The 140,824-nt window shown below is 41.5% G+C and overlaps 13 protein-coding genes across 16 annotated transcripts in view; 5 read left to right on the top strand and 8 right to left on the bottom strand.

Annotated features, from left to right (window-relative positions):
* elp3 (elongator acetyltransferase complex subunit 3) overlaps positions 1-960 on the top strand; it is a 21,434-nt gene extending 20,474 nt beyond the window's left edge. The window contains exon 15 of the mRNA XM_062551019.1: positions 139-960. Coding sequence (XP_062407003.1) covers positions 139-215 — 77 coding nt within the window. The 3' untranslated portion in view covers positions 216-960. The remainder of the gene's footprint in view (positions 1-138) is intronic.
* Positions 961-3,088: 2,128 nt separating this feature from the next.
* Positions 3,089-8,894, bottom strand: si:ch211-63o20.7 (Serine/threonine-protein kinase pdik1l-B-like). The gene is made up of 4 exons (XM_062550673.1): positions 8,757-8,894; positions 7,360-8,071; positions 4,776-5,001; positions 3,089-3,887 (listed from the first exon to the last, which is right to left on the bottom strand). Exons 2-4 carry the CDS (start codon positions 7,969-7,971, stop codon positions 3,655-3,657), a joined length of 1,071 nt encoding a protein of 356 aa, XP_062406657.1. The 5' UTR covers positions 7,972-8,071; positions 8,757-8,894; the 3' UTR covers positions 3,089-3,654.
* Positions 8,895-13,216: 4,322 nt separating this feature from the next.
* pnocb (prepronociceptin b) lies at positions 13,217-23,000 on the top strand. The gene is made up of 3 exons (XM_062550297.1): positions 13,217-13,339; positions 19,572-19,804; positions 22,272-23,000. The coding sequence occupies exons 2-3, from the start codon at positions 19,682-19,684 to the stop codon at positions 22,959-22,961; spliced, it is 813 nt and encodes a 270-aa protein (XP_062406281.1). The 5' UTR covers positions 13,217-13,339; positions 19,572-19,681; the 3' UTR covers positions 22,962-23,000.
* Positions 23,001-24,055: 1,055 nt separating this feature from the next.
* On the bottom strand, positions 24,056-35,832 carry znf395b (zinc finger protein 395b). 2 transcript variants are annotated; one of them, XM_062550469.1, is made up of 10 exons: positions 35,648-35,815; positions 34,075-34,269; positions 33,161-33,273; positions 32,255-32,367; positions 30,028-30,233; positions 29,211-29,311; positions 28,245-28,482; positions 26,448-26,537; positions 25,717-25,835; positions 24,056-25,321 (listed from the first exon to the last, which is right to left on the bottom strand). In XM_062550469.1, the coding sequence occupies exons 2-10, from the start codon at positions 34,153-34,155 to the stop codon at positions 25,210-25,212; spliced, it is 1,173 nt and encodes a 390-aa protein (XP_062406453.1). In that variant the 5' UTR covers positions 34,156-34,269; positions 35,648-35,815; the 3' UTR covers positions 24,056-25,209. The 2 variants fall into 2 exon arrangements, with proteins under 2 accessions (XP_062406453.1, XP_062406454.1); XM_062550470.1 differs by lacking the exon at positions 26,448-26,537 and having other exon boundaries at positions 35,648-35,832.
* Positions 35,833-36,782: 950 nt separating this feature from the next.
* LOC134097576 (uncharacterized) lies at positions 36,783-41,584 on the bottom strand. The gene is made up of 5 exons (XM_062550472.1): positions 41,513-41,584; positions 39,234-39,285; positions 38,104-38,173; positions 37,817-37,927; positions 36,783-37,694 (listed from the first exon to the last, which is right to left on the bottom strand). Exons 4-5 carry the CDS (start codon positions 37,872-37,874, stop codon positions 36,934-36,936), a joined length of 819 nt encoding a protein of 272 aa, XP_062406456.1. The 5' UTR covers positions 37,875-37,927; positions 38,104-38,173; positions 39,234-39,285; positions 41,513-41,584; the 3' UTR covers positions 36,783-36,933.
* Positions 41,585-42,951: 1,367 nt separating this feature from the next.
* Positions 42,952-47,463, bottom strand: paqr8 (progestin and adipoQ receptor family member VIII). Its single transcript, XM_062550471.1, has 2 exons — positions 47,247-47,463; positions 42,952-46,056 (listed from the first exon to the last, which is right to left on the bottom strand). The coding sequence occupies exon 2, from the start codon at positions 45,897-45,899 to the stop codon at positions 44,772-44,774; it is 1,128 nt and encodes a 375-aa protein (XP_062406455.1). The 5' UTR covers positions 45,900-46,056; positions 47,247-47,463; the 3' UTR covers positions 42,952-44,771.
* A 1,744-nt stretch (positions 47,464-49,207) lies between these two features.
* On the top strand, positions 49,208-78,190 carry crcp (calcitonin gene-related peptide-receptor component protein). The gene is made up of 6 exons (XM_062550468.1): positions 49,208-49,300; positions 49,427-49,463; positions 50,008-50,103; positions 50,223-50,317; positions 50,671-50,728; positions 77,879-78,190. The coding sequence occupies exons 1-6, from the start codon at positions 49,293-49,295 to the stop codon at positions 78,008-78,010; spliced, it is 426 nt and encodes a 141-aa protein (XP_062406452.1). The 5' UTR covers positions 49,208-49,292; the 3' UTR covers positions 78,011-78,190.
* A 2,023-nt stretch (positions 78,191-80,213) lies between these two features.
* On the bottom strand, positions 80,214-84,343 carry LOC134097572 (putative methyltransferase DDB_G0268948). Of its 2 annotated transcripts, none has more exons than XM_062550467.1 (7): positions 84,237-84,343; positions 83,080-83,266; positions 82,645-82,805; positions 82,027-82,240; positions 81,736-81,839; positions 80,793-80,930; positions 80,214-80,412 (listed from the first exon to the last, which is right to left on the bottom strand). In XM_062550467.1, the coding sequence occupies exons 2-7, from the start codon at positions 83,188-83,190 to the stop codon at positions 80,325-80,327; spliced, it is 816 nt and encodes a 271-aa protein (XP_062406451.1). In that variant the 5' UTR covers positions 83,191-83,266; positions 84,237-84,343; the 3' UTR covers positions 80,214-80,324. The 2 variants fall into 2 exon arrangements, with proteins under 2 accessions (XP_062406451.1, XP_062406450.1); XM_062550466.1 differs by having other exon boundaries at positions 83,080-83,290; positions 84,237-84,340.
* Positions 84,344-85,730: 1,387 nt separating this feature from the next.
* On the bottom strand, positions 85,731-89,286 carry LOC134097568 (putative methyltransferase DDB_G0268948). Its single transcript, XM_062550462.1, has 6 exons — positions 89,057-89,286; positions 88,619-88,779; positions 87,313-87,526; positions 87,031-87,137; positions 86,409-86,546; positions 85,731-86,035 (listed from the first exon to the last, which is right to left on the bottom strand). Exons 1-6 carry the CDS (start codon positions 89,165-89,167, stop codon positions 85,948-85,950), a joined length of 819 nt encoding a protein of 272 aa, XP_062406446.1. The 5' UTR covers positions 89,168-89,286; the 3' UTR covers positions 85,731-85,947.
* A 2,401-nt stretch (positions 89,287-91,687) lies between these two features.
* LOC134097569 (putative methyltransferase DDB_G0268948) lies at positions 91,688-96,398 on the bottom strand. 2 transcript variants are annotated; one of them, XM_062550464.1, is made up of 7 exons: positions 96,359-96,378; positions 95,857-96,071; positions 95,370-95,530; positions 94,713-94,929; positions 94,386-94,489; positions 93,774-93,911; positions 91,688-92,054 (listed from the first exon to the last, which is right to left on the bottom strand). In XM_062550464.1, exons 2-7 carry the CDS (start codon positions 95,965-95,967, stop codon positions 91,967-91,969), a joined length of 819 nt encoding a protein of 272 aa, XP_062406448.1. In that variant the 5' UTR covers positions 95,968-96,071; positions 96,359-96,378; the 3' UTR covers positions 91,688-91,966. The 2 variants fall into 2 exon arrangements, with proteins under 2 accessions (XP_062406448.1, XP_062406447.1); XM_062550463.1 differs by having other exon boundaries at positions 95,857-96,398.
* A 5,766-nt stretch (positions 96,399-102,164) lies between these two features.
* Positions 102,165-112,692, top strand: LOC134097570 (protein phosphatase 1 regulatory subunit 14B-like). Its single transcript, XM_062550465.1, has 4 exons — positions 102,165-102,653; positions 110,752-110,832; positions 111,102-111,134; positions 111,478-112,692. The coding sequence occupies exons 1-4, from the start codon at positions 102,468-102,470 to the stop codon at positions 111,544-111,546; spliced, it is 369 nt and encodes a 122-aa protein (XP_062406449.1). The 5' UTR covers positions 102,165-102,467; the 3' UTR covers positions 111,547-112,692.
* A 4,090-nt stretch (positions 112,693-116,782) lies between these two features.
* Positions 116,783-132,667, top strand: LOC134098521 (apolipoprotein B-100-like). Its single transcript, XM_062551585.1, has 26 exons — positions 116,783-116,911; positions 117,465-117,509; positions 118,238-118,350; positions 118,534-118,661; positions 118,880-119,027; positions 119,406-119,558; positions 119,881-120,005; positions 120,202-120,287; positions 120,488-120,935; positions 121,056-121,173; positions 121,282-121,428; positions 121,723-121,937; positions 122,134-122,359; positions 122,497-122,667; positions 122,783-122,986; positions 123,144-123,311; positions 123,619-123,824; positions 124,052-124,231; positions 124,381-124,511; positions 124,714-124,915; positions 125,058-125,230; positions 125,339-125,514; positions 125,628-125,743; positions 125,976-126,349; positions 126,477-131,119; positions 131,259-132,667. The coding sequence occupies exons 1-26, from the start codon at positions 116,857-116,859 to the stop codon at positions 132,384-132,386; spliced, it is 9,879 nt and encodes a 3,292-aa protein (XP_062407569.1). The 5' UTR covers positions 116,783-116,856; the 3' UTR covers positions 132,387-132,667.
* Positions 132,668-138,717: 6,050 nt separating this feature from the next.
* On the bottom strand, positions 138,718-140,330 carry LOC134098523 (rho-related GTP-binding protein RhoB-like). Its single transcript, XM_062551596.1, has one exon. The coding sequence runs from the start codon at positions 140,164-140,166 to the stop codon at positions 139,576-139,578; it is 591 nt and encodes a 196-aa protein (XP_062407580.1). The 5' UTR covers positions 140,167-140,330; the 3' UTR covers positions 138,718-139,575.
* Positions 140,331-140,824: the final 494 nt, after the last annotated feature.

Raw genomic sequence — 140,824 nt, 5'->3', positions numbered from 1 at the left:
TTATATTGGTCCTTGCCAAGTTTCATACTGCTCTTGGTCTACGGTCACCATTGTTATATGGATCTAAGCCTCTGTTGAGTTAAAAAATATATATATGTTGGCTTCCTCTGATTAATCCCCATGCTGTTTCTCTTACAGGGGTAGGAACTAGGAACTACTACAGAAAGATGGGATATGAGCTAGATGGACCGTATATGTTGAAGCGCCTCGATTGATGGCCTCCGGAGAGGTTGGACAACACCCAGGATACTCTTTTATAGACTCTTTTTTTCATGGCCCTTGAGATACCGACGCGAAATGAGGAGAGGGGTGGCTTTATATACTCAGCAAACGCACATTTTGAGGCCTTTAAGTGAGAAGTCTGCATGGCTGGTGGTGCCTTAGTGCAGCGGTCATGGACATTTCTGTCAGTGGAATTGGGGACTGAGAAGGTAATGTCACCACAACTCCACAAGAGTTTGCCCGTCAACAGCAGCACAACAAAACCCACTTCCAGTCATTTTTTGCAGCCCATTATGTTATCCTGTATTTATTTAAGGGGTTATTAGGCTACTTGGATTGTGTGTCATAAAGATTTTGGTTAGTCCATGTATTTGAGTTGTTTGCATACAATCTGCAGACTTCTTATTTGCTGCGGTCTTGTAACATTCTCTTTGACAGCAGTACACCTGCTGTTTGTTTAATGAGTCGATGTATAGGGGGAAATTGAATATCCGCAGTTGAGTGAACCTAGCTGTTACGTAAACGCACAGAATCTTTTGGGAAGGAGGCAACTGGGTTGCGTAAGTAAATCCGTGTTAATCTTTGTCCAGTTCTCTTCTGAAATTACATTTGTGCATCCTTTAACTGGAATGTACTAATTGTGTTGAATGCCAGTGCTGGCAAAGAAAGACATTTTGGGTGGTCCAAGATCATTCAGGGGTTTTCAGTTTGCCTCAAATAAAGTCTATTAATCTGAAATCCGTGGTGTATGTGTTGGTGCTATGGTATCTGACAGCTACGACCAAAATGGAGCAAACTCATAAGCCTCCCTGTCAGGACTGTAGATGATATGTCACCAAATCCATAATGGGTCCCTTTTTTCACTTGGCTTAACATTTCACTCGAACTATAATATGGTTACCATGAGCTCTGCAGCATCGCTGGGGAGACAGATAGAAAAGCCTCCCGGCCTGATGGTGACTTGGATAAGCTTTTTCCTGCTTCATTTGACACCTCAGTACAGCAATTACAGCTCCATCTCGAACTCAGTGCACAGTGAATGATGACCGAATGCTTCTAAAAGCTGAACCATGATGGGCCTCGTCACTGCGACTGTATTTGGAAAAGTGTGTCATCTGGAGATCGTTAATAGTAAATCCATGAAATCGCTCGTGCATCTAACACACGGCGCTGACACCCCCACCCGCACCTGTTCTCGCGCTCATAATTTCCCGGAAAAGGGGTCTCGTCGTGACTTTGGTGCGCGCTTAACATTAAACTGGGGATGCCCCAGAAAAGAAGCAATGAAAGTCCTCAAGTTTCTTCCCATGTTTTAATCAAAATAATGCGCACATTCTTTTTGTGAGTGTCCTCGACTCCAAAGTCATTTCTTACTCCGCTCGTATGACACGCTGATGCCAGGCACCCGAGTGAAGATTAACTCCACGAGCGAAAGAGCATGGTGCGTGATGAAGTGCCAACACACTAACGGACGCCTGGGAAAGCCGTCTGGCCATTTCATTTACGAGCCGCTGATGCATGAAGAAAAGGGCAAGGTGCGCCCCGTGAAGGAAATGTCATCTGCGTGATCTACTAACAACACTCACCGATGCATCATATCGTGCTGAGACGGAAGTCACCGGGTCATTCACCCTCGCTGCCCTTTTTCTGTGCCCTGTTCCCCTTTGCTCCAGTCTGTCTACACTTTTCTCCCCATCAAAATAGCACAATGCACCAGTTTAGTTTCTCTGCAGTGGTATAATTTCAGCAATGGTCACACCCTCTAAACCTCATAACTTGATAATGTTGTATCAAATGTATCACAGTGTGGTGAAATTCACACGATGCAATTGCAACGGTTACGCTTCCTCCGCAAATCTGTTTTGTTATTATTATTATTATTATTATTATTCATAACAGGGATCTCGTGCTGCTTTACTATGTATTTTTCTTCCTCTCTCTCTTTTTTTTTACAGAGGCTTCTTAAAAAGCTGTGCCAAACCACACGCAGGGCTCTTAACCCCACTGAGAGAATGGCACCCTTGTTCATACACAAATAAATTGAGCCTAACCAGTCTGAGAGGAACTCCATATGTTGCACATCAGTGTTGGTACGCACCCGGTAAAACCAGCTCGTTTTGAAAAAAGCCAAATGAGACAAAATGTGAAAGCAAAATGTAGCGTTAAGAACAATGGCAGCACAGAGACTCAGATTAGTGTGATGGGGACCAGACAACCGATCTGTGTGACACCAGAATGACAGATGAGAAGATGAAGTGTTGGTTCTGATTTGCAGCAGCGTTTTTTTTTGGCCACACATTTAATATCCTGAAGAAATGGAATTGTCTTTGGATGGATCTATCTGTTCCACTGTCTGCTCTGCACAAACAAAATGGATTTTCCACAAAGGAAGGAGAAAAAGAGACCTCACACACATTTCAAGTGGCTGAGACGGAAGGAGGCAAACTTTGTGTGCATGCGCGCACAAAATACAGAAAGGATATCTCCCGTTTTCATCACACAAACACTTCATTGTCCCTCAGGAGATGGAAGTATTTGCCTGAGAAATGCAGTTGGACATGCTCAGTCTACAGAGGAACTTCAAAGACCTCACAAGACAGAATTGTAGATTGGCGTCATTGCTGTGAGCGCAAGAACTTGTGCAGGGTTTCGGTGTGACCAGACAAATTTCCCTCATTTCCTGCATCATGTTGCTGAAATTACACCATACATTTATGTGACAGGAGTCAAAAGAAACCACCTAATTTGGCAGAAAATATCGGTCTTTTGGAGGCAAATGAAATGAAGCCGTAGCCCAACTTCCTTAACATAGTGCGCTGGAGAATTTTGCAATAAAAGGAATCTAGGAATCAGACACCAGGCAAACTTGTACATACACAACCTGTTTTTATCCATTCTTCAATAAATACATCCAAGCTCATTAAAACACAAATGTAACAATTGTGTGGTTTAACTCATTTTGCAACAAATGCAACAAATGTTCTTACAAAAATTCACCAGGACCCATCACGATCACTGGTGATTTACAGTGTAGATACCATTTAAGATCAAGTATCCAGTGCCTCAGATATGCCATTTAATAGCCTATGTCTGAGGTTGCAATTCAAGCAAGCAGAAATCCCTTTGGTCAATCCCTTATGTACAGCCACTTTCTCACCACAAGCCACTGACACGATGTCAGTGAGCAAAGAAGGGGGGGGGTGTACATTTTCTGTTTCCTGTACATGGATTAAGTGTTCTGGACTTTTAAGAGAACATTTAATGGAGAGAACTCCACTGAAAAAAAAGTGCGTCCTCTAGTTTTTAGGACTAAACTTAATCCTTAAGGAGGATTAAGGAGTCCAATAGTGATGTCCTGCTAGTCATTCCTCCGGCATCTGCATTACGCTGTAAGTGAGAGTATCCGCCGTAGCCGCCGCCGCTATCGCCGCCTCAGTGCTGCTTGAGGGCGTTCCGCAGGTACCCCTCCAGCTGCTGGGCGCTGGGCCGGGCGTCCGGGTCGGAGGTCAGCATGTGCCGCAGCAGGGCGCAGGCGGCGGGGTTGGGAGGAGGGGGCAGCGGCGGAGCACGCTTGCCCTTCATGGGGATCGCCAGCTGCAGCTCGGGGTTCTGGCACAGCGCCTCACCCAGGGGAGTTAGCCAGCGGCCGCGCACAAAATACGCCCCTATATAGAGACACACACACACACACAGACACAGACACACACACACACACAGACAGACAAGGACACACACACACACACACAGGCAGAGAGATAGACCAGCACAAAAAGGGACACAAGCATACAGACAAGGACACACACACACACACACACACACACAGACAAACACAAACAAACAAACGAACAAAGCCAAACAGACAGGTAGGTTCCATTAGATACAGATTCACAGTTAAATTGAATGTGACTCTTTACAACAGGAATGGACACAAACAACTTTCCAGTAAAAGATGTTCCCTCTCACACTCACTTACTGACTCACTGAATGACGGATCACGGCATGACGCGGAAGTTAACTGGCCTTAACAGGACCCTGACCTTTCTGTGATTCTAAACCAGCAGTCCGAGTAAAAGCCTCTGCCGCCATTCCTCCTTTCTGTTCACCTGAATTTCCCCTCAATTATAGTTAAGTGTTTATCCTTATTAAGTGACTCCATGCAGGAAATGTGCACTGTATGTGTTGTGTTCTCTTTAAAAGTTAATTCACTCATTCAGCCTTTATTTATTTTTGGAGGTACATTGAGAGTAGTCTTCATTTTCAGTGAGGCCAGGATTACAACAATAACAACAAAAGAAATAGACTAAAGTTGTAGTGAAAAGTATAGGCCTACAAATGAAACAAAACAAAATGAAATAAAATAAAATCAATAAAATTGAAGAGGGGAATAGTGATACATACATGAAAATAATATAAAAAGTAAATAGATAAGTAAACAGGTTCAAACTGACTTTGTGGGGTGCCTTGCTCATTGCAAACAGTACAAGCCTAAATTCTAAATTTAATACAAAGCTACTCATACTCAATTACAGTGTATCTGGTATAGTCTAACTCACCGAGCTGTTCATGTGTGCATCCATCTTCCAGAAAGGTGATTCTCTCCAGGACGGCCCAGAAGAGGACCCCCATGGAGAAAATGTCCGCCTGAGCTGTGTAGTTGAGCCCAGCCCACACCTCCGGGGCCATGTAGAAGTCTGAGCCACACGTGGAGGAGAACGCCGGCCGAGTTTGGTCACCTTCCGACAGACGCTCGGTCATTTTACTGAGGCCAAAATCTGCCACCTGTGAATTTAGCAGGAGACGGGCGATGTTTATACAGACACATATGTCAACTGGTTGTATGGGTAGGAAATGTAGTTATGACTAAACTCCACCATTAGACTTTGGAATGTTTTGGAGAAGTGGATTTTCATACAGTAATTTCTCATGAAGAACATGAAAACTGTGCCCAGATTAACAAGATTCATGCTTCTCATTTCTCCATGGGTTTTTACCCAAGAGGCTCTCTGTATAGAACCCCTCTCCCAATTGAATTCAACCTTCAAACCAATCAATCAATCAATCAGGAAACACTGATTGACATTTTCCACCATTTTCTACCATATCATAGACCAAACAACTAATCAATTAATTGAGAAAATAATTGATTTTGAAAACAGTCTTTAGTTGCAGCCCCAAGCTTCTAGAACTCTGAGCGCTGAGCAGATGTGCACATTCCTCATCCGTGACGTGTTTACTGGGTCATTTTCCCACCATCGCACTCATTTGCATCAGCAATCTCCAAAGGTCAATTAAAGGTTCAGCCCGTGATTCTACGTGACGTGCACATGTGGGGTTTCGTGTGCTCCCCAACAATTGGGACCGTGCGTCTGCATGACGCGTATCTTCGACATGCAAATGTGTGCGGAGCAGCATGATACTTGCTTTAGTGCTATGGGTAGGGTCTATTTACCATCTGTCACTAAAGCAACCTTTGGCAAAAAAACCCCATCGGCAACAGAACAGCCTACGAAAGGATTTCACTGAGGTTAATCAAGCAAAAGGTCCTGGCAAACTGATCCAGCCCTGGAATCTCAAAGTTGCTTTGTGAGCACAGAAGGGAGGATTGCAAATGTGCTAGGCTGAAATCTCAACGTTTCACCAAATCTTAGGAAGTATTCTTGAACATTTTGCAACAAACTACGAACGCTACCTTAGGTGTTGTTAGTTATGGGGTCAAATGACGTACATTTCATTACCAGACGTTCTGTCTATCTTCACCGCCAAATCATCCCCTTAATGGGCATTGGATACCACCTTATCACCATCTATTTTTTTAAAGTATATTTTTTGGGCTTTTATGCCTTTAATGATAGGATAGTGAAGAGAGACAGGAAGTGAACGGGAATCTAACCCGGGTCGCCGGCGTGCGGTGCAGGTGCCCCAGCCAGTCGCGCCACTGCCGGGGCCCCTTATCACCATCTAGTTCTGTTTCTTTCATGTTCTAGAAACAATACGTGGATGGGGAGGGCCAGGCGACGGTGGCATGGGGTGTAAGTCGTGATCATGTTCACGTCAGTCACATCAGACTGTGATTTATTCATGGAGTTGTGCATCGATGCATGATCCCCTTTTTTTAAATTGATCAGAGTTCTGTGACACTGAGGGGGATCAATACTCCTCGAATCAAACAGAGCAAGTGGGCGTCTGTGACGCGACCATACGGCCCTGTGTAAATACAAAGAACTTTTAACAGAATGGAGTTTACGATCCATTTCTTTATGCAGACGTATACAGAGAACACAGAAGAGTCTTTCAAAACACTGGAAATTACTTCCAGCTGACAGAGAGAGTTAAGATATACGGAGACATAGGCTATACCCTCAGGGAGAGAGTACCCCACGGTTATGCGTCAGCAGAAGCTTGCTCTTAACAACTGGGCTTCGGTGAACCCACACTTGTATGTGCTAGAAGGTAATTAAAGGCACATTTAGTGATGGGGGGGGGGGGGGGGGGGGGGGACAAAAAGCAAAACGTAATCAATTTTCCCATTAGACCATCCTTTGCCTGCTGCTGCAAGGGAACGCAATCTAATTCAAATTAATGAAGCGAGGAATCGATTTGGGTTCATAAAGGTAGCCAGTTGTTGAACATTAATAGAACCAATTAGCCTGGTTGACATCAGCCCCTTCAATATAACTGTAATAATACCCAATACCACCTGGCAACACAATACATACATATATACATTATACCATAATACCGTATCAGTAAACATGTCGTCTTCTCCACAGCAGAGAACATAGTTAAAATGTGTCTTCAGATAAGTCTACTTGATAATATTCTACAGCACGTTTAAAAAGTAAACTCTTACAGAAACAGACTCCTTAACATTGCCAGTAACTGACACTGTGACGTATTGCAACAATCCTGTTGCCAAGGACTGGCTGCATTTCAGCTAGGTTTAAATATGATGATAATTATGTGCATATCATAATTTTTATGATACTATTGTGCAAGTTTCAGTACTCTTGATTGCTACTGTTTTGATATGGGACACTGTCAAAGAGGCACTGGTGTGTGTGTGTGTGTGTGTGTGTGTGTGTGTGTGTGTGTGTGTGTGTGTGTGTGTGTGTGTGTGTGTGTTCTGTTTCACTTTACCTTAATGACGGGGCCCTTTTTAGTAAGTTGCACCAACACATTATCGGGCTTGAGGTCGCGGTGCACAATACCCAGCCCATGCAGAAATGTCAAGGCGCTGCTCAGCTGTTTGATCACGCTGTGGTTGCGCTCCGTGTCCGGCGGCCTGGACAGTATGAAGTGGTTCAGATCACCGCCTTCACAGTATTCCATCACCAACCACAGGGCGGAGCAACGACGGGGTACGACCTCGGCTGTCGGCTGCATAGGTCTCTTGCGGGAGCGAGGGTTTGTGCCTTGGGTACTGTGCTTTTGACCCGAGGCCAAGGTGCCTTTCAATGCGCTCTCCACCAAGTCCAGAGGTAGTCTGCCGGGTTTAAGTAGCTGAAGCGTGTTTGGTCCTGTCTGTGCGAGGCAACTGTGCAAGGCAATGACGTTCGGGTGGTTCTCGGCCGTTGTTCTCATGACCCACAGCTCCTGCAGGTACAGCTGAATGCCTTCGGGGTTAACGCACGGCAAACGCTTGATAGCCACCCTGTCTCCAGCTCCTTTTTCCAGACCCTCGAACACCACGCCGTAGCTCCCTCGGCCCACTTCCCGTTGTAGAATGTACAATTCTTCCATTTCTGTCATATCTGTCTGTTTCTACTTTGGAAGTTGCACTAAGGCACTAGAGAGATCCAACGTGTTATCATTCAATGAGCAACGTTGAGTAAACGTAAGGTTAACGTACCTGTGAAGAAATACGTGTAGTGTTAAACATGTTGTAGGCCTACTCAAACAGATCAATTATGAGATATCATTCAACTAGTAGAAAATCCAGAAGTTGCATGCATTGAAACTTGAAATTTGAATTGAAATGCAGTGGTGGTTGTTTTGTTGTGGTCAAGCAGCTTACTGGGATGAAATAGCAAACTTGCATAGAGAAATTAACGTTATAATGCAGAGCCATCAATGTGGTTTGCAAGCAACCATGCATAAATGTAACGTAGGGTTTGATTGACAGAGTATTACCGTGAATCGGGATGATAAGAAAATGAGCAACAGACGTTATCAGGACAGCAGGGGGCTCGAAATAATAGAAATGGGCTGACGCATCGATAGCTAATTTACCGTTTGCATAGAGTGACAGTTGTAACGTCATCGGGTGAGTTTAGGACCTAAACGTTCACCAAGTTTCACGAAAGTGACACAATATGTGTAGGAAAGTTTGATAAAAACTACGGACATATGACGTCCAGAGTTAAACACAGAGTGCTGTTGACTATCGATACTTTTAGCTAACTGAGCTAGCAGCTAGCCTCTACTTTGCTAGCTTACCAGTTTTTCACCATTCATAACGTCTGCTCTAGATGTTAGTTCTCGATACTATTTTACTAGTATACTGTAATTGAAGTGAACAGAAACTATTAACTTACCCATGTGCCAGTGTGGGTCTATCGCACTAAAGTTGTACTCTATCGTCAAGTCACAATAGCTTTTTTGGTCAAGTGAACAATGTTTCAAGTTAAATGAAAACACTGTTGCACTGACAGTCTTCCGTAGTTCAGATATTCCCGCTTCACGCACGCAGATAACAACGTTCTTTCCCATTGGTCAAAGCGCACTGGGTGTCCAATCAATGACGCTTACAGTAACAACGGGTTTAAAGTATCCAATCAATTTAAACAACAAGAGATTGTGTCCTTGTGTCACTACCTTTTACAGTCTCTGGTCACTACAAACACAAAAGCACGCAACATTCCCACAGGTAGCTAAGCCTGCGGCATTTAAAAACGTAGCCTGTTGACCTACGCTACGTTTACCGTTCACCATTTGTAATGTGGGACCCAGTGAAACTAGAATCAAAGCTGTACCCTGTCATCAAAACTGGATGTCTTCTGGCAATTAAATAGTCTAGGCCAATATGAAATTGGTGAACGGTCATATAGGCTAAACGTAGGTCTATAGGCGACTCTTACTCTTGTCTCAACAAATAGGCAAGGGTAGATTGCTCTAAGATGGGACATTTTTTGCTTTATGTCTGACTTCTGTAGTTTAGCCCACAGGGACTGGGACACCTATGTGGCTCTTTCCCAAAGTATGAATACCAGTGAAACTATGGTAAAATCAAAGCTGTAGGCTCCTGTCATCAAAACTGGATGTGGATTGAATATCCTGTCCTCACATTGAAGCCTAAACTAAAGTCAGAAAAGCAAAAAATGTCCCATCTTAGAATAATCCACCCGTGCCTAGCCTAGGCCTAGGCAGCTATTTGTTGACACAGAAAGACTGTGGGAAAAAAACAGTGACATTTCTATCACTGGCTTGGTCTAGCCAAAGGCCTAAATAAATATCTCTGTCACTTGCTGAAAACGATTGACAACTTGGTTATGAAATGACTCAGTCCTTTCATTTGGAGACATTTGGCCTGTATTTCGATTAAATGTCAAGATGAGTAATGTGGGTGCAAGCCTTCACATTTAAGCTGAGCGTTGTCACACATTTCAGAACCTCTTTTTTCAGGCGTCATGAGAAAAAGCTTCAGAAGCCTCAATGCTTTTGAAAGTATGTTGTTGTAAATTAATCATAGGCCTAGAGAGGAATTTATGTTGAGTTACAAATTAAAGGGGTCAATTCTGCAACCTAAACAGCCTTGCCAGCCTATGCATAGGCCTAATGATTTTGTGCGGTTCCATATGGATTTACAAGTCTTATTGACCAAGACCATTATAACAGCTTTAACTGTTATCCCCATGCTGTTTCTTACATTGCAGAAAATGCTTAGGAACACACTATTCCACATGTTCCCTAGAGTGGTTCCTCTGCACTGTGATTGCTCAGTTGCTCAAACGGAAGCGTCTCAGACTGAAAATGCGTCAATGGAGTTTAAAAGGCGTTCAGCTGTGACGTAGTTTTCCAGCACTGTGCCATCATGCCACACGTGCGTCCTTGCGGTGACTGGCAGGACCTGTGAGTCAGTCATTTTACTGGGGTTTGAAATTAACCTCTGTCCCAGTGTTTGAGCAATATAGATTCCATCAGTCTGATCCCCATATTCTTCATTATCCGAAGTTGATGAAGTCAGTCACGCTTTGTGCCCTCTCCCTTATTCCATAGCCGTATATCACCTCATCTGCTGTCTTGTGTGTAGGCTACTGCACACATCACACAGAAGATTGTCAGTGCATATTTTCATGTCTTTGTTATCCTCTTGTTTTTTGGTATACCGACCCTGAGAGACTATACTGAAAGAAAGACATGCACAAATACACTCCACATTGTCTCACTGAAGACATTTTCTGGCCAGAAATTCATGACTAGTTGGTGGTTTCCTTCTGCAGGCATCCTAAATCTGAGTTTGTCATTTCACTCACAAGGTTAATTAGTTGACCAATGAAATATGACTTTTAATTTGCACTTAGATTGAGGTCACAAAATCATGTTTATTTCTTGGTGAGTTAGTCTATTTAGGCTTATTTATTTATTTATTTATTTACTTAGGAAGAGATTGTATGACTGTATGAAGAAACATTGAATGTTGACTTCAGATGCATTTCAATTGACCCTTCTTAGGTTTCCAATCATCTCTAATGGAATCAGCAAGTTTATGAGGCAGTTAAGAATATGTTATGATATGCTAAAGATAACTCATGCACATCAGAACATCATTTTAGTCCAAGGTAAATTTCCAGTCATATATCAAGGATACAAGGATACAAAGATACAAGGATACAAGGAGTTTTATTTGTCACATGCATATCATTACTAGTAATGTGAAATTGGTGAAATTAGTCAGTTCCTTCACTCAGCAACCTTAGGATGACACTGCACATTCAGACAAATGTGCAGTGGTCTCTTAATTTTCCCCAGAACTGTGTGTGTAAATATACATATGTATATGTGTTTGTGTATTTTGATGTTGCTCTGTATATTTCCCCTCAGGCACCTGCTCCTGGTTCAAGTTGCATTACCGTGATTATCAGAGAGGTCTCTGCTGCCAATGACAAGGAATAGTGCATTATACTTCAGTCCAGTTGCCCCAGGTGATTCAGGTTTGCTTCAGTGAATTTTACTGCTTGCACACGAGACTTTGCACTGATCCCAAGACAGTGGCACAGACACAGCAGGCACAATCCAGAGAAACCAAAAAATGCATGTTTATCCAATTTGATGTTTTCAAGGTCACTGTTAGTGTTTTCTGTTATTTTAATCTGTAGTGACCTCAAACAATCATGCTAGTTGATCCAAATGATTTGTTTTGTACTGCATATTATTTGCTGATGTCATAAATTAAATAGATTGATTAGCAGACACTGTGACACAGCACTAACACTGACAAGTTGACTTTGTGTGAAGAATAAAATATTATTTTAGTTTGAATACAATATGTATGCCCAGTGAATATATCCATAAAAAGACATCAATCATACAAAATATGTATTATACAACACTCAAAGTATACGCTGTATTTTTAGAGAAGGAAATTGTTTGTATTTGTTCTGAATATTGGTTCTTAAATGATGCAGCTTGATTAAAAAGCTAATTTCAAGTATGAACATGATTTCCCCTCTAATCCTGTCATTCACGTACAAAAATAAGAGTGCATGGTTATAAAGATCAAAGCTTGGTAAGAAATATAAGCTTATCTAAAAATATCTTTCATTTTTTCCCCATCGTAATTCTAAGCCATGGAGGGGGGAAAAAACGAAGGAGTCCACCTGTTTTTTTTTTTTTGCTGAAAGGAACGCAAACATGCAAAGGCTGATTTCCCTCTGTATGACTCTGTGTGTGTGTGTGTGTGTGTGTGTGTGTGCGTGTGTGTGTGTGTGTTTTCTCTCCTTGCATGTTCATTCACCCCAGGGTCACACGATCTATGGTTGTTTTTCAAAACAGTAACAACATTTAGTAGTAACCTTTGGCCACACTGGCCAGTTCTGTCTCTCGAGCAGCCAGAACAACAACAGTAGAATGATCTGGAAAAAAAAAATCTTCCCGTCAAATTTGTATCAAAATATTATACATGGCATACAATGAATCATACTTCCTCTCCATATGTGTCCCCCCCCCCCCTACATGTGACTACTGTGTGGTTTGCCATATCTTTTGCCTGTGTTCCAATTTCTTCCCTTGGTGGCATGGCTGACTCTGGCCAGGGACCCACAGAGTCCATTCTACCTCAGGGAGCTTTTGTTTTTCTTCCTGATGCAGCTTTGAGCAGCCACACTGCTTTAACCATCATCTGTGTTTTGAGCAACCCTATCTTGGGGTCAGCTAATCGCAAATAGAACCTGGAGAGCATCGTTTCAGTTTCTTATCGGGTGATTAGGTTTAATTGCTTTTTAATAGGCCTTTGTATGATGTGTCCTCTCGTTTCTTGTTTCCCTTGCTTTCTTCAGTATCAAGTTATGCTTTCTTATTAAGGTTTAAGGTATACACAAACACACACACACACACACACACACACACACACATAGCCTAGAGGTGTGTCTGTCAGTTAGAGAATAAGGCTTATATATTTAGCCATGTTCGGTGACTTCTTTGGGGGGAGGGCGGGTCGGCGGAGTGTGGGAATCTAGGGTCGTCATGACGTCAGTGGCGGGGCTCAAACGTCAGCGTTGAGTAAGGGATGTGTGTCTACTGAGATGTGCGTGCATAGTTACACATCACATGCCCCCAACCCCACCCCTCCCCTCCCAAAACCTCTCCTCGCCACCCCTAGTCTATGGAGTCTTCTGCGTGTGTGTGTGTGTGTGTGTGTGTGTGTGGGTGTTGGAGGGGGGTGGGGGGTAGGGTATGCACCAGAGGAAGGGGTGTGTTATTATAAGGAGCCAGGAGGGGCCTCAACGACATCAGATGCCCAAACCCAGAGGAGAGAGAGAGAGAGAGCGAGAGAGACAGAGCAAGAGAGAGAGAGACAGAGAGAGAGACAGAGTAGAGCCACCACTGCCACAAGAGAACATCATATACAAGGCATACACTGAAGACACACTGGGAGTGCTTATTTCTACTGCTATCACAGGTAAGGGTGATTCTTGTGTCTTGATCTGTTTATGTGTGTGTTCTTGATCTGTGTGTGTGTGTGCGTGTGTGTGTGTGTGTGTGAGAGAGAGAGAGAGAGTGAGAGAAACTGGTGCTACTTACTGATGTGTTTATGCCTCGTGCCAAATTATGTCAGAAGTTGCTCAGAAGGGTGTGAGAAACAGGATTTTCTTTAAAGAATGTAATGGAGATGTAAGACGGGAACTGAATCTTGTTTCTCTTGTTTTTACCTCTTGGAGATACCCAGTGCATACATACCCTCGACGCGCTCCTCTGTGGATATAAACTAGTCCTCTGTGATCTAAGTTAATGACCTCACTGGCTTTAATTAACCTCTGGTTTCCATTAGGCATTGTTTTTCCCCCATCGTCATCACCTACACAGTTTCACCTCCTCTCACCTCCTCTCACCTTCCTCTCCCTCTTTCTCTTGCTCGTCAATCATGCCATGCTTGGCTGGGTGAGGTGGAGATCTGGAAAGGAAATGCTGTCGTTTCTGATTTTCATGATATGCAGCCTGCGTTACACACACACACACACACACACACACATACACACACACACACACGTTCACACACTCACACAGATGACATATGACATTCATGTATTCATGTGTTAGTAGCATATGTTACAGATACAGGTAGTAAAGTAAAGTACAAATATAGATAGTATTAAAGTTAAGGGGGTTTTAAATACAATGATATGTTCCAGAGAGATGTGTTAGTGATGGATACAGGTGGATACTGAAATGGAAACATAATATTGTATTTTAATAGTAAATCGTTTTCAATATCTTTTGTTTTGTTTTTAAAGTTTGAATACTGTCCCTGGCTCTTCAAAGCATTTCCCATCCTCTGTAGTAGACACCTGTTCTAGGAGGAGGGGCAGCTTCTGCCTTTATTGTGTGAATGCATGCAGGATATGATAAAATGATGAAGGTGTAATAATTATTCTAAAAAAAGTTGGCCAATCAGTCAGTTTCACAGTCTCCAAAGACTTGCTTATGCAACAGCCACATTTAAGACTCTGAATCTTAATAGGATGCTATTGTTGCTTATCAGCAACAGATGCAGCGTGGTCCATCAGTATTCAAATGGCTTTTAATTTCATGGGTAGGTTTATCAGGAAGTGATTTGTGGCTGTGACGATTAGTGTGTGGAAATCTAATCCTTATGGTCTGGTGGGAGAGTTTAATCACATTCCTATTAAAACTGATTCCTTTCTTGGTTAATTTCCACCTGAACCTGCGGCTAATTCTTGCTGGAGATTTTAGATGTGGGGAAACTTGCTTCAGTTAGGTCAGAAAATACAGTGATGCCTTTCTTCTTTTTTGCCTTGATTCTTGAACCCCCTCCCCCCACGCACATATACACACAGCCTGACTTTTTACATTTGTATGTATCACAAGACCGGTGTTCAGTTTAGTAGGGACATTGTTGGTCTCATTTTGATATGATAAATGACACAGGCACTGTTATGAAAGTTAAGATGAAATCATTCAGTGTATGCTTATCAATGGCAACTGCTTTCCCCATCAACAACAGTGGAATAGTGACACCCAAACGCATCATGGTAGATAAGGCTACTTATTCAAATTGCTTATCATCAAACACGGTAATATCTAAAAAGCCTTTACTTGGTGTAGGCCTCCATTTGTGTGTGTTTATTGCCCTTGTGATTCCTAATTATTACCTTTCTCAATAATGCCTGACAGCAGAAATGCATGGTGTCTATTTTGTCAAAGCCCCTCTGCATCCCTCCTTGTCAGGCTTTAATGTAGACAGTCACAGGAGGCAATTTCCATAATTGTGCACACTTTTTGGCTTTTTCCCTTGCACACAATTTCCCCTGCGTGTCCACTCTAAGTGGCCCATTGTGCCAATGAATTATTCATATTCATACTTTAATGGTATTTCCACAAATGCCTCCCCCTGATGAACTTGCATATGACATAGTTCCAAATTCCAGTGAAGTAATCATGGGTTGGCACTAAATGAGAATTAGAGGTTTTAAAATAGCATAGAGCCTAGCCTTAATACTGCTTTACAAAAACAATATAAGAGAAAGCACATTTATACACCAGAGTGCTAATACCATTTCCTTTGCATCTCCTTTGAAAGGCCCAGGCCCAAGGCCCAGGCCCAGGCCCAAGCTTTCAATATAGCTTAGCTAATCACCTCATTGTTTTCAAACTTATTCTACTGGTCGGCCATTTCTACAACCACACATAATTGCCTTGGTGAAATTAACTGGATATATTCGTGTAATTTTATTCATTCAGTCATTCGTTAGTTTATTTTGTGATGTGATTTATTTGAGCCTATAGGCCTAGCTTTTTGAGCCATAATATGGCATGACAAAGTCAAATGTCAGATTCCTCGTGGACTTCAGGCTTCAGCATATTGTGCAATTTCAGAGAACAGGTTATGGCCACGTGAAATTGCAATTACATGGAAATCTGTCATTAAATGGCATGTCTGGATAGATGTTCACGGGTCTACTTGTGGCCTGGCTGGACTTTAAGCCTGTGTTTGTCTGAGTTTCATCATTTAGGCTAATCGCACTCAAGAATGATGGAAAGGTGTGCGCAACGACGGCGCGAGACCGACGCAAATGTCAAAGCCACAGATCACACCACCAGCCATCGACTCCTTCATTAGTACCGTTATTATGACATCGCTCCTCGTTCGGACTCTCGGTCGTGAGGCTCCAGATGATTGCAATCGTCAGCGCTAATGGATAACCCGAAAGGAGACGATAATCTCTCCAAATATGATTGCGAAATATAAGCGCGGTCCCTGAGGCGATCAATATGTTTTCAATTAAAATACCTACGTGAATCGGCTCTCTATGAGTGAAAACCATTCTGACAATGAAGACAAGCTCGATTAATTCAATATGACGACTTAATGGTGACTGAATTTAATTGATCGTTGTATTAGAACTGAGGGGAGCAGCGTGTCTGTTCTTTGCGTCAAGTCTGTTTCCAACACCATTTGTATTCAGGTTGCGGGCGCTTGTTGAGATAACACTCAGACAGAAAAGTTTTTGCCTGAAAAGTAAGACATTTCCTCTGCGGGTGTTTGGCAGCCCATGGAGGTTTGAAATGATTTTCCCTCATTTGTATTTTCGCAGTGATTAACAACTGCATTTGCATTTCTTAACCAGCAGACAAAAGTGTACACTCGCACTACTTTCCTCGGGTTTCTGGCGAACAAGCCTTTTAGGCCTTCTTCCAGGGACTGCATTTGCAGAACGCAAAAACCCAATTATGTCTGTGTGGGTGTCTCAAGGCCAACCAGTAAATGTTTTTGACCTACTAGAACTCCACAACACGTTTAATGACTGACATCACCACTGAATACATTTACTTTTCAAACTGTCACATACTGCCTCCCAATTAACATGCAGTGCGAGTGCGACACCTGTGTAACCAAAGATACGGCGGCCCTGTCAGAAAATGTTTGATTATTGTTGCTCTTTGTAGCCCTCCCTCCACACACAGTGACTGTGAATCATGTTTATCTAAACGCTAGCACGGTTGTGAAATGGGAAGGGAGTGGGGCTGTTTACCGGAGAGGTGATACCATCAGGTGGCTCCTCTCTGGGAAAACGGGAGCCAGACACAACTAATCGGATTAAGCACATTCACACGGTTTAGCCATTTCACATCTCACCCCACGGGAAGCTCTTCAGATGGGACTTTGCAATCGGTCCATCTCAAACAGGAGCGCGCGCACCTTCACCTGCCTGCGTGTGGTGACGTCAGTCTGATATTTTGAGAGCGCAGCCAAGACACGAATCAAAAGATCAATGTGCTTTCGAAAACAACGGGGTTCTGTAAGACCCTTGAACCGATTTTTTTTGTAATGTCTCCCTTCTTACTTGAAATAGCAAAGGGCCAAGGAATTGACTAAAGAGTGAGTTGTTGTGAGACTTAACCAAAGATGGGGCCCTCAGAAGATTTGAGCTGCATGACTACATTTAGGTGCATGAAAGTAGAAAATTGTAAACAAATATGATGTAAACATGAGTAGGAACCTTCGTAATTCGTACTCTTACCAAAAGGTAGAGAACAACATATGCAGACATGACAATGGAAGTCAAAAGCTCAGAGTTGAGTCAGGTCATATCATAACCAACAGCCAACAACCTGAATATTGAATCTCTGCTTGAATTGAATATCCCATTCAAACACATTCAATGGAACTATAGAGTGAGAAATAATAATAATAATAATAAACTCTCCTATCAAGGCAGTTGTGTAAAATTAATCAAGTATTATTAATGGCGCATGAGGGGCTTGCCGCTTGGAGGCCATTTTCAATCATCTCCGCCATCAAAACCATAGACCATTTTTTTTAAGCCTGGTCTCTTTACAGTAATTGCTGCAGTTGGGGTCCTTGTTTGATGGGATGCTGTGTGGAATAGGCATTAACTCCTTCTGTGTAGAAACATCCTTCTGCTGTTGTTTTGCTTGGCGTCTCATGCTGTTTGCAGGGGTAAAGACAAAGATACGCTCAATGCACACACAATGCAATGCAACACACTCAATAGCTCTTATCAAGGCTTCATCTGCAAAAGCACCGCAACACACAGACACAGACACACACACAGACACAGACACACACACACACACACGCACACACGCACACACGCACACACACACACACACACACACACACACACACACATACACACACACACGCACACACACACACACACATACACACACACACACACTCCCTCCCCCACCCCACTCTCCTCCTTCCAACTCTAATCCAATATGACTAATGCACTATGTTGGCCAGGGGAATGAGTCAGTGACTGGGCTGTGTGCCCCCCCCCCCCCCCCCATCTCACAGCCCCCACTGTTGTGCCCCCCCCCCTCTTTTTTCCCTCTCATTTCCTCCTGATTATGCCAGCAGCTTTTATTCTTCTGCCAATTAAGGGCAGATGATGAGTTTGGCTGATGAATTTCGGGGTGGGGTGGGGGTGGGGGTTGGGGGGTGCACGATGCACAGAGCAGCTGGTGCATGCCCTCCGCTATGAACTACTAGCGTTTCATTGGTGTAAAAACGCCAGCGGCCTGAGAAAGAGACGCAAACGTTGTCTTGAGTGACGTGCCTTGAAGTGAACATTCCCCCCCCCGTGCCAGTGTCTTGAGTTGAATTGTTTTGTCTCGAAACACATTTCGTTCGTCTTGGTGCGAAAATTCTGTCGCTGGAGGAGATGCACCTGGCATTAGACATCAGATGGAGAGGCAGATGCAATGCAATGCAGAAGGAAATATTGCCCATTTCTGCACACAGTTAAATTCTCAAGTCTTTCTATTAATTGCAGAGGAATATTGTGTGGTTGTCCTTAAGCTGTTGCTCGCATACACAAAGTTTTAATAGATTCACACAGCCACTCTGCTGAAACCACTTTAAAACTGGATATGAATGACTGTAGGGGAGATTTTTTAAGTAGTGGTGGCATTGGGTTCTTTTGTAGCATCGAGTAGTGATTAAAGTACTATTTGTCAGTTTACAAGCTGTCTTCACTGATGTAGTAAACAACAAATTTAAACAACAAGCACAGAGTATGGGCAATGGAACCCATAAAGCTTGGGCACACGGAGTGTCCTTTAACATTGGCCTCGAGCTTGAGGTTGTCTGGACTTATTTTGCCCACACACAAATTGCTGTGCTCTTCCACCCAAAGGATTTAAGATGTTTTCTCCAGATAGCGCTGGCTTATCTCTGCCAATCAGAAATCAATGGCATCCTTCACACCCTGGGCGTGCACTGATATGTGTGTTTAAAACGGGCCTTGCAGTCACCATTGAATGTGTGGAGAAGCTCAACATACAATGACTGACAGAGGATGTTAATCCTTTCCTCCATCTTTGTTGTCCTTTTGTCCTCTTCTCTTTGCCTCTCCTCTCACTCCTCTTACCCCTACTCCCTTTCTCTTTGTCTCTTCATCATATTCTCCTCTCTTTCTGCCATCCTTTCCCTCTTTTCTCCATCTTCCATCCCCTTCTCTCTGTCATTTCCTGTTCCTCCTCTCTTTTCCATTCCACTTCCTGCTTTTTTTAAACTTTCCTCCATCTCTTTTACTTCTCTTAACCGTCTCCTGACATCCTTTATCTGTTTCCCTCTCTCTCTCCTCTCCTCCCCTGCCTCTTCCTCGCCCCCCCCCCTCTCCCCCCACCTGTCTTCTCCGCAGACATCTTGCCCCTCAGCCTCTGTGCGCGTGTTTTAGTCCTCCCATCCCTGCTGCGTCATCGCCGTCGTCGTTGTTGTCGCCGCCGCCTTCGCCATTCGTTCCCGTGAGCCATGAAGACGCCGCTCTGGACCCTGTTGCTGCTGAGTCTGGGTGCCCCGGCGCGTGGAGACTGCCAGAGGGACTGCGTCTCCTGTGGACTCCTCCTTCCTGAGCACCAGGCCTTCAGCACACTGGTGAGGACTCCCAGCCCAGCTCATCACACCCCTTACACACACACACACTCACACACACACACACACACACACAAACACACACACACACACACACACACACACACACACACACACACACACACACACACACACACACACACACACACACACACACACAGCACAGCTCACAGCCCACAGGCCTGCCCCGTGTCAGACCTTTTCGAGCGAGCAATTTATTGGCAAGATGAGTTTTTCTTTTTCGGTCGCCCTCAAGAAGATTGAAAAATGTTGGAGGAACCTTCAAAACTGTGCAAATAGTGTGCCTGAAGTCTGCTTGTAGTTGTCAATCAAGCCCAAAGCTCACAACCATTTGATACCTTCCAGTACAAAGACGCCAACCTTTTCAGTCTTCATAGAGAACATGTGGATATGTTTAGCAACTCAATCTAGCCTCCATTTTCATGGGTTAAAAACACAATTTGTATTAGGGTTATTGTTATAGGCTATCAGTAACCCCCGACAAAAGGACAGAAACAAGGATGAAACAATATATACACTATACTCTCTAACTTACAATGGCCTAAGAGAGAGATGTGGAGAGAAAAGATAACGTGTTTGAACTAAGGTAGTATTTTTTCCAGTATGTCCACCAGTCAGCATGGAGAACAGAGAGGGATCAGACTGATTGCATCCTGCACAGTGATTGATTTTAGATAGATAGATGGCTATCTCATATACAGTACATTCATGCAAGAGTAATCAATGGGCTGTTCAGAGCTGGATGTGGTTGTTAACAACTACTTGTTGAACTGTTGTTCGAAGTAGGTTTAGTCAGTAGCTATATGACTTGTTGTTTAGAGGCTCTGGGCTTCTTCTGAAGTGAATCTAACAGACACTACAACACACTGAACGTTCGCGAGACTGCGGAAAACAAGTTCACTTCTGAATTAATAATGACCGTGTCACGTCGAATTACTAAGAGGACACAAATAGAGTTTTTAATCACCCAAACATCGGACAAATATTGCCGTGTAAACAACAAGAGCGGGACATTTGCTGAATGGTCTTGAGTCATGCTAGTTTACTTTTGGCAGGGGTCCTCTGATGGCGCAATAGTTGCACCAATTTGGCTAACGACCACAGAGAGACGACACAGCTGTGCTACCCACGGAGAGCGCGGGCGATATCTGCGGCTAATTGGCTGTGGAGCAGTTATCAGCTGGCAGAGGGACTGGTGGCAGAGATTGACACTTAGCACAGAGAGGGGGTGGATAGGTGGGTGGATGGGTGGGTGGATGGTTGGTTGGGTGGGTGGGTGATCTGATGGTGCCAGATGTGGGTCCCTGGGGCCACTGTTTTCCCCTCTTCACTGCAGGGATTGAAAGGGCACAAACCTCATTGAGGAGTAGCACACACATACACACACACACACACACACACACATAGGCACGCACATACGCGCGCACATACACACACACGTGTGTACACACGCATGCATGCACGCGAGCACATACACACACATGCGCACGCACACACACACACACACACACACACACACACACACACAAAATCACAGATGGGGTGTAATCAAACAGGGATACAAACGTGCATGAATATACATACGTGTAGATGTACACACATTTTGGCACATACAAAGACACACACACACACACACACACACACAAACACACGCACACGCACACACACACAATCTTTGATGAGCTCACACAGGGATACACATACACAGAGGCATGAAAACTCATGAAAAAGCATGTACACATTTTAGCACATATAGACACACACACACACACACACACACACACACACACACACACACACTCATACAGCACACACACACTTATTACCCTCTATTAGCGTCTGTGGAAATCGTGACTCAGAGAGAATCCCCTGCTGTCCCCATTATATCTGTAATGGGTAATAAATTTCCACAGATAGCTGCCCGCTGCTTCCTCATCTGTCTGTAATCGCGATATACAGCGGTGGATCTTATACTGTCTCTCTCTCTCTTTCTGTCCATTATCACGCTAAACTGGGTTGGGTGTTTTGCTATCTTTCCATTTCAGCTGTGTGCATTGAGCATTAATGCACACAAAAGGACAAAATGGATTTCAACTCAAACACAAGCATCTCTAACAATAATTAATGTTATTCCACAATCTCTCCTACCCATTTGCTGCCTATACTGACATCTCATAAAACACTCTTACATACAGACATAAGTATACAGTATAGTTCCGTACTTCCATCCTAAAAATGCACAGAGACACCATATACATTTATATTGCAACACAGACAACACGCGCACACACACACACACACACACACACACAAAAGCAAATAACTTGAAGTTCACTTTACATTACCATTCTGTACATGGCTTTGTGCCCATGACACTTAGTGAGCCATTAACAGGCCCTTTTTTACGACAGCTTCAGACCCCTAACCCTCCTCTCTGACCCCCTGTCAGGTGTGCTTGCTGGAATGTGAGGCCCAGATGTCCTCTGCACTGACCTGGGACCTGTGCCAAGCCACCGTGAGCCAGATGCCTGTTTCTCGCCAGCTACACGAAGGGGCCATGACCAACCGAGATGACTACAGCGGCCCTATGAGCCTGGAGGAGGGCGAGGAAGAGGAGATCAACCAAGAGGAAGAGCAACAGCAGGAGCAGCAGCAGCAGCCGGGGGCAGCCATTGAGACCAGGGCCGCCGAGTGGTTCCGATCCGCGCTCGAGGCTGAGCAGGTCCGGGATGCTCTGGTGGACGAGGAGGAGGACGAGGAGCGGGGGCGGGAGCGGGACGGCAAGGCGTCGCCAGACCGCCAGGGCGTGTCGGGGTCCGACCTGGAGGCGGCCGGCCTCCACCTGGCCAAGCGCTTCGGCGGCTTCATCAAGGGCCGCCACAGCTACCGCAAGCTGGTGGGCCGGGACCTGGCGGCGGGGGCGGCGGCGGCGGCGGGAGGCCCAGGGGCCGAGGAGGAGGAGGGTCGGCCGCTGCAGAAGCGCTACGGCGGCTTCATCGGCATCCGCAAGTCGGCGCGCAAGTGGAACAGCCAGAAGCGCGTCAGCCAGCTCCTGCGGCAGTACCTGAGCCTCACGGGCCGCCCCGGCCGCTTCAACAACCTCTCCGCGCCCGGCCTGCGCCGGCCAATCGACCTGTAGGCCGCCACGCCACCCCCCCCCAACTCGCCATCCGAGCCCCAGTCCACCGACCGTATCATGACCCTTCCCACTCGCCGTACCTCAATTCTGTGCTGTTCTGGCAGAATCAATGCTAATGGTCCCATTCCACTTCCCCCCCCCCACACACACACACCCCCCCACATAGTGCCGCAAACAAACAAAATAAAAATGGAAGAACACATGGATATGGGATTAAAAGCCTGACCATTATAATGTTAAAAAAAATTAACCAAGGAATGTTCTCTTTTGGTTTCTTTACTACTGATGTTTTCATGTTAGAGTTTTCAGTGTTTTCTTGCTGTGAAAATCCAGGAATAGGAACCTAAGCATGCAAGTCCTTTTTTTTATGAGATTACATTGAGGCTCATTCGTTTTCTTACATATCCTTTTTTTATTCCCTGAGGTCAAGGCGTTGTTATGGATATCTACAAAGAGTAACAAGCTGGTGTATCAGACATCGCACTTTAATCTTTGGTTGTAGTTGTAAGTCTGCACGTGACCGTTTGCATTGGTTTCGTTTGCACAGTATGTCATTCATATAAATGATAAGCACTTTGGCTGAGTTATTTTCAGCCAATAAATATGTGTGTGTGTGTGTATGTGTGCGTGTGTTGTGTGTATGTATATACATGCTTGTGTGTCTAAGCGTTTCTGTGAGTGTGTACGCGGTGTGAAAATAACGTTATCTGTGTTCGCCTGGGTTTACATGTCAGTGATGGTGTAAGCTGGTGAGCTCTCCTCCAATAATTCTTGGCTTCCTTGGGTAACACTGCCCTCTAGAGGTCATTTATCAAACGGCAACCTAGTTTCTGCAGTGGTATTGGAATGTCTGGACTGGCACACCAAACTGAATTACTGGATTTTGCATGCGAGCAGTTAATCTGAGTTATATGCACACTCACAACTGTTGTGCTTTGAACATCATACTTTCATAACTCATAGCAGACTGAACGATATTGTAAAAAAAACAACAACAACAAAAACCCCATTCTTTACACCACCCTGGGCAGTATTCTGCACTGAGAAGTTTTGTGAGATTGTATTTGTTTCGTGTTTTAGAACTGTGAATACAATTGTATTTCATACACATACCTTTTTATTTTGTTTCTAATGTAATATTTCTTTTTTGGTCATTTTGAAACTTGTACATAGCAAAAAAGACAAAAAAACAAAAAGAAGTGCACAAGAAATAACAATAAAATAGTTTACTATTTCTCCGGTGGATTGTCATGCACAGACGATCTGCATGTCATCTCCTTTCTTACTTGTTATTCACCTCTCTCTCTCACTCTCTCTCTCTCTCTCTCTCTCTCTCTCTCTCTCCGGCATGCTCAATAAATCGCCCTTCTTTTAAACACTGAAAAATGCTCGTTTACAACTTCAGATCCTTTCATCACCTCTGTTCCCAGGGAGTAATGGTCCAGTATACAAATAAGACTAACACTGCTGTGTGGAAGATTTAGGATGGGAAGAACTAAGCTGGCATAAAGCCATTATTAGCTAAACTTTGAACACAACCATCATAGAAACGTTTAAACAGAAGAAGAACAAAACAAAATGGTAGTCCAACAATGAAATCATACAATGACAATACACAAAATACACAGTTAAATGATAAAAAAAACATAAGAAAAGGGTTCAAATGAAAAGCACTGTACACAATATATATATAGATAGATATAATGTATAGCTACCGATACTAAAGTAACACCATAACTCTGAATAAGAATCTGAAGGGGCTCTGGTAAAACGACAAAACTTGCTTCTTCTTCTTCTTCTTCTTCTTCTTCTTTTTCGGTGAGGAGATTGACACTGAAATTCTTTGTGCAAAGGATCTACATGGCCCTCTGAGCGAGGGGTGAAGGAGGACGAGGAAGGTTTTCAGGAGAGCCCACCTCTCCATGTGTTGCCTACCACCGGCTCTCCAGCAAAGGGCATGTACAAAAGACCCAGAAAGGTGGGGATCAAGAACAACAAAAACAAAAAAAAAACATTGTATAGCTCTTGTAGGAAAAAAGAACACCACCACAAAAAAATAAAGAATTACAAGTACAAAAGTGGAAGGAGGCTGATCCTGTGTCCTCTATAGTGCTATAATGCATCGTGAGTCTCTCGTTCTGCCACTCTTTCACTCTCTCTCTCTCTCTTCCTTTCTTTCTCTCTCATTCTCTTTCGTTTCCTCTATCGTCCTCTCTCCGAGAGTCTCTCTTTAGTCCGTGAAAGTGCTTTAGTCGGGGAAGCGCTGGCAGGCTTTCTTCCAGCGGCAGGCCGTGCACCACTGGTCTCGTCTCTCCACCCCGTACACCTTGCGGCACTTCTTGGCCTCGCCCCGCCCCTTCCTGTCAAAAGGTCATGTGACACAGAACACAAAACTCAGTGGGCAGTGGTGGAACGTCATCATCATCATTATTATTATCATCATCATCTGCTGTAGCACACTAGGCCTACTGCCTCCCACTATGCACACCAAGAGAAAGGTGCAGATATGAGTGTGTGTCTGTCTAGCACTGAAGAAGAAGAAGAAGAAGAAGAAGAAGAAGAAGGAGGAGGAGGAGGAGGAGGAGGAGGAGGAGGAGGAGGAGGAGGAGGAGAATACAGAGGTTGAAAAAAAGAGAAAGGGTAGGCAGAGGAAAAGAGAGGTAGAAAGGTAGAAGGAAGAAAAGGTACTGATAGCAAAGAAGATAAAGACAAGGAGAAGAAATGATGACGATGAAGATGAGGAGGCCCAGCTCACCTGAAAGTGCAATGGTTGCGTGAGGGTGATGCGCTGATGGCGTGTGACCTGGTGGGGGCGCTGTTTCTCTGCAGCCACTGCTCTCCAACGCTGACCGACCGACTGCGAGACGCCAGCACCTAAGAAACAGAGACATAGAGAGTTCAAATCCTCCTTCCAATTGAATTGTTTATTCCCTTCAGTTTCCTCACTTAATTCCCTCCCACACACACACACACAAGGACACAAACAACCTGAGTCGTAGCAATCTCACAGGCTAATTCCCTTTTTACTAATTTAAACTGGCATTAGCACATGAACATTTTGCTAAAATGCTTCAGCCTTAGAATGCCACCCATGCAATTGTAAGGAAACAGCAAAAAGCACATCGCTCTCTGAATGCCACTGGCATCACACATACACACACACACACACACACACACACACACACACCCTCTCACACCCTCAAATTTCTTGAAAACTTTAGTCATCAGTTTTTCAAGAACTTCAACTATCCAATTAGAAGACATGGAACCGGTATATGGTTGCCATGCAATATTGCTCAAAGAGTTGGCCCATATATCACACACGCACACGCACACGCACACGCACACGCACACGCACACGCACACGCACACGCACACGCACACGCACACTCCATCACACCAGGGAAGGCCACTTTCATCTTGCCACGCCGGGGCTTTCATGTAGCAGCAGCCCAAAGGCGGTGGTGGAGCAACTAAGAGGCCCACCTGGGGTCTGTGCTGGGCTTCACCCGGGGGGGTCCAACAGCACGGGGAGGGGGAGCCCGAGGACACCGTCACCTGGATGGGGGCGCAGGCCTGGAGGGGAGGGGCAAGGAGTCACGGTTACTAAGGTGAGGAGGAGTGAATTATTTTCCAAGTTCCTTATAGTTTCAGTGTTCTTCATTCAGTCTGTGGGCAAACTCTGTGAGGGTAATTGCTGCATCATTATGTGGAACTCTCATTTTGCCGAACATTCTAATCACATATTTGTGACCGTACCAAAGATCCTTCATTACTGACAAGATAGAGCAACATAATGCATCTCTATGGAAGCAAAATTCGAACATTTCCTGTCTGCTTAAAGAGGCGTGTCGCAAAGACGTCATAGTGGGATATCGATCTCTGTCAGATTGGCCAGCAGTTCAGTTCGAATGTAACGTTACTTTCTAGGTCTGCTTAAAGGGGGATTTCGCCCCCCTCCCCTTTGTGAACACAGAACGTGGAAATGGTCGAACGTTTGCGCCTGTCACTCCGCTTTAACCCTCTCTGACCGTACCCCTCAACAGGTTAAGGTGAGGAGGTCTGTGCGAGGGGCAGGAATGGATCTCAACTATGCATCTCAAATGCAAAAATAGCATTTTGTAATCTGTATTTTTAATGGGTTTAAGAAAATGGCTTTGTAAACAAAATGGCTTTTGTGTCAAATTAATTCATAGGTGTGTATTTTTGTAGATTAAAAATACTGCCAGGTATTTCTGGTAAAACCAATAGTTTTGACATAAAAAAAACAATGAATGCAGCCTCTGACTGACTGGTGCTGATTAGTCATTTGGCCACTTGTTATGATCAGAAGTTCAGAACATTGAGATACAGGAAGACGATCCAGTGCAAGATGACTAATGCAAAGGTTGCTCACACACACACACACACACACACACACACACACACACACACTCTCACACACCCTCTCACAACCTCAAATTTCTTGAAAACTTTAGTCATCAGTTTTGCAAGAACTTCAACTATCCAATTAGAAGACATGGAACCGGTTATATGGTTGCCATGCAATATTGCTCAAAACGTTGGCCCATAAATCACCAAAAGCAACATGATTCAAAATTCCTACGTATCCCTCTTGGCATCAATAACACCATTTACAGTAATTTCCTGTGTTTTAGCCGCATTGTGTTTAAACCGCAGGACCGTTGTTATGCAAGTTAAAAGAAACAAAATCATATTAATACCATATTAAGTGTCCCCGTATATTTACCTCACGGCTGAAGAAATTTAGCAAAATCAATGAATAAGCTGTGGCTAATAGTTGGGAAATTACGGTAGCGCTTACATGGTACCCAGTTAGTAAAAAAACAACTAACTTTGCTTATGGTCCTTCCTGATAAATAGCATCACACGTTGCAATATCAAGCAATTTGGGCATGCATTGACAATGACAGAGAGTGGTCTCCACTTTCTACCACTTGACAAGTTCAGTTGTAACTTTTGTGAGTGCATCTGTGATACAGTATTTAGTCTATGAGATGTAGGAGGCAGGTCAGCATGTCTCGTGGGCAGAGAAAATGTCTCCAAAAGAGATAAACTGTCTAACAATTTACTCAAAATCATAAATGTTGTTTTCATAAAGACTACTAAAGGAAAAAGGCCAGCAAAATAAGTAATGCATACTCAATGCGTAATGAGTCTGCCCAATTCAATTCAAAAGAGTTCAGTTTGGGTCTGAGCCATGGAGAAATGGAGGCACTCAGACCTCCAAAGTGTTTGGGCCGAGGCGAGATGACAGCCCACCTGGTAGAGATGTTCCGTGTGAATCTGCCACACACTACTCGGCGCCGACTGGCTGAGGGGGCTGGAGTAGGCCGAGGTTGAAGCCTGGGGCCCCGGTGTGCTGGCGCCCGACGAAGAGCCACAGGAGGCCCAGGGACTGCTGGACATGGTGGGGGCCGGCGATGGAGGGGTAGGCTCCTCTTCCGAGGAGACCTCTGTGTAGTAGAAGTCCTCCTCCTGCTGGGAGTGCTCTGAACCCCTGAGACAGGAGACAGGAGGCAGACAGGTGAGGACAAACAACCATGTGGGTTCCTTGTCATCAGTGCACATGTCAAGTCAAGTCAAGTCAAATGTTATTTCTATAACACGTTTACAGATGGCTGAGCTGCTTCACAGTGTACAGACAATGGCCGGGTTTCCCAAAATTGTTAAGAAGCTCTTAAGTGCTAAGAACTTCTTAAGAGCGTTGTAAGAATGTTCTAAGAATGCTCCTAAGAAGTTCTTAGGACTTAAGAGCTTCTTAACGATTTTGGGAAACCCGGCCAATGACTGTAGGAGTTAAGTTACGTTCATTTAGTTCATTTACCCATAACAAAAACAGCAGCATCAATCAACAACAGTAACAATATCACTATTACTACTACTACTACTACTACAACTACTACTACTACTACTAAAAAAACAGCAGCGACAATAACACCAAGAACAACAATAATAATATGACTACTTCTACTATTATTATTATTATTAATAATAATAATAATAATAATAATAATAATAATAACAACAACAATAACAATAACAATAACAATACATTTACCAATACCCAATATAGGTGCTGTATAATTGTTATACACCGTCTATATGCACATGCAATAATAATTAATCAGTAATAATAATAATAATAATAACAATAATGACAATATTGACTTGATTTCTTGTGTCATTGCTGATTACACTGTGAAATTACGCTGTCATGCCACTTACCCAAGATGGTGCAGCTGGACGTGTCTCTTCATGCCCACTCTGGAGTTGAGCATCTTGCCACAGCCCGGCCACAGACACCTGTACGCCCCCTTGCCAGAGCCCTGTGTGCCCACCCCGCCAGGAGAGAGGGTCAGTGGCTGGCATTTGGCTTGTGTGCCAACATCAGATCAGGCAGATGTGTGATCTGCTCTGTAAGGATCTGGTTCCAACGAGGAGTGAAGGAGGCCATTCACATCAGGGCACACACCCCCTCTCTGAACCGTGACCAAGGACGCCATTACCTCCCTAGGATCTACAACAGGCTTCTGTCACATGACCACCAAGGCCCTTCTGGGTCTAATAAATTAGAAACACCTGTGGTCATGTGACACTTTCTCTTTCAGTGAACAAGAGCTGCAGTGGCAGCACAAAAGCTTTGACTTGGCTTTTTAACTTTTGTAGTGAATACTGTTAATAAAACTTTTTATATTCTGTAAGGATCTGACTCTTAAATGTTAGATCAAGTGGTTCATAAAGATGACAGGGACTTGAATCCGATAACTCTCCAAGTCCAATTCTATCCCAGTATATGCATCCATTCAGGTCGATCAATTCTCGGTTGAATAATCACCATACTTTGCAACACCAAAACGGATAACTTTTTCATTGATTCAATTAGCAAATGCTTTTGTCCACACACGTTTTTCTTCCATTCAATTAGGATACAATTAGCATTATTAAGTCCCTTGGAGTGAAATCCATAACCATAACATTGTTAGCGCCCTTCTCGACTATTAGCTCAGCTATACCACATCACTGAACAGCACATGTTCCTTACCTTATACCGCCGGGCTTCACTCCCTCCAGAGTCCATCTCCATGTGAAGGCCTTCGTCGGGGGCCTGACCCAAGCTGCCATCCATCTCTGTGACGGACAGGGAGGGGGCGGGACTCACGCTGCCATGGTCCCAACTCCAGTAGCCACTGCTGCCGCTGTCCGAGAGCTCTCCTCCGCCACATTCCATGTCGCCTGACGACGAGGACGCTGCGAAAGGAGGATCAGTGGGTTAGATTAACAACAAGCTGGTAGAACAACACAGAAAAAGAAGAAGAAGAAGAAGAAGAAGAAGAAGAAGAAGGAGAAGAAGGAGAAGAAGAAGGAGAAGAAGAAGAAACTATCTGTACATTCATGACAGGAACTCCTCTCTGCTCTCTGGCTCTGTCATCACAAACACTCAAACACTCAAACTGACTGCTGTCATCCCCATCCTCAAAAAAACTGAACTTGATCCTGAGTTGCCACGAGTATGATGCCATTTTCTGCCCCATCTCCAACCCCCCCATTCTAACAAAGATGATGGTACGTTCCATTGCTCCCAACTTGAAGTTCCAATTACCCCGCGTACACACTGTCTCCGTCCGTCAACGGATCACGGAGGTTGGATCTGCCGTATGTGTATTTGCATACACGTGATCTGATTGGCTGACGGATCCGTCGCTGCCTGAAAAGTTGAACATTTCTCAACTTTCTTGACGGAGGCAACGGAGCTGAAGCGACGGACGGACCCACAATGCCTTTCGGACGGAGACAGTGTGAATGCGGGGTTACTTGTTCAAACCACTCCTATCTGGTTTCTGCCCTCAGCACAATTCTGAGCCAGTCACCAATGACCTTCCCCTCTCCTGGCCACCTCAGTATCCTCATCCTCCTTGACCCTCGACCCCATTGTCCACACCTGTTCCTAAGTGTGTAAGTTATCGTCATCTTACCAATGTGTTTGTTTGGTTCATGTCTATGTCTTGTCCTTTTTAACTTCTATGAATGTTCTTTAATGTTCTTTCTTTGAATACCTGCTGCATACCAAATTTCCTTTTTTAAAAAGAAGTAAACTTGCACTTGAACCATTCTTCTCTCTCTCTCCTAGAATCCTCCCTCGATATCACTGGAACTGCCTCTCTCCTGCATGGCTGAGGTCATCTCTCAAAAACAGACAACAGGTAGGACCCCTTCTTACCTCACTGACCTGCCCCACCATCACACTACCTCCCACAGCCTCTGGTCCTCTGATGGCAAACTCCATATCCATGTCCCTCAGGACCAAACACCAGGCTTGGGTTGACAGAGCTCTGTCAATTACTACCCCTTCCCTCTGGAACTCCCTCTCAAACTCTCTGCAAACCCACTCAAGACTGCATCAACCCCTCCGTACTCAAATCATGGCTAAAGGCCGGCGCCCACCGGACACGGCGTTCAGCGGTGTGGGCTTGACGCACAGGATTTTAGAACAGTTTTCTAACCCTTTACCGCTGCCGCACGGCAGACGTTTTTAGTGGGGTTTTGCTCCGTTAAGAAACAATGAAGTTAGAATTGCATACAATCTGTAGCACAATGTTGATCAATGTTGTGTTGGGAAATAAAGATCCTTTTATCATGTTAGGCCTTGTGGCCTTAAATAAGAACATGAGTGGATCTACTGTACTGTATGTCAACTTTTAAATTATCTTCCATCTTTAGCATGTGATGCCAAACATTTTAGTCTTTCGAGGCTCACTTGAGGCTATGTTTGCAAATCCAAATACGAGGAACACATAAATTATTTAAAATAACTTTGTTATTTCCTCTGCTCATGTGAATAAAAGTCTTTCAGTAGATGGAACAAACAATAAAGCCCCTAGAATGGGGTTGAGAGAACATGCAACCAAACAGAGAGATGCATCAAGCCGATACGACACAGTTATGAAACCTAATTCTGTTCAAATAGCTTTGTGGGAAAACAAGAGGGGAAACGCTAAAGGGAAGATATGCCATTTAACTATGGAATGTAAAACTGTTTACAGCCTCAAATGCTCCATATCATGATGGTGATGCTGATGCTGATGCTGATGATGGGTTTGATGTGAGACAGAATGGACATTTCCTTGAAACAAAAATATTGTTTTTTTTCTCAAGCAATGCATTAAATGGCATATAGGTTCACTTGTGCGCTTTGGGACAAAGAACACTGCTATATGACGATGAAAATTGCCATAGAGCAGAAGTGGTTGTTAGGAGCCAGATGAGCTCACCTGGAAGTAAGTCCTTCTGGGGGGGACTGTGCACCATAGGACTGCAGGACAGAGTTGTTAGCACCATAGCAGCCATGATCTCATCCATCTCCACCGATTCTGGACTTCGGAAACTGAGAGAGAAAAAGGCAGAAGAGAGAGAGAGAGAGAAAGAAAGAATGGCAGAAATGAAGGAAGAAAGAAAGAAAGGAAGAAAGGCAGAAAGAAAGAAAAGAAAGAAAGAAAGAAAGAAAGAATCAACATAGAGAGAAAGGGAAAAGGTGAGACCCATACAGTGAAACCGCTAAGCTGCTGCCTGTCTCTGTCTGAACCATCTAGCTCACTATTTGTTTCAGACATGAATTTACAATCCCTTTTTATAAGTACATAGGCTACTTAAATCAACAACCAATAAAGCCAACACGCTGGCTAGGGATGTCCAGCCCGTGAAAAAAAAACACAGTGTGAAGAAAAATCAGTTGAAAGTGCATCTGCATGTATCTGTATGTCATCTCTTTGGATAAGTGTCAGCAATATATGACTAAATATAAATGTAAACGTAACAGCTTTTTCTGACAAGGAATCCGTTAAATATTTCGATCTATTGTGTCATATTTCTGGTTCAAAACAGTAGAACAACACGGGTAACGGAAATAAAACAGCAACAACTAATGCGTCCGACAAAAGTTCTGCTCAAAATGTCGTCGCGTCACATCAAAAGGAATGTAACTGCTTTTTGTTGCCATTGAACGGTGCAAGTTGTAGTGTGTAGTGTGTAGTGTAGTGTAGTGTGTAGTGTGTAGTGTGTAGTGTGTAGTGTGTAGTGTGTAGTGTAAAGTGTAGTGTGTAGTGTGTAGTGTAGTGTGTAGTGTGTAGTGTGTAGTGTGTAGTGTAGTGTGTAGTGTGTAGTGTGTCACTTTCCCATACCTGTTGGAAGAGCCTGCGCAGGAGAGAGGTGTGGCTGCAGGCAGGTGAGCAGACGCTTGGCTTTGGCCTTCTCGCACCTCCACGTCCTCCTGGCCACAGCACTGCATGTAAATCTGCCCCACCGCACGCCAAACGAGCAGAGAAGGATGTTAGAAATGGAACAAATGATGAGAGAAAGAGTGAGAGAAAGAGAGACAGAAAGAGAGAGCTGTTCATTTCTGCATCGTTTGTAAGACTACAGAAATATATTAACTGTGTAAATGTGTATTGTGACTGTAGAGTTTGACTGTTTTTTTTCTTCTTCTTTGTCTGTGTTGACCATATATCCTAACGGGACAGACTGCTGGCCAAACAGGGATTAAGTCTGATAGTATTGGGGTCCTCTATTAAGAATGTATTTAGTCTGGAGCCAGACATAATCATGATCTAGGTGATTATCTACATAATCATTATCTGGCATATCACCGCATAAACCAAAAACATATTTAGACACTGAAAACACTCATACCAAAGCACAGTCAGATAGTAATCCACCAGCCATTTGTCTTCACTGAATTAACTGAAATAAATTCAAAGTAACTCACCAGTGGAGAAAAATCATGTCTAAACTGTTCAACCATTTCCGACAATAAATATGCTAATTTCGAGAAGGCCTTGTAATATTTTCAAATTATTTATTAGTCATTAAATAATGTTTACAATTTTACTTTATCGATTGAAAAACCCATTCAATATTGCACTGACTGGTCTGTCTAGAGCGTTGCCCCATATTCACTGGTCTGTCTGTCTGTATCACAACCTTCTCTCGGAGAAAGCGTTGGTACATCCGTGGACCATTTCTACCAATAGGGAGGGTGAGTAAACAACGAGACCCAAGCGGGTGGGTGGGTGGGGTGGGGTGGGCAGTCACTCACCAGCCCCTCCTCGTCCCCGGGCCCTCGGGCCGGCCGGGTGTCCGCCGGGCTTGGCCTGCCTCTGGGCTCCACAGCTGCCATGTTGGGCCTGTCAACTCTGGTCCCGGTCCGCTTGCGTGTTCACCGTGAGGCGTTGGGCTCACTCCTCTCCTCTCTTCTCTTCTCCTGTCCACTCCGCTCCGCTCCGCAGCAAAGCTGGGCCATGCAATAGAAGAGCACTCGAGGTAAGCAGCCTTTTTAATACGTGAAAACACTGTGTGTGTGTGTGTGTGTGTGTGTGTGTGTGTGTGTGTGTGTGTGTGTGTGTGTGTCCTCGTGTGTGATGTGATTTGTTAAGGAGAACGACAGGTGAAAAAGTATTTTACTTTGTCTCCAGATAAGAGATAATCATATCACCCCTAAGGTGTCAGAACAGTGCTGATTCGTTTGAATCTACATTTGCATAGTTTTGCTTCAAAGATAAAGAATGTGAACCAACAAAGTGGTTTTAATAATGATGTATTATTAGGCCTCAAATGATCTGAAAATCTGAAACACAATTTACAAATGTACGGCCTCTTAAAGACCAATTGTTTTAATTACAGTAAACATAACTACCCTTACGTCATGCCTTTGCCTCTTTCTTAAGCCAGTTTTTTTTTTAAGAGGGGATGGGGGTGGGATTAAGTGACACACCCCCTATGAGTAGGTTACAGCAACCGCTCAAATGAATAGAACATTTGGAGAAAAAATAGAAAAACATAAGAACTTGTTTTCGTTGTACAAAATGTAACAATGTCGCCTTGTAAGGATCAATCAAACACTGGAGCAGTTGTGTGCTGTGCATGCTGTGTGATGGCAGTTAAAAAAATGAAGTCTGAAAGCCGCCATGCAGTGCTGAACGGTTTCATATTTCAAGCCCCTTCTGAGGGACTGATTTTTACCTGCAATCCCTAATAATATGGGTATCTCGATAGGCTTACAAAACGCGAGGTGAATATACAGTGTAAGAGCATTTGGGTATAGATAGCGCAATTGATCCAGCGACATCAGTAGCCAAAACATCTGAACTATTCCGCCGACACGATAAATCCTTCATTTCGCTGAGTCGATTTCAATGGGCGTTCACAGTAAGTAGTAAACAACCTACCCACCGTGGGCGGGTCAGAGCTCTGATTGGCTGAAATGGAGTGTCAAGCGAACACGCCTTTCTCAGGCAACGTGTTCGGACACGAGTTTCTGCTGAACCTATGTTGATGTACAATGTATACTATACAACCGATTGCATTTGCATTGACACCTCTAATGCCAGACTTAATTAAAATTCAACCCAAATTAAATATTTCCGTTCAAACCAACCATTGCACAAGAAAGTGGACGAATACAAATAATTTGCACAAAGATACTTTTCAAAGGAAACAACTGAAGCCGGCATCCCAACAGGATTAAGCTATTTTCTGCCTCCGCAAACGTCAGTCTGACATACAAAAACAAGATAATCGACTAAAGCACAATAGTCTACACGAATGTGCAATTATAACATTTAAACAATCAAGAGGAGAAGAGTATAATAATCGTTTTAATGTCAAAATACCTTTTGACGATTCCGCCGGAGGAGCAGGAGGAGAAGCCGCTGTCAGTGTCTCCAGCCGAGGTGCCGTGCCGCTAGTGAAAAGGGGGGTTGGTCTGTGCGTAAGCTACGTGCAGTCGTATGCACAGACTATGTCGAATGACAGCTGGGTTCTGTGATAGCCTACTCGCGATCACTCCGACTATGACTTAATGCGTAACCCACTCGCACAAAGGATGATTTCGCGTAAGAATTGCTACTGGTGTACACTTATTCTAGGAAAGACCCGAGAGTCTGTGGCCTACTGTGAGCCATTGCAGAATATTTGACAGTCGCCCTGACACTGTAAACAAGGTGGCAAACAAAACAAATGGCTTCTCTGGTATTTCTTGTGCTTCCGTTAACGTTGAATTGAATAATGCGCAAAATTGCGCATTGGATAGACGAAAGCGCCGATATTTGTGCATAGCACAAGATATCATGTGTATGCAAATATAAGTATATGATTTATTATTCTGCAGCGTGTATTTCATGGCACTTCACGAAGTCATCTTCCCAAGTCAGGAATTTCCTCAGCTGCTGCTACACTAGGCAGTCACCTTTCACCCAGATAGTGCCCACAGCTCCAAATATAGAGGGGCGGACTTAATTTCGCAGCGCCGTGTTTGTTTGCCAACAGATTTATAAAAAGAAATGTTAGTCATGTAATGTCAGGGGATTATAATTCCCCTCTGTCGGCTGGAGCCGCTCCGACACAAGCCAGCATTGAGGATTTTAATCACGGCGAGCGTCGCGGAAAGAAACGCGGATGCTGTTTGAACCTTTCCCTGTAACTTGAGTCACGTGACCTATTCTGTCTGGCAACAGCCTAGATTGTCCGGACAACAAAGGTGCCGATCTGAAGGACTTAATTTACGTGATGAGTGAAATGGTGTCGTCTTTTGTTATGACAGGACGGATATCACATGCACAGAGGATGAGGGATCAAATGTTCATATATCTGTTTCAGCTTATAATCTTTACTGTCAAAGCAGACACAAAGAGTCATCGAGATCGTTTATGCATGACAGACAGACGCAGTGAGATCTTTTTGCACTGCCAACAAAATCATGGACTAGGTTTTTGTCTGAAGTGAACCAGAATAAAAAATACCCATCAGAAATGTACAGATGCTTTGGTTTAATGAATAAGAATGTTAAAACTGCTCTTTGAGCAAACACCATTGACACGGTCCTAAACAAACCTTGTTTAGACAAGTGTCTCAGAAACTATACCTAACATGCTCAGTAGAAAAGTTCAGGGCAGGCAGTTTACGAAATAAAGTGTTTCTCAGGGATCGGAGGGGCAAGCTCTGAGCTCACGTCCTCCTCTCTCTCCTCCGAGATATCTGAGTCTGAGTTGTAAGGGAGAGTGATCTCCGTCCTGTATCGGCTCTTGTTTCTCCAGTTAATGGCTGCGTACACAGCAGTCGTGCCAGTCAAACCTGGTTCTCTGTTGTCAGACAGAGTGGGTGGGACCCGCAGCGACGGCCCTGATTGGGCGACGGCAGGCTCAGCTGGGCCGACAGCCTGCAACAGCTCGCGGGCTGTCTGGTATGGATGCTCCGCTGGCTTTGATTCCTCAGCCTGTGCGCGGGAGAGAGGAGGAGGCTGGGAATCAGTGACATTTGTTCCCCTGATACACTCATACGGATGCTCCATATCATCTTCCTTGTCCGTTTCAAAGGCCCTATCAGGAGTCCCCTGATGGGAATTTGGGAGTGAGGAATCCGAGGTATTTGGCTCCCTGATGCACGCATAAAGATGATCCTCATCATCCTCCTCCAGTCCCGGCTCTGAGTATATGTGGTCTGCAGAATGGGTGTGAATGGTATCGGTCTCATGTTCGGTGCTATTATAAACCATGTTACTGGTGCCCTCAAAACCATTCATGGAGTGTCCCGCTTGGTTAAGAAATGCAGGGTGCGAGACAGAGGCTATTCTGGCTTGGTCGCGCAGATGTTCCAAATTCTGGGCAAACCTGTCATATTCGGGGGTAGTCCATTCCCTGCTAAAGTAGCCATGAGATAGGCCTGAGGACATACAGAAGAAGTAAAAATGAGTCGATTATGGATTATGATTAGTGAAGGTGAATAATTATTGCGACACACAATATTGATTTAATATGATCAACTTTTCCAAATCCTGCCCCCACCTCGATTATGTGTGGAGGTCTTGGTCTGCTGATGATGAGCCATAGTGAGGCTTCTCATTGGAGGGCTGGGTCTTCTCTGCGCTTCCCAGCTGTGTTTCTCAACACTGACACCTTACAGAAAAGATAATAATGTATCATATAAGGCAACAACCAAACAAGTTTGTTCCAAATACCCTGTTTCAAAGGCAGACTGAAGCCTGAAATATGATTAAAAATAATAATAATAAACAAAAGTCCTGCAGTATTGCAAGCAAATGACAGCACCAACTGTCATGAGTTATACTCACAATGTTCATCTGAGATTGAGAGATTGGTTCCATTCAGCTCCAGCGGTCCACCCACCTGCTGTGTTGGGACCTGAAATACAACAGTTTGATTATATTTTACATTTAGTTTCAATATGTCCTCACTCAATACGTGTCATATCATATCTACCTGACACTCTAGTGTCCACCATGGAGATGAGCAGATTTTTAAAAGTGGTTTCTTTGGATTTTAATGTGTTTTTCCTAAAATCCTCTAAAGTATCCTCTGAATGCTGATGTCAGCACCATCCTGCCAATTGATGAGCAATCAATACCTCAGGTGGTCACATTTAGAATAGAATGAAACAACCTTAACATGACCTTAACGTGACCAGATGTCCGAGACCAAAATCGGGGACATAATCCCAAAAACGCGGGACATTTTCAGTTTGACAATCAATCTTAACTTAAAAAGATGGGGACATGAGTAGTTTTTCTGTATTTTTTCGGGGACAGGCATCCAAAAACGGGGAACTGTCCCTGAAACTGGCGGAGACAATCACCCTTAAAGCCTCCATGACCTTGTCAAACAAGTCATGAGTGATGTTTTTCCTTGGTCAGTTATCACCTCATAATAATGCATGTTACCATTGTGTAAAAAATATCTAATATATTATAATGATAACAAAAATATATCATATTGAAAGCTGCCAATGACCGATAATTATGTCATGACAATGTTATAAATAGACACTGACTGACATGATTGGATCTGTTATGACATATTTATATTGTGGCTATGGCAGTTTCATGATGGAGAGTTCAAAAGTTAACGTTTTAAACCATCATGCGAAGGTACAAATATAGATCTAGAGACTATCTATATTTTATGATCCAATGACACAGATTGTCATAGATTATTTTAGATTTTTCAAGTTCATCTAATTTAATTAATTTCATAATTAATGTAAATGAATGGAAGTGGAACTGCTTAATGAATAATACTAGGTTTGACTAGGCCTACATTTGATTTGGAGTATGCTGAGCCAGATGGTTATTCTGCTGACTGAGGAAGCTCAATGTACGACCCTGGAACTAGTGTAGTAATTGCGCCCCCTGGTGGCTATGCTAGCAACATTGCCTTAATATGTGAACGATGTTTGAACTTGCACCTTTTGATTGAAGGATGATGAACATGGTTGAACTCCTGCTGCCGTTGTGTGACTATAAAAGAAAGAAAGTAAGAAAGAGATATACAAATGTGTACATTGTCTTGACCAATTATTTGACATAAAAATGAAAAATATTTGACACTATATTATTATTATGTTTTTTTATGTGTGCTATTTGTTTATTTGTTTATTTCAGAGTAGCTTTGTTTTAGTCAGACACTGTATTGGTTGTCATGGCATACCTAAGATGACTTTGTACCTGCAGAACCCATCCCCATTCCACTGGAAGTCAAGCAACCAAACCAGTCTTACAGCCTTCTCATGACAATGGAAACAGCCTTGTGAACAATACATGCTTTTGGTGCTGCTCTCATGCAAAGCCAAACACATCCGAATCTCGCCTTGAGTTTCTCTTCAGTTTTTTTGGTGTGGCAATTCAGCAATGCTTTCATCAATTTAATCAATTTCACATCGGAGCCATCCTAACTTCAAGCCAAGGTCATGTTAGGTCACATTCCAGGGGAATCCAAATCAAAATGTATTAACTTGGCTCTTCTGAAAAAGGGAAATAACCATGGTGCAATGTACACCATCAGAGCTAATCCAGGGGGGGGGGGGGGGTTGAAAGTAAGTACGTGGTTTAGTGATACATCTGGTTAAATTAACACAGAATAAGTGGTAAACCTCATACTAAAAGAGCCCTTGTTTTGTTAGGAGAATGAAGTCATGAAGCTCTTCTATTAGGAGCTAACTTACCCGGGTTTGTCACTAAACCACATACTTGGAATACCCCCTTGGTGGAGGTAAGGATGACATTGACATCTGTACATGTTTGTGTCTGTTTGAAAATGAAATGTGAGAACCAGAATCTCTCTCCAAAATCCACCAAATTACTAACTTGATTATTATAGCCCACATGTTAGTCCTGATTGAGGTTTATATGGTGACGTATTCATACATTTTTTGTGGTATTTGCACACATCCACATATTCACTATGGTGACAACCTAATTATCTCCCATTCCGCTCCATCCCTTCAAAACTCATCATCACCACTCTAATGATCAAGGGTTTAATCAGCTTCATCTCTTGCACTTATTGAACTGATTCAATTCCTTATTCAGACCCTCCTGTTTTGCTATTTGTTGTGAAGTCTTGGTTTAATAGGAGGGCTCTGTGCATTAACGTTTTTTTCCTGAATTCTGACATTCTCAGTTTCACACTATTGCCTGGTTGATTCTCAGTGTTTTTGTTCTTGCCATCATACTAAGCTTTTATTTCTCGATCCAGTTTGTTTTCACCTTCACTTGTACAGTCCCCTGATTACTCTATGGTAGGCTAATCTTTTTCATTTATTTACAGAAAGCAGGGCAAGAATCACCAAGTCACGATTTTGGCCGTTAACGTTGGCCAGTGGTATGTCATTAGTGGTCATAATAATATAAAGCTTTATTGCAGACACAGGTCCATAGTACACATACATAATAAATAGTATAAAAGGGGATACAAAATGCATAAGAAATCACATATTATCCTCTAGGACATACAAACAATTGCACCAATGCCTTCTTAGCCTAGAAGTGAATCTATAGCAGCTTTTCAGAGGGTTGACTAAGGCTTCTATAATTTCCTCATGAAAGAAAGGCCGCTGGTGGACTTACCTATAGCACGAGGAACACAGAGAGAGTAAAACGATGCATAGGAGCAGAATCAGGCCAGACAAGCAGAGGACAGGGCCTGATGGAGAGGCTGCTGCCCATGCTGTGATATGGTCCTCCACAGCAGTCATATCTGAGGTGATATTACAGTCAGAATGATTACAGAAAGATAACCATCATCACAGGATAATGAAGTGATAATGTGGTGTCTCTTGGGGGGGGGGTTGGGGGGAATCTACTCATACACGGAGACAAACAGCAATGTGTTATGATATTGAACAACATGTCCTGTATTTCCTTGTGGGTGGTAAATACTGTGTTGTCAATAGAGTTCGTCATGTGCAGACGAAAGAATGACTCATGAATGATACAGACAAACAAATATTTCCACATGTTAAATCATAAAGACCAAGATTAGTACTGTAAGCATTGTATATTTAATGTTGTGTGTTCACGCCCAAAGTAGAGGCTCATGAATGTTCCTTGTTTAGGTTCCTGTTAGTCACTGCTGTTGCATAACACCATACCTGGGCAGCTCCCAGCACTGTAAATATACCACACTCTGTGTGAACACTAAACAATGAAAGGGATTGGTAATCAATATGATGTCAAGGTCTCTTACCTGATGTGGCATGCAGTTGTGATGCTGATTGCCTCGCACAGATCTGACGTGTGGTTACATCCTACACTCTGATTGTGAACTGAGACACCAAAGTGGGACCATCAGTACACACAATCAATCAATCACGTGTTCCTCAGGCGAGTGATTGCGGCTTCTGATCAAGATAGCAGAATGTTCCTCACATCAAGGTGCCATTGCCACGGACAAACACAGAGTTGAGATTTCAGGCATTCTTTGGTCCATGGTGCCTCACAAAGAATAGCATAAATCGTGGTGCTCCGTTCCGTCTGCTGTCTTCTATGCTACAGGTACTACAGGTGCTAAAAACAGCCTTGTTCTCTTCTGTCAGGGATGTTATCGTCTGTCTGGGGCTTTCGACGTTAAGCCCTCATTCCATTCCACTCTTTGTCATGTCAGAAATATGCACCTGCAGTGTGAAGTTCCTGTTACAAAACTCAGCGCCACATCTCCTCCTCACCACTCCCAATGGCTATTAGTGGTTTGTGGGTTTCAACGGTGTGCCATTTGAGAAAAGGGCCAGATCTCTTGTCCGCAGTCCACCTTTTTTTGTTTTCTAGATTATGCATTAAGTAGCCCTAGCCTATTCTCTTGTACTTGTGGAGACATCATGCCTATCTCATCCTAATTCCTGAGAAAATGAAATGATCATATTATTTTGTTAGTGACAACTCCTTGGTGTAGGATTTGGCAATGGAAAAAAGCTTAAATAGCCACAAAATCCAAAATGTTCTGCTTAACTGGACTGAACTTTTGATGACCACATCAAAAACTATTTTACACTAAACAGAGCCCCTTCTGCTAATCTAAAAGCCCTGAACAGTGGAAAAGAGAGCTCTAACTTGACAGAAGACCTACTTGACAACATTCTAAAAAAGGATTTTGAAAAGATAAAACAGGCACGTGTTCACGTTCCCATCTAGGATATTCATCACCCGACCAGGGCTCGGTAGAATTAATTTCACTCACTCACTTTAGGGCTGTGGAATCCACTGTGTGAGCAGTTGCTTCAAATCTGTGAACATATTTCTCTATGTGGGTTAAGGAGGGCTGAGTTTGTAAACTGCAAGTGGATAATCTGATTAGACTTACTTCCTAAAACTCATAAGATCGTTCCTTAACAAGAAAATTATTGTGCCTTTTCCAAAAGCTTTTTTTTTGCTGTTGGTGAGGGGATAATTGTTCAGGGAGGGGATGAAAGTTGTACAGAGCTAGTCACTGTAATGCTCTCATCTTAATCAGGAGATTTTACACAATGCTGTTGATATAAAAAACAAATATGAACGTGATGCCATGGACTTTGCCTATTTGGCTGCAGATATGCTGCTAATGTACCTGGCTTAAACATTTTCAGTGGATTTAACCAATTAAAGGGGTGATGATTGAGTAATGAGTTGGACTGAATTATTGGACTGGATGGATTTAATACATAATATTTTTTATTGCATATGATATGTGATCAAAGACAAAAAAGTGATACAATGTCACAACCCACAGACATTTCAAGTCATGTTTTTTTTATATATATATAGCTAGGCCCAGTTACAATCAGTCTGTATAATAATCCTGAATTCAAAATACATTAAAGCCACAATACAAAAGTGTTGGTCTGCTTTAACAAGATTGCTGAGGTAATGATTCAGAGGTTACACAGTATGCGTCTGCAGTACACAGTTCTCAAATGTATTGATATTAATCGACATAACACCAAGCCTGGACGAGAGAGAGAGAGAGAGAGAGAGAGAGAGAGAGAGAGAGAGAGAGAGAGTGTGTGTGTGTGTGTGTGTGTGTGTGTGTGTGTGTGTGAAATGACCTCATCCTGGCCTGTTTTATAAAGGTGAATGTAGCTTCAGTACAGGCAGTACAATGTGGCCTTGTTGTTGATAAACATGAGAGGTAAGCAAGACCAGATTCATGGTACTGTGAGCAAATATAGAGAAGGAACATTATAGACAATGCTCTACATGTATCACTAAAAAAATAAATTATTATGATCCTTGACTCTTATGTTCTTTAAATATTTGGTGATATCAGGCAACATACAGTATGTGCAACACGACATAACATCATACTTGGAGTCTTTCTGGATAGGTTGTGTTCTATGGTCAATGTAGTAAACAATGTTAAAGTTCTGTGATGTTGTTCTGGACCCTGGAGGAATTAATCACAAAATGTAAAACATATCCTTGACTTAACTCTGGATTTTTGGCTGTTTATCCCTGCCAACAACTTTGCCAAAATACAAGCCTTCTAAAACACTGCTTACAATAGGTTTGCATAACAAGGTACTCAACAGCTTTCTCTGTTCTGTATTGAGTGAAATTAGAATAGCTGTTAAATCATGTTTCAACAACTTCACATGTGTAAACAGTACATGTCGCCTGTACGACAAGCTTCACAAAAAACTCTTGCTAGAGGAATAGCCTTCAGAGTTAGTTGCTAGCAGCATATAGCCTTCATATGCACTTGCATTAAGACAAAGGTACTTTCTAATTAGATCAGAAACAGATTGCCCAATCAGATTTGTCATTAACCAATTCGCTTCTGGCTAAAAGAGAGAGAAAAAAAGACACATCAGCAAAAAATAATAAAAACAGATGTCGTTCAAACCCCCTCTCCTACCACCCTCTCTCTATTAGTGAGTGAGGTTTCACTCGGGCCAAAAAAAAAAAAAAAAACTAATCCAGCTTTACTCCTCCATTCAATCTTTTTAGGCACGGCGGCTGACGAGACTCCAAAGCTGGCTTTCAAGTAGGCCAGAGCAGCCGGTGGTTCCAGGAGGAATGTTGTCTGAGCTATAGATTAAAGCACAATGGAACGAACACACCACCCACCAGGGTTGCCACTGTAAACTCACAAATGCTGACCTTTTTTTGAGGGGCTGACATGCTAAGATGATACAGCCAACACACAACAGAACCCAAATAAAGTCAATCCTCTTGCATGTGCAGCATTAGAGCTCTAACTGATAACAGCACTGGAACAGTTTTGATTTGCAAGTGCACATATGGCAAAGTGGTCTGTAAAAGACCAAGTTAATCGTTCATATGACAACCGTAATGTGCATACTTCATGTTATATTACATCCATTTATTTATAAATAATCATATGAATATTTCATAAATATTGATATGTTTCAATACAACTCTTAAGTCAGTGGTATCTACCCATCTTCACTCAAAGCAAATTGAGATTTAGTCTAAACAAAAAAAAAGAAGAAAGATGGCGAGAGGTCGTACGGCTATTTGTTTTTCAGCTGCTTTTCAACAGTCCTGTGCATCCAGCCTGCCGTGGCCAAGCAGCACAGCGCCAGGAGGAAGAAGGAGACACTCGCTCCCACGACGAGCCCTTCCCCGTGGACCTCCAGGATGGCTTCCCGCCGCGCCACAAAGTCCCTGAAGAGCGCCTCCAGCTGGCACACGGTGCACATCGACAGGAAGAGGTGGAACACCTGGTGGGCGTGGCCGACGATGTCGCAGCGGCCCGGCAGGAAGCACTCCGGGAACGGGTAGGAGAAGAAGAAGGCGGCCATCAGGAAGAAGGCCACCTGTGCGGCGTGGAACGGCAGCGCCGCGTCCCGCTCCCAGTCGCCCGTCGCCAGCCGGTGCACCACGGGGCTGATGTCCAGGAAGTACGCCAGGGAGGTGGGGATGAGCTGGCACACCTTGCGGCGCAGCGGGTACGGCCGGCGGTAGTGGGCCTTGGCGAAGCAGCAGCAGGCGCAGGAGAGCCACGCCAGCAGGGCGGCGCCGGGCAGGAAGAGGGCGCCGAGGCCCGCCGTGCGGCGCCAGGCCGCCTCGGCGCAGTAGAAGAAGTGGCCCAGGGCGCAGCCGTACTGGTAGACGGCCACGCCCACGTAGTCCAGGAAGAAGAGCGAGTAGTGGGCCAGCTCGGAGCGCGACTGCAGCAGGTGCGCCGCCACGCTGCACGCCAGGTACGTCAGCGACGAGAGCACGTACAGCGCCAGGGGCAGCGCCGAGAGGTCCAGCCGCAGCGGGTGCCCGCCGTCGCCAACGCCGCCACCGCTGGCATCGCCGACGTCGCCACCGGACACGGCCAGCAGCAGAGCCCAGCAGCGCAGCAGCAGCACAGGCGCGGCCAGCAGGTGCGTCCAGACGTTCAGCGACTCGTTGTGCCACTGGAAGACGCTCAGCAGGTAGCACCTCCAGGACTGGCCCGTGGGCCTGTAGCCGGACAGGATGTAGGGCTCGCGGAACAGGCTGGGGACGTCGGCGGCCGCCACCGTGGGTTTGGGGGCGGGGAGGGCGGGGAGGGCGGCCGGGAGGGAGGTGGAGAGGCGCGGCAGGCTGCCCAGCTGCTTCACGGTCAGGGACAGCGTGCTCAGGCGCTGCAGGACGACTGTTGACATGACGAGGAGTGGGGAAGTGGATGGTGGAAGAAAGTAAAACAAGCAAAGAAAAAAAGAAAAGGGGAAAAAAGGGAAGGAGACAAGAGAATACAAGACAAAAGAAAAGAGGAGAAGAGAGGGAGCAAGGAAGGGTCAGGAGGAAGATTGTCCAGATGTCCTGTGGATGAAGGAAAAGGATAATTACATGGCGCTATAGATACACACAGTACAAAGGTTTTTACAGAGGTGTCTTTTGACCATCAGTGAACTGGTTCCGATTAACCGATCCGAACCGATTATGTTCAGAATTCTTTGACCTTTGGCGCGATCTAGTGAATCAGCCTGCATTTCCACCAGTGTTGAATGGAACCAAGGTTGCCCCATCAATTGAGGATGTTGCATTCATAACTGGACTGTACAATGACACGCCCACTCCGGTACACAAACACACAAAAGAAATACAGTACATTTTTGGGGTCAGCTCCTAACCAACTTTTCAGGTTCTGAGCAGAGCTCATTAACAGTCCCACACACAAATGGGACTGAAATGACTGAGATTCTTTCTTTCCATTTTTTTTTTTTTTTCAAAAAGTGCACCTGAGAGGTTTTCAAACTGGTGATTGCATTATGCTGATAAAATGGTAGTGCCTTTAAAACACACAGTACAGTATGTTTGCACCAGGTTGTTATGACATTCCTCATGACTCAAGGGAAGAAGTTGACATACAAATGACAGGCACACCCTTCGAGACATTCGAGTCCAAGGAAAAGATTGAACAGTCATGCATTATTTATCACTGTTATTTCTGAACAAGTATTGTTGGACAGGCTTGGAGGAGGAGGAGGAGGAGTAGGGTTGCAACAACACCTAGTCCCACAGGCTAAGATGAGATGAAGCAACAGCAAGAAAAACAACTTTTGTGGTTGCTACCTCATGGTCATGTATGTAGTAGATCATCACGTAAGATGAAGATTAAAATCACTGTCTCTCACTACATTTCGCTGTGAAGCTAGTTGTACAGGTTTTGACCTAAAAACTGCAGTCACTGCTGCTACAGCCTAGTTGTAAGCTGGTCCCTGAGGAATTACAAATCAGTGGAGAGTAGGCTAAGTGTCCATTATCTGAGTCCATGTCTAAATGAATACAAAGCAGACTGGTTTGAGGCTGACTCTACTTATATGGTAATATCATGAGGAAAATGGTTATTATTTTATTACATTTTACAGCATCATAGGCAATGTTTAAAATGTCTCCAAATTTCATTCACACCTAGCTGATTTAAGATTCCTAATTCAGGCTAAAGGTTAGCAACGATCAGTCTTAAACACAATTTCACCTCTCCTAAATGTATACGAACAGCAACTCACCTTGGTAACACCTCTTCTCTCGAGAACACCTGTTGCTTGTTTGCGCTTACAGTCTCATCTAGGGCTTCCGTAACACGGGGGCTTCAGACCTCCATTCTCATATCCGAGGTAACTCTGAGCAATCACATCTGTAACCCCGGTATTTAGTTGAACTTTCGTCGCTCAGTTGCCCACTGCGAGCTAGTGTGTGATTGTTGACATTTTCGAGTAAACTCAAATCACGAGAACGCTGAGCTGAAGCAGCGCATAAGTGCGCTCTGGAGACGGGGCGGAGTTGGGTTGAATGCCTTCCAGTACTAAACACACCCACCAACATTTCAGTTGCGGCGGTATAGCTCCCTATGAAACCATGAATTTTGCCCATAATGCCAATTAACCTTGAATTCTACAGTAAATATACAGCCTATGACACATGTTTTTGTCATGGTGTTATTAATTGACAGATATAGGCCTAATGCTGTAAATAAACCGACGTTTGCTCATTGTCTTTGGTTGTCTCTGCCAGTACTTAAAAAGGCTGCCTATAGAATAAAAGAGCAAATAAAAAATAAATAGAACAAATGTGACCAAATAGCCTTCATGTCCATTGATAGCACCCACCAGCTGGTAGGCTATTGGCCAGAACATGCATACCCATCAAACAAGACAGTACAGTAGCCTAGCTATGACTAGGCCTACACATAGCCTACACAGAGAACCAACAGATGAACAGTAAAACACATGGATAAGACCAGTACAATGCAGACTGTTCATATTGAAGGTGTGGGAATGGATTAAGAGTTTAGGCATTAGGGGTGTGATTACAAGTTTGGTTTGCCTTACACCATGTTTTGAGTTTGTTTCAAAATTGGAAAGTTGTTGCCCTGTATCATCTCAGTGGGTACACTATTCCAGTTTGTGTTGGCTCTGATTTAAAAGGCCATTTGTCCTAATTCAGTGGTTCTCAATTTTTTTACAATGAGTACCACCTCAGAGAACAATTGGCTTTCCAAGTACCAGTATGACCAGCATTGAAATAAAGTAGCGTAGGCCAATTTAGATTCACATTGATACTGTTTTGCATTGTGTTGTTTTGTTTTTTCAAGAAAGATAAAAACTTCAAAAATGTAAAGATTTTTCATTATAGGCCTACTTGTATATCATTCAAAGGGATTATTTTGTCTTCATGAAATAAAACATCTGGGAGGCTCCCAGAGTACCACAACAGAGAGTCTGCGTATTACCATACCCGTACCACAGTTTTGAGAACCACTGTCCTAATTTATCTGTATGACATTACACAGTCCTCTCTGGTGGTTGTTCTAGCTGCTGTAGCTGTCTGTTAAGGTATAGGAGTGTGCACAGGACTCTGTATGAATTAGTTGCCTATAATTGTGCTCCATTGTTGCTTTATTATGAGTTCCAAGCCTGAAGCATTTGGCCCACCACTGCCATTAGTCCTTGGTAATAGGGGTGTGATCTCTCAACCACATGCACAATAGTTGCTTGTTATTGAACCACAGCCTCCGCCTAGGCCTAGATTACAGCTGACATGGTGAATTTCCTCTGAAAGAGTATCTATTATCCTTAATGGGTTCCCTGCCTTTTTGTAATCAAATGAACAATAATTAACAGAGAGGGATGTGTTGGGTGTGGCCAGTCCACTGATACTAAAGGGCATGACTCTCACAGCTTAAGCAGGACGATGAAACATTAAGTAGAAACCACAAAAAGACAAGAACTAGGCCTACTAGGCTATACCGAAACTTCTACTGGCATTGAATGCCCGGTAGATGGCATAATAGAGTTGCACAGAATCCTACCGTGGATATGCGAAACTTCGTTTCCAGCATCTTTTTCGCATTTCTTACTTATTCGTGTTTCCATTACTTTTAAACTTATAGAATACTGGCCTTGGTTGCCTGATAATTTGTATGCCATACCATCCTGGTGAATAATTTTGTGCGACCTCATGTGTCTGTTTTCTAAAGATCAAACTAGGAACTAATGTAACGTGGACGTTATACTTGACGGGATATTGAAGAAGTCGGACAATAGTACATCAACATGGACGTGTAAGCAACACTACCTTCTTATTGGTGGCTCTAAACCTGTTGAGAAGTTTTTCATTGTGTATATATATAAAGCATTATTGATTTCGTTTAATGTGGTGTTTAAACATATTGACATTTGCTTTTCAGGAGGGATGCAAATGCGGGAATGCTAAGCAACTACGAGGTGAGGTTAGCTTCTACATTGCCAATGCCAGATAGTGGCTAATAAATGTTCTGTTGCCAGTGTTAATACGTTTTCCTCCGTTAGGCTATCCTTGTTTAGTGAAAGTGACTCAAATAATTCAAATAACTCAAATAATTCCGGGATTACACCCCCTGTTTGGTTAATACAGTGCCCTCCATAGGTATTGGAATACATGCTAAAGAGGAATATAAAATCATCTTTTGGAACCCCTATGTGTTAAAATTCTCATAGAGGCAGGCAGATTTATTATTATAATTTTTTTAAATAAATATATTTTTTAAATGCCAGTTATTTCATGGATCCAGGACACTATGCACCCTGCTAAAGCCCCTTTGGCCTTTGGAATTAAAATAGCCCCACATCATCACATAGGCCTACCCATAATCATACCTAGAGATGGCATGGTTGTATTACAGTTAGCCTATTAGCTGGTTTGATTTGTACTGAGTCAATTTTAGCATGTGTTCCCATACTTATGGAGGGCACTGTATATTGAGTTGTGTTTGCCCATTATTTTTAACAGGTGTATCAACTCCTCACAGACCTCAAAGAGAAGAGGAAAGAAAGCGGTAAAAAACACAGCACGGGCCAGCAGAATCTGAACACCATTATGTATGAGGTCAGATGGCACATAATAATTTTGCATGTAACATTAAAATTGAAATATAACGAAGATACTTCCAGATGCATACAATTTTACATGTTATGCTCATTGTATGTGTTTATTTCCGCCTGTAGACTTTGAAGTACCTTTCCAAAACGGCATGCTCGCGACAGAATCCCGAGATTGTGAAGGATTTTCTCAACACCATGCGCGACCACAAACTCACCAAGTTAGTGTTTTAAGCAAGTTTATGTGTGCTTCATATAATGTCCTGCTTCGACAAGGCAGTCAGAAAGATCTGACATTTCAATCGAGGAGTAGCCTACTAAGCAGTGGGCTGTATTTCATTAATAAAGTCGATTACACTACCCTAGATAACAGTAGACTAAGAATCAATTTGATGATAGCTTTCCTTCCATTTAAAGAATTGTGACAGTGTTTACTGTGTATGTGCCTGTTATGTGGAGGTCTTGGTTGGTGTGAGAAGGTGGTTTTCCTGATCGGTTACAGTTTTTACAAGCTTCTGTAGGTTCCTGTTTCAGGCAAGCAGACGCTGATCTATTATGTGTTTTTGACCAACAGAGCAGAGAAGCTTCAGCTCCTAAATCACAGACCTCAGACTGCTGTAGAGATCCAGCTGGTGAGATACTTTGCTCTTTCATCTGTTTCCTGTTAGTGTGCATATCTCTGGTACCCTCGAAATCCAGAGTTCTTGTGAGAACACAATTTGAATTGTGTCTGCAAGATACTCTGGCAATGAGCAATGATGCAAGTTACTTTTACCCCAAGCATCAGGGGAAACCAATCACATCGGTGTATCTGATATAGGGGGACCAGAGGCAAGCTACGCTAATGACGACAGCGCTGCAAAGTTCAAAGTCAGTAAATATTTGTCGTAGTGTTATCCAATTGCATCGAAGTCCGGAATCAGTCACAATAAACATTGGACGTAGTGTTATCCAATTGCGTGCAGTGAAATTTTCGAACGCATGCTTAGAAAGATTACCAGGGTCTGGATTTTCCAGGCTATATCTCTGCCCTGAGATGGCCTCCAAACCACTAAATGAGTTTTTGGGTGACAGAGGTGACGTATCATCAGTGTTGGGGAGTAACGCATTACATGTAATTGAGTTACGTAATTTAATTACAAAATAAATGTAACAGTAATATATTACAGTTACTGTAGAAAAATGTGTAATTCAATTACAGGTACTTTTGAAATTTTTCAAAATTACAATTTGAATTACATCTCAATATTGTCAGCTAAACCTGGCAAAGAATATTGTATGTAAAAAGAACTGTTTCCCTCCACAGCCATAGCTTGTTACGGGACCTTCTGATATGCTCTATCATGTCTACAGTGCCATCAGCGTAGGCCTACATGCCTGCCTGTGAACGTGTTATGATTATCATTATATTATCCTCACAAAAAATGTGATGCTAATTCATGAATTGAATGCCCTTGCTGCCTTGTGCGCTTGTATAGAACTGCTCGGCAGCCTGTAGACCAAGGCCGAAATCTTCGCATGGATTTGGGGACTATATATATCATAAAAAAATCGGAAAAGTAATCAAAAAGTAATCAAAAGTAATTACAGTGCATGAAAATGCACTGTACTGTTCTTCCTAGGCTTCTTATTACAGTGCATGAAAATGCACTGTACTGTTCTTCCTCGGTCTTCTTCTTCTTATTATTACAGTGCATGAAAATGCACTGTACTGTTCTTCCTATTCTTCTTATTATTACAGTGCATGAAAATGCACTGTACTGTTCTTCCTAGGCATTTTATTACAGTGCATGAAAATGCACTGTACTGTTCTTCCTAGTATTCTTCTTATTAGAGTGCATGCAAATGCACTCTACTGTTATCCGACATCTTCTTATTATCGATATTATTCTTCTTCAGACACTTTTTGTGCGTTCAATTCAGCTTCAACCGTTTAACGTAGAAACTTCATTCAAACTGCGCTGCGTAGGTCTTACTTAGGTGACTTCAGCTATGTTTTTTTCAACTTTGAAAACTTTATCGTTGAATTTATATTAATTTTTTAAACCATTTTTACTCCCATAGACTTAACATTGGATTATGACATCATAATAGGGCAATTAGAATCTTATGCCAGGTGGCCAGCCCCACCTGCAGCAGCTCTCTCTCTCTCAGGCTTTAAGCATACAATATCTCTGAAGACTACACATATCCTGTTAAACTGTTTCCTCTGTCCACAACTGTTTCAAAATAAAAGTCCTCCCTGCAATAATACACTATTAAATCATTTAACCATTGAAACTACTCAACTATTTAACTGTTCAACCATTCCAACTGTCAGTTATCATCCACTATGCCTCCAGTCAACTACATGAAACCTCCATGTACCTAGCAACCAACATAGCAACCATTAAAATTAAGCGTTTATGACCGTTTCCATAGCAACCAACATGATTTTACTACAGTAACTTCTTTATTCCTGATAGTGGCCACCATAGATACCCTATCAACAAATGTTTCAAAATAAAAGTCCTCACTAGCAAGTTAGCTAGTTAGCATGGTTAGCATTGTTAGCATAGTTAGCTTTTTTAGCATAACTGCTAGAAATGGTTAGCTAAGTTAGCTAATCAACCTGGTTAGCATTGTTAGCATAGTTAGCATTTTTAGCATAACTGTTAGAAATGATTAGCTAAGTTAGCTAATCAGCCTGGTTAGCATTGTTAGCATAGTTAGCATTGTTAGCATTTTTAACATAACTGCTAGAAATCATTAGTTCAGTTAGAACTGTAATGTTTAAGCTTTAAACTGTCTACCTTCACACTATCAGCTTTCTTTAAACTATGCAACCACCATGTTTACCCTAGCTACACCTTAGTAACTATATCTACATTATCTACTGTATCTATACATTTTTGCATTTTCATGCACTCGTAATTTCCCTGGAATTACATTCTCTAGTTATTTTTCTTCTTCTAACGCTCGCAATTCAGCTTGAACCGTTAAACGTAGAAACTTCATTCAAACTTCGTTGCGTAGGTCTTGCTTATGCCATATGTGCTTTGTATTTTTCAACTTTGTAACTTTTATACTTTTTGAACTATTAAATAAAAACTATTAACAATTTCCCCATAGACTTAACATTGCTCATTATGACATCACGGCAGCAATTAGAATGTTACGCCAGGTGGCCAGTCCAGGTGCAGCAGCTCTCTCTCTCTCTCAGGCTGGCTCTCTTGAGACTACATTTTCTGTTCCCCTGTATCAACTGTATCAACATAAGTCTTCCTAATTCCATCCAACTTTCTATCCATTCATCTTCTTCAAACCATTCACTCATTCACCCATTCTAAACAGTCTGCCTATCAACATCAATTAGACGCTCTACATTCAACTTTTAAACAATCTACTCTGTCTCAGGCTGGCTCTCTTAAGACTAGCCAGTTAAATTGATTACACCTGTATCTGTATCCACTACTCTCAGTAGAGAGCTGTGTCTCTCCACTCTACAAGAATATAAGGCACATTCCATCCAACTTTCTATCCATTCATCTTCTTCAGACCATTCACTCATCCACCCATTAAACTGTCTATCAACATCTATTAAACAATCTGCCTATCAACATCCATTAAACTCTCTGTCTATCAACATTAATTAGACTATCTACATTCAACTTTAAAATTATTTACTCTGTCTCAGGCTTTAAGCATATACACTCTGGCTATCTTAAGACTAGCCAGTTAAATTGATTACACCTGTATCAACTACTCTCAGAGAGCTGTATCAGTGTCTCTCTTAACAAGAATATAAGGCACATTCCATCCAACCTTCTATCCATTCATCTTCTTCAGACCATTCACTCATCCACCATTAAACTGTCAATCAATATCTATTAAACAATCTGCCTATCAACATCCATTAAACATTCTGTCTATCAACATTAATTAGACTATCTACATACAACTTTTAAAGTATTTACTGTGGGTCCCTCTCAAGCAGCGTTTATATGTCCTCCCTCGCTCCTCGATCCTCAATGATCTACATAAAGAAAGATAGAAGAAGGGCTAGACTATCCCATTGTTGCCGCTCCATCATTCTTTATGTAGATCAGTGAGGAGCGAGAGAGGACGCGTAAACGCTATATGAGAGGCACCTTCTGTCTCAGGCTTTAAGCATACAATCTCATTAAGACTACAGATCCTGTTTCACTACTTCCTCTGTCCACAACTGTTTCAAAATAAAGGTCCTCACTGCTATAATACACTATTAAATCATTTAACCATTGTAACTACTCAACTATTTAACTGTTCAACCATTCCAACTGTCAGTTATCAAGTATGCCTCCAGTCAACTACACGAAACCTCCATGTACCTAGCAACCAACATAGCAACCATTAAAATTAAGCGTTTATGACCGTTTCCATAGCAACCAACATGATTATACTGCAGTAACTTCTTGTTTACTGATAGTGGCCACCATGGATACCCTAGCAACAAATGTTTCAAAATAAAAGTCCTCACTAGCAAGTTAGCTAGTTAGCATGGTTAGCATAGTTAGCATTGTTAACATAGTTAGCATTTTAGCATAACTGCAAAAAAACATCTAACTAAGTTAGCTAATCAACCTGGTTAGCATTGTTAGCAATTTTACCATTGTTAGCATAGTTAGCATTTTTAGCATTATTGCTAGAAATCATCAGTTAAGTTAGCTAATCAACCTGGTTAGCATTGTTAGTTTAAGTTAGCATTGTTACCATAGTTAGCATTGCTAGCATAGTTAGCATTGCTAGCATAGTTAGCATTTTTAGCATAACTGCTAGAAATCATTAGCTAAGTTAGCTAATCAACCTTGTTAACACTGTGAGCATAGTTAGCATAGTTGACATTTTTACCATTACTGCATGAAATCAGTAGCTAAGTTAACCAATCAACCTGGTTATCTTTGTTACCATAGTTAACATTTTAACATGAATAGAAATCATTAGTTAAGTTAGAACTGGAATGTTTCAGCTTTAAACTGTCTACCTTCACACTATCAACTCTCTGTAAACTATGCAACCACCATATTTACCCTAGCTACACCTTAGTAACCATATCTACATTATCTATCTATTTTTGCATTTCATGCACTGGTAATTCCTTGGAATTGCATTTCTAGTTATTATTACAGTGCATGAAAATGCACTGTACTGTTCTTCCTATTCTTCTTATTACAGTGCATGAAAATGCACTGTACTGTTCTTCCTAGGCTTCTTATTATTATTCCACTACTTCTTCTAACGCTCGCAATTCAGCTTGAACCGTTTAACGTAGAAACTTGATTCAAACTTTGCTACGTAGGTCTTACTTAGGAGACCTGTGGAATATATTTTTCAACTTTGTAACTTTTATACTTTTTAAACTATGAATTAAAAACTATTTAAAATGTCCCCATAGACTTTACATTGCTCATTATGACATCACGGCAGCAATTAGAATGTTACGCCAGGTGGCCAGTCCAGGTGCAGCAGCTCGCTCTCTCTCTCTCTCTCAGGCTACATACACTGGCTCTCTTGAGACTACATTTTCTGTTCCCCTGTATCAACATAAGTCTTCCTAATTCCATCCAACTTTCTATCCATTCATCTTCTTCAAACCATTCACTCATCCACCCATTCTAAACAGTCTGCCTATCAACATCAATTAGACGATCTACATTCAACTTTTAAACAATCTACTCTGTCTCAGGCTTTAAGGATACACTCTGGATCTTAAGACTAGCCAGTTAAATTGATTACACCTGTATCTGTATCCACCACTCTCAGTAGAGAGCTGTGTCTCTCCACTCTACAAGAATATAAGGCACATTCCATCCAACTTTCTATCCATTCATCTTCTTCAGACCATTCACTCATCCACCCATTAAACTGTCTATCAACATCTATTAAACAATCTGCCTATCAACATCCATTAAACTCTCTGTCTATCAACATCAATTAGACTATCTACATTCAACTTTTAAATTATTTACTCTGTCTCTCTGGCTCTCTTAAGACTAGCCAGTTAAATTGATTACACCTGTATCAACTACTCTCACAGAGCTGTATCAGTGTCTCTCTTAACAAGAATATCAGGCACATTCCATCCAACCTTCTATCCATTCATCTTCTTCAGACCATTCACTCATCCACCCATTAAACTGTCAATCAATATCTATTAAACAATCTGCCTATCAACATCCATTAAACATTCTGTCTATCAACATTAATTAGACTATCTACATACAACTTTCAAAGTATTTACTGTGGGTGCCTCTCAAGCAGCGTTTATATGTCCTCCCTCGCTCCTCGATCCTCAATGATCTACATAAAGAAAGATAGAAGAAGGGCTAGACTATCCCATTGTTGCCGCTCCATCATTCTTTATGTAGATCAGTGAGGATCGAGGAGCGAGAGAGGACGCGTAAACGCTATATGAGAGGCACCTTCTGTCTCAGGCTTTAAGCATACAATCTCATTTAGACTACAGATTCTGTTTCACTACTTCCTCTGTCCACAACTGTTTCAAAATAAAGGTCCTCACTGCAATAATACACTATTAAATCATTTAACCATTGAAACTACTCAACTATTGAACTGTTCAACCATTCCAACTGTCAGTTATCATCCACTATGCCTCCAGTCAACTACATGAAACCTCCATGTACCTAGCAACCAACATAGCAACCATTAAAATTAAGTGTTTATGACCGTTTCCATAGCAACCAACATGATTATACTGCAGTAACTTCTTGTTTCCTGATAGTGGCCACCATGGATACCCTAGCAACAAATGTTTCAAAATAAAAGTCCTCACTAGCAAGTTAGCTAGTTAGCATGGTTAGCATAGTTAGCATTGTTAGCATAGTTAGCATTTTTTAGCATAACTGCAAAAAATCATCAACTAAGTTATCAACCTGGTTAGCATTGTTAGCACATTTAGCATTGTTAGCATAGTTAGCATTTTTAGCATTACTGCTCGAAATCATCGGTTAAGTTAGCTAATCAACCTGGTTAGCATTGTTAGTAAAGTTAGCATTGCTAGCATAATTAGCATTTTTAGCATAACTGCTAGAAATCATTAGCTAAGTTAGCTAATCAACATTTTAACATGAATAGAAATCATTAGTTAAGTTAGAACTGGAATGTTTCATCTTTAAACTGTCTACCTTCACACTATCAACTCTCTGTAAACAATGCAACCACCATGTTTACCCTAGCTACACCTTAGTAACCATATCTACATTATCTATCTATTTTTGCATTTTCATGCACTGGTAATTCCTTGGAATTGCATTTCTAGTTATTATTATTAAACTTCTTCTTCTAACGCTCGCAATTCAGCTTCAACCGTTTAACGTAGAAACTTCATTCAAACTTTGTTGCGTAGGTCTTGCTTATGCCATATGTGCTTTATATTTTTCAACTTTGTAACTTTTATACTTTTTAAACTATTAGTTAAAAACTATCACCATTTCCCCCATAGACTTAACATGGCTCATTATGACATCACGGCAGCAATTAGAATGTTACCCCAGCTGGTCAGCCACCTGGGCACCAACTGTCAGTTTCTCTCAGGCTCCTCTCTGAAGACTACATATTCTGTTCCCCTGTATCCTCTGCGCACAACAGTATCAAAATAAGTCCTCCTAATTCCATCCAACTTTATATCCATTCATCTTCTTCAAACCATTCACTCATCCACCCATTCTAAACAGTCTGCCTATCAACAACATCAATTAGACGCTCTACATTGAACTTTTAAACAATCTACTCTGTCTCAGGCTGGCTCTCTTAAGACTAGCCAGTTAAATTGATTACACCTGTATCTGTATCCACTACTCTCAGTAGAGAGCTGTGTCTCTCCATTCTACAAGAATATAAGGCACATTCCATCCAACATTCTATCCATTCATCTTCTTCAGACAATTCACTCATCCACCCATTAAACTGTCTATCAACATCTATTAAACAATCTGTCTAACATCCATTAAACTCTCTGTCTATCAACATTAATTAGACTATCTACATTCAACTTTTAAAGTATTTACTGTGGGTCCCTCTCAAGCAGCGTTTATATGTCCTCCCTCGATCCTCGATCCTCAATGATCTACATAAAGAAAGATAGAAGAAGGGCTAGACTATCCCATTGTTGCCGCTCCATCATTCTTTATGTAGATCAGTGAGGAGCGAGAGAGGACGCGTAAACGCTATGAGAAGCACCTTCTGTCTCAGGCTTTAAGCATACAATCTCATTAAGACTACAGATCCTGTTTCACTACTTCCTCTGTCCACAACTGTTTCAAAATAAAGGTCCTCACTGCAATAATACACTATTAAATCATTTAACCATTGAAACTACTCAACTATTGAACTGTTCAACCATTCCAACTGTCAGTTATCATCCACTATGCCTCCAGTCAACTACATGAAACCTCCATGTACCTAGCAACCAACATAGCAACCATTAAAAAGTGTTTATGACCGTTTCCATAGCAACCAACATGATTATACTGCAGTAACTTCTTGTTTCCTGATAGTGGCCACCATGGATACCCTAGCAACAAATGTTTCAAAATAAAAGTCCTCACTAGCAAGTTAGCTAGTTACCATGGTTAGCATAGTTACCATGGTTAGCATAGTTAGCATTGTTAGCATAGTTAGCATTTTTAGCATAACTGCAAAAAATCATCAACTAAGTTAGCTAATCAACCTGGTTAGCATTGTTAGCAAATTTAGCATTGTTAGCATAGTTAGCATTTTTAGCATTACTGCTAGAAATCATCGGTTAAGTTAGCTAATCAACCTGGTTAGCATTGTTAGCATTGCTAGCATAGTAAGCATTTTTAGCGTAACTGCTAGAAATCATTAGCTAAGTTAGCTAATCAACATTTTAACATGAATAGAAATCATTAGTTAAGTTAGAACTGGAACGTTTCATCTTTAAACTGTCTACCTTCACACTATCAACTCTCTGTAAACTATGCAACCACCATGTTTACCCTAGCTACACCTTAGTAACCATATCTACATTATCTATCTATTTTTGCATTTTCATGCACTGGTAATTCCTTGGAATTGCATTTCTAGTTCTTCTTCTAACGCACTTAATGCAGCTTCAACCGCTTAACGTAGAAACTCCATTCAAACTATGTCGCGTAGGTCTTACTTACGCGATGTGGGCTTTGTATTTTTCAACTTTGTAACTTTTATACTTTTTAAACTATTAGTTAAAAACTATTACAATTTCCCCCATAGACTTAACATTGCTCATTATGACATCACGGCAGCAATTAGAATCTTACGCCAGGTGGCCGGCCACCTGGGCACCAACTGTCAGTTTCTCTGGCTTTAAGCATACAGTCTCTCAGAAGACTACATATCCTGTTAACTGTTTCCTCTGTCCACAACTGTTTCAAAATAAAAGTCCTCACTGCAATAATACACTATTAAATCATTTAACCATTGAAACTACTCAACTATTGAACTGTTCAACCATTCCAACTGTCAGTTATCATCCACTATGCCTCCAGTCAACTACATGAAACCTCCATGTACCTAGCAACCAACATAGCAACCATTAAAATTAAAGGTAGGGTATGGAATGAGCTTTGTTGGCCATTTTTGCAAAATCACTTGAAATCCTATTCCTAACCCACTTATAGCCACTAAGTTGGAAGCACTGAAATGTAAATTAAACACGTCAATCATCTGCGGAACGGGCAGGGCTCGAAAAACTCCAGCCAATAGAATTCCTCACCCCATACCATCATTTCACAGCTCGTTCGTCAATCTAACGTCTTACTCCTCTTCCTCCTCCCCACCGCGCGCGACCCTTTCGAAAGCTGGTGACCGCGAGTCAGTGCTGAAACGAAACCAACTGCCTGCTGCTGCACGTCCATGTTCCCCTCTTGTTGTATGTGTCACTTCATTTCTATACAAACTAACTAAGGCAGCGGATATCTACGGAAACTCAATCACCCACGCAATAAATAAGCTATGTAGCAAAAATTACATTTTACCGTGACACGAAGAGTGCTGTAGCCTAAACATGAAATCGAAACTTAACAGCTTGGAGCTACGGTGGAATAGGCGAACCAACGGGCCAGCACTAAACTTGGATATTTCAGGAGATAATCGCCCTGGTAAGAACAAACCAGATTCTGTTCAAATATACACACCTATGGCTACTGAACCATATGTACTACAACCCTTTGGAGGTGAATAAAGAATGTAATTGGGGAAGTTGATGTGAGTGATTGTATGGAGACTAGAGCTCATAGTGCTGTAGACGCCAGGCTGGCATTTCATTTAGCCTGGCTCGCTCTCGCGCTGCGCTTTTGAATTGTCGCTCGTGCATGGAGGGCGGGACTTGAGGTTGTATATGTTCAAACTCTGCCGTCCGTTTTGCTAATTCCGTACCCAACCTTTAAGTGTTTATGACCGTTTCCATAGCAACCAACATGATTATACTGCAGTAACTTCTTGTTTCTTGATAGTGGCCACCATGGATACCCTAGCAACAAATGTTTCAAAATAAAAGTCCTCACTAGCAAGTTAGCTAGTTGGCATGGTTAGCATTGTTATCATATTTAGCATTTTAACATAACTGCTAGAAATGATTAGCTAAGTTAGCTAATCAACCTGGTTAGCATTGTTAGCATAGTTAGCATAGTTAACATAGTTAACATTTTTACCATAACTGCATGAAATCAGTAGCAACAATCAACCTGGTTATCATTGTTACCATAGTTATCATTTTAACAGGAATAGAAATCATTAGTTAAGTTAGAACTGGAATGTTTCAGCTTTAAACTGTCTACCTTCACACTATCAACTCTCTGTAAACTATGCAACCACCATGTTTACCCTAGCTACACCTTAGTAACCATATCCACATTATCTATCTATTTTTGCATTTTCATGCACTGGTAATTCCTTGGAATTGCATTTCTAGTTAAACTTCTTCTTCTAACGCTCGCAATTCAGCTTCAACCGTTTAACGTAGAAACTTCATTCAAACTTTGTTGCGTAGGTCTTGCTTATGCCATATGTGCTTTATATTTTTCAACTTTGTAACTTTTATACTTTTTAAACTATTAGTTAAAAACTATCACCATTTCCCCCATAGACTTAACATTGCTCATTATGACATCACGGCAGCAATTAGAATGTTACCCCAGCTGGTCAGCCACCTGGGCACCAACTGTCAGTTTCTCTCAGGCTCCTCTCTGAAGACTACATATTCTGTTCCCCTGTATCCTCTGCGCACAACAGTATCAAAATAAGTCCTCCTAATTCCATCCAACTTTATATCCATTCATCTTCTTCAAACCATTCACTCATCCACCCATTCTAAACAGTCTGCCTATCAACAACATCAATTAGACGCTCTACATTGAACTTTTAAACAATCTACTCTGTCTCAGGCTGGCTCTCTTAAGACTAGCCAGTTAAATTGATTACACCTGTATCTGTATCCACTACTCTCAGTAGAGAGCTGTGTCTCTCCATTCTACAAGAATATAAGGCACATTCCATCCAACATTCTATCCATTCATCTTCTTCAGACCATTCACTCATCCACCCATTAAACTGTCTATCAACATCTATTAAACAATCTGTCTAACATCCATTAAACTCTCTGTCTATCAACATTAATTAGACTATCTACATTCAACTTTTAAATTATTTACTCTGTCTCAGGCTTTAAGATACTCTGGCTCTCTTAAGACTAGCCAGTTAAATTGATTACACCTGTGTCAACTACTCTCAGAGAGCTGTATCAGTGTCTCTCTTAACAAGAATATAAGGCACATTCCATCCAACCTTCTATCCATTCATCTTCTTCAGACCATTCACTCATCCACCCATTAAACTGTCAATCAATATCTATTAAACAATCTGCCTATCAACATCCATTAAACATTCTATCTATCAACATTAATTAGACTATCTACATACAACTTTTAAAGTATTTACTGTGGGTCCCTCTCAAGCAGCGTTTATATGTCCTCCCTCGATCCTCGATCCTCAATGATCTACATAAAGAAAGATAGAAGAAGGGCTAGACTATCCCATTGTTGCCGCTCCATCATTCTTTATGTAGATCAGTGAGGAGCGAGAGAGGACGCGTAAACGCTATGAGAAGCACCTTCTGTCTCAGGCTTTAAGCATACAATCTCATTAAGACTACAGATCCTGTTTCACTACTTCCTCTGTCCACAACTGTTTCAAAATAAAGGTCCTCACTGCAATAATACACTATTAAATCATTTAACCATTGAAACTACTCAACTATTGAACTGTTCAACCATTCCAACTGTCAGTTATCATCCACTATGCCTCCAGTCAACTACATGAAACCTCCATGTACCTAGCAACCAACATAGCAACCATTAAAAAGTGTTTATGACCGTTTCCATAGCAACCAACATGATTATACTGAAGTAACTTCTTGTTTCCTGATAGTGGCCACCATGGATACCCTAGCAACAAATGTTTCAAAATAAAAGTCCTCACTAGCAAGTTAGCTAGTTACCATGGTTAGCATAGTTAGCATTGTTAGCATAGTTAGCATTTTTAGCATAACTGCAAAAAATCATCAACTAAGTTAGCTAATAAACCTGGTTAGCATTGTTAGCAAATTTAGCATTGTTAGCATAGTTAGCATTTTTAGCATTACTGCTAGAAATCATCGGTTAAGTTAGCTAATCAACCTGGTTAGCATTGTTAGCATTGCTAGCATAGTAAGCATTTTTAGCGTAACTGCTAGAAATCATTAGCTAAGTTAGCTAATCAACATTTTAACATGAATAGAAATCATTAGTTAAGTTAGAACTGGAACGTTTCATCTTTAAACTGTCTACCTTCACACTATCAACTCTCTGTAAACTATGCAACCACCATGTTTACCCTAGCTACACCTTAGTAACCATATCTACATTATCTATCTATTTTTGCATTTTCATGCACTGGTAATTCCTTGGAATTGCATTTCTAGTTCTTCTTCTAACGCACGCAATTCAGCTTCAACCGCTTAACGTAGAAACTCCATTCAAATTTTGACGCGTAGGTCTTACTTACGCGATGTGGGCTTTGTATTTTTCAACTTTGTAACTTTTATATTTTTTAAACTATTAGTTAAAAACTATTACAATTTCCCCCATAGACTTAACATGGCTCATTATGACATCACGGCAGCAATTAGAATGTTACCCCAGCTGGTCAGCCACCTGGGCACCAACTGTCAGTTTCTCTCAGGCTTTACAATCTCTCTGAAGACTTCTGTTCTGTTCCCCTGTATCCTCTGCGCACAACAGTATCAAAATAAGTCCTCCTAATTCCATTCAACTTTATATCCATTCATCTTCTTCAAACCATTCACTCATCCACCCATTCTAAACAGTCTGCCTATCAACATCAATTAGACGCTCTACATTCAACTTTTAAACAATCTACTCTGTCTCAGGCTGACTAGCCAGTTAAATTGATTACACCTGTATCTGTATCCACTACTCTCAGTAGAGAGCTGTGTCTCTCCATTCTACAAGAATATAAGGCACATTCCATCCAACATTCTATCCATTCATCTTCTTCAGACCATTCACTCATCCACCCATTAAACTGTTTATCAACATCTATTAAACAATCTGTCTATCAACATCCATTAAACTCTCTGTCTATCAACATTAATTAGACTATCTACATTCAACTTTTAAATTATTTACTCTGTCTCAGGCTTTAAGAGTAGGCTACTCTGGCTCTCTTAAGACAAGCCAGTTAAATTGATTACACCTGTGTCAACTACTCTCAGAGAGCTGTATCAGTGTCTCTCTTAACAAGAATATAAGGCACATTCCATCCAACCTTCTATCCATTCATCTTCTTCAGACCATTCACTCATCCACCCATTAAACTGTCAATCAATATCTATTAAACAATCTGCCTATCAACATCCATTAAACATTCTGTCTATCAACATTAATTAGACTATCTACATACAACTTTTAAAGTATTTACTGTGGGTCCCTCTCAAGCAGCGTTTATATGTCCTCCCTCGCTCCTCGATCCTCAATGATCTACATAAAGAAAGATAGAAGAAGGGCTAGACTATCCCATTGTTGCCGCTCCATCATTCTTTATGTAGATCAGTGAGGAGCGAGAGAGGACGCGTAAACGCTATATGAGAGGCACCTTCTGTCTTAGGCTTTAAGCATACAATCTCATTAAGACTACAGATCCTGTTTCACTACGTCCTCTGTCCACAACTGTTTCAAAATAAAGGTCCTCACTGCAATAATACACTATTAAATCATTTAACCATTGAAACTACTCAACTATTGAACTGTTCAACCATTCCAACTGTCAGTTATCATCCACTATGCCTCCAGTCAACTACATGAAACCTCCATGTACCTAGCAACCAACATAGCAACCATTAAAATTAAGCGTTTATGACCGTTTCCATAGCAACCAACATGATTATACTGCAGTAACTTCTTGTTTCCTGATAGTGGCCACCATGGATACCCTAGCAACAAATGTTTCAAAATAAAAGTCCTCACTAGCAAGTTAGCTAGTTAGCATGGTTAGCATTGTTAGCATAGTTAGCATTTTTAACATAACTGCAAAAAATCATCAACTAAGTTAGCTAATCAACCTGGTTAGCATTGTTAGCAAATTTAGCATTGTTAGCATAGTTAGCATTTTTAGCATTGCTGCTAGAAATCATTGGTTAAGTTAGCTAATCAACCTGGTTAGCATTGTTAGTAAAGTTAGCATTGCTAGCATAATTAGCATTTTTAGCGTAACTGCTAGAAATCATTAGCTAAGTTAGCGAATCAACATTTTAACATGAATAGAAATCATTAGTTAAGTTAGAACTGGAATGTCTCATCTTTAAACAGTCTACCTTCACACTATCAACTCTCTGTAAACTATGCAACCACCATGTTTACCCTAGCTACACCTTAGTAACCATATCTACATTATCTATCTATTTCTGCATTTTCATGCACTGGTAATTCCTTGGAATTGCATTTCTAGTTATTACAGTGCATGAAAATGCACTGTACTGTTCTTCCTATTCTTCTTATTACAGTGCATGAAAATGCACTGTACTGTTCTTCCTCGGTCTTCTTCTTCTTCTTATTCTTCTTCTAACGCACGCAATTCAGCTTCAACCGCTTAACGTAGAAACTCCATTCAAATTTTGACGCGTAGGTCTTACTTACGCGATGTGGGCTTTGTATTTTTCAACTTTGTAACTTTTATACTTTTTAAACTATTAGTTAAAAACTATTACAATTTCCCCCATAGACTTAACATGGCTCATTATGACATCACGGCAGCAATTAGAATGTTACCCCAGCTGGTCAGCCACCTGGCCACCAACTGTCAGTTTCTCTCAGGCTTTACAATCTCTCTGAAGACTACATATTCTGTTCCCCTGTATCCTCTGCGCACAACAGTATCAAAATAAGTCCTCCTAATTCCATCCAACTTTATATCCATTCATCTTCTTCAAACCATTCACTCATCCACCCATTCTAAACAGTCTGCCTATCAACAACATCAATTAGACGCTCTACATTCAACTTTTAAACAATCTACTCTGTCTCAGGCTGGCTCTCTTAAGACTAGCCAGTTAAATTGATTACACCTGTATCTGTATCCACTACTCTCAGTAGAGAGCTGTGTCTCTCCATTCTACAAGAATATAAGGCACATTCCATCCAACATTCTATCCATTCATCTTCTCCAGACCATTCACTCATCCACCCATTAAACTGTCTATCAACATCTATTAAACAATCTGTCTATCAACATCCATTAAACTCTCTGTCTATCAACATTAATTAGACTATCTACATTCAACTTTTAAATTATTTACTCTGTCTCAGGCTTTAAGAGTACTCTGGCTCTCTTAAGACTAGCCAGTTAAATTGATTACACCTGTGTCAACTACTCTCAGAGAGCTGTATCAGTGTCTCTCTTAACAAGAATATAAGGCACATTCCATCCAACCTTCTATCCATTCATCTTCTTCAGACCATTCACTCATCCACCCATTAAACTGTGAATCAATATCTATTAAACAATCTGCCTATCAACATCCATTAAACATTCTATCTATCAACATTAATTAGACTATCTACATACAACTTTTAAAGTATTTACTGTGGGTCCCTCTCAAGCAGCGTTTATATGTCCTCCCTCGCTCCTCGATCCTCAATGATCTACATAAAGAAAGATAGAAGAAGGGCTAGACTATCCCATTGTTGCCACTCCATCATTCTTTATGTAGATCAGTGAGGAGCGAGAGAGGACGCGTAAACGCTATGAGAGGCACCTTCTGTCTCAGGCTTTAACCATACAATCTCATTAAGACTACAGATCCTGTTTCACTACTTCCTCTGTCCACAACTGTTTCAAAATAAAGGTCCTCACTGCAATAATACACTATTAAATCATTTAACCATTGTTAAATGAATTAAAACTACTCAACTATTGAACTGTTCAACGATTCCAACTGTCAGTTATCATCAACTATGCTTCCATTCAACTACATGAAACCTCCATGTACCTAGCAACCAACATAGCAACCATTAAAATGAAGCGTTTATGAACGTTTCCATAGCAACCAACATGATTATACTGCAGTAACTTCTTGTTTCCTGATAGTGGCCACCATGGATACCCTAGCAACAAATGTTTCAAAATAAAAGTCCTCACACTAGCAAGTTAGCATGGTTAGCATAGTTAGCATTGTTAGCTTAGTTAACATTTTTAGCATAACCGCTAGAAATCATTAGTTAAGTTAGCTAATCAACCTGGTTAGCATTGTTAGCATTGTTAGCATTTTTAGCATAACTGCAATAAATCATTAACGTAGTTAGCTAATCAACCTGGTTAGCATTGTTAACAAATTTAGTATTGTTAGCATAGTTAGCATTTTTAACATTACTGTTAGAAATCATCAGCTGAGTTAGCTAATCAACCTGGTTAGCATTGTTAGTAAAGTTAGCATCGTTACCATAATTAGCATTGCTAGCATAGATAGCATTTTTAGCATAACTGCTAGTAATCATTAGCTAAGTTAGCTAATCAACCTGGTTAGCACTGTTAGCATAGTTAACATTTTTACCATAACTGCAAGAAATCAGTAGTTAAGTTAACCAATCAACCTGGCTATCATTGTTACCATAGTTAACATTTTAACATGAATAGAAATCAGTTGTTAAGTTAGAACTGGAATGTTTCAGCTTTAAACTGTCTACCTTCACACTATCAACTTTCTTTAAACTATGCAATCACCATCTCTACCCTAGCTACACCTTAGTAGCCATATCTACATTACCTATCTATACATTTTTGCATTTTCATGCACTGGTAATTCCTTGGAATTGCATTTCTAGTTATTATAGTGCATGAAAATGCACTATATTGTTCTTCCTAGGTTTCTTATTATTATTATTTTTCTTTTTCTTCTAACGCTCGCAATTCAGCTTGAACCGTTTAACGTAGAAACTTGATTCAAACTTTGCTACGTAGGTCTTACTAAGGAGACCTGTGCAATATATTTTTAAACTTTGTAACTTTTATACTTTTTAAACTGTAAATTAAAAACTATTAAACATTTCCCCATAGACTTAACATTGCTCATTATGACATCACGGCAGCAATTAGAATGTTACGCCAGGTGGCCAGTCCAGGTGCAGCAGCTCCTCTCTCTCTCTCAGGCACACTGGCTCTCTTGAGACTACATTTTCTGTTCCCCTGTATCAACTGTATCAACATAAGTCTTCCTAATTCCATCCAACTTTCTATCCATTCATCTTCTTCAAACCATTCACTCATCCACCCATTCTAAACAGTCTGCCTATCAACATCAATTAGACGATCTACATTCAACTTTTAAACAATCTACTCTGTCTCAGGCTTTAAGGATACACTCTGGATCTTAAGACTAGCCAGTTAAATTGATTACACCTGTATCTGTATCCACCACTCTCAGTAGAGAGCTGTGTCTCTCCACTCTACAAGAATATAAGGCACATTCCATCCAACTTTCTATCCATTCATCTTCTTCAGACCATTCACTCATCCACCCATTAAACTGTCTATCAACATCTATTAAACAATCTGCCTATCAACATCCATTAAACTCTCTGTCTATCAACATTAATTAGACTATCTACATTCAACTTTTAAATTATTTACTCTGTCTCTCTGGCTCTCTTAAGACTAGCCAGTTAAATTGATTACACCTGTATCAACTACTCTCACAGAGCTGTATCAGTGTCTCTCTTAACAAGAATATAAGGCACATTCCATCCAACCTTCTATCCATTCATCTTCTTCAGACCATTCACTCATCCACCCATTAAACGGTCAATCAATATCTATTAAACAATCTGCCTATCAACATCCATTAAACATTCTGTCTATCAACATTAATTAGACTATCTACATACAACTTTTAAAGTATTTACTGTGGGTGCCTCTCAAGCAGCGTTTATATGTCCTCCCTCGCTCCTCGCTCCTCACTGATCTACATAAAGAAAGATAGAAGAAGGGCTAGACTATCCCATTGTTGCCGCTCCATCATTCTTTATGTAGATCAGTGAGGATCGAGGAGCGAGAGAAGACACGTAAACGCTATATGAGAGGCACCTTCTGTCTAAGACTTTAAGCATACAATCTCATTAAGACTACAGATCCTGTTTCACTACTTCCTCTGTCCACAACTGTTTCAAAATAAAAGTCTTCACTGCAATAATACACTATTAAATCATTTAACCATTGAAACTACTCAACTATTGAACTGTTCAACCATTCCAACTGTCAGTTATCATCCACTATGCCTCCGGTCAACTACATGAAACCTCCATGTACCTAGCAACCAACATAGCAACCATTAAAATTAAGTGTTTATGACCGTTTCCATAGCAACCAACATGATTATACTGCAGTAACTTCTTGTTTCCTGATAGTGGCCACCATGGATACCCTAGCAACAAATGTTTCAAAATAAAAGTCCTCACTAGCAAGTTAGCTAGTTAGCATGGTTAGCATTGTTAGCATAGTTAGCATTTTTAGCATAACTGCAAAAAATCATTAACTAAGTTAGCTAATCAAACTGGTTAGCATTGTTAGCAAATTTAGCATTGTTAGCATAGTTAGCATTTTTAGCATTACTGCTAGAAATCATCGGATAAGTTAGCTAATCAACCTGGTTAGCATTGTTAGTAAAGTTAGCATTGCTAGCATAATTAGCATTTTTAGTAGGGGTGTAAAAAATAACCGATACGTATCGGTAATCATTCGGAACGTTAACAACGCGAGTGCATCGGTAGGCAAACCCCTGGATCGGTTTAAATGTACTATGAATCGATAGATAAATCGATTTTAAAATGACGAATCGGAAAACTAACGTTACAAGTTATGATAGGCTACTTTCAAAATCGTAAGACCAACCGTGATTTGCTAACACAGCGCCTAGCCTTCTCCAACGAGGGTACTGTAAGTAGCGTCATTGCTAGACAGTGGCAGCAACAAACTTGTCAAGTTTAGTGAAACGCAGATAACGCTGACGTGAACGTGTGTTGCAGTATCCTGAACTAAGACATTCAGTCGTAAGCACAAGCCTCAAAACTAGCTTCAGGCTACAACAAACACCCCTTGTCATCATCCTCCTGCATTCCCCTTTCCCCGTGTCTCCCCAAATGCTTCGGTGCCTTACTGTATGTTCGGTGCAGGTCTGAAAGTTGACTGAGGAGGGTAGTGCCTACCTGTCATGTGTTGAACGCGGTTCTCACAACGTGCGTTAGTAACCCTCCTTATTTATGAAAGGTAATCCAGACAGACACTCTTTCCCAAGAGCTACAGCTACATCACATATTTCTAAACTATTGTGATTGGTTCAGCAGCTAAGTAGGCTATAGGGTGATATGAATGTATCTCTATTAATTGGCCGAGTGATTTCGTTTAGAGGCATTTGGCCACGTTCTTATTATCAAAATGTTTGTTCAGTCTTTCAATCCAGTCAATCAAGTCTTTTGGAAAAAATGTAATTAATGACATGCAATTGTAGCCTAACTTTTCTCATGCCATTTAAAGTAGCAAAAAAAAAAAAAAAAAAAATCTGCAGTAGCCTATGGAAAATAAAATGAGATTAAGAAATAAGAATATTGCATTTTGGGGCTTATTACTGCATCGTATCGAATCGTATCGCATCGTATCGAATCGCACTGAATCGTTCTGTATTAAACCGCATCGTCTGTGAATCGTATCGTAGCTTTATGAATCGATACGAATCGAATCGTCTTAAAAGGGAGAGATTCACACCCCTAATTTTTAGCATAACTGCTAGAAATCATTAGCTAAGTTAGCTAATCAACATTTTAACATGAATATAAATCATTAGTTAAGTTAGAACTGGAATGTTTCATCTACTGTCTACCTTCACACTATCAACTCTCTGTAAACTATGCAACCACCATGTTTACCCTAGCTACATCTTAGTAACCATATCTACATTATCTATCTATTTTTGCATTTTCATGCACTGGTAATTCCTTGGAATTGCATTTCTAGTTAAACTTCTTCTTCTAACGCTCGCAATTCAGCTTCAACCGTTTAACGTAGAAACTTCATTCAAACTTTGTTGCGTAGGTCTTGCTTATGCCATATGTGCTTTGTATTTTTCAACTTTGTAACTTTTATACTTTTTAAACTATTAGTTAAAAACTATTACAATTTCCCCCATAGACTTAACATTGCTCATTATGACATCACGGCAGCAATTAGAATCTTAGGCCAGGTGGCCGGCCACCTGGGCACCAACTGTCAGTTTCTCTCAGGCTCCTCTCTGAAGACTACATATTCTGTTCCCCTGTATCCTCTGCGCACAACAGTATCAAAATAAGTTCTCCTAATTCCATCCAACTTTATATCCATTCATCTTCTTCAAACCATTCACTCATCCACCCATTCTAAACAGTCTGCCTATCAACATCAATAAGACGCTCTACATTCAACTTTTAAACAATCTACTCTGTCTCAGGCTGGCTCTCTTAAGACTAGCCAGTTAAATTGATTACACCTGTATCTGTATCCACTACTCTCAGTAGAGAGCTGTGTCTCTCCATTCTACAAGAATATAAGGCACATTCCATCCAACATTCTATCCATTCATCTTCTTCAGACCATTCACTCATCCACCCATTAAACTGTCTATCAACATCTATTAAACAATCTGTCTATCAACATCCATTAAACTCTCTGTCTATCAACATTAATTAGACTATCTACATTCAACTTTTAAATTATTTACTCTGTCTCAGACTAGCCAGTTAAATTGATTACACCTGTATCAACTACTCTCAGAGAGCTGTATCCTGTGTCTCTCTTAACAAGAATATAAGGCACATTCCATCCAACCTTCTATCCATTCATCTTCTTCAGACCATTCACTCATCCACCCATTAAACTGTCAATCAATATCTATTAAACAATCTGCCTATCAGCATCCATTAAACATTCTGTCTATCAACATTAATTAGACTATCTACATACAACTTTTAAAGTATTTACTGTGAGTCCCTCTCAAGCAGCGTTTATATGTCCTCCCTCGCTCCTCGATCCTCAATGATCTACATAAAAACTATCCCATTGTTGCCGCTCCATCATTCTTTATGTAGATCAGTGAGGAGCGAGAGAGGACGCGTCAACGCTATATGAGAGGCACCTTCTGTCTCAGGCTTTAAGCATACAATCTCATTAAGACTACAGATCCTGTTTCACTACTTCCTCTGTCCACAACTGTTTCAAAATAAAGGTCCTCACTGCAATAATACATTATTAAATCATTTAACCACTGAAACTACTCAACTATTGAACTGTTCAACCATTCCAACTGTCAGTTATCATCCACTATGCCTCCAGTCAACTACATGAAACCTCCATGTACCTAGCAACCAACATAGCAACCATTAAAATTAAGTGTTTATGACCGTTTCCATAGCAACCAACATGATTATACTGCAGTAACTTCTTGTTTCCTGATAGTGGCCACCATGGATACCCTAGCAACAAATGTTTCAAAATAAAAGTCCTCACTAGCAAGTTAGCTAGTTAGCATGGTTAGCATAGTTAGCATTTTTAGCATAACTGCAAAAAATCATCAACAAAGTTAGCTAATCAACCTGGTTAGCATTGTTACCAAATTTAGCATAGTTAGTATTTTTAGCATTACTGCTAGAAATCATCGGTTAAGTTAGCTAATCAACCTGGTTAGCATTGTTAGTAAAGTTAGCATTGCTAGCATAATAAGCATTTTTAGCGTAACTGCTAGAAATCATTAGCTAAGTTAGCTAATCAACATTTTAACATGAATAGAAATCATTAGTTAAGTTAGAACTGGAATGTTTCATCTTTAAACTGTCTACCTTCACACTATCAACTCTCTGTAAACTATGCAACCACCATGTTTACCCTAGCTACACCTTAGTAACCATATCTACATTATCTATCTATTTTTGCATTTTCATGCACTGGTAATTCCTTGGAATTGCATTTCTAGTTATTCCACTTCTTCTTCTAACGCTCGCAATTCAGCTTGAACCGTTTAACGTAGAAACTTGATTCAAACTTTGCTACGTAGGTCTTACTAAGGAGACCTGTGCAATATATTTTTCAACTTTGTAACTTTTATACTTTTTAAACTGTAAATTAAAAACTATTAAACATTTCCCCATAGACTTAACATTGCTCATTATGACATCACGGCAGCAATTAGAATGTTACCCCAGCTGGTCAGCCACCTGGGCACCAACTGTCAGTTTCTCTCAGGCTCCTCTCTGAAGACTACATATTCTGTTCCCCTGTATCCTCTGCGCACAACAGTATCAAAATAAGTCCTCCTAATTCCATCCAACTTTATATCCATTCATCTTCTTCAAACCATTCACTCATCCACCCATTCTAAACAGTCTGCCTATCAACAACATCAATTAGACGCTCTACATTGAACTTTTAAACAATCTACTCTGTCTCAGGCTGGCTCTCTTAAGACTAGCCAGTTAAATTGATTACACCTGTATCTGTATCCACTACTCTCAGTAGAGAGCTGTGTCTCTCCATTCTACAAGAATATAAGGCACATTCCATCCAACATTCTATCCATTCATCTTCTTCAGACCATTCACTCATCCACCCATTAAACTGTCTATCAACATCTATTAAACAATCTGTCTATCAACATCCATTAAACTCTCTGTCTATCAACATTAATTAGACTATCTACATTCAACTTTTAAATTATTTACTCTGTCTCAGGCTTTAAGAGTAGCCTACTCTGGCTCTCTTAAGACTAGCCAGTTAAATTGATTACACCTGTGTCAACTACTCTCAGAGAGCTGTATCAGTGTCTCTCTTAACAAGAATATAAGGCACATTCCATCCAACCTTCTATCCATTCATCTTCTTCAGACCATTCACTCATCCACCCATTAAACTGTCAGTCAATATCTATTAAACAATCTGCCTATCAACATCCATTAAACATTCTGTCTATCAACATTAATTAGACTATCTACATACAACTTTTAAAGTATTTACTGTGGGTCCCTCTCAAGCAGCGTTTATATGTCCTCCCTCGCTCCTCGATCCTCAATGATCTACATAAAGAAAGATAGAAGAAGGGCTAGACTATCCCATTGTTGCCGCTCCATCATTCTTTATGTAGATCAGTGAGGAGCGAGAGAGGACGCGTAAACGCTATATGAGAGGCACCTTCTGTCTCAGGCTTTAAGCATACAAACTCATTAAGACTACAGATCCTGTTTCACTACTTCCTCTGTCCAAAACTGTTTCAAAATAAAGGTCCTCACTGCAATAATACACTATTAAATAATTTAACCATTGAAACTACTCAACTATTGAACTGTTCAACCATTCCAACTGTCAGTTATCATCCACTATGCCTCCAGTCAACTACATGAAACCTCCATGTACCTAGCAACCAACATAGCAACCATTAAAATTAAGTGTTTATGACCGTTTCCATAGCAACCAACATGATTATACTGCAGTAACTTCTTGTTTCCTGATAGTGGCCACCATGGATACCCTAGCAACATATGTTTCAAAATAAAAGTCCTCACTAGCAAGTTAGCTAGTTAGCATGGTTAGCATAGTTAGCATGGTTAGCATAGTTAGCATTTTTAGCATTACTGCAAAAAATCATCAACTAAGTTAGCTAATCAACCTGGTTAGCATTGTTAGCAAATTTAGCATTGTTAGCATAGTTAGCATTTTTAGCATTACTGCTAGAAATCATCGGTTAAGTTAGCTAATCAACCTGGTTAGCATTGTTAGTAAAGTTAGCATTGCTAGCATAATAAGCATTTTTAGCGTAACTCCTAGAAATCATTAGCTAAGTTAGCTAATCAACATTTTAACATGAATGGAAATCATTAGTTAAGTTAGAACTGGAACGTTTCATCTTTAAACTGTCTACCTTCACACTATCAACTCTCTGTAAACTATGCAACCACCATGTTTACCCTAGCTACACCTTAGTAACCATATCTACATTATCTATCTATTTTTGCATTTTCATGCACTGGTAATTCCTTGGAATTGCATTTCTAGTTCTTATTATTCTTCTTCTTCTAACGCAGTTAATGCAGCTTCAACCGTTTAACGTAGAAACTTCATTCAAACGCTGTTGCGTAGGTCTTACTTACGCCATGTGGGCTTTATTTTTTTCAACTTTGTAACTTTTATACTTTTTAAACTATTAATTAATTAAAATGACAATTTCCCCATAGACTTAACATTGCTCATTATGACATCATGGCAGCAATTAGAATGTTACACCAGGTGGCCAGTCCAGGTGCAGCAGCTCTCTCTCTCTCTCAGGCTTTACACTGGCTCTCGAGACTACATTTTCTGTTCCCCTGTATCAACTGTATCAACATAAGTCTTCCTAATTCTATCCAACTTTCTATCCATTCATCTTCTTCAAACCATTCACTCATCCACCCATTCTAAACAGTCTGCCTATCAACATCAATTAGACGATCTACATTCAACTTTTAAACAATCTACTCTGTCTCAGGCTGGCTCTCTTAAGACTAGCCAGTTAAATTGATTACACCTGTATCTGTATCCACTACTCTCAGTAGAGAGCTGTGTCTCTCCATTCTACAAGAATATAAGGCACATTCCATCCAACTTTCTATCCATTCATCTTCTTCAGACCATTCACTCATCCACCCATTAAACTGTCTATCAACATCTATTAAACAATCTGCCTATCAACATCCATTAAACTCTCTGTCTATCAACATTAATTAGACTATCTACATTCAACTTTAAAATTATTTACTCTTAACGGGGCAGTCACACGCTTGCGTCCGCCAACGTATGCCTCATTTTGTCACATTTCCATAAACGCGAACTGATTGGTTTGTCAGTGTTCGAAAATTTGAATACACGGAATTTCATTGGCTGGCGCTTGCGCGATCCGTCAAAAGTTGAACATTTCTCAACTTTTTAGCGGAGGCAACATATCTCAGGCAACGCATCGGACCCACAATTCAGTGCGGCATGAAATGAAGTCCAGGCAATGTAAAGTGAATGGGAAAACAACGGACGAACGTTGGCGGACGCAAGCGTGTGACTGCCCCGTAAGACTAGCCAGTTAAATTGATTACACCTGTATCAACTACTCTCAGAGAGCTGTATCAGTGTCTCTCTTAACAAGAATATAAGGCACATTCCATCCAACCTTCTATCCATTCATCTTCTTCAGACCATTCACTCATCCACCCATTAAACTGTCAATCAATATCTATTAAACAATCTGCCTATCAACATCCATTAAACATTCTGTCTATCAACATTAATTAGACTATCTACATACAACTTTTAAAGTATTTACTGTGGGTGCCTCTCAAGCAGTGTTTATATGTCCTCCCTCGCTCCTCGATCCTCAATGATCTACATAAAGAAAGATAGAAGAAGGGCTAGACTATCCCATTGTTGCCGCTCCATAATTCTTTATGTAGATCAGTGAGGATCGAGGAGCGAGAGAGGACGCGTAAACGCTATATGAGAGGCACCTTCTGTCTCAGGCTTTAAGCATACAATCTCATTAAGACTACAGATCCTGTTTCACTTCTTCCTCTGTCCACAACTGTTTCAAAATACAGGTCCTCACTGCAATAATACACTATTAAATCATTTAACCATTGTAACTACTCAACTATTTAACTGTTCAACCATTCCAACTGTCAGTTATCAACTATGCCTCCAGTCAACTACACGAAAACTCCATGTACCTAGCAACCAACATATCAACCATTAAAATTAAGCGTTTATGACCGTTTCCATAGCAACCAACATGATTATACTGCAGTAACTTCTTGTTTCCTGATAGTGGCCACCATGGATACCCTAGCAGCAAATGTTTCAAAATAAAAGTCCTCACTAGCAAGTTAGCTAGTTAGCATGGTTAGCATTGTTAGCATTTTTAGCATAACTGCAAAAAAACATCAACTAAGTTAGCTAATCAACCTGGTTAGCATTGTTAGCAATTTTAGCATTGTTAGAATAGTTAGCATTTTTAGCATTATTGCTAGAAATCATCAGTTAAGTCAGCTAATCAACCTGGTTAGCATTGTTAGTTTAAGTTAGCATTGTTACCATAGTTAGCATTGCTAGCATAGTTAGCATTTTGTAGCATAACTGCTAGAAATCATTAGTTAAGTTAGCTAATCAACCTGGTTAGCACTGTGAGCATAGTTAGCATATATAACATTTTTACCATTACTGCATGAAATCAGTAGCTAAGTTAACCAATAAACCTGGTTATCATTGTTACCATAGTTAACATTACCATGAATAGTAATCATTAGTTAAGTTAGAACTGGGAATGTTTCAGCTTTAAACTGTCTACCTTCACACTATCAACTCTCTGTAAACTATGCAACCACCATGTTTACCCTAGCTACACCTTAGTAACCATATCTACATTATCTATCTATTTTTGCATTTCATGCACTGGTAATTCCTTGGAATTGCATTTCTAGTTAGTTACGTTACTCAGACAAAGTAATTCAAATAGTTACACTACTATTACAATTTAGACAGGGTAACTTGTAACTGTAACACATTACATTTCTAAAGTAACCTACCCAACACTGCGTATCATTTTCTAAAGGCTGGGGAGACACAACAACAATTGGGGAGAAATTCATGTTAGGCCAAGTCTGGTTTCCCTTCTTGGGTGATTCCAGCAAAACTTGAAATGAATCGACGGTACCACAGATTGACAAATGGATGGCACAGATTATTCCCTCTCTGTCTCTCTCTCTCTCTCTCAAAATATTTATTTTGCTCAAATAGCTTGCAGGTTAAAGAGGATCTATGCAGGATTGGCGATTTCATCTCTGGTTTCGGTTTCGCTCGTTTTATGCTTGCATATTTCTCTGCAGAGCTTCCCGGACAGCTTTATACGCTATATATAAATAGCAAGCGTGGTTCTTCTTGTTCCTTACGCGTCTCAGACTTTCAGATGTAAACAAGAGCGATCGTCTCCTGCAGAAACTGCAAGGTTGCAATAGCGGATAGGGACACTGGGGGCGGGAGGAAATATCACTGTTTTCGATGAAACTGGTCAGTCAAGCAAAACAACGATTTCTGAGCGATTTTATGACTATGAAAAAGTTGCATAGGGTCTCTTTAATGTAGTTATGCAAACTTCCTCTGTGCAGATGGTGGAGGAGAGTGAGGAGAGACTGTCGGAGGATCAGATTGAGGAACTCATCCAGAAGGTGACTGACGTTCTCCCAGGAGATCCTGCGGAAGAAGGGGAGGCCGATATGGAGGCCTCTGCAGACCAGTAGAAAAACCCTTTCTTCCACTGTGTCCACTTCCAAAACAATTTCAGAGGACAGTGTGTGTGTGTGTGTGTGTGTGGAAAGGAGGTTGTGACCAGTGTCTCTGTTATTACCACTGTTTAACAGAGTGACATATTTATTTTGAATTTCATTTTTACCGACTGAATAAAAAATAGAATCTCACAAGTTGTTGTGTATAAAATCATTATGGAATTAAGAAAATGTAAAAATTAAATCTTCCAATTCTGAACACAGCAGATTATCCAGTGATGGGCAATTCATATTAATGTCATCAACAGAATGGGCAGAATGTCTCCAGCTCAAATAGAAATTCAGATTTATTGTGATGGGTGAGAATTACAGACACCTTTGTCCAAAGCGACATACAAACAAAAACAATACAATAATTAGTTTAGCAGTGAACAAATTCAAATAGTTGATCAGACTATTTTGTCGACTAAAGAGAATAGCAATATAAACAACAACAAACCTAATGAAAATAAACAGACTAAATGGGAGAATAGTAAATAAACAATAAAGTTATTCAGTCAATTATATAATAACAATAACTGTGGAATATTAGGCACTAATAAAACAACGTCAATTCAATCAATGGCTTAATGAAAACAAATCAACACTATAATATACAAACCATAATCCTAAGAAATGCTAACAGACTAAGTGCATATTAAATAGATAGATAGAAAGATTAAAAACTATTATTGGAATGAAGAGTACTGGGCAACTCATTCCACCAACATGGAACCACTGATGAAAATAATCCTGAATTTGACCCAGCATTAATAGCTGGTCGACACAGCAGACGCTTGTCAGAAGAACGTAGTGGGCACAGTTGGGAATGTAAAGCTTGATCATTGAATTCAAGTAGGAGGGAGCGAATCCAGTCGGTGTCCTATAGGCTAAACTGAGAGATTAAAATTTAATTCTGGCCACTTATAGGGAGCCAGTGGAGAGTCACTAAGAGAGGAGTTACATGTGTCCTCTTTGACTGATTGAAGACTAGACTTGCTGCAGCATTCTGAATTAGTTGTAGCGATTTTATAAGCAGGTAGGCCAGCTAACAGTGAATTACAATAATCCATCTTGGATAGAACCATGGCCTGAACAAGAAGCTGTGTAGAATCTTGCGTCAGATAAGGTCTGATCTTCCTAATGTTGTAAAGGATAAACCGACATGACTTAGCAATTGAGGCTACATGCTCAGAGAAGTCAAGTCAATCAATGATGACACTCCGTACCTTTCCGGAAATGTTAATAAAGTGTTGTTAAAGCGTTGCCAGCTGCAGCAGCGACATTCCCGGAAAGGTACTGACTCGATTAAATTCATTCTGGACTCTCTATCCGACCACATAAAGACGTGGGGATACTTCGGTTTGGCTTTAGGGACCCTCTACTCACTACCACGTAAGTGTAGTGTTGTTTGGAACAGTAGAAGAGGTATAAAAATAGCGTTTTGTAGCGGCGAAAGGACATGCCCGCGTCACTTCCAGGCTAACGAGTTTTGGCTAAAAACGGTGAACTCGAACTTTGTCAAAATACATCCGAATGACATGATTTTGGTGTCAACTCAACGTATTTACTACCAATAGTCCGAAAAATTGATCTAAAGTGCATTTCACTCCGGATTATCCCTTGAAGTAGAGAAAAGCATTGGCCCTAATACTGATCCCTGAGGCACTTCTGTAGTGAGGTCATGGGACTTTGATACTTGTCCCTGCCAAGACACGCTAAAAGAATGCCCTATATGGTAAGAGTTGAACCACTTCAGAGCTTTCCCAGAAATTCCCAGTTCAGAAAGTGTAGAAAGGAGAATATCATAGTTAACAGTATCAAAGGCAGGAGATAAAGCTAGCAGAATTAACAGTGATGACTGAGCAGAGGACTTAGCTTCTCTCAATGCTTCAGTCACAGACAGCAGTTTAAGTAGAATGACCACTCTTGAAACCAAACTGCATAGGGTCTAGTAAGTTATTCTGATTCTGAGGAAGTCACATACTTGCTTAAAGACCAGTGACTGCTGGTATAACAGCGGTTGCAATAGACTGTAGAAGAGTAGACGAGACAGGATCCAAAGGGCATGTTGTTGGACGACTTCACTAGGCCAACATGGCTAGGCCATTTGAGAGAGAACTTTAGGTTTGCCATGCAAACATTACATGCAAATTACATTGTTGTGGATTTATTTAAAAAAAAAAAAAAAAAAATGGAAAAACGGTAGACCGGGTCCCATCGCTCTCTCAGGAGTGTTGAAACAGAAGCCCAACTGTTAAGATGATGTGTCTTGGGCAAACTCTGGCAGCTAGGGTTTGCGAGCCAGCAGACAGGAATACTTGATGGACAAGACAACTTCTGTGTCTGGAGATGTTACCCCCATCACCTTCAGCAACCTTAAGATAATTTAAACATTCATTATGTCATTTGAACTCTCATAATTACATTTGGTGTCTGTAAATTACACTTGCCAATGACCCATCAGCAACTTCTATTGTCATATTTAACCGTATTTATATACCATACCATATACCATATTTTACTGTTCTTTGAATAGCCAAGTATCTTTCACACTTAGCACTGGCATGCTGTATACTAGGCTAAGTTTGTTTAATACTGACCAATTAAAGATAAGACTGCACTGACTTTTACCTAAATTATTTTACTATTCCCAACCACTTAGTGTACATATTGGGTATCAAAGTGATGCATTTTAACACTGATATTGTTACTTATCAACTAGAGTCACTTATTCCCACACAGGGCGTGTCCCCACCTCTCATTTGTGTCCTGGGAAAGTCTTCTGGCCTTCTCTGGGTCCTCACGTAAAATAGTCTGGTAGGGAGAGAAGGATTCTACCATTCCAATATAGTTGGACACAGGAACAGTCTTTCTCACCCAAAGGGTTTCATGCCTGGTAAGGGCAAAGGACACAGACACTATTATCACTGATGTTTACTCATGGTGACAGTACTGACATGTGGAAAAATTAGACTAGATCAGGGGAATTTGGACTGGGTGAAACCTGCCTGACCTGTCGGCGAATTTGGATTTTGCCCGGCAGCTCAGGCTGGAAACCTGCACATCTATCTCCCCTGTTTCCTGTCCACACCTTTGGGTCCACTCACAAACTAGCTTATCCAAAAGACGCATCGGATTGCTGGTCTGATTGGTTGAAGGACTATCCAAGCGCAGGGAGTCATTTGAACGATGCCTTTTGATCACGCCTCTTGTGCAGTAGAAATAAAGTGCAGACTCCCCATACTAACTTAAAAGATTGAGCTTAGTATAGTGAGACTAGGGAATTTGGTGATGGGCAGAATGTTAGTTGGGGGCACATTCACACTAAACCCTTTGGTCTGCACCCGAGTTCACTTGGACTGTTGGTTCTGTTCATTTTAATGTGAACACAGTCTACTGAACTCAGGTGTGGACACCTGAATTGGACTGGACCCGAGTCCACCAGAAAATTGAAAAATGGTCTGGGGTAGGGTTGGCTAGAACTTCGGTGAGGTTTGCTTTAGTGCGAATCTGTTCCAAAACCAGGAAATAAACAGCGGAATTGCCAAGCAATATTGGTAAATATCCCAACAATTATGAATTCCATTTGAATTAAGTGCTTAAGTGTACTTAAGTGTACTTAACTCAGTGTACTTAATAACGTCACAAAGGCAGCAGACATTCCTTCAGTATCTATAACAACTTCATTACAATCTCACCATTCCTTGTCAGGGTATTCAAGCCTGTCATAGGCTTTCTTGTAAGGCTCCAGTGCGTCAGCATCTAGGTACGGGTTACGGTATTGCGTTAGAGTATCATATACCTGTTGGAATACAAATAACATTGTTATTTGGAATATTGTCAAATAGCATGTCAATATTAAAATGGTGGCCTCCTGGCAGTCATTTTGTAATTAGCTAATCTCATTGCTGCTTGAATATGCATATAGCCTACTGCATTTGGAGGTGACATTGGCAAATAATAGACTGACTAAGAAGAACTTATCAGACCTCCTTGCAGATTTGATTGAGAGCATCTGAACAGTCTCCGTAGCTAAGCTCCATGTCCATGCTGTAGTCTAGGAGTGAAAGGCATCCTTGAGGCCTCAGTATTCTGTCTGCCTCTTTGAGGAAGCGTGGCTGGTCAAACCAGTGAAACGCTACTATGCTCGTCACAAGGTCCACCGTGCCATTTTCAAAAGGAAGTTCCTCAGCAGGGCATTCTCTGTGTGTATGGAAGGGAGAGATGCAACCCACCAGGCCACAATGTTTAGATACTGAATGTGACGACATCAGAATCTGATACGGTCATGATGATCATAAGGTTTGTAAGATAAACAAAGTCACATTTTAAGAAAATCACCAAATAACAAACCTACAAATTAACTAAGAGAACTGCAAGAACGATGCTTTTCCCTATCATCTTATTTTTTTAAAGCAGGCATCCTTACGGGCATGTAATTGGGCTACGGGATTTCCACAGGAATGGCATGTTTGAACGGGCACTGTACCAGTCATTTTAAGCTCTCAGCAGAATAGAAAACATAATTATATACTATAGAAGTTATTTTAAGTGACAGCACAACAGTCCTCCACAGCTCTGTTTCCATAAGGCCTGCCGTTACTGACCTGTAGGTGATATTCTCAGCTGAGGAATGCTGACGGGCCATCTCCAGCTGTGCCGGACTAATGTCGGTCCCCACTGCTTTGGAGAAGTGTGGGCCAAGCAGCACAGTGCCCTGCCCCGACCCACAGCCCACATCCACCACCAGCTCAAAGGGCCGACTCCTCTGAAGAGCCACAAGTGTGGGAATATTCATATCCGATACATTAGTACAATAGTCTATATAGGATGGAATGCTTAGCCTCAACTTATCAGTGCATATATTATGTGTTTGAAATAGAAATGCTATGCGCATGGCCTATGTTATTGCTATGTCATATGGTCTATTATTGTTTTGACATTCTCTTATACTATAGCACTTGTCTATAAAATAGAGACCTGGAACCGGGAACCTGAAAATTCTTTTCAGTTAGTGTGTTAGCGACAGCAAGAATACTCACATGTTTTCCCAGGAAGTTTAAAATCTTGTTGATGATTTCTTCTGACGGAGAGATCCTGTATTTCCAGTAGGAGAGAGCATGCTCTTTCCCTTCAAACAGGCGGACACTCATCCCTACCCAGAATTCCAAAAAGGAAAACAAGCGAAAAGAAACTGACAACAGCAAGAGAGCAGGGAAAATCTAGTTCCTGCAGTGGGGACACGAAAATGAGCTTTGGAGAGGGAGAGAGCGAGAGATAGAGAGAAAAAGAGAGAGAGAGAGGAAGAAAGAGAGAGATTTTTGATCAATCAATCAATCAATCAATCAATCAATCAATCATTGCCATAAAAAAGTAGAGATAAAAATAGATAAATAAAAACTTCTAACAGAGTGCATATTGCTTGTTTGGTACACCGGATCCTCAAAAGTTTCCAGATTTTGCATCAACTTATAAAAATGGAAGTCAACCAAAACTCCAGGGCAGGAAACAGAACAACATTAGTTCCAGGTTGGTTAACCTTATTCCTCCTAGTGATAAATAGCCATTTTGGCTTGACCCATGATGAAATTCAACAGTTTGCCTTTCACAAAAATAAAACCAAGGACAAACATCTCTGTGGAAAAAAAATCAGTGCCTATCGCGAATTCGCGAGTGACTTTGTAGTTCTTCAGATGTCTGTACCACGTGCATTACAGACACAAAAACCTCGACTACACTGGCACCTCCAATTATGTTGGGCAGAGGGTCGACGAACGTCCATTCACAGACGCTTGATCACTGCGATCGATCATAATCTCCAAAAGGCAGACTCTCCCCTTCAGAATCAGATTGTGTGAATAAATGACCCAAGACCTCATCACACGTGAACTTTTTTTTCAACATCTGGTGTACTGCTGCTTCAATTTGTGCAAAACTATGGCCAGCATCGCGTCCGCGTCATTACCATAGACCTAAAAGGTCTTTACAAACTGCAAGTCTTCTGCGTGCAATTTGTAATGACGGGGCTAGTTCGTGAAAACTTTATGCAGCGAATTTTGTGCTTGAATCGAAGCACTGGATAGCAGAGATCAGGCCTAGGCTGCAAATAGGATTTGTCACCGTACTTGGATCTACCGTCTGTTTTAACCTGTATCGTTGTTTATCACAATCAGAGAAATACCCTCAAGGGCCGACTTACATTATTATGTTGACATCAAGTTGTTGCGGGCTGGAACATACATGACTAAAAAAGTAGGCTAAATATCATGCTAAATATTAACTAAGTCGCGTTCACGAGCCTGAGCTATGGTAGCCCACGAGTGTTACAAATATAAAACGCCCAGATGCATTGGCAGCCTGCCTAGCCGCGATTCCAGGCGGGGAGGCCACAAAATATAATCAGCATAGGCTGACAACTGATAGATGAAGAGGTAGGCTATTACACCCAGACACAATCCTTAAAGTTAGTCTTATTTGCTGCAAAAGAGGCTATATTCCTAAAGAGGGGGAGACCGGGTAGCCTATAGTTGTAACACATTGATAGTTGTAACATCGCATTTCCACAGGAATAAGAATAAGATTGGACATATGATCACATCAGCACGTCCACCTGTCCCACATGGTGATTTTTAAGCCTATGTCACCCGTTCTAATTTAGTAAAGGAAAAAGTGATTTTGACATTAAAAAAGTCAAAATTTTCACCACGGCTATATTTTTCTCAGTACTTTTACCATTGAAGATACAATCGCATGCCTCATTATATTAAACTAGTCTCTGAGGCGAAACATGATGCATTTCATCCAAGCATAAACCAAAGCACTAGACTAGGCCTATACAGCAAGATACATAGCAGCTATGGCTGTCAGGGATCGGGGTAGGTTGTAACACTCCACATGCATTCAAATTAGTAGCCTACAATTGCTAGATTAAATTAAAACATGTTAGGCCTACAGAAATTAAAAGATGTTACAGACTGCTTCAGTATTAGGGGGTGGGAGTTGACCTGTCCTACACCTCACTTGGAAACATCCTCTCCCTTCCAGATGGCTTAAAATTATTCATGTGTAATTTTTAATCATCATATAATATAATTTCTCTGCCATTGTTTTTTGTCAGCTGTAGCTTACCAACTCTGCACATCTGTAGTACAAGTTTTGTGCAATGTTTTATACTATCCAGTCAAATTTACACAGAGAAACACACACAGACTCACAAACACACCCCTCCACACATCTCACACACAAAAATACACATACACACAATCACATATACCACGGCTACTATGGTCATGGTCATTCAAAGCGAAACAAAAGTAAATAAACTGTTTTCTTGTGTTCATGGACCTATTTCAATGCCCCAAACATGTTTTTGAAACATATTGCATGGTTTGACCTCTCTTTTTCTGTCTTTCATCTCACTGTTACAACTTACCCCAGTATGTGTTTACAACCCACCCCGTGGTGAGGTGGGTTGTAACAAAGGGTCACCTGGTATTTTACATCAAATTACAAGGTCTGTAATTTTTTTGCAGAAATTTGAGTTGGTTCTATTATTCTGAAGTACACAAATGTGGGTATTGAAAAAAAAGGTTACAGAATTGTAGCTAAAAAAACGTTACAAATGTTTTCATGAGTATCCAGCTCAAATGTAAATTCAAATTCATTGGTGACAAGCAGACCATTTGAAAGAGAATTGTAGTTTGCTGTGATAACATAATTTCCAGGGCAAATCCATTTTATTTATGTTGACAAGAAATAATAATAATAATAAAATAAAAAAACAATAACATGGAAAAAAGGTAACATTGAAAGTTCCATGCCCACAACAAATTATGTTCCATCAGCCTCTCAGGAGTGTTGAAACAGCAGCCCAACTGTTAAGATGTTATGTCTTGGGCAAACTCTGCCAGCTAGGGTTTGCGGGCCAGCAGACAGGAATACTTGATGGACAAGACAACTTCTGTGTCTGGAGACGTCACCCCCATCACCTTCAGCAACCTTGAGATAATGTAAACATTCATTATGTCATTTGAAGTCTTTCATAATTAAAGTTGTCTGTAACTTGCCAATGACCTGTCAGCAACTTATATTGTCATATTTAACTGTGTATTTATATACCATATACCATATACCATATCTTATGGTTCTTTGAATAGCCTAGTTTGATACTTTGACACTTAACACTGGTATGCTGTATACTAGGTTAAGTTTGTTCAACAAGGACCAATTAAAGATAGAACTGCACTGACTTTTACCCAAACACTATTCCCAAATCCCAACCACTTACATGTTGGGTATCAAAGTGATGCATTTTAACACTGATATTGTTATATAAACTAGAGTCACTTATTCCCACACAGCGTATCCCCACCTCTCAGCTGTGTCCTTGGAAAGTCTTCTGGCCTTCTCTGGGTCCTCCCGTAAAATAGCCTGGTAGGGAGAGAAGGATTCTACCATTCCAATATAGTTGGACACAGGAACAGTCTTTCTCACCCAAAGGTTTTCATGCCTGGTAAGGTCAAAGGACACAGACACTATTATCACTGATGCTTAGTCTACTACACTATGAGTATACACTGTGGATGGCATGGTAATAGTATTGACCTGTGGAAAAATGAGACCAGATCAGGGGAATTTGGTGATGGGCAGAAAGTTAATTGGGGGCACATTCACTAGACTCTTTGGTCTGGACCCGAGTTCACTTGCACTGTTGATTCTGTTCATTTTAATGTGAACACAGTCTATCGAACTCAGGTGTGGACACCTATTCCGGACCCGAGTCTAACAGAAAACCGTGGTCTGGGGTAGGGTTGGCTAGAACTCCGGTGAGGTTTGCTTTAGTGTGAATCTGTTCCAAAACCAGGAAATAAACAGCGGAATTGCCCAGCAATATTGGAAAATATCCCAACAATGATGAATTCCATTTGAATTAAGTGCCTATCGGTGTAATAACATCAAAGGCAGCAGACATTCCTTCAGTATTACAATCTCACCATTCCTTGTCAGGGTATTCAAGCGTGTCATAGGCTTTCTTATAAGGGTCAGACGCGTCAACAGCAACTAGGTGGGGGTTACGGTATTGCATGAGGGTATCATATACCTGTTGGAATACAAACAAATAACACTGTTATTTGGAATATTGTCAAATAGCATGTCAATATTGACCCAAAATCTTAAAATGGCCTCCTGGCAGTCATTTTGTAATTAGCCAATCTCATTGCTGCTTGCATATAGCCTACTGCATTTGGAGGTGACATCAGCACAACTTATCAGACCTCCTTGCAGATTTGATTGAGAGCATCTGAGCAGCCTTTATAGCTAAGCTCCATGTCCATGCTGTAGTTTAGGAGTGAAAGACATCCTTGAGGCCTCAGTATTCTGTCTGCCTCTTTGAGGAAGCGTGGCTGGTCAAACCAGTGAAACGCCGCTATGCTCGTCACAAGGTCCACCGTGGCGTTTTCAAAAGGAAGTTTCTCAGCAGGGCATTCTCTGTGTATAGAAGGGAGAGAAACAACCCACCAGGCCATGATGTTTAGATACTGAATGTGACGACATCAGCATCTGACATGGTCATGATGATCATAATCTTTTGTAAGATAAACAAAGTCACATTTTTAAAAAATCACCAAAAGGAGATTTCAGAACTATTAACATGGACAGCTCAGCTCCCCTTAGGAGCACAGCCATAGATATATAATCTCCTCTCATTTGGTGTCAGGTGACTGCACGTCACAACTACCGTTTAAACTTCGGATCTACACATTAATTCACTTCAGTACAAAAATTAAAAAAACTTAAATTGTAGAAAACGAACACCTACCAGAGATGGTCGGCTTGTTTTTAGATATCGATAGATTGAGCAGAAAGTTATTTAAAAAGCTTAACAATAATCATCCTTAAGTCAAAACAGCTGTTAGGCTTATGTCATTTTGATCTGTAAAAATGTCACATGCAGCATGCAAATTCTGGTTAGCCTGCCCTAGCCTACTGCATATAAGTTGTGGGGCAGCCGTGGTGTGCTGGTCAGGGCTTCAGGCTTGTAACCAGAGGGTTGCCAGTTCGATCCCCGACCAGTCCACCACGGCTGAAATGCCCTTGAGCAAGGCACCTAACCCCTCACTGCTCCCTGAATGCCGCTGGTTGGGCAGGCAGCTCACTGCTCTGGGTTAGTGTGTGATTCACCTCACTGTGTGTGTGCTGTGTGTGTTCACTAATTCGGTTAAATTCGGTTAAATGCAGAGAAACTAATTTCCTTCACTGGATCAAAAAAGTATATATTCTATTGTATTCTATTCTAATATGGGCTATTATAATATAATATTCAGTATACGCCTATTCATTATTGAATGCTTAGCTGGAATGATCCTTTTTCCCCATCTTCTTCTTGTTTTTAAGCAGGCATCCTTGTGGGCATGTAGCCTAGGGATTTCTACAGGAATGCCATGTTTGAACGGGCACTAGTCATTTTAAGCTCTCAGCAGAAAAGAAAACATAATTATATACTACAGAAGTTATTTTAAGTGACAGCACAACAGTCCTCCAAGTTACAGCTCTGTTTCCATATGGCTTGCCGTTACTGACCTGTAGGTGATATTCTCAGCTGAGGAATGCTGACGGGCCATCTCCAGCTGTGCCGGACTAACGTCGGTCCCCACTGCTTTGGAGAAGTGTGGGCCAAGCAGCACAGTGCCCTGCCCCGACCCACAGCCCACATCCACCACCAGCTCAAAGGGCCGACTCCTCTGAAGAGCCACAAGTTTGGGAATATTCATCTCAGATACAATATAGTACAATAGTCTTTATAGGAATGCTGAGCCTCAACTTATCAGTGCAAGTTTCATCCAAACATTATGCGTTTGAAATAGAAATGCTATGTCACATGGCCTATGTTTTGCTATTGCTATGTCATATATTCTATTATTGTTTTGACATTCTCTTATACCTAGCAAGTATCCATGAAACAGAGAGCTGAAGTCGTTTCAGTTAGCGTGTTAGCGACAGCAAGAATAGCCTACTCACATGTTTTCCCAGGAAGTTTAATAACTTTTTGATGATTTCTTCTGACGGAGAGGTCCTGTATTTCCAGTAGGAGAGAGCATGCTCTTTCCCTTCAAACAGGCGGACACTCATCCCTACCCAGAATTTCAAATAGTAAAACAAACAAAACGAAATAAACACCAGCCGGAGAGCAGGGAAAATCTAGTTCCTGCAGTGGGGACACCAAAATGAGCTTTGGAGAGAGAGAGGGAGGGAAGAAGGAAAAAGAAACTCCTGCCAAGTGTCTGAAGGGGTTGAGTCCAAGGGTGAATGTTCAAACCTCTTTCTTCAAAACAATATTTAAAATGAGTTTCAGTTAGGTACAAGTTACCGATGTTTAACCTCTCCAAAGTAAACACATAAGAGAAGCGCCCGCTGTAAATATGTATGAGCATGAATGAGCTTGTGTTAGCTTGTGTTATTATCACCTTCACTGACATTCAAAGACACAGTAGACAAGAAAGACTGGGACAGATGCTAACTTACTGATGATGCAAATTACTTGTAAAAAAAAGTATATGGAGCCCCTAAAAGGACATGTGCAGAAAATGTTGGTTTATTTGTTATCTTCTCGTGAGCACCAAAACCTTTTAGTGTGCTTATTAGAAGTTGAACATCAGAGTTTTGCTTATGTGTCAGGAATGTTCTTGTTTGCACCAGAAACTTTCTGATGCACATGTGAAGCTTTGTAGTTCACATGAGAAACTTTGAGAAAGCTTTTTTTTTGCCCAAGTCACTGAGATGAATGCTGTCCATTTCAAGCCAAACTGACAAAAGTGTATTAAAAGATTAATACTTGTATCACACTTTGACATTGAGATTTGAATATTTTCCTCTCTCATTGTATTAAGTAATGTACTCATCTTTGTAGTTTGTGTCAGTTATAAAACCTCAAAAAAAGTGGGTTTATTTAAGCAATAAGCCCCGAGAGGCCGTGGGTTATACTGTATAATCGAACAGCTAAGGGGCGTTGTTAGGCACGACGCGAAGCGGAGTGCCTAAAACCCCCTTAGCTGTTCGATTATACAGTATAACCCACGGACTCGAGTGGCTTATTGCTTTTCTAAAACGGTAACTACGTCGATCTAGCAAGATTTCATGAAACGAAGGCACAGCAACGACAATGTAACGATATATTCATAGATAATCTTTCTTCCGCCAAGAAATATATTCCCTCCTTATGAATGGTTGCCATGCAACAACAAGACGCAGCCACTGCTAGTTTTGTGCTAGCGCATTACTATAGAACGAAATGCGGTCAAGGTGTGAGTTTATCATGATATTTACAACGGCATCGAACGCGATTCAGCCAATCACAATCAAGGACCGGAACTATCCGTTTTAGAAATGTAACTTTTGTCTGTCACTCACTGGATGATCCAATAATTTATGTGTCCTTTTTTATATCCTTGCTTATACTTATAGGTTGAAGATTGACCACATGTGTTTAACAAAACCTGTTTGCGAGGAACGAATTCAGAGGGAGCCAGAAGTGATAGCAGACAGACAGACCCTGGTAAGCTAAAGTAGTTGGCAGTAGGGGAGAGAGGGGTAAGATGAGCCGAGGGGTAAGGTGAGCCATACCCTTTTTCTAGGATATGGTAAACAAATGTAATTTTATGACAGCATTCTAAGGGGGAGGGGACCCTTTCCTAACATCAGTAGAGAAGGGAAGCACATGGAAAATTTGGTAAGAAAGATATTTGGAATAATGTGTTTTTTTGCTCTCTGAGTGAATTCCATGTTTGTCCAGAAGTAAGATGATTTAGAGAAAACAAGAATAAAACAACATTTAGACACATTATATCTGAGATAGTGCCTTTATAAGCTATTATATGAGGGCTAATCAAAATGACAAATCTTAGTCTAGCTTGTCATGAGAAGCATTTTTTTCCCGAAATGGTGCATTGGGGTAAGATGAGCCATAAGAGGTGGGGCAAGTTGAGCCACAAAAAGCCTGACAATATCAGGCCTATATTTTAACATCAGGTTTTTAAATTGCAGTTGAGTTTATTTTTGATAAGGATTACAATATGATATTTTAACATATGAGAATAATGTACACAATTATATTTTAACATATTTTAACATATGAGAACAAGATAATATGGTCCATGCATCCACTCTATATCCCTTTTAAACTTTAAATGTTTTTTAAGATAAGTTTAAAGGCTGAATTGGTTGATATAGCTTTTACAGGTCATATTTTGTGTTATGAACAATGAAAGACTTAATAAAACAATCTTTTACATGAGTTTTTGCTTTGGCTTATTTTACCCCACACATTGGCTCATCTTACCCCGTGCATGGGGTAAGTTGAGCCACTTGACCACTTTTTTTCAAAAGGGCATATCACTGGGTCTATAAAATGTTTTCAATGTTTTTTTTAGTCAAATAGTAGCAGGACACTTTGAAGTTTGATATGGTATGAAGATTGCAAAAAAAGACGTCAATGACATGACGCTGTGATGAAAAATGTAAAAAGTGGCTCGTCTTACCCCTCTCTCCCCTACTTGCGGTGTTCACACTGTCTGGACAACTTCAGATATGTGTCATTTTCAGATTTTCAGATTTTTAAATATTTATCTATTTATTATTTTTTTGGGGGGGGGGGGGGGGTGGGGGCAACTTTAGAAGTGGCCAAAAGCAAATTACATAACCATTTACATTCATTTCATCAACAGAATGAGCAGTGCCAACGCTACAAATGTTTTCATGAATATCCAGCTCAAATAGAAATTGTGGATTTATGTTGACAAAAAAAAAAAAAATGGAAAAAAGGTAACATTTACAGTTCCATGCCCACAACAAATGATGTTCCATCGGCCTCTCAGGAGTGTTGAAACAGAAGCCCAACTGTTAAGATGTTAGGTCTCCTGCAAACTCAACCAGCTAGGGTTTGCAGGCCAACAGACAGTAATACCTGACGGACAAGACAATTTCTGTGTCTGGAGACGTCACCCCCATCGCCTTAAGCAACCTTGAGATAATGTAAAAAGAATGAAATACGTCAGATCTGACATTTGATTGTCGGATAATTCATTATCATTTCATTTGAACTCTTTCACAATTGAAATTTGGTGTCTGTAAATCACACTTTCAATGACCTGTCAACAACTTGAATTTTTTGTCAATATGTATTTCCATATTGATTGTATTGTTTGACACAACACTGGTATGCTGTATGGGTTAATTTTGTTTAAGAGTCATTGCACGAGAAAACCAGGCAAAACCAGCAGGAGGTAGGAAGATGGGGGTCGGCCAAATCGGCTCATACTTTGTATATGTGATAAGTATGTGGAACTATGAACAGCCATATACTTAAAACCCTCAAACTCTTTTTTGTTGTGGAGTTCTGGGGCCCCTCTCAGAGAACCTCAAAAATCCAACAATTCATGGCTGAAAATGACTGAAATTGCCATTTCTACCCTGATTATCCTGATAAAGATATGAACATGAGCTTTATGTTTCCATAGAGCTTAGGTAGAATAGTTTTAAAGACCAAAAGGTGCACTAGGGGGTTATCTGCACCACTGAAAGCAGAATTTTCATCCCTCTAAAATTGGTCATTTTTAGGAGGCATTATCTCACATTCGCAGTGGCTTTGGTGGATGGTTTTACTGTTGCTGGACAGAGGAACATCTTCTGATTCAAAAACAATTGTCGTCTAATTGGGCCACACATAATGTGCGCGGTGCCAGGAGGGTCTTTACGGGGTTTTTTCGGGTTTTGGAGTATAATAAACCAGGTAATAATATCTCACTATAGGGTAATTTATGGTCAATTGTTGTGTCTTTGTATGACAAATTGTTAAAGAAAGCTTTAATTAACTAGAAAAGCACTCAAAGAGTGCAGACCTCTGCATGCATTGTTGTTCTTGGTTGTCATACATTTGAAACTAGACTATTCAGATCGCCACCGAGTGGCCATACCATGCCATTACATCGCAAAAACATCTGGCATGACATCTGTTTGTGATGTAATGCCATGGTATGGCCATGTGATGGCGATCTGAATATGGTTTATCATAGGCCAAAACACGAAAAATCCTGCTAAAGACCCTCCTGGCACGGCACACATTATGTGTGGCCCAATTAGACGACAATTGTTTTTGAATCAGTAGATGTTCCTTTCTCCAGCAACAGTAAAACCATCCACCAAAGCCACTGCGAATACGAGATAATGCTTCTTAAAAATGACCGAAATTTAGAGGGAGGAAAATTCTGCTTTCAGTGGTGTAGATAACCCCTCGGTGCACCTTTTGGTCTTTAAAACTATGCTACCTAGGCTCTATGGAAATATAAAGCTTATGTTCATATTTTTATCAGGATAATCAGGGTAGAAATGGCAATTTCAGTCATTTTCAGCCATGAATTGTTGGATTTTTGAGGGTCTCTGAGAGGGGTCCCAGAACTCCATAACAAAAAACAGCTGGAGGGTTTTAAGTATATGGCTGTTCATAGTTCCACATACTTATCACATATACAAAGTATGAGCCGATTTGGCCGACCCCCATCTTCACACCTCTGCCTGGTTTTCTCATGCAATGACTCTTAACATTGAGTAATTGAAGACCTTTACCCTGCACTATGTGCAATCAGACTACTTTTGTGTATATCAAAGTGATGCCTTTTCACTCTGATGTTGTTACTTATAAACTAGAGTCACTTATTACCAAACACTAGGAGTGTGTTCCCACCTCTCAGTTGTGTCTTGGGAAAGTCTTCTGGCCTTCTCTGGGTCTTCACGTAAAATAGTCTGGTAGGGAGAGAAGGATTCTACCAATCCAATATAGTTGGACACAGAAACAGTCTTTCTTGTCTGAAGGGTTTCATGCCTAAAAAGGGCAACGGACACAGACACTATTATCAATGATGTTTAGCCTACAACGTCAGCATACACTGGACACAGTATGGTGACAGCTATGATGCATGGAAAAATGAATTTGGTGATTGGCAGGAACTTAATTTAGAAATCTACTCCAAAAAGAATTCTAGAAAATAATGACCAACAATTCCATTGGAATTAAGTGTTAAGCCCTGCGCCCACCAGAAGCGGCGTTCAGCGGTGTTCGGCAGTCTGGGCTTGCCGCGCAGGATTTTAGAATAGTTTTCTATCTCTGTGCGGCTGCTGCGCGGCAGACGTTTCCAGTGGGCGATGCTCCATTGAAAACAATGGAATTCTATTTTTTTTTCGTGGCGCAGCGCGCCGCGTACGCTTCTGGTGGGCGATGGCCTTTAATCAATGTAATGAACAACATCACAAAGTAGAAGTTTCTTCAGTGTCTATGACTATTTCATTACAATCTCACCATTCCTTGTCAAGGTATTCAAGCGCATTATAGGCTTTCTTGTAATGGTCCATCGAGGTAGTGCCCAGGTACGGGTTTCTGTATGGCATGAGGGCATCAGCAAACTGTTCAAATACAAACAACATCTGTCAAATAACATATACTCAGTCAATATTAACCCAAAATCTAAAAATGGTGGCCTCCTGGCAGCCATTTTGGCATTAGAAAATCTCATTGCTGCTTACATACTAGATGCATATGCTGCAGTCTGTAGGTGGTGTAGGCAATGATTTAATATGTTAATATAGGCTAGCCTACAAAGTAATACCGATTAAAAACAGTTCTGACCTCCTTGCAGATTTGACTGAGAGCATTTGAGCAGTCTCCGTAGCTAAGCTCCATATCATTGATGGTGTAGTTTAGGAGTGCCAGGCAACCTTTAGGCTTCAATATCCTGTCTGCCTCTTTGAGGAAGCGCGGATGGTCAAACCAGTGAAATGCTGACATGCTCGTCACAAGGTCCACTGTGGCATTTTCAAAAGGAAGTTCCTCAGCAGGGCATTCTCTGTGTGTATGGAAGGGAGAAATACAGCCCACAAGGTCATGATGTTTAAATACTGAATGTCAAGACATCAGCATCTGACAAGGTCGTCATGATGATCATAATGTTCTGTAAGATGAACAAAGTCACATTTTAAGAAAATTTCTACAAAACAAATAAATTACCCACAAATTAAAGGAGATCCATAGGGGCCATAATCATCAATTTTATATAGATTATATGATATTCATTTATATTAATTAGCTAGAAAGATGGATCAAGACCAAAAATATTCTGAAACCATGTGAATGCATGAATCAAACATTTCTAGATCACCAGTAAGAGAACACAGCTCTCAGCAGAATAGAAAACATAATTACAGCCTATACAGAAGTTATTTTAAGTGACAGCACAACAGTCCTCCAAGTTCCAGCTCTGTTTCCATATGACTTGCCGTTACTGACCTGTAGGTGATATTCTCAGCTGAGGAATGCTGACGGGCCATCTCCAGCTGTGCCGGACTAACGTCGGTCCCCACTGCTTTGGAGAAGTGTGGGCCAAGCAGCACAGTGCCCTGCCCCGACCCACAGCCCACATCCACCACCAGCTCAAAGGGCCGACTCCTCTGAAGAGCCACAAGTTTGGGAATATTCATATTCGATACATTAGTACAATAGTCTTTATAGGAATGATGAGCCTCAACTTATTGGTGCAAGGTTCATCCAAATATTATATGTGATTGAGACAGAAATGCTATGCTACATGTTCTTGATATTGCTAATGGTCTAGCATTATACTCTTGGCATTTACTATTGCCATTCTCTCTTTGTATACTATATAGCATTTTTTCATTAGTCTGCTTAATCAAATGTGGAATCACACACACATGCTAACCATGAACAGTATTACAAATGTCCTATCTTTTCGGTAAGTGACGGCAAAATTACTCACATGTTTTTCCAGGAAGACTAAAATCTTGTTGATGATTTCTTCTGATGGAGAGATCCTATATTTCCAGTAGGAGAGAGCATGCTCTTTCCCTTCAAACAGGCGGACACTCATCCTTCCTTACCCAGAATTCCAAATAGGAAAACAAACAAAAAGAAACGGACAGCAACAAGAGAGCAGGGAAAATCTAGTTCCTGCAGTGGGGAAACCAAAAAGAGCTTTGGAGAGAGAGAGGGAGAGAGAGAGAGAGAGAGAGAGAGAAAAAGAGGAAGAAGAAAAAACTTCAGTCAAGTGACTGAAGGGGTTGAGTCCAAGGGTGAATGTCCAAACCTCTTTCTTCACACCAATGTTTAAAATGAGTTTCAGTTAGGCACAGCTCATGTTTCTCAAAAGTATTTTAAACGTTTAAACCGCAAGACCTTTGCTTTCCACAATACTCTACAAATTAGGGGAAAGCCCCCTGTAAAACAAGTGCTCAAAAGTATGAATGAGCTGTGAGCCTCACATTCCTTGTTAACTCAGGCTTGTGTGACCGGTATGTTAACGAGGTGTTTTGGAAAGGAACCCGTTGGATTGGAAATACCAAGAAGAGTTCTGAGGGGCGCTCTTGACCAATCAGAGAGGAGAGGAGGTGGAGCACCAGTGTTCATCCACAAAACAGTTTCTTTGTAAAATATCATACTGTATATATTTCTGTTAATTAAGAATGTGCTAAAATTGTAATACTTCACTTTCACAGACATGCAAAACTAATTTTATTCACAAGAAACTCAAAGCTGCTCAGAGGACATGAGCAAAACAAAAATGTTGGGGGTGGGTGGGGGGGGGGGGGGGTTAGAAGGGGGTCAAAGGTGGAAAACTGTGCCCTTAACACTGGTGACATCACTAGCTGGTGTACCTGACTGAAGAGTTATGGCCTACTGATTTATGTCGAGTGAATGATTGGAACAAACCTGTAGGACTACTTTCACTTTCCAATGTTTCCCCTACAAATCTTTCCAGCAGTGGAAGTGTTAGTTGCAGCCAGTTAGTAGCCCAGCTAAGACAGGGGAGTTACAAGGGCATTGTCCCCCTAACCCTAACCCTAACCCTAACCCTAACCCCTAACCCTAACTCCTAACCCTAATTGACAGCCTAACCGTAAACAGATTCAAGGCATATACTGTGAAAAAAGATGCCAAATACAACGCATAATCATTGTGGCACATACCCTAAAGTGGTCACAAAGAAAATATTCATGTTTCATTACCAATCAAAGAAACTTTCTGAAGTAAATTAACAACTGAATCAGTTAGCTAACCAATGTTATCTTAATTTACTTAGAGTTTAGCTCGAAATGCCTGCCAAAGAATCAAAGCTGGTTGTAGTAAGACAGAATAAAAGGAAAACTGGTTTCTGATGTTCAGTTTGTCACATACTCAAGTTCATGCACACCATTGTCTACATGACTGACTGGTGCTGAAATGTGCTCAGGGACATTGCTCAGACGTCAATGTCAACCAGCATAGGTCTCTGCACTGCATTCATTGGATGTTGACCGCTTTCTGCATGAATGGTGATTGGTGAAGGCTAACAGCAAAAACGACTACCCAAACCGTTGCACCCAAGAAGACAAAAAAAATGTGGTATGTTGGTCTCAAGGAACAGCATCATTTGTGACGTTGCAATCTAGTAAAAAGTGAAAATGCAAACACATGATATTTCTTCAGCTGAGATGTTCTGAACTGGGACACATTTCATGTGTATGCCCTGGAAGTCTCTGGGCTCATGCCAAGTTTTGTGGAATTCCATCCATGGGGATGTCCATACAATATGCATTTGAGGGCTACATTTAGTGACTGTACATCCACTGGCCTGTAGATAGCGGTGTTGAGTGTTGCTCCTTGGAGGACTCCATTTTTGAAAGAAAAACATAAGAAAAGGCCAGACTGGAACCGGCTAAATTGCATATTATCAAGACAATCTTCTACACGATGTCCTTTGAACTGATGAGACGAAACCTGAGATTTTTGGCACGTCGAGTCTCATAAGCTCTTTGTTCACACACAAAGCTCAGTTATGTGTTTGCAGTTTTGCTGCGTCAGGCCTGTTCGACTTGGATTTGCGCAGCACTCAATGAAATATCAAGACTAGATGGCATCCTGGATTATCCTGGATTGCAGACTACCTGACAGAGCGGCCACAGTTTGTCAGACTGAAGGACTGCCTCTCCAACACTGTAATCAGCAGCACAGGTGCTCCACAGGGAACGGTGCTCTCTCCAGTCCTGTTCACCCTTTACACGTCTGACTTCTGCTACAACACGGAGTCATGTCACATGCAGAAGTTTTCAGACGATACTGCAATTGTGGGATGTATCAGGGATGGGCAGGAGGAGGAATACAGGAGCCTGGTGGAGGACTTTGTGCAATGGTGCAGACTCAACCACCTACAACTCAACACGACCAAGACCAAGGAGATGGTGGTAGATTTCAGGAGGTCTAAGCCTGCTCTGCTGCCAGTCACCATTGAGGAGGTCAATGTGGAGGTGGTGAACACATACAAGTACCTGGGCGTACACCTGGACGATAAACTGGACTGGTCAGTCAACACTGAAGCAATATACAAGAAAGGGCAGAGCAGGCTGTACTTCCTGAGGAGGCTGCGCTCCTTCAATGTCTGCAGCAAGCTCCTCTGGATGTTTTACCAGTCTGTTGTTGCTAGCGTCCTCTTCTATGCTGTGGCATGCTGGGGAGGAAGCACTAGGAAGAGGGATGCTGGGCGACTAGACAGGCTGGTAAGGAAGGCTGGCTCTGTTGTGGGAGCTGATCTGGAGTGCATCACTTCAGTATCAGACAAAAGGACCCTGAACAAGCTACACAGCATCCTGGACAATGACTGTCATCCACTCTACAGCACTATCATACAGCAGAAGAGCTTGATCAGCTGGAAACTACGCTCCATGACATTCACAACAGACAGACTGAGAAAGTCATTTGTACCCAGGGCCATACAACTGTACAATGCTTCACTGAAGGGAAAAGGAGAGTTGGACTTCTATGCATAGTATATCTGCACCTCCACCCTCTTATACACTTACATGGCATGGCTTACATGTCTACCCTCATGTCTAACTCTTATATTATTACTATGTTAAGTTTATTTTAATTGTCCATATATTTATATTAGTACTGTTATTATTATTACTATGCTTACATTTTGTACTGTACATATTTATTACTGGTCACTAGAATTTAATCTTGCACTGTTGCACTGTTGGACTTATTTGCACTACCAACTTGACACACACCTCAGACTGGATCACAGTACCAATCCTCAGTACATTCATGCATACCTTATCTATAGTATTCTACTGCTCCTTTAGTCATGTTGATTGTTGATTTGCTTTTTAATTTTCCTGTTTACATTGTTTACATTGTACTGTATGTTGTGTGTGGTGTCTTAAGCTGCTGGGACCTTGAATTTCCCCTTGGGGATCAATAAAGTATCTATCTATCTATCTATCTATCTATCTATCTGTCTATCTATCCTGGAGGGAAACATCCAGCCCAGTGTCAGAAAGCATCATGGATCAGGTCATGGATCCTCTTCTCCAACAGGATAATAACCCAAAACACACAACTAATAGCACAATTAAAGAGACACTTCACCAATTAGCAGTAAGCTTTGTATCTTTAGAAAACCAGTCATGTTTTTGAATGGTCGAGCATCATTCCCTCAGTTTGCCTTGAGATGGGAGAAATACAGATTTCAATGAAACCCATGAATAGGACTTCCTGCTTTCAATGATGTAAAATGATGATTTTTACATCATTGAAAGCAGGAAGTCCAACATTGAAATCCGTATTTCTCCCATCTCAAGGCAAACTGGGAATGATGCGCGACCATTCAAAAACATGACTGGTTTTCTAAAGATACAAAGCTTAATGCTAATCTGTGAAGTGTCCCTTTAAGGAACAAACCATGGAGACCTCTAATAGCATAATTAAGGGACAAACCATGGACTGTTCTGAAGATCTTAAAGAGGAACTACGCAGGCGTAATGATTTCTTTGTTTATGCTTGCAGCCTTCTCTGCAGAGCTTCCCCTACAGCTTTAGCACATATATTTTTCCCAACACTCCTCAATCGGTTAGTCTGCCTTTTCATGACCATGATCGCGAGGCTGGAGACTTTCTGTTTGTCAGTGCCACCGACCCGGTGGAAGAAGGAGTTTGGAAGAGTGAGCAAAACTACCTGTTGACAGCTGCAGAAGTCTCATGGAGTAAACAATGATGACCAGTAGGCTGCCTTTGTCAGTTTGAAATTATTTCAGGAAAAAAAAATACAGTTTTTCTTTTTCCATGGAAAAGTATACAAACAATTTCAGCCATGACTGTAGATATAGGAATAAGGACAAAAGGGAGGAACTTGGAGAAATCCAGCATTGTTATGCCCCCCATTCAAACAGAATTACAGTCTGTTCTGACCAGCAGATGGCAGTATTTGAAGTTAATGCGAGTTCTGAGCCATATAGTATGTCACTACTTTACAACACTAGAGGCCCCATCTCATGCTAGTTTACTGTTACAGCAGGACTGACAGAGAGATCATCAGACGGTTTTGTTTAGGCAATCTTGTAAGGAGAACCTTCAACCTGATGTAATTTATTAATTAGGTGGTGGATGTAGTGGAAGGTTTGTCAGAATTACCCCATGAATGAAACACATTTTTGAATGATCCTCTATTTCAAGCAGATCGTATATTTGTATTAGTATTAGTATTGTCTATATTTCTTAAATCATTACTCAACATGTTTGTCTTGAAAAGATGAAGCCAGTAGAATTTAGGTCATGGCACCATTGGTGCTGCATGCAGTGAAACTGATTGTTTAAAGTGACAGTTAAAATCATCTTTATATTCATTTAACACTCATTATGCAGAGATATGAATTAATTAGGCTACTCCAATTTGCACAGGGTGTAACCACGGACTTTCTTTGATCAAGTCCACAAAATAGTAAGTGTTCCTCTACTTCAAATAAAATAAAACAAACACAATTTTATTCCTAATTATAATATTCTATTTCTCTCGCATGGTGACTATGCAGAACAGTTTTATTTGCGCCAACAGCCATCTTGCTTAAACTAGCTTTTTGGCTGTGATCATTGCTCACTATTAGCTTGAACTGCATTTCACCTGCTATCTCCTGCAAGATCATTTAGATCTGTGCCAAGTTTAACATTACCTTTGACTGTATTTCACCAAAAGGTTGCAACAGTTTCATACAGTTTTCTGATAAATGATTACATCTTCAAAACTCTTGAATTCCACATAACTGGTACTAGATAAGAGACAATTCATTTTGAGATACTATTTTGATGTTGATTTTATGAAATGTACTGAAATAGGCCTACTTCATTTTCATCTCTATGAGTAGTTGTTTATTTCATTAGTCTAACAAATGCCGTCACTTTTGCTTCTCATTGTTTACACAACAGTCTCCATGGGAAACTGTTTATATTCGCATCTCATTCATCACAGGGTACCCTAAACAAAACAATAAGGCTTTGTGGTCACTCTCAGTTATGATTTATCCTATTAAACGTACGGATTTACTTATGGAAATACTTAAACTACAAAAAAAGAATACACATACTGTTCAGTATTCCTTTGATTAGCTAAAGCTACTCAAACTAAACCCACATTTCATTCCAAACACTGAACAGAGAGAAAATGTTTGTCTCTTTTGGAAGCAAAGTCATGCAGTGCAGAAAAGCGTCAGTGAAGAAAACATCTTAAAACATCTTAAATCACCCGCAGAAAGGAAACTAAAAGCTCTCGTTTCCGTTCGGCCCGTCGTCCATCAGATGTACAGGATGCCGTGGGCATCCCGTAGGTATCCCCTGGTCGCCCGCCAGCATGACACAGTGGAGCCGTTAGCCCGCTGACCTTAGCAATGCCTTCGCATTATCCTCAGCGCTAAGCTTCGCTGAGATAGAATGCCCGCTCCACTCCACACATACAAACACACACTCTCTCTCTCTCTCTCTCTCACACACACAAAAGAGGCATTGTGCTTACTGCCTTAGTTCCCTGATGGCAGCTTTTACTGGTCACGGCATTGGTCACCGTTAGTGCGGTCAGCGCTGTTGATGTTGTTTATGTCTGACAAACAAGGACAGGGGAAGAGGAGAGCCCTTCAGGAGAGCGGGATTAGCAGAGTAGAGTAGAGTGGCGTAGAGTAGAGGGCTTTAGGAAGAGGCGAGGGGAAAGGGAGGAGAGAGGGAGAGAGAGAGAGAGAGAAACAGAGAGAAGGGGTGAGAGAGAAAGAGGAGGAGGAGCTGGGACACTCTCAGGGAAAACAAGAAAGAGAGAGAAAGCAGTTGTCTGGACCAGCTGATTCACTGGAGTTCCCTCTCTATCAGCTGTTTCTCTCCTCATCCCCCTCACCTGACTCATCCCTCTCTCTCCTTCTCTCTCTCTCTCCTCTCTCTCTCTTTCTCTCTCTCTCTCTCTCTCTCTCTCTCTCTCTCTCCTCTCTCTCTCTCTCTCTCCGTGTCCAGTTGCTCGGGGCTGCTTTGGGCGGGTGGGTCGTGGAAGCGGGTGGTGGTTCTCGTGCGCTGGGTGTCCGTCATGGCCTCGGAGACGGGGTCCCACCCCAGGGTGGTGTTCGAGAGCCCGCGGAAGGAGGAAGACGAGGAGCCCCCCGGGCGGCGCCTGGGCAAGCTGACGGTCAAGTACGACCGCAAGGACCTGCAGCGGCGCCTCGACATCGAGGAGTGGATTGAGGGCCAGCTGCACCTGCTGTTCGACTGTGAGGTGAGAGGGAGAGAGTGAGAGAGAGAGAGAACGAGAGATTTGATATTATCTTCATATCTTTATGTTTTCTGTATTTTTGTTATGTGTGTGGTTTGGCAATACTTTTTCTATTTGACTGGCCATGGCAATAAAGCTCATTGATTTGAATTGAGAGGGACAGTGGGGAACACTTTAGGTTGACAGTTACGTTTCTTCAAGTTTTGAACTGATTCTAGTTTTCCTTTAAGTTTAGGGGTTAAAGTTTTTGTGGGATGTGGCATGTTTCCTTATGAGAATTGTTCAAGTGATTCACAATCAGTTTCCAATCAAGTGCTATTCCCAGCCAAAATGCACCTAACACAAGCCGTTGACAGTTGAGGAAAGTTAGGAGGGGAAGGCAAGGGATGGTCTAATTAATCACCTTCCAGCTGGTCTATACATTGTGTACCGGAAATTAAGCCTGCGCTTCAACAATACATTTGATTGGATCAGAGAACCGTGAGATTGACAGAGAGAGTATCGTAAGGGTCTGATCACGAGCACAGAAGAGCAGTGTGTTTAGCTAATGCACATGCTAGGTTCTCTAACTCTTTGTATCAAATAGCCATAGGCTCAGGGAGGCATGCTTAGCCTCTCTGAGTAGGTGACCTATTTAACTATAAACCGTGGCCAACAACATGGTGTGAGTGTGTGTGTGTGTGTGTGTGTGTGTGTGTGTGTGTGTGTGTAGTTCAATTTCTCTGCGGCTTGCGTGAATTAACCTGCCTTATTTGCCGGTGCTAATGCATACAGTGTTACAGCCCTGAGATCTGAGAGTGAGAGGGATAAAGAAGGATATAGAATGTGTAGATTTACTCGCGTTGGCCCTGTGCCCTATTTTCTCTCTCCAGTTTTTCTGAAAACAAGCGATGGCACTTTTTATTATTCATACGACCATATTTGAATGTAAATTATAGATGTGCAGCTTCACTTTTATTACAGAATTCATAACTTCCCCTGAGGCATTCACTCAGTGTATAGTGCTTTTGAATTTTGGGTCAGAGTATTATTGCAGGTTCAATACATTTATCAATATATATTGCAATATATTGCATGCAATATACAGACATTGGCTTGAACAATGACATGCAGTAACACATAACCTAGAATGACTATAATTGGTGGTATTGTCTCACAATTTCATACCATAAAGAGACCAATGATAGGTGATGGGAACAGACATTTGTTTTTCCCATTTGGAACCAGATATGGGTATGTCTAGTATTGTCTTTTGACTTTTTAATGGGGCTTTCAGGAAAAGGTCAGTCACAGCACACTAGCGGCATTGGCGGGCTCGTTGTCAGTATCTGTTCCTCATCGCTGAGGTAGCTTTTGCCAATGCAGGCACCGCTCCCGGGTTAAGTAGCTTTGCCAAAGTAATCACTACTCCCAGTCCCAAATACCAGAGGTCTTCATAACTGGGATCCAGTCCAATCGCACATCAAATAATCAGTCGTATTTTTCCAATGTTTCCATACCAGTCAGCGCCTGGCAGCTTTTGAAGGTTCAAAATAGCTTCTGTTGTCAAAACCAAAAGTATTTCTGCAATAAAGGAAATAATGGAAAGTCAATGTAGACTGTAAATTATTTTCATATTGTTGGTTCTATCAGGTCTTCTCTTACACTCTTCAACATTTCTGATTAAGAACTTAGAGAAGAATAACATGTTTTCACTATTCCTTCAATGTTTAATCATTAAGGGAAAAACAACAAAGCCTACATGTTGCACATTTTAAAGGTGTTACTTGAAGGACAGGCTTTTGGTTTTCACTGCCTCCAAGTGGGAGCCTCAGGAGTGTAACTGTTGTCCTCGCGTTTTTCTTTTAAACGTTTCTTATAAAAATGATATATCAGTTATCAACAATGACAAGCCAGCTGGCGCTCTCTCTCCCTTTCGTGCGCGCTCAAATGCTTCCCCAATTACGTTATGACTAACGTTATGAGTAACATAACACAAATTAGATTTGATGCAAAAGAGATGTCAAAGAGTATCATCTCTATGTAACATGCTGTTTTGATATTGACATTGTAAATGTTCTCTAAGAAGAGTGTAAAACAGTTTGCAGTAATGTTAACCACAACGTCGTTGCTGGAAAGAAATAGCGAACAGCCAATGATAATCTAAGTGTGGCGGGCCAGATCTATGATAAACTAATGTATGCTCGGCCGCATTAAAGTGCTTGGCAGGCCGCAGTTGGGCCGCGGGCCGTAGTTTGGACACCCCTGCTCTATCTCAGAGTCATTGGTCTTAACTAGGAGGACTGTTATGGCTTGTGCTTGTAGAGCCATATTCAGTGTTCAGTATCTGTCGACTTGTGTTCAGAAAGCAACCCTTTTGTCATTAATTTAGATCCTCAATTTAAAGAATTCCATGTAAGCACTCTAAGCATGCTGGACTGGGGTTATGAAACTGTGAGGGCATGTCTTATTGTAGCAATTTTAAGGTCTTTACAGTGACCTTATCTCTGCCCACAGCTGGGGAGATTCAAAGTGTCTGGTCATGAGTCAGGCCTTCAGACAGGTTTCGCTTTTAATCGAGATAGAGTTAGCTACTTTTTACCTCCACCAAGGATTCATTCTCTTCGCCATTCAATTTTGGGTGTGATCCGTATCACCGTCTGAATCCAGGAGGCGGTTATGTTTTAGCTTGGCGGAGGTTTGCGCTCTCTGAGTGCTTTTCTAGTAATGAGCATGTTTTTACTCTATCCCCTCAGTGACTATGTATGGATAGCATAGAGGCAAAGAAGGCATCATAAATCTCATAGATACCTGATGGCACATTGATCTGGGGAACACAACGTACGTACGTGCCTGCCTGCCTGCCTGCCTGCTCCACAGAGAACACATGGCTAGAGAGTGCAAGAGTATAAAGTGCATCTAACTGCATATAACAGGAGACATTTCTCTCTCTCTCTTTCTGTATATCTCCCTTTCTCTCTCTCTCTCTCTCTCTCTCTCTCTCTCTCTCTCTCTGTATCTCTCTTTCTCTCACTGTTCCTTTGTGGCCTAGAGTGTGTAGCTTTTGTGTAGCTGTCTGACATACGGGCTCCTTTGTCTGATCTAATGAATAAAAATGCCAGACTACTGTACTGGAGACAGAGAGGGAGTTCATGTCAGGACCTAAGCATGTGATCTGCTTTCTTTTGCTCTCCATGAGACAGCACAAAACTTTATCTAACATAAGACAACAGAATGGTTTGTTGATAAAAAAACAATAAAATAATATGAATAAGCTTGAAGAATAGATTTTTTTTTTTCAAACCCCTTTCTGCATGATTTGTATGTGCGTCTTTTGAGTGTTGACATCTGTCAACATAATTTCTGTCTGCTTTGATGTGTTGACAAGTGACAAGCGTAGGCACCCCTCTTCCACAAACATCTCAATGTCACTTCTCATCCGTCTACCATGCAATTGATGCACAAGCTCTGGGTACATAAGAATGTGTGCACTGGCTAACAACTAAACTACTTTGGCTCATGAATGATTTCGTTTCACATTTTATGATTTAATTGTACTATCGTTATTATTTAATCACAGATATATGGAGGGGGGGTCATTATTGTTTGCATTTTTGTTATTGTGAGAGCATCAGTCTTCTGTTAGTTTACACTAAGAATATTTGTGTCGCTCAATTTTGATTTGATCAGCTAAGATGTTTGTTGTGTAAGAGAGTTGTCAGTTTCTTTTTCCAGTTAGGCATTCCTATCATTCCCAGATATCTCCGAGCACTAACTGTTCTCGATAAAGATAACTCCAGCAATAAGCCGTGCCAATAACCTGAGCTACATACCCCTAATGACTCTTATCTCAAAACAGTCAGTGCACAAGCATTGAAAGTTGCTGTGACATACACACAGTGAAACTGCTATTTCTTTGTTTTCTGATTTTCACATACAAAGAAACCACACTCTCATGTGTCATTATATCTCCCCTTTCCAGCTATTCCACAGCACTCTTTGCAGAGCTGCATAATTCATATGAATAGACCATAATTACAGCTATTCATACAATCGGAATAGATAAATGGATCGGGTCACTGTGACAGTAAGGCTTAATCACTTGTTTTGATCAAAGGACAGACCAGCAGCTTTGCTTGATGAGTCCATCAACAGGACTCGTGATTAATAACAAGATCATATCATAGATCAAGAAGGTTCACACAAGTACAAAGCCCCGGTCACTGGCTATATGCCCATTATAGGACATTTGCAGTATAAATGGTGAATCAAAAATGTTTGCTGCGTAAATAGGCATTTCAAAACGTTTTGTAAACAAAATGTAATTGAATTTGACAATGTTCAGAGATACAAATGTTTTATAATCTCTAAATTGCTCTTGCTCTTATGAAGTTATAACCTCTTCAGTTGACTAGACAACACTCTGTATGGGTTACAGTGGTAAACTACTGTATAAACTATTGGTTGTGTTTTTTCCCGGAAGTCCTTTTTTCTCCGAACATAGGAAATGGCTCCACCACAGCATGAAGTGGTACTGACAGTGACAGGGCACTCACCGTCGCAGGAAGCGTGATAAACGCAGACACATTGAGCTTTATCTCAGCGAGCAGAAGCTCAACAGTGAGTGAGGACTCCACTTCCACCACGATACCCCGATTCCACCCTCCGCAGCTCTCCACACATATATGGAGACATGAAAGTTTAAACCAAGTGCTGCTGTACTGTAGTTGTTTTAAAGCAACACAACACTCCAATGAAGATCTGACAGATTGAAACGTCAGTTTATTCATAAATTGGTTGCACCGAGGATCAAGCAGTGTTGCACTTTTCTTTGCTCCTATTCTCTTTCTTTACAACACAACACAACTAGTTAGCTACAACACTATTTTTTTACACTCCGAAAGTTTTTTACACTTCAAACTCTTTTTGATAGTGCGCTAACCTAAATGTGGAGAAAGATATTGCCACCTGGAACACCTGGTATTGCTCTATACAATCTGTAGCCTACCATGCAAGAACATGACTGTCAATTTTGAGTCCATTTTCGACACACATCTTATACCCAGTGCGTTTTGACCACAGAGCAACAGAGCAATTGATGGGAAATAAACACCAATTCTTCCACGGTGTTCCTCTAAGGTACCGGAGCCCTGACTGACTCTGAGCAGTGATATCATATGGCCCTGTGGAGGTGATTAGTCCTGTGCACTGTGCTGCGCCACTGCTCTGCTAATTGAACTCAAAATAGGTCAGTGATGACTCAGACTCCTGTAATTACTGATGTGAGTGTGTGTGTGTGTGTGTGTGTGTGTGTGTGTGTGTGTGTGTGTGTGTGTGTGTGTGTGTGTGTGTGTGTGTGTGTGTGTGTGTCTTGGTCTTCGGGGAGAGCATTAGGTGGAGGCCTGTTTGTGTTCCACCCACAGCTTCCCCATCCATCAGTTGATGGGTTTCAGCCTTCGGCTCACCCACTCCCTTCCGTTTCAGCCTGCTGAAAGATGATGGACAATTTGACCACTTTAGACAAAGCAAGGGCTTGCCAGTTCATTGGCCTTGTAGGCCAGTCAATCTAGAGTTTGACCCATAACTAATTGCAATAGTAATCATTCCAAGTTTTTTGTGATCCCTAGGTATATCTAATTAACATGTAAAAAATCTACCATTCATATTTAGTGGAACATACTTTTTTTCAAGGTCAAAGATAGCAATTTCCAATGCATTTTGCCATTGGGATTTACTACTGGTGAAATGGGTAAAATGTTTAACTATACATATCAAATTGAAACTTTCACAGTTGTTTACTCACATTAAGGCAAAGATTTTTTGCATTACAAGTTTTCTGAAATGTGATGTTTAGATATGCAAATGAGACCAGTTTTGCCTAAATATGCCATAATTTGCATATATTTCTAGAAAACTAAATCTGAACAATAGGTACAGTCAGCTTCAAAATAATTGCTGCATTTGCTTCTATATTGGATACCAAAAGCCTTTGCAAAGGGAATATTAGATATTACTTCATATCACCCCAGAAATGAGGAAATCAAGTCAAGTCAAAATCAATGCGTTTCAATGGAAGAACATTATAGAACAAATGATTGTCAATGATATGGTATGATGGAAGTATCTCAGTGCATGCCAACTCACTTGATATGTTGTCTAAAGGTCAATATCTTCCTTATGTGACTTGGCATGCATTGAGATACTTCCATCATACCATATCATTGACAATCATTTGTTCTATAATGTTCTTCCATTGAAACGCATTGATTTTGACTTGACTTGATTTCCTCATTTCTGGGGTGATATGAAGTAATATCTAATATTCCCTTTGCATAGGCTTTTGGTATCCAATATAGAAGCAAAATGCAGCAATTATTTTGAAGCTGACTGTACCTATTGTTCAAATTTAGTTTTCTAGAAATATATGCAAATTATTGCATATTTAGGTAAAACTGGTCTCATTTGCATATCTAAACATCACATTTCAGAAAACTTGCAATACAAAAAATATTTGCCTTAATGTGAGTAAACAACTGTGAAAGTTTCAATTTGATATCTATAGTTTAAATGTTTACCCATTTCACCTGTAGTAAATCCCAATGGCAAAATGCATTGGAAATTGCTACCTTTGACCTTGAATAAAAGTATGTTCCACTAAATATAAATGGGTAGATTTTTAATCTGTGATGCAGGAGGGTTTAAGGATCAATAAAAAGTATGAACCATTACTATTGCAATTAGTTTACGTTTTGGCCCTTTTTTAAGCTAGATTGACTGGCCTAGCATAGCCTAAACCAAAGATCCTTAATTACTCCGCTTTAACCCTCTCTGCCTAAACCCAAATCAAGAAATGGTTACGATCAGGTATTTAGGTATTTCATTTTGTGTGCTATCGGCGTATTTATGTGAGCACCATATGCTGAATTTGATTAAAACCGGGCTATACTGGAGTCCATGTAAACATAGTGACAGCAGCTATATACTACCATGGACCAAATCGAGCAGGCTGCTGGGAACATCAAATAATCATCAGATCCCAGCGTGCGAGCGAGGCGGTCGTTTCCCCCCCCCCCAGGGGAGTGTCCAGAGCCTACGCCGCAGGCCACAACAGGAGTCCATTTTCTCAGGAAGTGGGCCAGAGATTGATATTTCCTCTCTCCCTCCCTCCCTCCCTCCCTCCCCTGTGCTCTCTCTTTCTCTTTCTTTCTTCCAATTACATCTCCACTTTGTTGAATAATAGATGACAATAAATAATGGCCACTTGTGTACCAGCTGATAGGGACGGTGGTCTGTGGTGTGTCTTTATACTGTCATTGATTAACTCAGAAGAAGGACACTTGCAAAATGTCATTACACAACTTGCTGAGGCAGGGGGCCATTTATCTGATTGAGTTAAAGTTCTGCTTACCGCAGATCATTGATCCAATGCTTTCTTTTGATCAAAATTAGGCTAGAATATCAGAGCTTACATATATCCAGTATCTTATTGTGGTGGTATATCTGAGCTAGAAGTGGATTCTAAATACCTCAAATTGTTTCTGTTTTATTGTTATTGTTGTATTGTAGTAGAATGCACTGGTACAGAAAACTAACAAAAAAGCCACCTGTACCCCAAATTGTGTTTTCTGACTGGCTGTTTTGATTACACTATCAAACACCTTATATTTAAAAAATAATCGGTGTACGTGCAAGAGTGTCACCTCATCACTCTTAGACAATTTTGAGTTATGTGTCCATGTTGTACTTTTCAGAGAATGGCCTTCTTAGGAGAAGCACTAAACGCAAATGCACCACAGGCAGACCAGTCCTGTTTCTGTGTCCATAGGCTGTGAGGGAACCAGGCCCTCTGCGCACCCTGTGCATTCTGGGTAGTTTTTGGGTCTACACTGCAGGCCATCGGAACAAAAGATACTGTGTCCTGAACTGTGTGTTGGCGTTTGTGCGTGGGTCTCAAACAAAGCACCTCTCTCTGAAAGGAAACAGTCGACTCAACCCACACAATCCACACGTGTTTTTTTCTAAGACTGACTTCATATGACTCGTGGTAATAAAATGGATTTCCAGTGTTCAGCTTCGTGCCAAATCTTTTGTCTTGATCACCTGACTTAATCTTTCTTCCCAGGAGGATGATATCCCTGAATTGGAGATTGACATTGATGAGCTCTTGGATTTGTCTAATGAGGAACAGAAGTCAAAACTGCGGGTGAGAGCCTGAAATAAAGTGAAATAAAAATATATACATCAGTTGAAATAAGGCACTTCAACACATATGGGAATTCTTGCTCAACTGTTTTTTTTTTTCACAACAAAGCATTGATGCGCCTCATGGGATATTTCAATCACTCAGTGTGGCCAGTATGTGCGATGTACTGTACAGTGTGTTTGTGAAAATGCTTTAAAAAGCATCTGTTGATCCATTTGAATCTAACAGAGATTGATTAAAGTGTGCGTCCTGTTTCTTGCTTTCCATAGACACTCCTACATCAATGTGACAAGCCAAAAGAGGTAAGGCAAAGGGAATCAAACAATCAAACCAAAGTCAGGCAATCAAACCAAAGTCCAGCATGAATCCATCTGTGCAAGATGAATGAGTGGCATGAATGTAGATGTTCAAGGTGAAATAACAAACAAACACCTTTGGCTCACGATGCAAGCAGAACTTTGCAAAATGAGTGGCATGAATGTAGATGTTCAAGGTGAAATAACAAACAAACACCTTTGGCTCACGACGCAAGCATAATAAAGGGTTTAATAAGACATTTTGAGATGAAGCTGTGCTTCTGTTCTCATAATAATAATAATAATAATAAAAAGTTCCCCTTTAACCATGTGCTCTCTCCTGCACCAGGACTTCATCAATGGCTTACTGTACCGTATCAAGGGACTCCGTAAGATGTCTGGCAGCATGAAGAAATAAATCTAAGCTGAGAGAAGAGCTATAAAGCAGAAAAAATCAACATCTTCTGCTCTTAAAGGACCCAGGGGACACCCAGACTCCAGAATCCCTAAAGTAGATTCTGTTAATCACCAGTAGCCAAGGCTATGGAAGGCAACAGCCCATCCACATCAAGGATGATGTTCCGTTCACTGTTGCACATCCTGCCTGGGTTACTCCACATTCAGTTCATCGGTTGTGTGCGCGACACGTTGTACCTTGCAACCACTGTACACTGCAGTCACAAATCTGAATCTTGATGATGACTTGACTTGACTTGATGGAAAGCACACAAAGCAGCTATTAAAACTGTGCAGAGGTTCTGAGAAACAAAGCGCAACGTTTTCTTAGTCTTCAACTACAACAGTGTCAAGTTCATGCGAGTGGGCCAACCTATGGTTTCAGCAAAATACTAGATTAACTGACTAAATTAACAATATTGGAAATCTTATTTTGCTCTTATTCAGTGTCCTTATAAACAAAGGCAAACATATTATAAGACATGTATGAGATGAATAATGAAATGATAACTAGTTCTCAGCTATAGGCCATTCCATACCTGGCCAGTCTATATCATGCATATTCAAATCCTCTGTAAACCACACCAATTCCAAACACCAAACAACTTTTAAAATGATCATCAACTCACCGTTTGGTGTTAGCTGGCATAGAGATGTGGCATATCTTTCAGGGTTACAGAAAAAAAAAACATGTAAAGTGCTGTGTTTGTTCTCTGAGGACAGCTTGTACTAGGCCAAATGGCTACATCCCTAGAACATAGAAGTCAATGATTTGACTACATACCATAATAAATTAAAGCAAACGTGGACTTTAGTGTGTCTCATTAACAAAACAGTCAATACAATATTCTGTTTACAGTAGTAATGGAACAGTAAATACCATATTGTGCTGTTGTGGTTATTTGTTTTTATTTTATTTTGAAGAATGTATTGTGATTACTGATTTGTTCAAGTAATATGTGTTGTCCCATGGCCTATTTGTACAGCGAAAACTATTCTCACTAGTTTGAACACTTTTTTCTCCCTCTGAGTATATATTTAAAGAAATTTCTTGTCTTTTTTTGCTGACACAAATATCAAATGTATTAAAGTAAAAGGTGAAATGTGACTGATTGCTTGTTTTCCCTCTCTCTCTCTCTCTCTGATGGTTCAGCACAGGGTTAGAAAACTGTTCTAAAATCCTGCGCATCAAGCCCACACTGCTGCACGCCGTGTCCGGTGGGTGCAGGCATTTAGTTCTGTTCATAAATCATATAAAGTTTTCCTTTCATAAGTCATATAATCCCCCTGCCCCTCTTTCTTTGTCTCTCCCCACTTTCTGATGGCATGTTGGAACATGATTTTGCTGTTGTCGGTCAGCTAAAACTGATATGTGATACAGTTTAACCACTAGAGGGAGTTACCAATAGATGAGCACTAAGTTTCAGACGCTGTTCTCGGGAAGGCCCAGTAGATGAAATCACAACAATCTCTCCAGTAGTAGTCGATTCTGTTGACTTGCATTCATCCAGCGCAAATCAACACGCCAATCAAAGTGGCAACAACATGTTTTCAGCATATCCTTTTTCTTTTTTTTGTTTTCCATATTGATTGACCATGACATATTTGCAGGCAACTAAGGTCACCATTATCACTAGACCGGCATCCATTTTTATAGCAGTTCAATCAACCAAGATAAAACACAACTGCTCAGATATTACAGTAGTGTTATTGTCCAATGAACTAGGTAACCAATGAAAGGAGGTCAGTAGGCATTATGTTGTTTTCCACAAAATGGTGCTTAAATCGTTCTTTTCATATGATTCCATAAACAACTATAACTTTTCACATCTAGTGAAAATGTTCTTCACATTGCAAATTGTTCTTCAGAAAGCCTATTTTCATACCTGTTTTTCCTAAATGGTTCTTCAAATAACTATCGTCTTGAGGATTCTTTGAAGCACTACAAATGGTTATTCTATGGCATCACTCTGAAGAACCCATTTTAATATGATTATTTGTTACAGTGTACCAAATACTAGAAAAGCACTCAGAGAGCGCAGACCTCCGCCAAGCGAAAACATAACCGTCTCCTGGATCAAGACGGTGATGGCATTGAGTTTCAGATGCTGTTCTCATTCCCAGAATTTAATCTTCCTTGGGTCATTTAAGACCTTCCCTGAAAATGTCATCGAAATCCATCCATAACTTTTTGAGATATCTTGCGAACAGACAAACAAACAAACAAACAGACAGACAGACAGATGAACAAACAAACAAAAACCTGATGTTAAATTCCTAGTGTTATAGGTGATTTCACACAGTGGTCAATCAACAACCAGGCCTATTAACAAAAACAAAATCACTAACAAGCGGCAGCAACATCCTTCAAGAGAATTTCCTTGGGGCTATCAAGCAGGTACCCTTTGTCATCCGTGTTTCACTGAATTACAGTGACACCTTCAGAAGGCTCAACAATGTCCAAGACCAATCCTCCTCCACACTCATGATGGGTTGTGAATCAACAAATACTGACAAATTCTTCAATCACTTCCCTTTGTTGCTGTGTAACTTCAAGCATAATCAAAGGAAGTCACTGGACTTCTCTTCTCTCTTGTATGACGTCCACAGGGACAATCAGAGGATATCACTTTAAGGCCTGTGCTCTTGATCAAAGGCTGGGACAGTGACACGGCAATCCATTCTCCCACTATTTGCATTTGTTGGAAATCAAATCATCTCCAGCCTGTTAAAGAATAACAACATCAGATGTATGTTCTGATCAATGTCAATAGTCAATGGTGGACATTCAGATGCCAGTTGTTGTTTTTTTTTTTTTTTCCAGTTTCATGAAATCTCATGCAGTACTGAGTGTGAGTGAATGTTTAAAATATAATCAACTTTGTAGTTACTAACTTATATAATTGTGATAATATAATTAACTCTTGTCTAGACTGCAGTGGATATGTATAACCTGATCAATGTCACTATTAATGTGATCATTCAGGTGCTATGACACACAATTATTTTTGCATGTATGTTTTTTTGGCCCACAAAGGTTGCTTTGTTGGTGTTTTTGTTTTTGATGGTAAATAGGTGTGGTTGTTGATTGGTTGCTATGGGAAATCCCCTGCCTATAGCACAAGGAATTTAACATCTCTCTTGTGTGTAGCTGGAAAGTGGTTGAGAATTGTTATTTCTTAATTACATATAGACATGTTGATGTATTCTTCTCTCATTTCATTTCTAAAGTATTAATATCTGCCCTGCCTTCATAACATGAGCCACTAAGAAGGGATTCTTGTTTCAAGCACATGACAACTTCTTTTTCAAGAGATAATGAATTGATAGTAAGCTCATCAGTCAGGATGGCTTGCCTCAGCTTGTGTTATGCAACATGAGTGTATGCTACAGAGTCTTGCGGCCCAACTTATCTGTTAAGCGTGTCCTCTCCATTGTGCAGGTGAGAGCACAAGACTGAAAATGTGATTTGCAGAGACTTCTGTCATTGTAGGCAAAAGGTTACAATGACATAATAACCTTTGCACTAGTCTACTAGTCACCTTTCTTAAACAAGCATTTCCTTATTTTTCATTCCTGTTTTCAAATTTTATTGCCTGCAATTACAGACCTGTAATTGCTGCAGTGCAGACATAACGTACATGTCTATAGGTGACTCATTAGTCTCATCAGCCTTGTCATTTTCATTTCAGTGATAATGTGATAATAAAACAAGCAAATACTGTAGTGGCATTCATCCAGGCATCTCAGAGAGAGTGACTCAATATAGCTCAAAATGAGATACACATACCGCTGCAATTCAAAGATGGCGGGTGGAATTCTATTCCTTTTCCTTTAGCCTCCATCACATTATAAGATGTTAGATATTTCAGATCCATTCATGCAATTGTAAGTTATTTTCAAAATATGCTTTTTAACATAAATGCTCACTTCATGGACATCGGATTTCAAGGCTACTAGACAACTTCCACATCTGCAAAATATTAAAGTTTATGTTCTATTGACACTTCCAAAAGACAAATACACACTTTAATGTTTTTATTATTATTATTATTTATTGAGACTTTTCTATTATTAAAGACATAATAATGTGATTAGCCATTATACTCATTCTTGTTTCATTTCTCCCTCTGATTACCTTACCGTGGATAACAGGAGGGTGGTGGGTTCAAGTATCATACATAATATCTGAGGTTGTGACACATGACTCAATCATAATGATAATCTGTTTAAGGGTGATGTTTTATGGCTATTGGTTTCTGGAACCGGCTGTCCTATAATGCGATTGCATGCCTACATTCTAACATTACCTCACACTATTAACAGATGACAAGAAATTATGATATGAGAAATATTTTTAAAAATATATTGTGGTGTAAAATAATATTGTTTGTAATTGAAATAACATTGGAGTAGATTTAACCATTTATATTACCGTTGTGTATTAATATTCAGAGCATCAGATTCAGATCAGCATCAGATGATTCTTACAGAGCCTACAGATTATTCTAATGCCAATTATATATATATATATATATATATATATATATATAAGTGTACATATTCACTTCAACCAGTATTTAGCTAATATTACTGTTATCTTATTGCTAGGAGCTATCTAAAGTCCATGTTACCAACTGTTCACCAACAACTAAAACAAATCAATAAAGTGATTAGGAAAAACAAAATTAAATAAGGCGTTTTATAACAACTGAGTTTATGAAATAAAAAACGCTGATCATTATCGGCGGAAAAGACACAACACATATTCACCAAAAGATTTTTTTTTTTTTTAAATGAAAGGGTGTAATATTTTTCCAGAAAATTCTATTTCATCTTTTCTACCTCTTATCAAGTGACTTTTCAAGAACCAAGAACCTTTGACCATAGGGGTTTACATGTAACAGGAACCCCCCAAAAAGGCGACTGGGTCCCATGGAAACAGGCAGATATCCTGACGCAATCAGCGTCTCTCATCAGGCCCCGTGCTGACTGACTGATCCTGGGTGGTGTTTATGATCCAGGTTCGCCTTTGGCCTGCCACAGCGGCTGTTTGAACTTTGGAATCAGTGCTGAACTGTTGCATTTGCTGACTGCCCCCCCCCCCCCCCCCCCAACCACCCTCCACCCCAACCCCTTTCACCTTACTCCAACCCATCCTCCCTCCCTACCAGATAAGTAGTATAAAAGCCTTGAGGTGCTTGGAAGGAGTCAGTCTTCGTTTGATAGGGGACTCGCTTCATTAGCTTACAGAGCTACTTTCCGACCCAAGATGGGGGATACTAAGCTCTGTCTTTTGCTGCTGCTGAGCTCTTACGCTCTAGCTCGTAAGTATCATACCATCTCAGGAGGGACTTTACAGCCTTGTTTACAGCCTTAAGATAATCCTTGACGGACAACTTAAAGACAATTTATTGTGCGTTGCATTATGTGCTGTATCATACAGTATACTGTTCCTGTTCCTCAGGAGGAACTCTGTTTACAGCCTTAAAATAATCCTTGATGGACAACTTAAAGACAATTTATTGTGCATTGTATTATATGTCGTTGGAATGGTGTACCTCTCTACTGTCGTTAAGAGCTGTGTTGAACTGAAGTATCTGCTATGCAAATAAGCTACATGTACCTAAACAGTAAAGTTAAAAAAGTGATACTTTTTTTTGATTTTCTATCCTAACTTTGAGACCATCTTTAATAGTGCTAACCTCATAGAGAGACTGTAAAAAATAACCGCCCAATATCATTCATATAATTTGTCTGGACAAAAATGCTGTTTCTTGGATTACTGTGCTTGTTGCTGAATATGGCCAACATGTATGACTTGAGAGAAACTGAATCTGAGTCTGAGTATGAACTTAAATCACTTTACTGTTTCACCAGAACAAGACGTGGGGAGTGCAGAGGAATCGACTCCAACATGTCTCTGTAAGTTTATTTGAAGTCAAATGTATGATTTACAACAGCAAGACACTTTGGTACAATTGATAAGACGGGAAAGACTGGCCGCATATAGACAAGGCATTGTAAATATATAGTGCTGGAATAATCCGCATCGAAAGCATAAACTGATAAACATGAAACTGATAGTGTACCGAGAGGATGCTGATCAGATTGGTGAAATGAGCTCAACATCTTCCTGATGTGTTGCGCAACTTCACCTGTTGAACCCATTTTCCTTCCAACTAAGCAAGAGACTTTGAACCTTAATGTGGATGATGATGATGAGATCACAGTCTTTGTTTGGGGCATTCTGTTCCCTTGCTCAACACTATCAGTTTTATCGTGTGCCACAGTCCATCTCTGCTATCAACATTATCAGCTTTTGTAGATTACATCAGTTTCAACATGTTCTTTTTTTAGAGTTAAAGTTGCCACTAGTTGCCACACCTGTTGTTTTCTTTCTTTCTTTCATTACAGCAGATGTTTTCTGTTTGCTTTACAGTAATTTCCCTCATATAAGCCGCATTGTGTATAAACCGCAGGACAGTGTTTTATGCAAGTTAAAAGAAACAAAACCATATTAACACCATATTAACTGCCCCCCTGTATTAACCTCATAGCTGAAGAAATATTGCAAAATCAATGTATAAGCCGCGGCTAATAGTCGGGAAATTACGGGTAGTGACCTTTTTGCTCAACTTTCTCTTTTGTAGTGGCAAAACGCTACAAGAACTTCAGGAACTACGTGTACCAGTATGAAGCTGAAACCTACAATACCGTGAATGGAGCCAGCGACACTAAGAACGGACCCAAAGTCAGCTGTAAGGTGGGTCTGACACCAAAAACAACCCCACTCCACTTCTCAGACACAGTTTGTCTTATAAGGCAATTCAACTGTGTGCAAATGCCTCATTTAGCATATTCATATTCATATTTCTCTTAATTGACATTTTTATACACAACTTGGCTCAATTACTCACATTAAACACGCCTGTTCTTCCCTTCTCAGGTGGAGATCGATGTCCCTCAGACATGCAGCTTCATCCTGCGCACCACCGAGTGCTCCCTGAGCGAGTTGGTGGATGGCGTCTACAGGCCCTCCTCCGAGACAGACGCTTTCCGCGTCGCCATGGAGAAGTATGTCCACTCACAAGACACACAGCTAGCCTAGCAGATGAAAATCATGAAAACACAAACTTATAACAGGGGCTGTATGAGACACTCACAAAGAGACATGAAAGAATACCAGAAATCCTACAGAAATTCTGTGATCTTTTTTTAATGCACCGAGTGCTTCCCAAGAACTCACAAGCAGTGACCAATGTAACAATTTTCATGTTCCCTGTTTTGATCAGGAACTCCCTGAAGGTGGCTGTTAAGGGCGAGACCGAAGTCAAACTGTTCCCAGAGCAGGATGAGCCCACCAACATCCTGAACATCAAGAGGGGTATTGTGTCTGCCTTGATGGTGCCTTCTCTGGAGGAGGACAAGAACAACAACATGGTAAGGGCCTCAGTAACCTTTTCCAATCACTTCCTTCAAGTCATTTAGGGGCATTCTGAGTTATCACTTCGTATTAAATCATGGCACTTCGATACCTGTGCAACATAACATTTATAACCAGAGTGATAAGATTACAGTTGCTATCAGCAAGCAATAAATACTTCAGCACCACACAGTAATCCAAGCATGATATGATTGGGAGGGGGGGGTGAAGGCCATCCTGTGTATGAGTGGTCAAACCTACAGTTGACCTTTCATTTGTTTTTCTTCTTGTAGTTTGAGGTCAAACTTAGTGTATTCTAACAATTGAATGAAGTGGGTTGAGTGGCTCATAATCATTTCTAACCTTCTCTGTCGCTCTTCTTTTGAACCCTCCAGGCCACCGTCCATGGAGTCTGCCAGACTGGCTTCAAGGTCAACGCCAGGGAGGACATTGCCACTGATGTGACTATCACCAGGGATTTGTCTGCCTGTGACGGCTTTGTGGCACAGAGAGAGGCCACCAGCCCCCTGGCCATCATTACCGGCATGGTGAGGACTCTTGCAACATCTTGCACATCTACAGCAGACTCTCTCACTCTCTAATCCTGATTAAAAAAAAGTTCAGCGATTCAGTTTGGTGCACAGCAACATCAAAAAGAACACTCTTTTTCAAATCCTGTGTACAAACATGTACAATCATGTAGATGCTGTGAAAGATTTTACTGCTGTTTAGAGGCACTGTCTATTTAGTCCCGCAGTGGCACATCGTCTCTAATTACAAGCTCAGACTCAAGACAAATAGTGAAAGCAAGTAAACATTATTTTTGCAGGTCAGTGATATAGTTTCTTCCCCTGTTTTTTGTACCTGTAGCACTATCCTCTGTCCAAGCTGATCGAGAGCACCCAGACCTGCACCTACCAGTTTGACAACCAGAAGAAGCACATGACCTCTGGCAGCTGCACAGAGAAGCACATCCTCCTGCCCTTCTCCAACAAGTGAGTCATTTTCTCTACTGTCTTTGTCCCCCCCTGCCCAACCAGGTGCCAGTAGCTTACTATAATTGGAATACTGTATGTTTACATCCTTTCATATTTGTTCATATTATACTGAAATTCATTGGCTAGATATTTTGCTCTGACTGGTTGAGTTTACACTTCAACTGAATGTGAATATTATTTTTGTCTGATCTAGGAACGAGTATGGAGTCTCCTCAATGGTGAAACAGACACTGACTCTGGAGGGAACAAACAAGATCAACGACAGAATCTTTGACTATGGTAAATAATAATTCATGCTCCACTGAATAACAACAATTGCCACAGTTCTGTAATCCCTGTAATGATATAATTGGGCAAATGTCCCAATGATTGTTTTTGACACTACTCAATCAGAAGTAATAAAACAGAAGGATGTAAAAACCTGATCATACTAGATAGTGCCATACACACCTCATCAACTCCTCTCTGTGCCTCAACAGAGGAGGCCAACCAGAAGACTCTTTCCATGGAGGCCGCTGATGACAAGAACACCATCCAGACCACAGAGGCCATGCTGACCACCTTCAAGGAGCTCATCAATCTCCCCGAGTCCCAGGCTCACCAGAGGGCCAGCACCTTCCAGAAGCTGGTGTCCGAGCTCCGTACCTTGACCTACGAGACCATGAAACCTGCCCTCAAGGAGATGGTGGACACCAACGTGCCCCTGACCTTCCAGTCCCTGGGCCAGTGCGGAACCCCTGAGTGTACCAGCGCCATTCTGCAGAGCCTCAGGCACTTTGACGTCGACGCCCTTGAAATCGATGCTGCCACCTACGCCGTGGCAAGGCTGTCCAACCCATCCGCTCGTCTGGTCCAGGACATCCTTGAGATGGCCAAGTACAAGCAGAGCAAGGCCATCATGTTCGCCCTGAGCCACGTGACCAAGAGGTGAGTAAAAGCTAATCGCTAACATTAGTCACAAACACTGTGCAGTGCCATGAGGACCTGGTGATTTATGGTGTTAGGAGAAAGCTCTAGTTCTAAACAGTCTTTTCCGCTCATCTCTAGGCAATTTGTGGCCGAGGGCAAGATCACCCCTGAGATTGTTGCAGTCTCTGAGTTCATTGCCACCATCCTTGGAGGTGACTGTGCTGGGGACAAGGATGCCACCTTCCTCGCCCTGAGGGTATGTATCACTACAAACATAACCCTACATTTAACACCTGTTGTTGTTTTTTTTCATAATAATGTATGCAACAGTCAGGTATAATCATTTCATCTAAATTTGCCATAGGTCATTGGAGACATGGGACTAGTCATGGAGGAAGCAGATCCCACTCTGCAGAGCACTCTGCTCAAATGCATGAGACAGCCAACCACCACCTTGTCCGTCCAGGTCGCTGCCATTCAGGCCTTCAGACAGATGTCCACGACTGATGAGGTAAGTCTCAACCAGAACTTACTATAAATGTGAAACTAGGGATAATACACTTGGAATGTAATTTTTTTATGAGATAAATTGTTGTGAATTGAACACCTGTGGCTAATTGAAGTGTGATTTTGTGAAACAAATGTAATTGTTAATGACATTAATAGGCAAAACATAAATCAAGTGTCTATCCTCCTTTGGAAATACAATATACGTATGTACATATGTGTAAAGATAACTCATCAGACTGCCAGGACTGCCTTATTTGTTCCTAAATATGCATTGTTTCTTTCCTCTCTCACACAGGTGCGCTCCAACCTCCAGCGTGTAGCCCAGTACGCCAAGGGTGCCGTGCAGAAGAGGCTGGCTGCCTACCTTATGGTGATGAAGACCCCAGAGGACCCCAGCAACATTGAGATGGTGAAGAAGATCCTCACTCAGGACAAGAACGTTCAGGTCAAGGCCTTTGTGGCCTCCCACGTCAACAACATCATCAACTCCAACGATCCCTGGACATCTACGTAAGTACTAAGAAGAGGGAATGGCAAACAAAACAATGACAATGACAATGAAAAAGGCAACACCAAAGCATTTATGTACATCCCTGACACTACCCTTAGCATTCTGTATGAATTACCAAGCCCATTTGGCTTACTCACATACAGTAGGTCTCAGCGATCCATGTAAACTCATGTCTGTACATTTTGCCTTCCATAGGTGGGGTAAGGACATGGCTGAGGCCCTCCAAGGCATTGAGGTTGATGCCTCAGGCGACATCAGAGAATACTCTCGTAATTACAAGACAGACGCTTACATGCCCCAGGGTGATGTTCACACAAGCATGCAGGGCAATGTCATCTTTGACCCAAGCAGCCAGCTCCCCAGGGAGATTATGCTTCAGACCACCCTGCAGGTCTTTGGACAGAGAGTTGACCTCTGGGAGGTATGTACCTGTTGTTTTCTTCTTTCTAAAAACATCAAATCATTGTCATATAACATATGGTTAGAGTATAAAGAGTAACATATTCTCAAGGTTTTTCCACTGAATTTTGATCTGACATTCTCATCCTCTGTTTCTAGTTTGGCATGGAGGGTAAAGGCTTCGAGCCAACCATTGAGGCTTTGTTTGGGAAGAACGGCTTCTTCCCTGACACAGTGTCAAAGGCCATGTACTGGACTGGAGACAAGATGCCCGAGAAGATGGTTGAGATTCTGGAGAACTGGGGAATACCCATGAAGACTGACAAACAGGTGAGGGATACTTTCTCACCTTATTCCTTTGAAACAGCCTGTATGCTAATGTGATGTTTCATTATACACATCTACAGAATATTCATTGTTTCTCTTTATGCCATTTGCCCTAAAGGTGCCTGAGAATCTGATGAGGGAGGTTGTGCGCAACTTCAACAAGCTGGCCAAGAACGTGAAAGCCCAGGAGTCTCCAGAGGCCATGGCCTACTTGAGAATTCTGGGAACTGAGCTTGGTTACATCAAAGCTAACGAGCTTATGGAATATGCCGAATGGACCCACATGTATACTACTGGTCTCGCCATGCAATTGTCCAAACACGTATGTACATTTAAGTAATCCTTTATATAGTTATTTGTGAGTGACATATGGGACAAATGTTTGGCGTGAATGTGTAGGCTATGTGTGTTTGCATTTATTTATATGTATGTATAAGTATGTAAACCTTAATGAATGTTATTCCTTTGTTCTGATTTAGTACCTGCGAGAGTGGACCTCTGGCACCGACAACACAGTCACTGCCCACTACATCCTCATGGACAACGGGTTCTCCCTGCCCACGGCCACTGGCTTCCCTCTCAAAGTTGCTCTGTCTGCCACCATTGTTCCCAGAGCTAAGGGAGGACTGAATATTGCACAGCCTGTGGTAAGTAAACATCCATAATTGCTGGCATACATACAGTACATACATACATACATAAATATACATGTATAAATACATGAAGGGTTGAGATGCAAAAACAGTTAAACTTTTGATAGAAATTACCTGAAATTGACAATAAATCATGTACATTTTTGTGACAGAACTGTTTTTGCATCACAACTCTTCACACGTATACAAACATACATACATACATACATGAGATGCAAGTTACTATATATGGTCTGTGTTTTATTTTATTTTTCTTCTCATGACTATGTTTTGTTGATAATGTCATGATATTGCATTACAGCAAGAGCTGTCCTTCATGCCCTCCATGGGTCTGGAGTTCGTGACAAAGATGGGAGTCCACATCCCCAAATTTATGGATACTGGTCTTGAGATGCACACCAACATGTACCATGAGAGCAAGCTCAATGCCAAAATCACCATGGCCAAGAACCAGATCAAACTGTCCATCCCTGCCCCTGAAGGCTCCACCCAGTTCTTCCGAGTCAGGTAGGCTTGACTTCTTTCTCCCATTTCACATGTTTCACTGTGTTGCCCTCTGTAGACAGAAGTATGATGACTATTCCCAACATTTAATCATTTGTAAATACTATGCCGTGGTAACAACAATACATACATACAATCATTATCATCTTGATGCATTAATCCAAAAACATGAGGAGCTGAACATCTACTGAATATTTGAATATGTTTGTCGTCTTTTGTAAAAAAAATAGCAACAGACTCCTGTCTGTGAGCTCTGGCCAGGCCACCCTTATGCCCTCTGTGTCTGAGGCAAGAACCAATGTCCAGGAGTGCGCCCCTCTCTTCAGTGGAATCAAGTACTGCACCACCGCACGCTACTCTATGGCCAACTCTGATGATGCACCCTATTTCCCCCTCAATGGAGAGACCAAGTATGTGCAGCATACAATTGAAATAAATTAAATACTTTATTTTATTTCTAACATTCTGTTTCTTTACTGTATTATATTCTTTAACATTATGTTTGAATTTGCTGTACTGGTTAAGAAACGCAAATGCTGAATGAGTTCTTTCTTCATAGGTTTGCTGTTGACATTGAGCCTACTGGTGAAGTCTCTGAGTACACTGCCACTGTTACTTACGATGTGCTCTCTGAGGGCAAAGAGGGTCGCCAGAAGGTCGATTCCATCAAGGTGGCTCTGAAGGCAGAAGGTAGGCAGATTATCACTTGATTAATGCTACCTTTCACTACCTTCCACTGTGACACACGTATTTAGAATGACAATGAACAAAAACACCAGCATCAAAAAACACTTGTAACACCAAACACTAAATGTAGGATCACCTGCCAATGGGAACCAGCTGAAAGGAAAAAGCCAACCAGCTTGCAACAAACCTATTCTTTACATTTCAGGATCTCAGCCCACCGAGGCCTCTGCTGCCATTAAGTACAACAGGAACAGGAACGTCCTCACCACCAGCATCCAGATCCCTGATTACGATGTGGAGGCGGGCATCAAGGTTGGCATGACCGACAGCAAGTCCAGAGGAAAGCAGATCACCATTGACGTCAGCAACCACAACATCCCCAAGATGTCCCTTATTGCACGCGCCAAGTAAGTCCATAGCTCTTTTTTTATTCCTCTGTGAGAAAATGGTAATTCAAGGTGAATCTTGTCATCTCATCGAGCTATCAAATGGAAAGCATGCAAAGTGTTTGTGCTGTGCTTGAGCTGTGGACATTCCTTATTTTCACAGGATGGAGGCCATGAGGGAAGGTCTGGTGCAGGCACAGCTGATTGTGCCTTCCATGAGCACTGATGCAACCCTGACTGCTACTCTGAGGAAGGATGCTGATCTTACCCTGGAAGTTGAGAGTGACATCAAGCTCCCAGAGACCAACTCCTTGCAGAGGGTCACCTTCAGATATGGTTAGTAGTACACACTAATTGTCTTTACTACAAACTGGTCCACACTACAAGGAGCATTAAGGACTCATCTCTGTATTTTGCCCTGACTGTGAAATGTTGTTTTTCCAGGAGAGGAGAACATGGAGGTGCAGGTTAAATCAGACATGAACACAGAAATCCACAAGATGCTGCCAAGCACAGAGTCTGCCCAGAGCTGGCTGGAGCAACTGAGCCAGGACATCCTGGACCAGAAGGTGGTGAAGACCGACATGAAACTGCGTCACATCTACAACAAAGCTATTGAGGTATAAAAGAATAACAAAAACAGCTCCGTACGACATGTGTTGAGACACTATTCTAAATCCAGTATTCAGTATTGGTTAAGTCAAGTTATCTAATAAATGTTTTGTCATCATAGGCTTCCCAGATCTGGATGGACAAGGTTTCCACCAATGCTCCATACATTGCACAGCTGAGACAGAACATGCCAGAGCTCGTCATGCCCACCATGCCTGAGAAGCTGTACCTGCAAACGTGAGTAAAATATTGAAAAACCCTGAAACTTGAATGACCGTGGCTGAGCTTTTGTGCTGTCAGCTCAATGGAAACTAACTTTTATACTTAATCTACTATTAGCAAATATTATATATTATAATATTAATAATATTATATTAATAATATTTAAATATTGTCAATACTGAATTGAAGCAGATCTACAGTTGACTGAAAATAGGAAAAGCTAACATTTTTGTTTTGTCTTTAACAGGGAGGGTGCATTCAAGTACCAGTTCAACAAGGACACAATCACTGTGACCATCCCCCTGCCAATGGGCGGAAAGTCCTCCGAGGACCTAAGCATCCCCTCTGTTGTGTCGACCCCTGAGATGTCTGTTCACCAGGTTGGTCTGATGGTTCCTTCCCAGCAGTTCACTGTCCCAGCCTTCTCCATCCCATCGGAGTACGACCTGACACTGCCCATGTTCGGCATGGCTGAGGTCTCTGCCAAGGTCAACAGCAACCTCTACAACTGGGAGGCCACCGTCTCTGCTGGCAATGACTCTGTTGAGGCTCCTGCCTACGTTGCCAAGTACAGGATTGCAGCTGACAGCCCAATTGACATCCTGTCCTACACCACTGAAGGTAACTTTTTTGTGGAATTAGAATTGCTATTAAGTGATACATAGATTGAATATCAGTCATGAGTATTAATGTTATTACTCAGTTAATTACTCAGTTATAAATTCATAATTTCTATTCATAATTACAGGATCAGCAAGAATTTCTGATGCACCTCTGGAAACCTTGAAGACAGCAGTGACTTTCAGCCTGAACCACAAGTACCTTACCACACGCGTGAACATGGAACAATCCAACATTATCCAAGACAGCGTGAAGGCAACAGGCCAGTATGAGATCGAAGCATTCAGCCCTCTGGGTATGCAGACATCCCTGAAGTGTACTCTTCAGACCTCCGTTGCCTCTGAGATCAATGGAGACTTCAACGTGGATGGATCATTCACTCTTGGTTCAGTCTCTGGAAGCACCAGTCTCACCTCCACCTACTTGGTTAACCCTGGCACAGAAGCCACAGCCGAATCAACATTCAGAATGAGCACCCCAATTGCCCAAATTAGGAACAAAATGAAGTTGTCTGTTACCCCAGACCAGAAGTCCTTTGAGTCCACCACCAATGTCAACCATGAGGTTGTCAAGCACACAACCAAGCTCACCATTGAACACAAGGATGCTGAGTTCACCGTGAAGACCGACTGTATGACCAAGGCTGCTGAGAGGATGCTGCGCAACCAGTTTGATCTTTTTGCCACCATGGAGAAGGTCAGTGTGAGGTTCGATTCTCAGGTTGATGACCAGGCAAACCGTGCCGTGGCTGCCATCATGGCATCCCTGGACAACAATGGCCTGGAGATGAATGCTGATGCTTCCCTCAACTATGATGAAAACCGCAGTGCCCACAAGGGTGTCTTGCTTCTGAACAGAAATGGCCTGACCACGAGCTGCACCACCAACCTGCAGATCTCTGCTCTGAATGTGGAAAATGCTGTCCAGGGTACCTTCGACTCAACTGGTGCCACCATGTCTGTTTCCGGCAAGGGAACCTTCCAGGAGAATAGCTCCGAGCTGAAGATCGATGGCAAGGCTGGTATGTCTGAGGTACATCTGAATGGCTTGTTCAAGGCTGATCTCTTTGATGGCAACACTAGGAACCTGGTGAACTTCCGTCTGAATGAAGATGGCCTGGTCCTCTCTAACAGCATGGCTGCATCTTATAATGAGATCACCACTGACACCACTCACTCTCTGAAGATCAACCAGGCATCACTGAAATTCACCTCAGTGTCTGACAACATCATTAGTGAGAGCAACTCCTACAAGCATGACATTGCCATTGATGTGCAGAGATACATTTTGGCCATGATTGTGAACAACGATCTCAAGATCTTGGGTGCCAACTTCATCAATAATGCCAAGTTTGATGCAGAGCCTTTCAAGATGTCAGCCACCGGACTTCTGAAGGGAGCCTATGGCGAGGAGGAGCTGAGACACACCTATGAGATTACCTATGCTGACAGGACTGCCTCTACTAAGTGCACCAGCAACGGAAAACTCCTGGGTGCCCAGATGACCCACAGCTCTGAGCTGGAAATCGCTGGACTCTCTGCCAAGTACAACGGAGAAGCTCGTTTCAACTCCCCAGTCTTGCGTCTCTCTGGTACCATGACGACTGATGTGAAGCCCTTCACCGTGACTGTTGATGGCATCCTCAACTCTGACGGGGAGCTGAGCCTGTATGGAAAACAGACAGGAGAACTGTACAGCAAATTCCTCCTCAAGGCTGAGCCTCTGCATGTCACACACTCACTTGAATGCCGGGCCTCTTCCTCTCATGAGCTGGACAATGGAGTCACTGTTGCAACCAGCTTCCAGAACAAGATCGACAGTCTGCTGGTTCCCGAAGAGCAGAGCATCTCCATGAAAATGGAATCCAAGGTGAACAACCATGCCTTCGACCAGGAGGTCACTGCCTACAACAAAGCTGAGAGAATGGGAATGGAGCTGACCGGCACCATCTCCACCAACCTCCTGAACAAGGATGGTGATAACAACCAAGACTTTGCCATCTCTGGTTTCCTGAAGTACGACAAGAATAGTGACAGCCACATCATTGAGATGCCTTTCATGGATGTCCTGCCAGTCATCATGGAAAAGCTGACCATGACTCTTCAGAGAGTGACAAGACACACCATTGACATGCTGGAAGACATTGATGCCAAGTACAACATCAGGGCTACTTTTGAGGAGAAGACAACTGAGCTTAAAGAAGTCATCGAGAGTTTCGATGTGAACATGTTTGTGCAGGACTTGAAGAACTTCATCAACTCCATCAGCATTGACAAGTATGTGCAAATTGTGCGTGATATTGTTCCCACCGAGGAAATCACCAGGGTCCTGAAATCTATCTGGCAAACCATTGTCACCTGGGTCAAGAAAAACAACATTGTTGAGAAACTGAATGCAGCCTACATGAAGGTTGAAGAGATTGTGGCCCAGTATGAGATTGAGAACATCATTGAGCAAGCCATGAATAATGCTGTGGAGATTATGAAGCAATACAAGGTGAAGGAAACAATGCAAGAAGCTGTTGAGACTCTGAAATCAGTTGACTTCCAACCACTGATTGAGAAACTCACAGAGATGCAGAACAAACTTGCTGAGGAACTGAAGGCATTTGACTTCCAGCAGATGATGGATGACCTCAAAGAATATCTGAACAGAATCCTGGAGAACATCAAGTCTGTTGACTTTGAGAGCTATGCTGAAGTTGCAAAACAAAGATTTGTCGAGATGAGCCGTGTGCCTTGCTTTGGTAAGCTGTATGGTGAGTTCAAAATCACTTCCCCAGAGCACAACCTGGCAACCACAGCTGAGTTCCTGAACTCAACAACCACATCTGAAACACCAGAGTTCAGTGCTACCCTCAACTCTCAACTGACATCTACCTTTGACCTTTTGGCATACAATATTGACGCCACTGCTCACATTGCTGCCCCTAAGAGAAACCGCCTGTCTCTTACTGAATCAGTCAAAGTGAACCACATGTCCTTCTCTGTGGACCACCAGGGATCAACAACTCTCTATGGCATCACAGGTCAGGCCTCTGCCAAGACCACCATCAAGGCAACCACTGAGCCCTACACTGCTGAGTTTGTCAACAATGCCTTCCTTGCATTGGAGAGTGGATTTTCCACCACACTGGAGACCTCCTACAACCACAAAGTGAACATGCCAGTGGCCAACATCTTCAGTGAGACAACAATGACCCAGAAGAGTCTTGCCCAGCTTGAGGCTGGTACCATCACTGTGACAATGGGCAATGAGGGAAGCGGAAAATGGGCCATTTCTGAGTATTCTGATGAAGGCACCCACAAGAGCGACCTGGAGATTGTGCTGAACCCCGAAACTGGCAAGATTACATTCTCTGCTGTGACCAACAGTGACCTTCTTAAAACAAAGCAGAACATGAATGCTGAGGCCACACCTTTCTCTCGCATCAGCATGGACGCCCGCACTGAGACTGAGACCTCCTTCATTAAGAGCAGCATTGTGGAGCTGAAGGGAGAAGTTCAGGTGGAGGAGGCCAGACTTCTGCTGACTGCCACCCACAACACTGAGATGACTGGCAGGGTTGAGGGAGTCATTGCCAACTCACTTGAATTTGAGGTCACACCCTTCAACGTCCGTTTTGACAGCAAGAACAAGGAGAACACCAAGCTCTCTCTCCCCTTGAAGATGTCCGGAAAGGTTGATCTGCAGAATGATTTTGCTTTCATTGTGAACCCTGCTGAGCAGCAATCCACCTGGACAGGCCTTGCTCGTTTCAACCAGTACAAATATTCCCACTTCTTCAGCATGGGCAACGGCGAGAAGGAGATGCACGTCTCTGCAACACTCAATGGCGATGCTAATCTTGAGATGCTGATGGTTCCCATTAACATTCCTGCGATGACTGTGCCCTTCATTGGAATCACCACTCCATCTGTGTATGAATGGTCCCTCTGGGAAGATGCTGGCCTGAGGCAAATCCTGATCACACCTCAGCAGACTTTCACCCTGGACTCCAAGCTGAAGTACACAAAGAATCCCGAGATGATGACGGTTGAGATCGACATGGAGCCAGTGTTCAATGCCATCAATAAGAATGTCAATGTTGTGCGCAAACAGCTTGAGCAGGGCAAAGACAAGGCAGCTGACCTTCTGTCCATCTCCTACAACCAGGCCAAGGAGCAGTATGAGAAGCTAAACATTGAGGTGCCTAACACCATCCCTATGCCTTCCATTTCCATGCCAACTCTGCGCATGCCAGCTGTTCTCCGTAAGTTCAAACTGCCAAAGGTTTCCATGCCCAACATGCAGCAGACTCTCCTGATCCCCACCATGGGTGACCTGAACTACGAGTTCTCCCTGAAGACTGCCATGCTCACTCTGAATGCCAATGCTGATCTCCTCAACCAGGACAACATCATTGCACGCTTCAATGCCCAGTCTGCTTCTGAGTTCCCCATCCTGAACGCTAAGTCATCTGGAACCTCGACCCTCAACACTGCTGATGGTATGAGCCTTGGCACCACACTCTCCTTGGAGCACGCCATGCTTGAGGGAAGTCACACCGGCACCATCACCCTGAACAAGGAAGTCACAGAAGCATCCATTGCAAATGTTGCAAAGATTAACCTGGCCTCAGTGGCCGTTGAGATCCACCAGGAGCTGACAGGAAACCCTGTGGAGGGCCTGAACATCTTCATGTCCTCCCCAAGTGCTGGTCTTCTTGGAGTGCAGATGCAGACAAAGAGCGCAAACAACCTGAACGGCAGACTTTACAGCAGATATCCGGTAAGCTTTCAGATGCACATTACTTTTATTTGAACAAATAACAGATACATTCTTATGTCCATATATATTTCAAGATTTAGGGGTAATCAGTCAAAATGTTCCTGTCATCTTCTAACAACATGTTTGTTCTTCCTTGCAGTCAGAGCCACAAACTGATGTGGACATCCTGGGCATTGAGATGAATGTTGACTCCAACAAACTGAACATCCAGACAAGCTGGAACATGGAGGTGCCACGTGAGATGCTTCTGGGCATTAAGGATAGAGTGCCAGAAATCACTTCCACATTCAACATCAAGGATATGATGAGTGAACAAGCTGATGCTGTCTACAAAATTATCGAAAGGCTCCAGCTTTATTTGCAGCATGCTGAACATTACCTCAAAGACCAGGCAGAGCAGATCTATGCCAGAGCTGCAGAGATGATGAGAGACACTGACCTCGCTGAACTTCCCAGCAAGGTCTCCGAACATGCCAAAATCCTCCTGGAGAAGTACGAGACGCTCTTCAACACCCTGGTAGATGCTGCACTCACCTTCCTGAGGGAGACTAAATTCCAAGTCCCTGGTTATGATGAGAAGCTGTCTGTCTTTGAGATCTACGCAGAGATCAGCACCTTCATTGGTGACTTTACTGAAGATGCCATAACAAGAATTCCTGAGATGCTGGCTTCTTATAGTGAGGCTGCAATCGAGTACATCAGGAATGTTGAGTTCACAATGCCTGGCTCCAGCCACATCGTCAGTGGAAGAGAAATCTTGGATGACCTGACAACCTTTTTCAAGAAGATCCAACGTCAAATCATCACCACCGTGAAGGACCTCAGTAACATCAGCTTGGAGACCATTGTGCAGAAGCTGTCAGAGTTTATGCGCACTGCTATTGACAGGACAAGAGACTTCATCACCTCCCTGACATCACAAGATCTCAGCACTGTTGTTGAGTGGGCCAAGGATGTGTACACCGATTTCATCAACTCAGGAATCATCCGTCGCATCACTGATGGAGCTGCTGAAGCTTTGAGTGTCGCCGAGCAATACTACATGCAGCTGAAATTTAGATTCGATGAAGTCTTTGTCGACTTCTCCCTTGAACAGCTGAATGCAGACATCCAGGCCTGGATTCAGTCCATCATCGAGCGACTCACTGACTTCCAGAACAACATCTCAGAATACCTGGTTGAGGTTTCAGAGAAAACCAAGGCTCACGTGACCGTTAGTGACGATAAGATTGATGTTACCATCCCTTTCCCATTCAAACTTGCATAAACCTACAGACTGTCATCATGCTGTTAACACCAAACTGAACTCTACTGTCCACCAAATGTGGTGAAAACTGTCAACTACCTGCCTGAAGTGGCTTGAAATGAAAGTGAATGCTGTATTAAACTAGTATGCAATAAGAATACACTTCCACCAAATGTTAATGCTACTTTTGTGTTCTATTTCTTTTGACTTTAGTCACAAATTCCCCTCTCAATGTCTACCTTGTTATTCTATTTAAAAAAAAAACTGAAGGTAAAGTATTAATAAAGACCATTTGTACTGCATGAACATGTATATTCTTTTGTTACAACAACACCATGCACTTCCGTCACATCAGAATGAACTAATCACTAATAAGACATACGCCTATCAAAAAACAAAAGCCAACATAATAAGTCATTGATCTCATGTAGCCTAGTGCCTACTCTTTATCCGCCCATTCAATTTTACATTTTCTAAAGCATAATTAGCAGCATAAAACTACACTGACTCTTTGGTCTAAAATCAATTCACATTCCCTAAGAAAATTAATCCAATAGGTCATTTTTGCTTCACAATGTGAAGGCTGAAATACTTCAGTATAATAATTATGCAATGCGAGTATACCAGAGAAAACTAAACAAAAAAGCTGGGATGTGAAAACTCTTATAGTCAAGTAGTTGTAGCTCCACTCAAAAGCTTGTCACATCTTTTCTCAGCAATAAACACTTACTGGAACATTAAAGAGTCACTTCACCCCATAACTCCACCCACTTCACATTTCTGAAAACGGCTTTCAAAATGGGCGAGACGTTCTGAAATTTGGAGAGAGAGTGCAGCACTGCTGCAACCAATCAACCATGGTGATTTCGTGTCAATCTGGGAATGAGTGCTGCAGACATGGCTTATCACAGGTAGGCTAATCAGGGCAGCAGGTGTTGGGGCGTTTCAGTCCTAATTTGTAACGACCCGGTGACGTAGTGTCGGACTAGAAGTGCAGGACAACGTCAGCATTCCAATAGTATTTTGGACCAACATGCCATGGCATGTCTCAAACTGTAGTATGCGCGGAGAGCAATATCTCCAATACAAAATCAGACGAAATGTTACTTTTGTCGAGAAACACGATTTTTGTCAATATTAACCCTGGTAATAGTACAGTTCACCACTTATGAGTATTTTCAATCAATCAACAGCTCAAAAAACATATTTTAGGGTGCAGTGACTCTTTAATAGAGGAGTGAATGCCCCCTTTTGGTGCTCATGGGTAATGCAAGATGCACCTGAAAGTTCAACGAATTTCCAAAGGGTGAGTAAATTGGAAAAGTGCCACAAAAGTCAACACTTACAAACATCAGGAAAGACAAGAATTGACAAAAACTGTAAAACATTGTATTTGAAATCGAAATACATCAAATAAAATGGGAGCATCAATGTTCATCCAAGTTTTCAATCCTACTGTTTCCTTTGAGCTTGAGCATTTTAGGCTAATTATCATGCGTAAATGGACAGCGACCAGAATAAAAAGGCTGCCTTATCAAGTTGAACAATAACTGATGTGAACCACTTGATATCGCTGTTTGGAGGGTTACATGATGTTGGGGAAGCATGTAGGCTAGTTTGTGTGTGTGACCAATTGACTAAATCACTTACGATACAATGGTGAAGAACATCGAGGAGTGGTTCAGCGCTCTAATCCATGCTTTGAGCGCCACTCCGCCCGCCGCTGAGTCAAGACTAACTGCGCGTCTAAAAATAGGGGGACATGACCTCATCATACTAGCCGGTGTGTTCGGGATGTGTTCCTACCCTGTCCCCACCCTTGGTTGAAGCAAAGGGGAAGCAGCCGAAACGCTGACTCAAAAAGAACAAAAAATACATTTGTTTTAATCCACTGACATTGAATATAGCGAAACCAACCCAAATCTGATCCTTGATCACAAACCTGTCTCAAGACAGGCGGCAGTAGGGCTACATGTGTAGCCTAGTGCTGGACTGCTGGTATTTATATGGAATATCCATGTTCAAATTCATTCAGCCTCTTAAAGGAAAACATTGTTATTGGCTAACTTGATGCTAGAAAGTTAAAATACAATATAAAGCTGTGAAGTAGGCCCTTAAGAAGTAACTGATTGACCTCACAAATGTAGAGCAGGTAGCTCAGTGGTCTAAGGGGTTGTGTTTGCAACCAGAAGATTGTATTCCCAGTTGGTGCACGTTGTAGTGCCCTCACACAAGGCACTTCATTGGCATCCAGCCTGCCCACCCAGTACCAGTTCACCCAGATGCATGGGTACCATGCAGCTTTGGGGTTACCTGTGACGGACTAGTCCCATCCAGAGAGAGTCTACACCTCTCATCCTTTTTGACCGCAGAAACTGGACTTAATCACTGGGCCTTTGCCGCGAAACTTCATGATCACAGCTATTGATTCCAGACCAATATGGATTTGGGTATTTATTGTTGTACTAAAAGTATAAATACATTATATAAATTAGATAGGCTATTTGTGCAGATTGTGTATTTGAATAGAGAGTTCATGCCAGGGAAATGACAGATATAAAGCAGCGCCATGCATGTCATTGAAGTTTATTTTGATATTTAGAACGAAGTTATTGATTAGAAAGAATACTGCTTAGACGTTTGTTCCTGACTGGCATTAATCTGTGCCGAGGTAAATAAATCATTGCCATTTTGAAACATCCTCATCTCCATTCCATCTCTATCGCTACCACCAGCTAGGCAACACACAGGAAGAGGTTCCCTGCTTGTTTTTTTCTCTCTTGCTTTTTTGCTAAGCCACAGTTACCTTTGATTCATTCTGCCTAATAAGGCTACATTCGGACAATTGTGTAATTTCTGTAACTAAGAAAGGAGACTTGCTCGGTGCATTTTCTGTCCTAAATGGTTTAGTTACATCAGATTAATTCCATTAAACTTGGAATAGCAGGCCTCTTTCCCTTTGGAGCTCCCCACAATTACAGGGAAAATGGCACTTGTTTGTATTGATCACAGAAAGATTTGACCTCACAGAGCAAGGCACAAATCCATATCTCTTTTTACAGTCACTGAACAGGATTTCCACAGAGGAAAGAGGAACTAAATTAGGATTGTACTTGCTGTGAGTGATTTTCTGTGAAATTCTACTTGATGCATCGGTAATGGATTGTAGATGTTGAAGCATTCTGAATTATGCATTTTATTGTTTATTTAACATTTGTTTGTTGCTTAAAGCTTTAGTTGAGACACTTTTGGAGACACAGTCATTATTATTCTCACCAGTGTTCCATCTGTGATATGTCTCCATCTGGAGATGAAAGACAGTTGCACTGGACTAATTAGCCAAATGTATAGGTCTTCATTGGTATTAGTTAAACTCTTAAGGAGATTTTTCAGGTTGCAGTAAGGTGGTGACGTTGCTTTGAACATTTGAGTAACACTGTGATTGAACTATATGACCATTAATTTTGCTTTTGTGCTTTTGCATGATTAGCTCAATTCTACCCTGCTCAAAGTCCGGAGAAAGAGATCAAAGCAGGATACGGTCATGGGTGTGAAAGTTCATTGGACACTGTGTTCCTTTCCTGAATGTAAACAAAAGGGTCAAGGGCAACCATGTCATGTTGGGAAAGAATGTGACTTTTAAGTCAATGGCCATGAAATCCCCCTCCTTCGAGCTCTCATCTGAATGTTGGCGTAAAAGGGAAAGAGTGGAGGCCTGCGCGTTGCACAATGAGTGACCTCCCGCTGGCTTTGCGGGGAGCTGGACAGAAGAGAAGAATGAGGGGATGTTGCCATAATGTCTGCCGCACTAATGCCTGCATGCATACTATGGCGTTGTCAGTCGCTGACTGCCTCATGCTGCCTCCCCCACCCCCTCTCAGGCCTCTCAGCTGGTCTGGGTTACATAATCTTCTGTAAAGTGCTCAAGGTAAATATTCGGAGAAAAAAAAATACAAGTTCATGCACCTAATGAATAAACTAACTGGAGCAGGATTGAGTCCCTCATTGAAGTTTCAAAAGACAAAGTCATGTGAATGTTTATTTGTAGTAACTGTTGCCTGTTGTATAAAGTTGTCTAGATAACAGTAGCTTTTGTAAAATATTATAAATGACTGCCTTATTCGTCTTTTATTATATAACTGTGGCTTTGGCATGGTAGTTCAAAGAAGTATGGGCTAATAGGCATAAACTGTGTTTGTTGAGAGAGAGAGAGAGAGAGAGAGAGAGAGAGAGAGAGAGAGAGAGAGAGAGAGAGAGAGAGAGAGAGAGAGAGAGAGAGTGTGTGTGTGAGAGAGAGAGAGCGAGAGAGGGAGAGAGAGTGTGTTTATTTCCAAAGAACATAAGAGGTGGGTGGAAGGGTCAGGCTCATGTTGTTGATAAACACTTCTTCATTATTACCATGCAACCACAAGGGGACCTGCTCTGTGTCATGTCCTCCTTCCTCATTATCCAAATTAACTGGAGTGGGATTGGATTTCTTTTTGTTTGCTGCTACTCGTGTAAATGCATTACAGGTTGTTTGTGAAAAATGGTCATATATGACACTGGGAAGGAAAACAATGTTCTTTGTATTCAGGTTAGTGTGGATCAAAGTAAAGTTTCCTTGTGAATATACAGGACAAGGAAACGTTAAACTATTAAGTGGTCTCTAGCACAACATGTTTACACAACATATTCCACTAAGCCCTTGTTTTACAGTAAACACTAAAACACTAACAGAGTGGCGTCCAGTCAGAGTTGTCACACACACACACACACACACACACACACACACAGACACACACACACAGAAAGGAAATGTTTTAATTTCCTCATGCAGGCCTCCGCAACTTGGCCGAAATGACTCACGCCGGCCATAATGGAGCTTTCCAATAGTTCCCCCTTTAGTTTCAATGGACCACTCCTATCCGTTCTAACAAGATATCACCTTTGACACCAATAAATGTTGCTGGTATACATTTCAAAAGCCTGCTACGCAACCAATCATCCCTCTGAATCCACAATGTGTAAGTGAATGCAGCTCCAAGTTTTAGCCCAGACATGTCTACTGATAGGGAACCTCATGACTGGCTGTAGGGAGGCTGTGGAACATGTGGATGCACATGTTCGCCACATGCCCATTGCATGCTCATAAGGAGTCTGGAGCCCTAGTTGCATGCTATGCTAATGCCAACTGTAGTAACAGTCTGGGATAGCAACTAAAAGCATATTTGACAATTGACTATGTAGATATAAGAGGAGAGGAACTAAAATGTTCAGATAACAAACAAATGTGTAAAAGTCATTCTGTTGTAAATTGATATTGGTAGATTTCGTTGATGTTGTTCATGGTCTGAACAGAAAGCTGCTTCTCTGTCATCCATTAAAAGTGCCCTCATGCTTGAAACAACCATCTGCTGCAGACATTGGTGCATTTAAAATATATATATATTTTTTAATTCAAGTTTTATATAGACAAAATATACAACCCCTGGCCTGATTGCCCTGAGGAAGACTCAGTAGAGTTAAAACATGTATGCACTAGCCTAATCCAATAAAATAAAGGATTTTTTTGAAGAATTTTTTCACTTAATCGGTGTGCCTTAGACCTCTGACTGCCTTTTACTAATTTTCAGCAAGAAATCTTACACATACAGGACAGTCACAGTTTGTTTAAATAAATACAACCTCGCCAGGAGTCAATTATTTCTGTTGATCATTTCAGAGGATTAACTGCTTGCCCCTGTGTGTAAATATGAAACTCACATAGGCCTACGTATACATTCATGAAGTGAACCCATTGTTTTTCTCATTTAAACTAGCAGCTGTCTTATTGAAAGATTTTATCAATTTTAGGCTCGCCACAAAGACCTGGTTGTTATGTAAGAGCCCTATCAGACTGGGAAGTTTGGTTTATTTATAGTGCACCAGACATAACATTTGAGTAAGTGCACAGACTGTGGAAGTCTTGCACATGAAGGAAGATAACAGTGCCCTCCGAGATCAGTCTGAGTTTAAAATATAACCCCCAGCCATGGCTTTTCCTGTTTATCCAGGCTACATCACCAGACTGTTTATTGTCTACGGAGTTCTTATTTCCTGCAAATGTCCTCACTTGCTATTTGCAGCCTTTATAGTCAATATCAAAGGAATGCAGTTTATATAACAAAATGTAAAATATGTAGTTCCCTGACTGAGCATTTTAAATATAATGGATATTACTTCAGGTACAACTAGCTAGGTTGCAGATTGTTTCGATCACGCAATAGAGTAGACCCTACTTCTACGCAAAACTGTAAAGTTACTTTATGGTACCTGACAATTACAAGACTTTGCCACATACAGTAATTAAATATTAGAAGGACCAATCACGTTAATTTCAGGTAACACAAGTGGTCTTTATTCAGGCAATTTGAATTAAGGACATTTCAGGTTTTCTTTAAAAAGTCCATATTGATACATCCACAGAGGATACAAAAATATTGCACTATAAAAGTGTTCTCAGTTGTGGCACATAGCAGACAATGGTTGACAACTTGCAGTCATTTTTTCCAACAGCAGCGATGCTGGAACTGGGCCTAGGGCTATGTGGTCATAAAACATAACCTTTAACTTGCAAAAGCAGCTTTGAAAAGAAAAAACAAACAAACAAACAAACAAAATACACTCCAGTGAAATAAAGTAGCCAAGTGAAATGGTTTTGTTTCATTCGGAAACCCACAAACATCAGGCTTCAAAGTATTTGAATAGGCTAGGCCTACAGGCAGTATAATTGTCGCAGACAATATTTCATTATAACAATATTTACTGTAAACAAAAAGGGTTGTTCAACACATGTGCACCCACCCTCCCACAGATTGTAGTCTACAGTATATTTTATGTCAGACAGTTTTTTAATGTCAACACCAGCGCTACAAAAACCACTAAATGGTTCAGTAGTGTGCCACTTTTATTCATTTGTTCCCTTTTTTGGATTTAGGCTAATAACACTGGTCCATACCCCATGCGCCTCACTCTATTGGCACATTAAACAAAGGTTCAACACAATGAGTCCTGATGCTGACTCGAAGCAGGCCCAATGGTGTTCTAACTATTTCCCCCTGACATCATTAGTTGGGACACAAGGAGCCTTGTGAATAGGCAGGCACCAGTCAGGACGTGGCATGAACAGTCAGAATAGTTCAAGACAACAAAATTCCATTGTATGCTTATTTGGCTGTTCAGTAAGTCCTCACAATAGCAGACAACACTTTGTGCAACTACCATTTGGACTTGGTCGTTTCTGTAGGGCGGCGCGTGTAGCGGTCTCGAACACCTCGCGTACCCCGTCTTTGGTTTTGGCTGAACATTCCAAATAGTCGTAAGCCCCTATGCGTGCGGCCATGGCCCGTCCGTCCTCCGTTTTCACGGGCTCTTGTTTCATCCTCGATAGCTCGTTCTTCACGTTCTCGTCGTTCCGTAAGTCCTTTTTATTAGCCACCAAAATTATGGGGACGTTCGGGCAGAAGTGTTTGACCTCTGGCACCCACTTTTCAGGAATGTTTTCAAGGGAGTCTGGACTATCCACCGAAAAACACATCAATATGACATCTGTGTCCGGATAGGACAACGGTCGGAGCCTGTCGTAGTCCTCTTGTCCAGCAGTATCCCACAATGCTAGCTGCACTTGTTTTGAGTCCACCTCGATGTCCGCGACATAATTCTCAAATACAGTTGGGACGTAGACCTCTGGAAACTCGTCCTTGCTGAAGACGATTAGGAGGCAAGTTTTCCCACAAGCACCGTCTCCTACCACGACCAATTTCTTGCGAATATCTGCCATGACTAAAGAGTCACATTCAACTGAAACACTGACTAATTCAGCAACAGCAACAGTAGATTACTTGATAGAATACAGATCCACTCCTCAGCTAGCTTCGTTGCTTCGCTTCAAGTCAGTCTAAAATGTAGACAGCTGTACACATCCACACCGCCTTGGTTTCACTCCCTTGCTTTATAATGGATCGAATGCTTTCTTAATATAGCAATCCAATCGGAACTATGAGAGTGATGTCACCCTTTGCAAAACTAACTCTGATAGGACCATGCTCGGAGGCGGAGCTACGAGTGTGACAACCATCTGAACTCTGGGAGATGTGTGCGTGAGCTTAGACTGTCACATACAATATTTAATTTAGGCTACAGTACACCATTGTGATACCATTTCCACGACATAATACCTGGACGAATAAATGCAACTTTATATTAATGATAATGTAACTAATGTAACTAAAAATACTAACATGAACGTAAGTTAATAGATATTTCAGACATTCAACTGACAGCAATCTATGACAGCAGCCTATTGAGACAGTGGAATTAGGGTAGGGCTAATTGTTAATACTGGATAGACAATGGCCTACATGAGGTAGAAGAAGAGAGTGTGTTGTCAGTTTGAGAACTTAAGTTGCTTTGGAAAGTGCTGACAACGAGTGAGACAA

Source organism: Sardina pilchardus, chromosome 12 (assembly GCF_963854185.1).
Source record: "Sardina pilchardus chromosome 12, fSarPil1.1, whole genome shotgun sequence".
In the NCBI taxonomy this organism is placed as follows: Eukaryota; Metazoa; Chordata; class Actinopteri; order Clupeiformes; family Clupeidae; genus Sardina; species Sardina pilchardus.
The sequence above is the reverse complement of the archived record's forward strand: the minus strand, read 5'-3'. Positions and strand labels throughout refer to the sequence as shown.

Coding starts and splice junctions, on each gene's coding strand:
- LOC134097572 (XM_062550467.1), bottom strand. CDS start 83,190: ATGAGTGTCCGCCTGTTTGAAGGGAAAGAGCATGCTCTCTCCTACTGG. Junction 81,840..82,026: donor TCAATCAAATCTGCAAGGAG/GTCTGATAAGTT, acceptor GTATTCCAACAG/GTATATGATACTCTAACGCA. Junction 80,413..80,792: donor TCCCAGGACACAAATGAGAG/GTGGGGACACGC, acceptor AATTATCTTAAG/GTTGCTGAAGGTGATGGGGG.
- si:ch211-63o20.7 (XM_062550673.1), bottom strand. CDS start 7,971: ATGACAGAAATGGAAGAATTGTACATTCTACAACGGGAAGTGGGCCGA. Junction 5,002..7,359: donor AAAAGGGCCCCGTCATTAAG/GTAAAGTGAAAC, acceptor CTAAATTCACAG/GTGGCAGATTTTGGCCTCAG. Junction 3,888..4,775: donor ATGCACACATGAACAGCTCG/GTGAGTTAGACT, acceptor GTCTCTATATAG/GGGCGTATTTTGTGCGCGGC.
- pnocb (XM_062550297.1), top strand. CDS start 19,682: ATGAAGACGCCGCTCTGGACCCTGTTGCTGCTGAGTCTGGGTGCCCCG. Junction 19,805..22,271: donor ACCAGGCCTTCAGCACACTG/GTGAGGACTCCC, acceptor ACCCCCTGTCAG/GTGTGCTTGCTGGAATGTGA.
- LOC134097576 (XM_062550472.1), bottom strand. CDS start 37,874: ATGAGAAGCCTCACTATGGCTCATCATCAGCAGACCAAGACCTCCACA. Junction 37,695..37,816: donor GACCTCCACACATAATCGAG/GTGGGGGCAGGA, acceptor GTATGTCCTCAG/GCCTATCTCATGGCTACTTT.
- LOC134097570 (XM_062550465.1), top strand. CDS start 102,468: ATGGCCTCGGAGACGGGGTCCCACCCCAGGGTGGTGTTCGAGAGCCCG. Junction 102,654..110,751: donor ACCTGCTGTTCGACTGTGAG/GTGAGAGGGAGA, acceptor CTTTCTTCCCAG/GAGGATGATATCCCTGAATT. Junction 111,135..111,477: donor AATGTGACAAGCCAAAAGAG/GTAAGGCAAAGG, acceptor CTCCTGCACCAG/GACTTCATCAATGGCTTACT.
- crcp (XM_062550468.1), top strand. Junction 50,104..50,222: donor TGAACACCATTATGTATGAG/GTCAGATGGCAC, acceptor TTCCGCCTGTAG/ACTTTGAAGTACCTTTCCAA. Junction 50,318..50,670: donor CGCGACCACAAACTCACCAA/GTTAGTGTTTTA, acceptor TTTGACCAACAG/AGCAGAGAAGCTTCAGCTCC.
- LOC134097568 (XM_062550462.1), bottom strand. CDS start 89,167: ATGAGTGTCCGCCTGTTTGAAGGGAAAGAGCATGCTCTCTCCTACTGG. Junction 88,780..89,056: donor TAAACTTCCTGGGAAAACAT/GTGAGTAGGCTA, acceptor GTGGCTCTTCAG/AGGAGTCGGCCCTTTGAGCT. Junction 86,547..87,030: donor GAATACCCTGACAAGGAATG/GTGAGATTGTAA, acceptor TGACCTTACCAG/GCATGAAAACCTTTGGGTGA.
- LOC134098521 (XM_062551585.1), top strand. CDS start 116,857: ATGGGGGATACTAAGCTCTGTCTTTTGCTGCTGCTGAGCTCTTACGCT. Junction 121,429..121,722: donor AGATGTCCACGACTGATGAG/GTAAGTCTCAAC, acceptor TCTCTCACACAG/GTGCGCTCCAACCTCCAGCG. Junction 125,744..125,975: donor GAGAAGCTGTACCTGCAAAC/GTGAGTAAAATA, acceptor TGTCTTTAACAG/GGAGGGTGCATTCAAGTACC.
- LOC134098523 (XM_062551596.1), bottom strand. CDS start 140,166: ATGGCAGATATTCGCAAGAAATTGGTCGTGGTAGGAGACGGTGCTTGT.
- znf395b (XM_062550469.1), bottom strand. CDS start 34,155: ATGGCAGCTGTGGAGCCCAGAGGCAGGCCAAGCCCGGCGGACACCCGG. Junction 28,483..29,210: donor GTCCAGCTGCACCATCTTGG/GTAAGTGGCATG, acceptor CTCCTGTCTCAG/GGGTTCAGAGCACTCCCAGC. Junction 26,538..28,244: donor ACACGGAACATCTCTACCAG/GTGGGCTGTCAT, acceptor CCTCCCCTCCAG/GCCTGCGCCCCCATCCAGGT.
- LOC134097569 (XM_062550463.1), bottom strand. CDS start 95,967: ATGAGTGTCCGCCTGTTTGAAGGGAAAGAGCATGCTCTCTCCTACTGG. Junction 94,490..94,712: donor TCAGTCAAATCTGCAAGGAG/GTCAGAACTGTT, acceptor GTATTTGAACAG/TTTGCTGATGCCCTCATGCC. Junction 93,912..94,385: donor GAATACCTTGACAAGGAATG/GTGAGATTGTAA, acceptor TGCCCTTTTTAG/GCATGAAACCCTTCAGACAA.
- paqr8 (XM_062550471.1), bottom strand. CDS start 45,899: ATGTCAACAGTCGTCCTGCAGCGCCTGAGCACGCTGTCCCTGACCGTG.